At 36.8% G+C, this 122,553-nt stretch overlaps 4 protein-coding genes across 14 annotated transcripts; 2 read left to right on the top strand and 2 right to left on the bottom strand.

The window, feature by feature from the left end:
- The first annotated feature begins 18,452 nt into the window (after positions 1-18,452).
- Positions 18,453-60,059, top strand: RHNO1 (RAD9-HUS1-RAD1 interacting nuclear orphan 1). Of its 4 annotated transcripts, none has more exons than XM_074269290.1 (3): positions 18,453-18,588; positions 57,418-57,672; positions 59,061-60,059. In XM_074269290.1, exons 2-3 carry the CDS (start codon positions 57,505-57,507, stop codon positions 59,631-59,633), a joined length of 741 nt encoding a protein of 246 aa, XP_074125391.1. In that variant the 5' UTR covers positions 18,453-18,588; positions 57,418-57,504; the 3' UTR covers positions 59,634-60,059. The 4 variants fall into 4 exon arrangements, with proteins under 4 accessions (XP_074125391.1, XP_074125389.1, XP_074125393.1 ...); XM_074269288.1 differs by lacking the exon at positions 18,453-18,588 and adding an exon at positions 56,905-57,192; XM_074269292.1 differs by lacking the exon at positions 18,453-18,588 and adding an exon at positions 57,021-57,039.
- On the bottom strand, positions 28,481-33,543 carry TEX52 (testis expressed 52). The gene is made up of 3 exons (XM_074269287.1): positions 33,406-33,543; positions 32,119-32,666; positions 28,481-29,011 (listed from the first exon to the last, which is right to left on the bottom strand). The coding sequence occupies exons 2-3, from the start codon at positions 32,664-32,666 to the stop codon at positions 28,666-28,668; spliced, it is 894 nt and encodes a 297-aa protein (XP_074125388.1). The 5' UTR covers positions 33,406-33,543; the 3' UTR covers positions 28,481-28,665.
- FOXM1 (forkhead box M1) lies at positions 34,008-57,398 on the bottom strand. 7 transcript variants are annotated; one of them, XM_074269276.1, is made up of 9 exons: positions 57,300-57,398; positions 52,784-53,332; positions 52,018-52,169; positions 43,620-43,811; positions 41,395-41,523; positions 40,878-40,922; positions 40,134-40,206; positions 39,790-39,965; positions 34,008-36,318 (listed from the first exon to the last, which is right to left on the bottom strand). In XM_074269276.1, exons 2-9 carry the CDS (start codon positions 53,289-53,291, stop codon positions 35,284-35,286), a joined length of 2,310 nt encoding a protein of 769 aa, XP_074125377.1. In that variant the 5' UTR covers positions 53,292-53,332; positions 57,300-57,398; the 3' UTR covers positions 34,008-35,283. The 7 variants fall into 7 exon arrangements, with proteins under 7 accessions (XP_074125377.1, XP_074125376.1, XP_074125378.1 ...); XM_074269275.1 differs by lacking the exon at positions 57,300-57,398 and adding an exon at positions 56,549-56,696; XM_074269277.1 differs by lacking the exon at positions 57,300-57,398 and adding an exon at positions 56,549-56,696 and having other exon boundaries at positions 40,134-40,203.
- Positions 60,060-61,042: 983 nt separating the features above from the next.
- On the top strand, positions 61,043-108,610 carry TULP3 (TUB like protein 3). Of its 2 annotated transcripts, none has more exons than XM_074269284.1 (11): positions 61,043-61,248; positions 76,052-76,103; positions 82,857-83,019; positions 83,466-83,642; positions 98,480-98,613; positions 99,239-99,436; positions 100,779-100,891; positions 101,999-102,113; positions 103,582-103,680; positions 105,008-105,179; positions 106,466-108,610. In XM_074269284.1, exons 1-11 carry the CDS (start codon positions 61,058-61,060, stop codon positions 106,597-106,599), a joined length of 1,548 nt encoding a protein of 515 aa, XP_074125385.1. In that variant the 5' UTR covers positions 61,043-61,057; the 3' UTR covers positions 106,600-108,610. The 2 variants fall into 2 exon arrangements, with proteins under 2 accessions (XP_074125385.1, XP_074125384.1); XM_074269283.1 differs by having other exon boundaries at positions 105,005-105,179.
- Positions 108,611-122,553: the final 13,943 nt, after the last annotated feature.

Raw genomic sequence — 122,553 nt, 5'->3', positions numbered from 1 at the left:
TTTTTAATCCCCATTTTACAGAGAGAAAGCAAAGGGGAGTTTAAGGGATTTGTCCAGTTACCTAGCTAATAAGTATCTGAGGGCAAGAGGGGTGAGGAAAGCACTCTAGCCATTTGGGCCACTTATGCTAAGACAGAAAAGATAAAACATTGTGCAAAGTTAGCTAGGGTGCAGGTGATGTGAAATCATCCTGGGAGGAAAGCTTGTCAATGGCTTTAATGACAGAAGAGGTTGTACTTTATCCCAGAGACACACGTAGAACGGGGCAGTTGGGTTAGGAATATTGATTTGACAATTGGAGAGGAGAAAGAGTTGAGGCAAGAAGACCATTTAGGAGATTATTGTGGTAACCCAAGCAATAGACGATGAGGGATTGAATTAGCCAGGCTATAATATTGGTGAATGAAGAGAATAAAGGCAGGAAATATTGTGGAGAGAGAAACTACAGCATTTCCTAACCAATCTCAGCTGATGAAGGAAAATGAGCAGCTGAAAATAGCTTCAGATCTGAATGACTGCAAGGATGTTGGTACCTTCAAGAGAAAAGGGGAAGCTAGAGAGAGAGAGAATAAGTTCTATTTGAAACAAGTGGAATTTTCAATATCTCAGAATTTTTTCAGATGAACTTCAAGGCATCTCTGACTTTTGTTTGTGAGGCTGATTTTCTTTAATCCCACAGATATTAGGTTTATCCGGGGGTGTGGTTGAGGCAATTGTTAAACTTTCATCGTGAGGATTTACATGTTGGAAATAGCAAATCCTACAAATCAGGACTTGATTTAGAGTTATTTTGATTTTATATTCTGAAGAAAATGATGGGGAAAAATTAAAACAAAACAAAAACAAAAAAGAAAGTGATGGAAAGATGTGAATAAAAACATGCTTTTAAAATGCTTTTTAGTATTTTTAATATGTGTTTTCTTTTGTCAAAGGTTTTTTTCTCCTACATCTTGGAAATGATATGATATCTCTTTGTTGTTTGTATCAATTAAGCCAATTGATTCTAATGTTGGATCATCTTTTAGCTATATCTTTCTTTCTTTCTTTTTTCCCTGAGGCTGGGGTTAAGTGACTTGCCCAGGGTCACACAGCTAGGAAGTGTTAAGTGTCTGAGATCAGATTTGAACTCGGGTCCTCCTGAATTCAGGGATGGTGCTCTATCCACCGCACCTCCTAGCTGCCCCATCTTTTAGCTATATCAAATAATTATAACAACAATTTGAACACAGTAAAATGTTAGAAACAGTACACTTAAAAGTGTTTCCTACTTACATTTATCATTATTAATATTTGGACATCTGGTTGTTAAACATTTATATGTATATTTATATGTATATCTCTCATTTATCTCTATTTCATCCTATTCAGTTTGGCCCAATGTTCTAATATGTCAAGATCTTTTTGAATCATGACCCTATTATCCATTGTTTTAGCTCTTCTAGTTTTATGTCATCTGACAAATTAATAATGCGTTTATTTGCCTTTTTTCCCATAACAATGAGAAAATGTCAGATAGTACAGGAACAAATACAGATCTCTGGGACACACCACTGAAAATCTTTCCAAGTTGACTTTGATCCATTAATAACTACTTTCTGGGTCAGATTTTTGAGCCATTTCCAGGTCAGTCTGATTGTTCTCTAATCTAACCTGCCTTTCTCCATCTTTTGCACAAGAATGGTGTGAGAGATTTTTATCAAATGTTTTGTTTAGAGGTAAACTATGCAACATTCCCGGATCTTCTAGTTTAATAACCCTATCAAAAGCAGAAACAAAGTTAGCCTGTATGAAGTTTTCTTACTCTTTGTAATCATCATTTCCTTTTTCTAAATGCTGACTAACTATTCCTTTAATAATACCTTCTAGAATTTTGCCAGGAATTTAAAATAACAGAAGTTTATGAACTCTACTGATTTCCTTTCTGTGAAAAAGTAGGATGACATTTGCCCTTCTCCAATCCTGTTTTACTTCTCATGAGCCCATGATCCTGATCTTCATGACCTTTTAAAAGTTCTGCAGTCACATTTTCCCAAGGATTTAGTTCATCTGCAACTTGAATAAATCAAAATAAGGAAGCTAAGGGCTATACAACTACTTCCTTTAAGATATCTGATTTGGGGAATAATTATCCTGGGCAAGCTCACTTTCACGTTACTTTCCCCATATATTTACACGTGTCAATACTTCAAGATCTATGATTTGGTAAGAGTACACATTCTCGACCCATGCACATTGTAATATTCCCATAATATAGTCTTTGGTCTTCGAGAGCTGATGTGGACCAAAATTTGATCACCCTATAATCAACCTAATAATAAGCTTCTCTAAAAATAGCTGCACAGGCTGTTGGACAACAGATTACAATCCATAACTGGATCAGTCTCCTGCTGGACCTGCTGGGCAGAATCTGCCATAATTTATATTCTGCTAGGAAAACCTAGGACCACCTCCACTCTCATAGAAGAGAACTCATTTATATACAGTATAACAATGTGCCTAAGAGAGGATGGAGAAGTACTACTATTAGCTAGGCCATTCCATTGTTAGAAAAAGCAAAAGAAAGGCATCATGATGTGTGTAGTAGACAAAGAACTAGTCTCATATTTGGCTTCAAGTCTTGTCTCTGATGCATACTAGCTATGTGATCCTGGGCAAATCACTTAATTTTTCTCCAAAGACTCTAAGTTGTACTACTATTAAAATCAACATTTGCCTCTAACATTTACTAGCTATGCGACCTCGACTATATGTTGTTAAATGGAAGTGCTTTCAATAATTGTGGAAATATGGATAGAAGGATTGCACGTTTGATATATATGGGATTATTTGTCATATAGGGGAAGGGGGAAGGAGAGGGGGAAGGGGGAAAGAGAGGGGGAAAGGAGGGAAAAAATTTGAAACACAAGGTTTTGCAAAGGTAAATGTTGAAAATTATCCATGTATATGTTTTGAAAATAAAAATCTTTAATAAATAAATAAATGCTCCAGGGGATGCTCAAGGTAGGAGAAAGGTGAATGACCTGTCTTCCTAGAAATTATATAGGATGCCTTGGTCATATGTTTGTAGATTTGTATGTAAGTTAAATAAAAATTTAAAAATAAATCTTTTGTGAAAAATAAAACAAATTGCTTTTATTTTTATTGGGTAGAATTGTATATGTATGTGGAAATTAGGTGGATTGTGAGATTGATTGTATGGAGCACAGAAAAGCAGACACTGTTAGTACTATCATGTTAAATTAAAGATACATGTAACTCAGGTTTCTGTTCAAACCTGCAATATTTTTCATGAGACCCTCCCAATTGTTGGAGAAAATGTTGATTAAAGAATAGGAGAGGCAGTTGCTGAGTTTTATCTTTTTTTAATTTCTTTTTTTACTTTTCCCCATTTAATAATATTCTTTCAATTATATGTAAAGATAGTGTTCAACATTAATTTTAATAAAATTTTAAGTTCCAAAATTTTCCCTCCCTCTCTTCGTTTTTTTGTCTTCTTCCCACTTCAAGACAGGAAGTAATAGTCTGATATATGTAATATATGTGAAATCATATTAAACACATGACCACATTAGTCATGTTGTGAATGAAAAATAAGAACAAAAAGGAAAAGCCACAAAAAAAAAAAAAAAAAAAAACCAAGTAAAAATAGTATACTTCAAACTACATTGAGTCTCCACAGTTCTCTCTCTGGACACAGATGGCATTTTCCTCCCAAGTCTATTGAAATTGTCTTGGATCACTGTATAGCTGAGAAGAGCCAAGTCCATTCCAGTTGATCATTACATAGTGTTGCTGTTGCCATGTACAATGTTTTCTTGGTTCTGCTCACTTCACTTAGCACCAGTTCATGTAGGTCTCTCCAGGCTTTTCTGATGTCACCCTGCTCATCATTTTTTATAGAACAATAATATTCCATGATATTCATATACCATAAATTATTCAGCCATTCCCTGACTGATGGGCATCCACTCAATTTCCAATTCCTTGCCACTGCAGAAAGGGCTGCTGCAAACATTTTTGTACATATGGGTCCTTTTTCTTCTTTTATGATTTCTTGGGATACTAATTAAGTGACAGTGTTGAATCAAAGGATGTGTAAGCCCTTTGGGCATAGTTCCAAATTACTCTCCACAATGGTTGGATCAAGTCACAACTCCACCAACAATGTATTAGTGTCCCAGTTTTCCCAAATACCCTCCAATATTCATTGTTATCTTTTTCCTGTCATTTTAGCCAATCTGAGAGCTGTGAAGTGGCACTTCAGAGTTGTCTTAATTTGTATTTCTAATCAATAGTGATTTGGAACATTTTTTCATATGACTAGAAATGGTTTTAATTTCATCTGAAAATTGTCTGTTCATATCCTTTGACCATTTATCAATTGGGGAATGGCTTGTATTCTTATAAATTTGAGTCAGTTCTCTATATATTTTAGAAATAAAGTCTTTATCAGACACACTGGCTATAAAAATTGTTTCCAAAATTTCTGCTTTACTTCTAATGTTGGTTGCATTGGTTTTGTTTATGCAAAACCTTTAAATTTAACGAGATCAAAATTGTCTAGTTTGCATTTCATAATGTTTTCTAGCTCTTATTTGGTCATAAATTCTTTCCTTCTCCATAGACCTAAAGGTAAGCTATTCTTTGCTTTCCTAACTTACTCATGGTGTCTTCCTTTATGTCTAAATAACATACCTATTTTGACTTTATCTTAGTTAATAGTATTAGTTGTTGGTCTATGTCTGGTTTCTGCCATATTATTTTCCAGTTTTCCCAGAAATTTTTGTCAAATAGTGAGTTCTTATCCCAGAAGGTGGAGTAGATTATTATAGTCATTTCTACTGTGTCTTCTGTTTCTAACTTATTCTACTCTCCTATTTCATATCTAGTACCAAATAGTCTTAATGATTGTTGATTTATAATATAACTTTAGATCTAGTACAACTCAGTCACATTCTTTTGCGGGTTTTTTCCATGAATTTTCTTGATATTCTTGGCATTTTATTTTTCCAGATGAATTTTGTTATCTAGCTCTATAAAATAAGTTTTGTTAGTTTGACTGGTGTGGGTGCTGAATAAGTAAATTAATTTTTATTATATTAGCTCAGCCTACCCATGAACAATGGATATTTATCCAATTATTTAGCTATTACTTTATTTGTGTGTAAAGTGTTTTGTAATTGTGTTTTATATATTTCCTGGGTTTGTCTTGGCAGGTAGATCCCCAAATGTTTTACATTATCTAGAGTAATTTTTAATGGAATTTTTTTTTAATTTCTTGATGCTGAGTTTTCTTGGTACTACATAGGAAATGATCATGGTTTATGTTTATTTTTATCCTGTTACTCTGCTAATGTTGTTAATTATTTCAAGGAGGTTTTTTGAGATGAATTTCTCAGATTCTCTAAGTATACCATCTTAGCATCTGTAAAGAGCAATAGTTTTGTTTTCTTATGGCCAATCTTAATTTCTTCAAATTCTTTTCTTATTGCTAAAACAAACATTTCTAGGACAAGATTGAATAATAGATGTGATAATGGGCATTCTTATTTTACCCTTAGTCTTATTGGGAAAGATTCTAGCTTATCCCCTATACAGATAATGCTTGCTGATGGTTTTAGATAGATCCTACTTATCACAAACTCCATTTATTCTTATATTCCCTAGTATTTTTAATAAGAATGGGTACTATATTTTTGTCCAAAGTATTTTCTGCATCTATTGAGATAGTCATATAATTTCTGTTGGTTTTGTTATTGATATGGTGAACTGTGCTGATAGTTTTCCTGATATGGAACCAGCCCTGTTTCTTGATATAAATCCTATCTGGATTCCACATGTTTAATTTATATTGGATTGCTTGTTGTCTAGTGGAGAGAGGAGATAGAGAGGTAGGGAGAAAAACTTGGAATACAAAGTTTTGCAAGGATGAATGTGGAAAACTATCTTTGCATATATTCCCCCCACCCCACCCCCTGAGGCTGGGGTTAAGTGACTTGCCCAGGGTCACACAGCTAAGAAGTGTTAAGTGTCTGAGATCAAATTTGAACTCAGGTCCTCCTGAGTTCAAGGTTGGTGCTCTATCCACTGCGCCACCTAGCTGCCCCTATCTTTGCATGTATTTTGAAAAATAAAAAGCTATTATTAGTTAAAAAAAGAAATCCAATCTAATCATAATGTATTATTCTTGTGATAAATCATTGCAACCTCTTTGCAAATATTTTACTTAAATTTTTTTGAATCAATATTTGTTAAGGGACAGGTCAGTATTCCAAGAGCCTCCACAGCTGTGGATCATAGCATCTGAAGGAGGCAGTCTTTGCTGACACAGGTGTTGTGTACTGGGAATGAGATAAATTGGAGGCAGAGGGAAGAAGAGAGAGGTCAGAGAACAGCAACTGCCTCTCAGTCTCCTTGTATCATCCTCACACAAGAGGAGATCCATTCTGCAGATCTGGGTTAAATCTCCAGCAACCACTGTCAGGTGGCTCCCATATATTCCAACATATGGCGCCCAACACAGGGCATAAGAAGGATGGATAAGAATTACAAGAAGAATCAAAGCTGTTTGAGAGAAGAATCCTTCCAGAGTTCCTTCAGTAATCTGTGGGGAAGGAAAGGAAGAAGAGCAGGTAAAACTTTTTTAGTTGGGGTAATTAAATGGGCTACCACATCAAAGGGCTGAGCCAGGAGATTGATGAGAGAATTAAATGCCTGTTCTAACTACAATCCCCTTCTCTGTTTGAAAGTTTGCCTCCATGACATCTCACAAGATCAATACCTGCTACAACTATCCAGAAGTGATAGTGCTGCTTGCATTCTTTGGTGTGTGGACCATGCTGTGGGGGGTGGGGGGAGAATAACAGCAAAAACAAAAAATAGGCAATTGTTAAGGAACAGGTCAGTTCTCCAAGAGCATCCACAGGTGTGGATCATAGTATCTGAAGGAGTTGCAGGACAGCCTTTGCTGAAACAGGTGTTGTGTCACTTCCAGTTGATCAATGATGGACAGAAACAACTACACCCAGAGAAGGAACACTGGGAAGTGAATGTAAACTGTTAGCACTACTGTCTATATACCCAGGTTACTTACACCTTCGGAATCTAATACTTAATGTGCAACAAGAAAATGGGATTTACACACATAGATTGTATCTAGGTTATACTGTAACATATGTAAAATGTATGGGATTTCCTGTCATCAAGGGGAGGGAGTAGAGGGAGGGAGGGGATAATTTGGAAAAATGAATACAAGGGATAATGTTTAAAAAAAAATTACTCATGCATATATACTGTCAAAAAATTATAAATAAATAAAATTAAAAAAAAAAAAAAGAAACAGGTGTTGTGGACTGGGAATGAAATAAATTGAAGGCAGAGGGAAGAGGATAGAGATCAGAGAACAGCAACTGCCTCTCAGTCTCCTTGTTTCACCTCTTACATGATGAGATCCATTCTGCAGGTTTGGGTTGGATCTCCAGCAGCCACTGTCAGGTGGTTCCCTAATTACAACAAATATTATTTAAGGAAATTCATTTATAATTTTCTCTATTCTGGCTCTTCTTAGGTACCAGTACTGTATTTTTGTCATAAAAAGAGTTTTGTAGCTTTCCATCTTTGCCTATTTTCCCATAGTTTGTAAAGGACTGGAATTAATTGTTCTTTAAAGGTTTGGTAGAATTCATTTGTATACAATCCATCTGGCCCTGGAGATTTTTTTTTTGTTTTTCTCATGGAGTTCACTGATTGCTTCTTTAATTTCTTTTTTTCTAAAATAGAATAATTTAAATATTTTATTTCCTCTTCTGTTGATCTGGGTAATTTATATTTTTGTAAATGATTATCCATTTCACTTAGATTATCAGATTTATTGACATATGGTTGGGCAAAATAGCTCCTAGTTATTATTTTAATTTCTTCTTCATTGTTGGTGAATTCACTTTTTTTCATTTTTGATAATTTAGTTTTCTTTTTATTTTCTTTTAAATCAAATTAGCCAAAAGTTTATCTATTTATCATTTTGGTTTTATTCCCCATAAAACTAGCTCTTGGTTTTATTTATTAGTTCAATAGCTTTTTTACCTTCAATTTTATTAATCTCTTCTTTGTGGTATTTAATTGAGTATTTGAAATCTGTTCTTTTACTAGCTTTTTTAGTTGCATGCCCAATTAATTGATTTCCTCTTTCTCTAATGTAAGCATTTAGAGATATAAAATGTTCCCTAAGAAACAGCTTTGATTGTATCCCATAAATTTTGGTATGTTGTCTCATTATTGTCATTCTCTTAGATGAAATTATCGATTGTTTCTATGATTTGTTATTTGGCCCACTCATTCTTTAGGATTAAATTAGTTTCCAATTAGTTTTAGTCTATCTTTCCATGGCCCCTTATTACATGTGATTCTTATTGCATCATGATCTGAAAACAATAAATTTAATACTTCTACCTTTCCGTATTTGTGAAATTTTTATTTCCTAATACATGGTCAATATTTATGTAAGTGCCATATACCACTGAGAAAAAGGAATATTTCTTTCTAATTCCTTACAGTTTTCAGAAAAAAATCTAATTTCTATATCTAACTTTTCTAAAATTGTATTCATCTCTTTAACTTCTTGTTTATTTTGTGGTGAGATTTATCAGATTTTGAGAAGAGGAGGTTGAGGTTCCCCACTAGTATAGTTTTGCTGTCTATTTCTTCCTGTAACTAACTTAACTTCTCTAAGAATTTGGATGTTATACTACTTGCTGCAAATTTTTAATGTTGATATTACTTCATTCTTTAAGGTACATTTTTAGTAATATGTAGTTTACTTCCTTGTCACTTTTAATTAGATCTATTTTAGCTTTTGCTTTGCTGAGATCAGTGTTACTATCCTTGCTTTTTTTTTTTTAACTTCAACTGAAGCATAACATATTCTGCTCCAGCCTTTTATCTGCAAATTGTAGGATTCTGTTTTTTAATCCACTTTGCTATTCACTTTCATTTTATGAGAGAGTTTATTTTATTCATATTCACAATTTGATAACTGTGTATTTCCCTCCATCCTAGTTATATGTTTCTCCCTCCTTTCCCCCTATCCCTCCTTACCAATGTTTTGCTTCTGACCACCTCCTCCCTCAATTTTCTCTCTGCCCCACCTTTTCTTTTCCCCTTTTCCACCTACCTCCCTACAGGGTAAGATAAATTTCTATACCCTACTGAATATGTATGTTATTTCCTCTTTAAGTCAAATCCAATGAGAGTAAGGTTTAAGTGCTCAATCTTTCTTTTCCTCTACTATAACAGGTCTTTTGTGTCTCTTCATGTGATGTAATTAACTCTATTCTGACTCCCCCATTCCTTTTCTCTCAGTATAATTTTTTTCACCCTTTAATTTTTTGTGTCATCACATCAAAGTCAACTTATACCATACCTTCTGTCTAATAGAGATGCAATTCTCAAAAGCATCTTCCCCATAAGGATGAAAACAGTTTAATCTTATAGAATAACATTTGTTTCTTTTCTTTACCTTTTTATGTTTCTTTTGAATCATATCTGAAGATGAAATTTTCTGTTCAGCTCTGGTCTTTTCATCAGGAAAGTTTGAAAGTCTCCTATTTCATTGAATATCCATCTTGCCCCCTGAAAGATTATGATCAGTTTTGCTGAGTACTTGATTCTTGGTTGTAATCCAAGTTCTTTTGCTTTTCAGAATATTACATTTGAAGCCCTCTGATCCTTTAACGTAAAAATTGCTAAATCCTGTGTAATCTCAATTATTTGAACTGTTTCTTTCTGACTCCTTGACCTAATAATTCTGGAACTTGACTACAATATTTCTTGGAGTTTTCACTTTGGGATCTCTTGCAGGAGGTAAATAATGGATTCTTTCAATTACTATTTTTTACCTTCCGGCTCTAGGATATCAGGGCAGTTTTCCTTGATAATTATTTGAAAGATTCTGTTCAGATTTACTCTTGATCATGGCTTTCAGGTACTCCAATAAGTCTTAAATTATCTCTCCCAGATCTATTTTCCAGTTGTTTTTCCAATGAAATATTTTACATTTTCTCTATTTTTTCATTCTTTTGATTTTGTTTGATTGATTCTTGATGTCTCATAGTTATTCCATTTACTTCTAATTTTTAAGGAATTATATTCTTCAGTTAGTTTTTTAAAATAATAATAGCTTTTTATTTTTCAAAATATATGTGAAGTTTTCAACATTTACTCCTGCAAAATCTTGTTTCAAATTTTTCTCTCTCTTTTTCTCCAATCTGCTCCAATATATGTTAAACATGTGCAATTCCTCTATACATATTTCCACAATTTTCATGCTGCATAAGAAAAATCAGCTCAAAATGGAAAAAAAAAATGAGAAAGACAACAAAAAGCAAGCAAACAATTACAAAAAAGGTGAAAATATTATGTTGTAATCTGCATTTAGTTTCCACAGTCCTCTCTCTAGGAAAGGAAAAAGGATTTTGAAAATCAAATAAGAGAGGTAAAATAAAAATTGGGAAAAGAAATGAGAGTTTGCAAGAGGCAACAGCTTGGAAAAGGAAGAATAAAAATTGACTGAAGAAAAAATTCTCTCCATCACAAGTCTATTGTAATTGGCCTCAATTACCTCATTGTTGAAAAGAGTCAAGTCTGTCACAAATAATCTTCTTGTTGCCATGTACAATATTCACTGGGTTCTACTCACTTCACTCAGCATCAGTTCCTGTAAGTCTCTCCAAACCTCTCTGTATTCATCCTGCTTATTGTTTCTTAAAAAACAATAATATTCCATAACAATCATTTACCATAACTTATTCAGCCTTTCTTCAACTGATAGGTATCCACTCAGTTTCCAATTTCTTGCCACTACAAAAAGCTGCTTCAAATTTTTGCACATGTGGGTCCCTTTCCCTCCTTTAAGATCTCTTTTGGATATAAACCCAGTAGAAACTCTGCTGAATCAAAGGGTATGCACAGTTTGATAACTCTTTGGGCATAATTCTATATTGCTCTCCAGAATAGTTGGATCAGTTCACAACTCCATCTACAATGTATCAATGTCCCAATTTTCCCAACCCCCTCCAACATTTATCATTATTTTTTCCTGTCATCTTAGCCAATTTGAGAGATGATGAAAGTGATACCTCAGAGTTGTTTGCATTTCTCTAATGAATAAGGATTTGGAGCATTTTTTTTCATGTAACTAGAAATTATTTGATTTCTTCATCTGAAAATTGTCTGTTCATATCTTTTGACCATTTATCGATTGGAGAATGACTTGCATTCTTATTAATTTGAGTTATTTTAGAAATGAGGCCTTTATCAGAACCCTTGGGTATAAAATTTTTTTCTCAGTTTTCTGCTTCCCTTCTAATCTTGTCCCCATTGATTTTGTTTGTACAAAACCTTTTTAATTTAATATAATCAAAATTATCTATTTTGCATTTCATAAAGTACTCTAGTTCTTCTTTGGCCATAAATTCCTTCCTTCTTCACACATTTGAGAGATAGATTATTCTTTGTTCTTCTAATTTGCTTATAGTATCCATGTGCAATTCTTCTAAACATGTTTCTACATTTATCATGTTCTGTTAGTTTTTGTACATCCTTCTCCATTTGACTAAATTCTAATTTTTCCCCCCCTGAGGTTGGGGTTAAGTGACTTGCCCAGGGTCACACAGCTAGGAAGTGTTAAGTGTCTGAGACCAGATTTGAACCCAGGTCCTCCTGAATTCAGGGCTGGTGCTCTATCCACTGCTCCACCTAGCTGCCCCTAAATTCTATTTTTTAAGGAGCTGTTTTCTTTGATGGATTTTCCCCCCATTTGACCAATTATATTTTTAAAGGAATTTTTTCTTCAGTCAATTTTTATTCTTCCTTTTCCAAGCTGTTGCCTCTTGCAAACTCTCATTTCTTTCCCCAATTTTTCTTTTACTTCTCTTATTTGATTTTCAAAATCCTTTTTCAGCTCTTCCAAGAAGGGTTTTGGGGCTTGAGACCAATTCATCTTTCTCATGTGGGACAACATTGTCCCCTTCCGAGTTTGTTTTGATTTTCCCAGTTACCATAGTAGCTTTCTATGATCAGGGATATTTTCTCTTGTTTTACTCATTTTTAGCCTATTTCATGCTTTTTTAAAGTTGAGCCCTGCTTCTGGGGCACAAAGGGCACTCTCCCAAGCTCCTTGTGCTAGAGGACTGGGGCTTTTTGTGTGGACCTCTTGTGCTGAAGGCTTGCCCACTGTTCTGGGATGATCCAGCCTGGTCCTGCCTGATGTGCTGGGTGTGTGTGTTGGGGGGGGGGGGTCTCCAGCCTGGCAGTTTGCCTTCTCCTCTCCTGCTAGAGGCCCTACAGCCAGCCTGCCGTGCCACTGGCCTGCTGAACTAGGACCAAAGGGCCTTGGTTGGCTAAGAGACTCCTGCTAGTTTGCCTGGACACTTCTGTTTTCAGCTGCACTCCTTTTTTACCCAAATGAGACAGACCTTCTTTCCCAAAGCCCTTCTAAGTAATCTGAACATGGAAAATTATTTTACTCCATCTTTTTGTAAGTTCTGTCACTTTAGAGACTTGATTTAATGTTTTTTTGTGAAAGAAGCTTAGAAGAGCTCAGGTCACTTCTGGATTTTCTCTGCCATCTGATCTCTGCCATCCAGCTATTGGGTTTGGTAAAATTCTTAATTCCTTCTTCAAGAAAAGGCATGCTTGATTTCATATTCTTGGGGACATAGGGAGAAAGGGTGACCGACTTTAGCAGGCAGACATTTAGGAGAAGCTAGCATCTTAACATGACACTGCTTTTCTAGCTTGCTTCCTAGAAGAGACTTTTGGGTCAGATCAGAGTCTCTCGAGTTTGAATTGAGCAGCTTGCTCTATTGAAAGAATTAACTCATTATTATGTATTTTATATTTTGATCTTTAGAACTTCGATTTCTCTTTGCCTAGATAAATGGAGTCATTTGCTCATATTTGTGATGATCTTTTTGTGTAATTACCTCTTAGTGGGGGGGGGGGAAATCAATCCTTAAGGTTATAAGCTTAGGAAAGCTCCCTCATTTCAGAGATAGCATCCAAAAAAGGTGCTTTTTTTGAATCTTAAAAAAAAAAAAATCATGTCCTTAGGCCAAAAATCTTACTGGGGGAAGAAAACCATAATTCTAATTCAATCTTCCCTCATGACCCCTTCCTTATCAAGCAAGAATCAGTTCTTTAAAGAGGAGAGGGTAAATTCTCCAATTGATAAATGGTCAAAGGATATGAACAGACAGTTTTCAGATGATGAAATTGAAACTATTTCCACTCATATGAAAGAGTGTTCCAAATCACTATTGATCAGAGAAATGCAAATTAAGACAACTCTGAGATACCACTACACACCTGTCAGATTGGCTAAAATGACAGAAACAAATAACGATGAATGTTGGAAGGGATGTGGGGAAAACTGGGACACTGATACATTGTTGGTGGAGTTGTGAAAGAATCCAACCATTCTGGAGAGCAATTTGTAATTATGCCCAAAAAGTTATCAAAATGTGCATACCCTTTGATCCAGCAGTGCTACTACTGGGCTTATATCCCAAAGAGATCTTAAAGAAGGGAAAGGGTCCTGTATGTGCCAAAATGTTTGTGGCAGCCCTCTTTGTAGTGGCTAGAAACTGGAAAATGAATGGATGCCCATCAATTGGAGAATGGCTGGGTAAATTATGGTGTATTATTGTTCTGTAAGAAATCACCAGCAGGATGAATACAGAGAGGCTTGGAGAGACTTACATCAACTGATGCTGAGTGAAATGAGCAGAACCAGAAGATCACTATACACTTCAACAACAATACTGTATGAGGATGTATTCTGATGGAAGTGGAAATCTTCAACATAAAGAAGATCCAACTCACTTCCAGCTGATCAATGATGGACAGAAACAACTACACCCAGAGAAGGAACACTGGGAAGCGAATGTAAATTGTTAGCACTACTGTCTATCTACCCAGGTTACTTATACCTTCGGAAGCTAATACTTAACGTGCAACAAGAAAATTGGATTTACACACATATATTGCATCTAGGTTATATTGTAACACATGTAAAATGTATGGGATTGCCTGTCATCTAGGAGAGGGAGTAGAGGGAGGGAGGGGATAATTTGGAAAAAATGAATACAAGGGATAATGTTGTAAAAAAAATTACTCATGCATATATACTATCAAAAGAATTATAATCATAAAATTAATTTAAAAAAAGAAAAAAGGAAAAAAAAAGAGGAGAGGGTAAGATATCCATTAATGCTTTTCTGAAAGCTATGTTTATATGTTTAGATATACATCTTACATAGTTAGAACCTATGTATACTTTTTCAAAAAGCTATATGTTGTAGTTCAACATTTCATATACAATTGCCTTTCTAGACAATTGTTTGTTTAGAAATGGTATGTTGTTAGACTAGGCTGATGAGGGGGGCTACTTCTATTCGTCCCTCATGAGGCAACCTAGTCCCCCATCTCTTTGGGGGGCTCACATCTTTAGCTAGGACTCCTAGCTCCATCTGTAGCTCAGAACTCCTGAACACAATCACTCTACCAACTTAAACAGACCCTAGAAGCAGGAATTATATCATTCCTAGTTCTTCTCTCTTCGTAAAAAAATGCCTTAATGACACTCTTGAGTCACTTTGAGGCAGTGAAAGGAGTGATAAGTCATTTAAAAGATTCATCACTCTCCTCTCATTAATATCATGCCCCAAACCTATTCTTGTAACAAACATAATCAAACCAAATAAATTCATTCATCAGCAACATGTAAAATAATTATTCTCTTGCTTTAGTTCTCTTTTCTCTGTTCTTATATATTTTATTCCATTCTCATCATCTCAGATGTCACATCTTTATTGATATTTGTTGTGACCAACACAACACAAATGGGCTAGTGGCGGTGGGAATTGCTGATAATTCAACAGAACCATTTATTAAGAAAAATCATGCTGCTTATATATCTTAAAACCATATGTCATAGGGGCAGCTAGGTGGCGCAGTGGATAGAGCACCAGGCCTGAATTCAGGAGGACCGGAGTTCGAATCTAGTCTCAGACACTTCCCCGCTGTGTGACCCTGGGCAAGTCACTTAACCCCAGCCTCAAAAAAACAAAACAAAAACAAAACAAAAAAACCCCCAGATGTCATTATGAAAAGCATTGTTCTGTTTCTATGATCTAACTCTCTGAAGCATGTTGTTAGTTTCTGGAGACTCAATATTATGTAAAGTTCACGATGCCCCAGTAAATGTGCTAGGACTTTATGTTTTCTCAAGATTTCAATGCACTCTTGATTAATCTTAGGAGGAGGGGAACATCCCAGTTACCAAAGTCTCCAGCTTCCTGAGAGTTCTCTACAGATATCCAAGTAAAATCCCCCTCAGTTAGTTTTTTTTCTTTCTAATTTGAACTGCATTGATTTTATTTATACAAAAGCTTTTCAATTTTATAAAATGGAAAAATGTCTATTTTACATGTTAAGCCATAGATCTAGTTGGGAAGAATAAAGCAGACACTGGGAAGCTGGAAGTCTTACCATCATCAGAAATCTAGGCAAAAAAACCTAAAATTTTGAGTAAAAAAGGCCTGGTCTAGTGGATTGGAGTAGGAGTGCCACCTGGTGGTGGATGCAGTGATGACATGAGTAACTTCCAGACCACAATTATGGGAGGTACATGTACATGTTGCCCACTCACTAGTCCTTACCTATCTTGTGCCCATGTAAGGCGTAGGCGTTTCTGTAGAACATAAAGCTTTCTGTACTCGACACTAGTGATGTCATATCAGGAAGTGTTTTCATAATCGTGGATCAGTTGTTCATAAGAAGTCCCCAACTGTTTTTCCACAAAATATATAGGATCAAAAATGAATACAAGGGATAATATTATTTTAAAAAAATTACTCATGCATATATACTGTCAAAATTTATACATAAAATTTATATGTATATATATATATATACATATATATATATATATATGATCAGGGGCAATGGGTAGAGCACTGACCCTGAAGTCAGGAGGATCTGAGTTCAAATTAACACTCCCTAGCTGGGTGACCCTGGGCAAGTCACTTAACCCCAATTGCCTCAGGGAAATTTATATATATAATATTTATGTATACATTTTATTATATATATATACATATATAAAACAACAAGACTATATAATGTCCAACTGTGATACATCTAGAGAAAGAACTATGGAGATTAAATATGGATCAAAGCATGGTATTTTTACCTTTGTTGTTGTTTGCTTGGGATTTTTTTTCCCTTTTTAATGAAATTTTTCTTTTTTTTAATTAAAGCTTTTTATTTACAAAATATATACATGGATAATTTTCAGTGTTCATCCTTACAAACCTTGTGTTCTAATTTTTCCTCCCTTCCCCCATCCCCTCCCCTACAGGGCAAGTAATCCAATATATGCTAAACATGTGTAATTCTTCTGTTCATATTTCCACATTTATCATTCTGCACAAGAAAAACAGATCAAAAAGGAAAAAAAAATGAGAAAGAAGACAAAATGCAAGCAAACAACAAAAAGAGTGAAAACACTACATTGTGATCCACATTCAGTTATTCAGTTCCCATTGTCCTCTCTCTGGGTACAGATGGCTTTCTTCATTTGAGTTAATTTTTCTTGTGCAGAATGATGAATATGGAAATACATTTAGAATAAATAATTAAATAATTGGTTGATTAAAAGAAAAAAAAAAAAAAAAAAGACTTGCTCTGATTTTTGTCATATGCTCCCGGGCAAGTCCAAAATTTTAATGGGATGGGGCTTTTGCATCTATTGGTCTTCCTGGCCAAACTCAAAGTTGATTAACAGCAATATCTCTCCATGGTGACATCTTATTTAGAACTTGTCAGTGGATTATTATCCATTAATATTCCATATACAACCTCAGAGTTTACCAACCACTGCCTACTTCACAGCTAATTTATGGGCTTCTGGTGACCATTCTATTTCAAGTTTAAAATTGCTTTAAATCCTTGCAAGCAAGCATAAATGTAAAATGCAAAGAATGTGCTTGGATCTGCAAGCAAATAATAAACTTAAAATGCCTGCTCACATCTCTTTTTTCAGTGATCTTCACATAAAGGGTTCAAACAAATTGTTCTCTCTTGTCCATCTATTTTTCCCCTTTGTAATATAATCATAGATGAAATCATTGACTTTGAAATGAGTTTTTCACAAATTTCCAAAGATAGCCACTGTCATTTTGAGGGAGCATAGGCAGGGATTAAACCTCTCTGGCATAGGTGATAAGGGAAATTCATACTTAAACCATATCAGCGCGCCTTAAGAAAATTATAATTATCACCAGAAATGTGAATCCTGCATATCTACAGTAATTGGGACCAAATTCAGTTCATTCAAAACAGAAAAATATTACAAATGGGAATCAGGGACTGCTGTGGATACTTTGACAATTTATGCTATGCAGAAACTTTCCCACATGACAGGAGCAAATAGTGGCAGAGAACTTCAGAACAGCATTGACTCCCCCATCTTGACTGGCTCTGGAGAGTTCAGAAATTCCATTCTGCTTTCCCTTTGACTTTCCTTTGACCAATCCCTCTGTTTGGCTCTTAAAGCCCTTTATCATTTGGTTTCAGCCTATTTTTTTCTTTTCTTTTACTCTTTAATCCTTAAACCTTTTTTATTTTTGTTTATATTTATATTTTGTTTTTTGTTCATTAATATTTAAAAATTATTTTAAATTCAATTTTATTTATATTTCTGAACTCTCTTACTCCCTTCCCCCTTCCTCCCCCATTGAGAAAGCAAGAAAAATAAAAACTATTACAAATATATATACTCAAGCAAAACAAATTCCCAGATTAACCATGTTGTGTGTGTGTGTGTGAACAAATGTGTGCTTCAGTCTATACCCTGAGTCCATTATCTCTCTGTCTAAAGGTGGATAGCATGTTTCCTCATAAGTCCTGTAGAATTATGATCACTTTGTTTATCAGAATTCCTAAGTGTTTCAGAATTGTTTGTCCTCAACTATATTATTGTATAAGTTATTCTCCTGGTTCTGCTCACTCCACTTTGCATTATCTCATATAAGTCTTCCTAGATTTCTCTGAAATCATTTCCTTTTTAATTGATAGGCACCTCCTTAATTTCCAATTCTTTGTCATTATGAAAAGAGCTACTACAAATTTTTTGTATATATGGGTCCCTTCCTCGTTCTTAACTGTCTTTGATGTACAGACCTTTAATTTCTATTTGTCTTTTTACCATATTTCTAGCACAATATTGAATACCAAAGGTGATAATGGAGATCTGAGCTTTGTTGTTGTTGATTTTAGTTTTGTGACGCTATTTGGGATTTTCTCGTGGACAGTGGAGTGATTTACCATTTCCTTCTCCAACTCATTTTACAGATGAGGAAATCGAGGCAAACAGGACTAAATGACTGGCAAAACAAATAAGTAACGGAGACCAAATATGAACTCAAAAACAGAATGCAAGGCCCTTCTCTCTATCCACTACATCACTACTTTCCATCCTTGCTTTGTTCTTGAGTTTACCGAAAAGACTTCTCATTTATCCACATTAAGGTAATGTTTGCTCTTAGTTTTAGATATATGCTACTTATTACTTTAAGGAAAACTATTTATTCATATGCTTTCTACCAGAAAAGGTTATATCTTATCAAAAGTTTTTTCTATAGCTATTGATATAAAAGATTTCTGTTATTAATATGGCTGATTATGTTTTTAAGCTTTCTGGTATATCTACATTTCTGGTATAAATCTTGTGTTGTCATAATGAATAATCTTTGTGAAATGTTGCTAATATTTTAATTAATTTTTTTCATCAGCATTCATTAGGGATATTGGTCTCTAGTGTTTTTGTTTTTCTGTTTTAACTCTTTCTAGTTTAGGTATCAAGACAATATTTGTGCTATTGGAAGAATTTGGCAGAGTCCTTTCTTTTCCAACTTTTCAAACAGTTCATTGTTCTCTAAATATTTGGCAGAATTTGACATCTATTGGATTATTTGCTGTCTAGGGGAGGAGGATGCAGGGAAGGGAGGGAGAAAAATTTGAAACACAAGGTTTTATAAGGGTGAATACTGGAAACTATCTTTGCATGTATTTTGAAAAGAAAAAAAGCTATTGTTAAAAAATGTTTGGTAGAATCTGCTTGTAAATTCATCTGATCTAGGATTTGGTTTTTTGAGGAGGAGAGATAGAGGTATGTGGAAATTCACTTATGATTAATTCTATTTCTTTTTTCTAAGATAAGGTTATTTAAATACTGTTTTTTCTGTTCTGTTAACCAGGATGATTTATAATTTTGTAAATATTTTCACTTCATTTTGATTGCAGGGGCACATAATTGAACAAAATAGCTCCTAATAATTTTTTTATTTATTCTTCATTTGTTGTAAATTCACCTTTTTTTTTGTTTGTGATAAAGGTGATTTGGCTTTCTTTCTTTCTTTCTTTCTTTCTTTCTTTCTTTCTTTCTTTCTTTCTTTCTTTCTTTCTTTCTTTCTTTCTTCCTTCCTTCCTTCCTTCCTTCCTTCCTTCCTTCCTTCCTTCCTTCCTTCCTTCCTTCTTCCTTCCTTCCTTCCTTCCTTCCTTCCTTCCTTCCTTCCTTCCTTCCTTCCTTCCTTCCTTCCTTCCTTCCTTCCTTCTTCCTTTCTTCCTTTCTTCCTTTCTTCCTTTCTTTCTTTCTTTCTTTCTTTCTTTCTTTCTTTCTTTCTTTCTTTCTTTCTTTCTTTCTTTCTTTCTTTCTTTCTTTCTTTCTTTCTTTCTTTCTTTCTTTCTTCCTTCCTTCCTTCCTTCCTTCCTTCCTTCCTTTCTTTCTTTCTTTCTTTCTTTCTTTCTTTCTTTCTTTCTTTCTTTCTTTCTTTCTTTCTTTCTTTCTTTCTTTCTTTCTTTCTTTCTTTCTTTCTTTCTTTCTTTCTTTCTTTCTCTTTCTTTTCTTCCTCCTTGCTTTTTTTTGATGTGTCTATTTTTTAAAATCTACCTTCTTTTATTAATTTATTGAGTTCTTGGGGGTCTTTTTGCTTTCAAAAATCTTTTTTTTTTCAGAATTTCTATTTTGATATTTATATCAAATTTTAGTTTGATATTTTAGTTTCTAATGTGTTTGTGTTCTAGGTTTGTTTGTTTAGGGTCCAGTTCTTTGATCTGCCCTTCCCTTTTATTGATTAATATATGTAAAGATATAAATTTTTTGCTTAGTACTGCTTTGGCTACATTCCCAGAATTTTGGTATATTGCCTTATTATTATCATTATCTTTAGTGAAATTATTGTTGCTATGATTTCTCTTTGACCCATTCTTTCTTTAGGATGTTATTCAATTTCCAATGAATTGTTAAGCTTTATTTCAAAGTCCCTTTCTTGATAACCTTAAATTCCATTATGAGTTATGCATAGTCACATAAAAATGCTATAAATCACCAATGGTTAGAGAAATGCAAATTAAAACAAACTCTGAGCTACCACCTCGCACCTCTTAAATTGGTTAAGATGATATAAAATGAAAATGATAAATGTTGAAGGGGATGGACACTATGGCATTGTTGGTGGAGTTGTGAACTCATCCTGTCATTCTGAGCAGCAATGATAGTTCAAAGGGCTGTAAAATTATGCATATCCTTTGATCCAGTAGCATCTGTATCCCCAAGAGATCATAAAAAAGGGAAAAGATTGAACAAGTACAAAAATATTTATAGCAGCTCTCTTTGATAGGAAAAAATTGGAAATTGAGAGAATGCCCATTAATTGTGATACATTAATGTAATGGAATACTATTGTAATATAAGAAAGGATTTTAAAAAATACTGATTTTAAAAAACTCTAAAAAGACTTCTGTGAACTGATGCTTAGTGAAGTGAGCAGAACCAACAACATTATGTGATAATCAACTATAATAGGTTTAATTCCTCAGAAATACAGTGATCTAAGACAATTCTAAAAGACTTGTGCTGGAAAATGCTATCCATTGCCAGAAAAAGAATATGGAGACTGAATGCAGATTAAAGAATACTGTTTTCACTTTTTTTTATTTGCTTTTTTTTTTCTTTCTCATGGTTTTCCCCTTTTATTCTGATTTTTCTTTCACAACATGACTAACATGGAAATATGTTTAAAATGATTGTACATGTATAATTTATATCAGAGTACTTCCTGTTTTGAGGAGGAGGAATGTAAGGGAGAGAAAAAGATTGGAACTCAAAATCTTACAAAAATGAATGTTAGAAACTATCTTTACATGTAATTAGAAATATAAATGCTACTGAAAATATAAAAATCAATACTAGAAAGACCAGTACTTAATAATATCACGAAAGATTAAGCTGTATCACTTAACAAATGTAATTTTTAATCCAGAAAGGCTTTATTCATATAGCAAAAATTATGTTAAAAACATTTTAAAAGATGCTTCAAAATAACTGTTGAAAACTATTTTTAATAATAAATATAAATAATAAATATCATTTGATAATAAAATGCTATTAAGTTAAAAAAACAAATCAAAAAACAAATCAACAAATTACAATATGGGGTCTTTCTGGCTTACATTCTTTTTACATGCTCCTTTTTGCCTTTTGGGGGGCAAAGGTTATTGTTGAAATCAATATTCTACATGGGATATTTCAATTCAGTAGGGAAGCCTGGAGAAGCCAGTATGCGAAGTATTTAAGCTCCAAGTGGGTTTTGGATTTGGAATTGGAATTATATATTTTATTTAATTTAGCTAAACTTTAAACTTAATCACCTTTCCTTCCCTGTGTTGGGGGAGTAAGTTTATGTATTTATGATTATATCTTTTGAAGTAAATATTTTTTGTAAAAGCTTTATAAATTATAAGTAAATTAATTAAGTAATCATATTATCAGTAAAAGATCATTTGATGGTTCTGCTTTTCTGCATTTGTTTGTAGGCTTTTTATGCCCAGTACATGATCAGTTTTTGGGATGGTGCTATACACAGCTGAGAAACAAGTATACTTCTTTCTCTTATTCAATATTTTCTAGAGATTTAGTATAGCTAACTTTTCTAAAATTCTATTTGGAGTTTTCATTTTGTTTTTTGTTTTGGTTTGTTTTTGGTTACACAATTTAGGTCTGGGAGGAATAAGTTGAATTCCCCCACTTTGATATTTTTCTTTGTTTTTACTTTAAGAATTTAGAGACAATGCCAATTGGTGGCTATTATTTTGCATAATATAAATTAATTGTTTGCTGTTTATCTATTTTACTTAGATATATTTTTGTCCTTGCTTTGTCTAAAGGGATTTGGTATCCCTTTTAAAGTTCAGATAAAGCATAATAGCTTCTGTTCTAGACTCTTGAGGACTTCTGTGTTTCAAGTTTCTTATAATAACATATTGTTAGATTCTGTTTTTTTAATCCATTCTACTATCCTCTTCTGTTCTTCTATCTAAGTTTATCACATTCATATTAATAGTTATGATTGCTAATTGTGTATTTCGATCTACTGATTGTATTATATTTTTCCTTCTCGTTTTTCTCACCTTCTCTTTAAGAATTTGGTTGCTGTTTCACTTGTTCAGTGATGAAGAGAGCCATCTACACAGAGAGAGGACTGTAGGAACTGAGTGTGGAGCATAACATTCTCACTCTCTCTGTTGTTGTTTGCTTGCATTTTGTTTTCTTTCTCAGTTTTTTTCTTCCTTCTTGATCTGATTTTTTTTGTGCAGCAAGAAAACTGTATAAATATGTATACACATATTGGCTCTAACATATATTTCAACATATTTAACATGGACTACCTGCCAGCTAGGGGAAAGGGTGGGGGGAGAGAGGGGATAATTTGGAACAAAAGGCTTTGCAAGGGTCAATGTTGAGAAAATTACCCATGCATATGCTTTGTAAATAAAAAGCTTTAATAAAAAAGAGTTTGGTTTGCTTCTGACTAATCCTTCCCTCAATTTACCCTCTCATGTCCTCCCCTTCCCTAAAATCCATTCATTCCCTCTTGTTTCTTTGTTGGGTGAAATCTATATGTGTACCCAACTATGAATAAATATGTATTCTTCTTTCCAATATTTGTCATCTTTTCTGTCATCTTAGTCAATTTCATGGGTATGAAGATAGTTCAAAGTTGTTTTAATTTTCATTTCTATAATTATTAATTATTTACAGGTTTTGTCATATAGCTATTGATAGATTTGATTTCTTCCACTAAAAACTAACTTCATATCCTTTTAATTTTTGTATCAATTGGAAAATGGTTCTTAGCCTTCTAAATTGATTCAATTCCCTAAATATTTAAGAAATGAGACCTTTATCAGAGAAATTTGCTGAAAAGATTTTTCCCCAAGATTCCCACTTTTCTTATAATTTTATTTAGCTACCTTGATTTTATTTGTATAAAAAACTTTTTAATTTTATGTAATCAAAATTATCTATGCTTCTCATGAAGCTCTCTCTGTCTTCTGTTTTGGATCATGAATTCTTTCCTTATTCATAGATCTAACAAGCAATTTCTTCCATAACCAGTAATTTGTTTGTGATATCCTTTGTGGCTAAATCAAATACCTATTTGTGCTTATTTTAGTATGTGGTGTTAGATACTGGCTTATGACTAGTTTCTGACAGATTACTTTTCAGTACTCCACTCAACAGTGAAATTCTTGTCTCTAGTAGCTGTGATCTTAAAGTTCATCAAACACTAGCTTTCTGCATATTGTGTACCTGATCTGTTTTGTAAAAGTGCCATGCACAGGTGAAAAATAGGTACATTCCTTGCTATTCCCTTTTAATATTTTCCAGAGTCTGTCATATCTATTTTAAAATTTTATTTATCTCCTTAATTTCTTTCTTGTTTGATTTATGGTTAGATTTATCTAAATTTGAGGGGGATAAATTGAAGTCCTCCAATAGTATAGTTTTATTGCCCATCTTGTAATTAATTTTTCCTTCAAAATTTGGATGCTGTTCCATCTGGTGCATAAAGGTTGAATATGGATCATAATTAGTTATCTTTAATATCTTTTCTGAAAATATTTCATTTTATGTCATTTTAATTTATTGTCATTATTTGTCATTTTATTTAGGTCTATTTTTGCTTTTGCCTTGTCTGAGATTGTTATTGCCACTCATGCCTTTTTCACTTCAGCTGAAGCATAACAGGTTATGTTCTACCATCCATCCCCACTTAAACTCTAGGTATCTTTCTCTTTCAAGTGTATTTCTAATAAACAGAGTGTTATTCTGGTTTCTAATCCATTCCACTATCTTCTTCCCATTCATATTCACAATTATATCTATGTGTTTTTCCTTCCATCCCATTTGCTTATTCTTTTCCTTCTCCTTTTCCCCCTGTTCACTCTTTAATAATTTGTTTTGTGTCCAACTAATCCTCCCTTAATCTAGTCTCTTTATTTCCCCTCCTCCTTTCTCTAAATCCCTTTCCTTTCTGCTTCCATGGTGGGCAAAATGACAATCTATGGTCAAATGGATAGGTATGTTCCCCTTCGATAAGTTCTAATGAGAATTGGTTCAAGTGGTGCTTCCCATCTATTGTTCCCACAATTCCCCCTCTCTCTTCCTTTCCCCCAAACCAGTAAATATTTTTTCATTGTTTCATTCTTCTTTTGTGAAGATCCCAATATAATAGAATCATATCTAGTCCCCTATCTAATTAAACTCCCTAGGGATGGTAAAGTTCTGAGGGGTTACATGAATCCTCTCTCCATATGAGAATTTAAGTAGTTTAATCTTTAGTTCTTTTTGATTGCTCCCTCATATTTGCTTTTTTTATGCTTTGCTTGAATCCTCTGTGAATATCACATTTAATATTTATCTCTGGTCTTTTTATCAGGAAAGCTTTATATTTTGTAAAATGTCTATTTCACCCCTGTAGGATTATACTCAGTTTTTCTGAATAAATTGTTCTTAGTTCTTAGTGTCTTTGCCTTTTCTGAATAAATTGTTCTTAGTTCTTAAGAGTCTTTGCCTTCCAGGACAACATATTCCAAGCCCTCTGTTCCTTTATAATGCTAAGTGTTAAATGTTGTGTGATTCTGATTCTGACTGCTAGGTATTAGCATTACTTTTTTTCTGGATACTGTCAGTATTATCTTTGATCTGCAAGCTTTGGGTTTCAGCTGTAATATTTCTGGGAGTCTTCATTTTGATGTTTCTTTTAAGTGGTGACTGGTAGATTCTTTTAGTTCCTACTTTGTCTTCTGCTAAGTAACTAGGCAGTTTTCTTTTGTGATTTCTTGAAATATGATGTATAGACTCTTTTTTTTTTTTTTTTTTTTTTGGTCATGATAGTTCAATGATTCTTAAATTATTTTTTGATCTGTTTTTCCAGATCAGTTACTTCTTATATTCTTCCATATTTTTAAGAGTTTTTTTTTTTACTTTATTCTTTTTCCTACTACTCTACTATCTTGACTCAGCATCTCCCAGATTATTTTTTTCCATCCATGCTGATTATACATTACTCTCCCGCTCATACTTTACACTTTAGCTAAATTGGCTTGCTTATTATTTTTCTGTTCATAAAATGCCATCTTTTGATTCTTTTCCCATGCATAGGATGTCTACCATATCTGGAATTCTCCCACCAATTTCAACCTTTTCAAATTTTAGATAATGACTCCTTTCAAAGAGTGTGTACTACCTCCTTTAATTATTATTGACCCCCTCCCCATCACTATACATTTATTTTGTATATAGCTTACATTATATTTACTAATTTTGGATATCTTGTATCCTCCCCTAACAGATTATAACTTTCTTGACAGCCCAAGCTCCATGCATGACATCTAACTAGTGCTTAATAAATGTTTAATTGACTTAATTGACTCCCCAGTGACTAAGGAATGAAAGGTAGTAAAATAATCCATTTCAACACATCTTGACTTTTTGAGAATAAACTCAAGGAAATTGCCCTCTGAAATGGAAGATTTCAGAAAGCATTTAGTCAATGATTTTATCATGGAGCCTGGCACTGTAGTGATGGTGTGGAACCGGGGAGAACAGGACAGTGCAGATTGTGGGACACTGAACATGAGAACTGAATTAGACCAGAAGATCATTCCTCAAGTCCAAACTGCTCTTTATTTCTTGTGAGGCAGTCAAGGATTTTCATCATTGTACTTGAGCACTAGCAGTAATAATAGCTAACATTTATATTGCTTTAAGATTTGCAGAGATGCAGCTCAGACATCATATTCTGAATGAATCCTTTCTTGATCATTATAACTGCCAGTGCTCACCTTCTCACAGAACTTTATACCTAACTGTTGTGGGATTTATGGGAGCTGAGTAACCCACATTGACTCCATCTTGTGACTCAATTCTGGAACTGGCTCAGTTCCTTTTCCATTTAATTATGGGTCTAATTCTGATTATTTGTAGCTAAACTGAAAAGGGAAGCAAGATTGATTTTCCAAGTAGGTAACTGAAGGTGAGGAGTAATATTTTTGTCAAGAAGTATGATTTTAGAGAATTAATCCACACTTATGGATAGAAACATGTAACCCAGCACACTGAAAAATGACTGAAAAATAATCAGGTGCATTTTTATTTGGTGGTGAGTTTATTGCTCCAGGCTGGGATTAGCAGGTGCCATTTTTTGTGGCTTGTTCAGTTGTGTCCCCATTTGGGGTTTTCTTGACAAATATTGAAGTAGTTTGCCATTTTCTTCTCCAGCTCATTGGCAGATGAGGAAACTGAGGCAACCAAGGTTCAGGCAAGTCAGTGGTAGGTGTAAGTAAAAATTATTAATAATATTAAATTTAAAATATAATAAAAATAAAAATGATAACATTATAATAATATGTAAGTATATATGTTATAGTATTTATATATATATATATATATATATATATATATATATATATATATATAAAACATGTGATATTTCAATAGTAAGATTTGCACTCATGAAGATGAGTCCTCCTGACTCCAGACCTGGCACTCTATGCACTTGGTGCCCTCTCGTTACCTCGTGTTTACACAGGTTCATTGGAGTAGCCAGGGTGGCTAGAGCTTTAAGTGTTATCTGGTGGTTCATGTGGAGAGAGTAACCTGCAGTAGCAACTGCTCCAAGCTACACAAGTATCTTAGGTGATGTCCAGAGTCTTTTAATCTAGATACCTCATAATACTTAGTCTTATACTGACCAAATTCCCAATGATTGCTCAATCAGTATAAAAAAAAAAAAAAAAAAAGCATTTTCTTCAACAAAAGTCATTTATTAGTCACTGTGAAAGGTGCTTTTCAATGTGAGCTAAATAAGGTAAACTTTATGCCTTCTTGGGAGTTTATTATCTAAGTGAAACAGATTTAAGAATAGAAAGGGCTTAACAATATACATAAAACAAATTCATAAAAATATATACATATATAACACATAGAAAGGACATATATTTGTGGGGATGATTTTTTTTTTGAATGAAAAATGGCCCCTCTTGGTCTGACTGGACCAGCCCTTGTCATCAGACCCTGGGGGATACAATATAAACGGAGGTTGGCCCTCCTTAAAGAGATTAGGCAATGCTGCTCTAGTGGCTGTGGCATGGGAGCCAGAACATCTGTATTCAAGGTCTCAGGCTGCTTCAGACGAGGCGTACTTCAATCAAAACAGAGTTAGGAGGGAGTGATTACCTTCCCTCACCTTTGGATAAGTCCAGGAAGGCTGCAAGAGAGGGTTCATGGTGGGAAGACGTTAGGAACAACTACGATGTAAACACAAAAGGCATAAAAAAGTGATTTTTTTGGTTTGGTTTTAGAAAAGATGGCTCTAAAAATCACCTTGGAAGGAAGCAAGGGAATGGAAGTAGCAGGGGTGGTAACTGGGGCTGGGGGAGCTGCTGGCTGACCTCCTGGAGAGGTCTCCTTGCCAGGTGGAAACAGATACAGGTTGGAATGGTGGTCCCTCGATTCTTCATGGCCCCCCAAGGTTTCCCTAAACTAAATGCAGGGATTAGGCAATAGATGGGATTTGTGCCTCCAGTCACTACTATTTCACACATAACTCTCCAGTGTACTGGAGGCTCACCTTCTAGGGGGGGGGGGGGGAAGGGAAAGAATAAGGGGGAAGGAGGAAAAGGAGAAAAAATGTGTGAATTGTGGCTCTCTCTACAGTGAGAAGCAGAATGTAAAAGACTGTCAGAGGAGAGAGGAAATGGCGTTAAGCTCTCTGATAGACGTTTACTTCTTTGTATCGTAGTCTGTGTTTTCATCGGAGTGTGGGTAAAGGCTCTAACGAGCACTAGAATTCAAGCCAAATAATCTGGGAAATTCCCTCCCCCCCCCATCTCTACTATCTACTATATGTGAAGCTCAAACAAATCATTTCACCTCTTGGGGTTTTAATGTCCTCAAAAGTAAAATGAGGGGGTTGGGTTAGGTGACTTCTTAAGGTCCCTCACGGTGTTAAAATTCTATGATTATTCTAAGTGTCACTCTTAATCTTGGTTTCCATAAAACACAGGGACTATCTACCTCAAAAGGTAATTGTGAGGAAAGAACTTTGCAGGCTGAAAAAACACATATGAGCTGGAGTTTCCACCACCCTAGGGTTTCTTGCTCAGAGCAGAGGTGTCTCAGGTTAAGGTCTCTGGAACACAGAATATAATGTACCAATCTTTCTCTGGTGTCTTTCTTTAGAGCTGGAGGATCCTCTAGTCTTATCCAATTTTTCTCTCGTGGGAAGTTGTATCAGAGAATGAGACAACCTTCTCCTTCCTAGTACTCCCTTTCCTAATTGTACACTTTGACCCTCGTGCTATGATGAGTTCTTCTGAGACATGGCAGATGGGTGTAGTTGCTCGGTCCTTTGCAAGGACTTGGTAATTCCTCACCATTTCAGGGTCCAGAGGAGGAGCAGGCTGCAGTAACAATCTCATGGACATCTCTTTATAATGTGGTTGAGGGTTGGGGCAGGGCCAACCCCTGCAGAATAAATTGGGGACTGGGTTGGATACAAGCTGAAAGCCAGGGTCCAGGCGTCCACCTGGTGACACGTGTCTGTACCTGTTTGTGGTGAAGAGAGAATAGAGACATAAGGGGAGATTCGCAGAGGATGGGGATAGAATGACTTCCTTTTAAAGAATGCAAGTTAAGAAATATTCAAACACTGTTTATCCTCTTTAATTCCTTCATTCTGGCAATAATGCATTACAAAAATTAACAAAGAAAATTGATTTAACTGCCTGGATGTACTGGATGTGGTCTATCTATTATGTATTATGTTCTTATTGATATTAAATTCCACTTCTGTAAGGGGAATTCTCAAATCTCAACCTCCCTCTCCCAATCATAGTGGTCTGTTAGTAGGTACTTAAAAGATTTTTTGATGAATTGAACTGTCCTCAAATTTTTATGACCCACTCTGGGTTACTCACTAAATTCTTAGCTTCTTCCAAAACCACACAAGCCCCATCTCTTTTGCAAAGTCTTAACTGACTATCCTATCATTCTATTCATTTAACTTTTTTTTTTTAAATTGGGAATGTAACAATCATTAACATACACAAACATTTCCACACACAAAAAAAGGAATAAAAAGCTTGAGAAATTAAAGTTTGATAAAATAAATGTAAAATATATGTAAATGTGTATAAATTTACATGAATGTATATGGGCATACATATATATTCATAATGAGAGTTTGTTAAAAAAAAAAAAAATGTGTGTGTCATTATGTGTGGGGAAAAGAACCAATGGTTTGTGAATATCTCTGCTTTCTTTCACCAATCAAGCAAGCAAGCAAGGAACAAATTTTAAGTTTGAACACTTATCAGGTTGACCGTACAAAAACAAACCCAAAATAATCTTATGCTCAAAGGCCTTAAACTCTTATCACTAATATAATATGGATTTAGATAAAGTAGAAAAAGGAAATATACCAAATCAATGCATTATGATTTTCATAAAGGAGGAGTCAGGGGGATCAGACTAGATTTTGATGAGCCAATCTCTGAAGGAGGCTAGAGATTCTATGAGGCAACTAAGTGACTCAGTGCAAAAAACTCTGGGCATGGAGTCAGGAAGACTCAAATCTGGCCTTAGACACTCCATCATTTAACCTCTACCTGCCCTAATTCACTGAAGGAAATAGCAAAGCACTATATTATCTTTATCCAGAAAAGCCTGTGAGATTATTGTACAGGGCAACAACAAGGTTATATGATGATCAGTTCTGACGGATGTGGCCCTCTTCAACAATGCAATGATTCAGACCAGTTCCAATGATTTTGTGATGAAGAGCCATCTACATCCAGAGAGAGGACCGTGGGAACTGAGTGTGGATCACAACATAGTATTTTCACTCTTTTCATTGTTGTTTGCATTTTATTTTCTTTCCCATTTTAATAGGGCACATCCAGGTATTTCAGGAAGGCATTCTTCCCAAGTAGGGTGCTAAGCAGCTAGGGAGCACTCAGTAAATGTATGTTGATTAATCAATAAATTGATTAGTAAGTTGGAGAGGGATTCAAGGGCAACCAAAATAGTCTAAGGTAATCAGAACATGCTAATGGAAGATCAGTAGAAGTAACCAAACATGTTTCACTTAGAAAAAGCATACTTAAGTGGGACACCACGGATTTGAAAGGCAATCTTCCACTTGGAAAAGACTTGTACTCTACTTGCATTTGGCTGCCGGGGATAAAACCAGCAGAAATGGGTGGAGGTTATAACTTGGCAAGTTTAGGCTTGAGGTCAGAAGCCTGTAAGAGCTAAAAGTGAGAAGGGCTGTTTTAGAGCCCGTGGATTAGTGGATTCCTCCTCCCTAGCTTCCTTCAGAGTCTAGCTCAGATACAGCCTTTCCTGATCAGTAACTTGTTAGACTGCCCTTCATAGCCTCCAAATTATTTTGCATTTATTCCATAAATATTTTGTATGAGAAGCAGCTGTTATTGACACTTACTTTCTCAATGCCCCAGGCCCCTCTGTAAGCCTATGAATTGCAGAATATTTTCCAAACTGCATTGGTAGAAGGGGTTTCTCAGAGCAATGAAACCCTAGGTCCAGTTTAAACCAAAAATATGTAGAAGGATCCCAGATCTTTCACTTACTGTGTCCTTGCAGAAATTATTTTAATCCCTCTGACCCTGAGATTCCTCCTTTGTAAAGTGAGAGAGGGGGAACTCTAAGATTTTTTCTATCACTTTTCTATGTGTGATTCTGCTTGACTGTGGAGGTTAAAACTAAGAATAATGGTTGGAAATTGCAGGGGTAGATTTAAGCTCAGGTGCTTACCAGCAACAGAAGGGGCTTGGGAGGTAGAGGGCAACTCTCACTGAAAGTCTTCAGACAAAAGCTGGATGACCAGACCTCTAAGATCTCTTCCCAGTTCTAAATCTATGACCCACTGCCTATGTTAAAGAAAGGCTTTTGTATTCAGGTTGGAACTAGAATATCAATGAAATTCATTTTCATCTGTTAGAGATTTCTGACCATGGGGGTGATGAGAGCCACAGGAAGGAGATAGGGGGAAATCCTGAAAATCTACAATCCCCAAACCTCATTTTAGCCATTTATTCCAATCTTTTACTAAAGTGACTCATAGCACTATAACTTGCTCTGACATGTTTCTCTAAAAGGCCTGGAGTTAAGCAGGAGGGAAGAGAGAAAAGGCAAAAGCCTCAGTTATGGTTATCTACTGGATTATCAGACCTTGGGCTAAAGAATGGGTCGTTTTTACATCACACCCACGAGGGCCTTGCCAGGTGAGCTTCAGTCTACATCCTTCACCCAATAGACTCAGGCCCAAACACCAAGTGGGGCTTAGCTCCAAATTCCCACAGTGGTCCAAGAAAACTGGAGCAAGAGAGGCAAGTTTTGTTAACTTGAAGCACACTCCTATATGGTCCATCCTTCGGGTGGTCTTCAAGAAACTGAACCCGCCTCCCCCTCCAGTGTTCTTACTCTGAACTGTCTGTATTCCTTTGGCACTTACATGCTGACCCCAGACAGCTCGTCCTTGGGGAAAGCCTTCTACTTCATATGTAGAGTATTTCCCACATCACCTATCAAAGTGCTCTGTACTATATCCAGTACTGATTAACATTTAGACTGGGGTTTTTCTTTTGGAGAGGGACAGGCCAGCTGAAGGGGGGGGGTCATGATTCTCTTACCTCTTGAAGTTCGGGGGGGGCAAGATGTTACCCTGGCAATCCAGCGGGGGCACCCTGGCTTCACTTCTTGATTTGAGTATTCCTGCTTCCGTGATCTCCTTTTTGGTCTGGGTGACTGCCCTATTCTTTCTCTCTGGGTCCGTGAAGATAGGATGAGTGTCAATAAATTGCAATAAAGTGTTTTTCCCAAGATAGGAAGGTGGAGGGATACGGTACTTGGTAAAAGAACATTTATGAGCTTCAGTGCGAGTGAGCCATCGCCAGACATTACTATCGTAAGATTTATCAGGCTTTGAGGGAAAAACTGGGGGTAGACGCCCCACATCCACCCAAGTGTGGTAGCCCCACGTATGCTGAGTTGGGTCCTTCCAAGGGGAAAGGAGTCGGTGATGTGTGATGGACTTTAGTTTCGTTTGAGACGGCTGCTTCACAGCTAAGTGATGGTAGGGCTTTGGAGTGAAGCCTCCCCACACCAAGGGGATGTCTGGGTGCAAGTATTCTCGCTCTACCCATGTTTCCTCAGTTATGGGATCGTCGCAACAGGTCATCTAGGAAAGAGTTAAGATGGGGCCTGGTGACAGATGTGAGTTGGTAGAGAAATTGGCCTCTCCACTATTTTGTTCAGCTGAAACCAAAGAATAAGTGCCGAATGAGCCTTAAACTTCAGTCCTTTTCCTCGCCTTAAACTACTTTCCCAGGAAACTAATGCTGGCCAGCATTTTCCCTAGCACTTATTCACTACTGGGCAGGGTAATAATCCTGAGTCTAGCATGGAGAGCAGGCCACTGCTTTTTCTTACACTTAAAGTCACTTTATAGTCCTTCTGTCTTTATTACGTACACATTTCCATAGAATTCAGAGCTGGAGATTTTTTTTCCAATCCAATCTATTCATTTTATAGATGAAAATCAAGGCTCCCCAAAGTGAAATGACTTGTCACACAGGGATGCCGATTGGTAGCAAGGGGCAGGGCTGGGTTAACACCTCCCTCCCCACTATCTTGAGGCCCTTTCCCTCCAATCACCCTTGCTCGTTTTGCCAGTGTCCACAACTCCCCCACTCTTCCAGCCCTGACCACTCCAGCAAGTCCAAGTTTGATCAGATGGCAGGTGCCATCTCTCACATGGCTAAGGTGGGAAGACTAGGAAGCTCTGAGATGGCACATCAGCACAATCAGTTCCTTCGGGGCCTAGTAGAAAGGACCTCACTTGAGCTCATGATAAAAACAATTACATAAGGTAGTACTCTGGATACAGGGATCAGCTTTCTGGGAAACAGCCTTCCTACCTGTAGGAAAGGTTCTGTATTTTGTGATGGCTCATTCTCTCCTCCAGGAAGTATACCTGATCACATTACATGTTTAAAAAAAAAAAAAATCGAAGCCAGAAAATGTCCTTCTGCTCTAAGTCTCCATTGTTTGCTCATGAGTTGCTATGGTGATGCATTATGATGAGTGAACTGTGTATGAAACCATTTGCACTATTTGGGCCTACAACTGCTGGAGGAAACGGTGGTCTCACCATAACATTAGATCTAGAAACCTCGAATTTCATGTACATTTAGACTGTGTTTAGTTGCGACACCTTCTCAAAAAAATAGCCTGACTGTATTCTTAGTGGGCTGTTGGGGAGATAGATAGGGAAGCCTCCCTAGGAATCCCAGATGAAAATGGATCACTACCTTAGGATAGTTTTATCCTCAATAATTAACTGAATGGGGTAGGAGAAACCAAGAAGGGCATCTTCTTCCCAAAGAGCTGAACAGTTCAAAGGCCCCCTTTTTTGGTTTTCATTTCAAATTCTTATTCAGCACTTGCTAAAGATTTACTTCTACATGAAGATGCAAATAAAAATGTGGGCAGGGAAAGGATTTCAGGCTAGCCATTGTCCTATTGAGTGAAAAATTCTTTTTACACAACGAAGATGCAGAGTTTAAGAGCAAGATAGAAAATGTTAAAAGGGATAGTAGGAGGTTGAGAGTCAAGTTTTGGTCAGTGTAGTCAGGGCTAACTTCTTTAGAACAGCCCCTCTCTTTCTTCCCTCCTATTCCCAAAGTTCAGTACCATACTGATCCCGCCCCTACCCCTCAATCCTTGCCATGTGATGATTCATGTTTTCCTTAGAACTCAGAAGTCTCCAGACACCAAATACTTTACAAAACCCAACTTCTCCACCCTGGCCTTTATTGAGTAGGCAGTTATAATTGTGTGTGCCTAAGGCTCTGACCTAATATAAATGATAGAACTTTGGCTTAGAGGGTGCTGAAGTGCAAAAGGAGGGGATCCAGTATAAGTAAGGGTGACCTTATGATCTCACACCCCTCCCCCCCAATCCCACCCATCCTTTGGCCAAATTCTCCCTTCTCAGACCTTCTAAGGGCCGCTTGGCAAAATCTGTTATCTCAGAAGGAATCCTCTAGTAGCCTCATACCTCCCCCCATTCAGCTTTGGGGAACTGATCCCATTACAATGACAATCTGCAGCAGTATTATGGCTTCCCTTTGTTCCACTAAGAATCGCCCAATCCTCAACAGAAAGTTATTGCAGAATTCCAGTGTAGGGAAAACAGATCTCCTATTCTGAATGCACGGTGGGTTAAGAAACCTTGAGAAGTGCATTCCTGACCCAGAAAAACCCATGAGTCATGAACACAAAGCCCTTGTCTCTCAGAGAAGACCAAAAGCAAGCCATGGAAACAAACAAAACCCCTCCTCACCCTTCCCACCCATAGGCAACCCCCAGGATACTGATCTAAGGAAATAAAGTTATGTTAATAATTAGAGGATAATTTGGAGAATATACACTATTTACAATGACCACCTGGCCCTAAAGGACCACTGAGAGGAGAGAAGGGAGAGGAGGGAAGAAGCTTCTGGGCACAAACAGGGCTGGGAGCTCCTCCACCAGAAGTGCCTGGTAAGGAGGGCAGGTGGGCCACAGAGTGCCTTGGGGGAAGCTCTGGGACAGGCAATGGACAGCCATCAGGAGGCTAGCTGGATCAGGAGACAGCTAGAACATTACTGGCTACCTTGCCCTAATTGGGAGAAGCAGACAGGTTCACCAGCTTTTGGCAGCCCTGCTGCCATCACACAAGAGTATGGGAAGTGGTCCAACCGTTACACCACCCAGCTATTTGCCAAACCTGAACTAGTAGGGAATGCTGGGCTCTACCGTAATTCAGGGATAAACTGAGACCAACTAATATTGTCAGGGCCCAGGGGATCCTCCTCTAAGCCAGGAAAACTGATGTCCAACAAGATCTTGCTGAGGCTGTCATTCATTGTGTCCAGAACCAGGCCTTCCGTCAGTGAACGGTTGGCAGAAAGGCTGGAGATGTGCATCTCAGGGGAGCCCGGCTTGGGGGCTTCAGAATCTGAGACAGGAGAGCTGTTGAAAGGGTCAGAGACCAAGTCAAGTGACTCTGGATTAAGAAGCTCATGGGGTGACTCAAAGAGAGGAACATTTTTCAGTGGGGTAGTGCTGAGATCTAGCAGACCCATGGAATCTGGCAGCAGAGTGAAAGATCCCTGGGGAGTGCGCACTGGGCTGAAGTCGAGCCCTGCCTCCTTGCTTGGGGGTGTCAGCCTCCACGGATCTGGGGTCATGGGGAGAACAGCTTTGCTGGGGGTGGACGAAATGGGTAGCTTGCATAACATCTCCTTGACTGGTGTTTTAAAGGGACCTCCTTCATCCTGAGAGTGGCTGAGTTGGGAGGTAGGCTCTGATGCCTCTGGAAGGAAGGGAAGATCTGTGTTTTGTCTGGAAGGTCCAGGGATCTCTGGGAACAAGAGTTCTGGCTCTTCCAAACAAGGTGGGATAAGGTGCTGTTTCCTTCTCGATCGGCTCATCTCCCTCCTTTCCCTCCGCTTAATCACAAGCATGTCAGAGACGCCCCGTGGTGGGGACTTGAGCCCCGTGAAGGTCTTCTTGGGTCTGGAAGTAGAGAGAAGGGAAGGGTCCTGCCAAGGATGTGGTACTTCCTCCTTGACCACCGGAAAGGGTGAAGGCCACTCTTCTAGGGGGGGGCTTTCCACTTTGATAGGTCTTGTGAACTGGGATAGTTCTTCCATGGGCTGGAGATCTTCTTCTTTGACAGACTGAGCTCGAAACAAAGGAGATAGCCCTTCCCCAGGTAGGGCTCTTTCCTCTTTCAGTGATCCAGAAGTGGAAAAGGGAGAAAGTCCCTCATCAGCTAGCAGCACCTGAAAGCAGAACACAAAAATGGTGGGAGGACTTCTTGGGTTCATATTCCATCTTCTGCCTTTGAGCAGAATTTAATTACTCTAGCTTATTATTCAAAATTCTCCTGGGAAAGAGATTGCACTAATTATGATAACCTATCTCAGGATCTAATAAAGCTTTTTCGATTGAGAAGTTGGTTCTCTGCCTCAGTTAAATCATCATTCCTACAATTTAACTTTCTAGGTTCTCACTTTTTTGTCTATAACATCACTCTGAAACCTTAGAGATACAGTTCAATTCCATGAACTGTTATTTATTTGCTACCTTAGCTTTGCTATTTTATTTTTTTGTGATTTGAAGGAAATCTCTAACTCTCCAGGTCTCAGTTTTCTATAAAGGACAGATAATAATACCTACAGTAATATGGGTACTACCTTATCTTAGGTAATATCAATTTCAAAGGATTATTTTGAAGATCAGATGAGACAGTATAAAGCACATTATAAGTGTTAAAGTATTATAAAACATCAGTTATCCTATACAACCTTCAGGGCACATCCCTTTCTTTCTCAATGAATACAGTAGTTAATTAACTCACAGTCTCTCTCCTTTCTAGCTCCTGTCCTCCATATTCACCTCATACACTAATACTCCCTTAATCACTCTTTAACTTCCCAGTTCCTCAATCCCTTCATTTCCCACAGCCTACTCCACCTCAGTCACACATGGATGGTCATAACCTGGAACTTGACTTCACCCACAAATGCCACCACCTTTGAAGTGGATGAGAATTCTCTTACAAAATCTGCCTTACCTTTACCAAACTTTCTTCTTCCCCCACACTCTGACCTCTCAGTTTTGTTCCAGGCCATCACCCCTGTACCAGTCACACTTCCTTCCTTTCTCCATCTTAAACACTTGAGAATTTGTTTAATTCTTCCAAGTCCCTTATATTGCTGAATGTGCTCTTACGAGCCTCAGATTGGAACTCACTATTTCCTCCTCAAACCCTCTCCCTTCTGTATCTCCCTTATTGTTGTTGAGGACACTGTCACCCTGTCAGTTTCCTAAACTCAAAGCCCAATTCTCTTCAAAGTCCTTCTACCTCTTGTTCCCCTCAATGGGACAGACGCTCCTGCCTGCCTGCACTACTGCAAATAGCCTGCCATGAGTTTCTCCCCATTCCAGTCTATTCTCCCTTCAGTTACCAAAGTGATTTTACTAAAATACAAGTCCAACCATGTCCCTCCTCCGCCCCAATAAATTACAGTGGCTTTTACCTCCAGGATCAAATATAAACTCCTGTTTGATTTATAAAGCCCCCTTCCCTAGCTTGCCAGATCTCTTCTTATAATTCATATCTCATACCTCTTATATGTACTCTGCAATCAAGTGACCCTGGGCTCCTAGTCATTTCCCAAACAAGAGCCTCCATCTCTTCACTCAGAGTTTGTTTACTGTCTGTCCTCCTACCTAGAATGCTCTCCCTCCATCTCTACCTCATGGCTTCCTTAAAAAGTCCCAAGTAAAACTCACCTTTTACAGGAAGTGTTTCCCAATCCTTCTTAATTCTAGCACCCTTCCTTTGTTGATTTATTTCTTATTTATTTTGTATATAGTTTGTTTCCATGTTGTCTCCCCTTCTCCTCCCAATTAAATTGTGAGTTCAAGGGCAGGGACTGTTTTTTTGCCTTTCTTTGTACATTTGACACAGTGCCTAGCACACAGTTGGTACTTAATGAAAGCTTATTGGCTAATTTTACATTTAAAACTGGAGCCTAGTACAATGCCTTCCATAATGAGGCCTGATATATTTTCACTTTCATCTTTCATAATTTGACTTCTGCACCCACAACCTTCCTGGAACTGCCTCTTCAAAATTTTCCCATGACCCTCTAATAATCCAATTCAGTCTTTTTTTTTCCCTATATCAATGTTTTTTTGTTTTTTTTAAAATATCATGTCTTGCTCTTCCTTGCTGAAAAGTTAGTCAAAAAGTCTTGACAAAAAGTCTGCAAATATAACATTTCACTTTCACACTCCTCCATCTCTACCATTGTCTGACCTCTGGACTGAGATTGCTTAATGAAATCAATCTAATTTGCTGTCCATGGCCCTTTTTCAGTTATCCTCCTTCCTTGAACTCTAGGCCTCTGACCAGCATCCACCCTTCATCTTAGAAATCCTCTTTTTGTTCTAGTATTTACAGTTCTTCTAGCTCTTCTCCTATTCCTCTGATTGACCATGATATCTCCTCTGTTGGTTTTTGTTTTCCTCCCCAAACCAAATACAGGGTTCTCTAACATTCTTTCATCAGACTTGCTCTTGTCTTTTTAAATTCTTTCTTGGTATCTCATCCATTTAATTACTTTTGCATAATTTATTGCCAAATCTGTAGCCTTAATTCTGGCTATTCTAAGCCAACATTTCTAATCCTTTCTGGAATTCTTCACCTGGATATCTCATCCAGAATCAATTTATTATGTTCCAGATATAACTCATTTTCCTAAAAACTATTCTTAATAATAGTAGCACCATTTTCCCTTAACATAGACTTCTCTTTTTTTGCCCCCATAAAAATATTTTGATTTTACTTTGGAAATATTTCTTGCATTTGTCTACTTTTCCCCATCATTACTGATATTTCTCTATTTAAATTCCTTTTTAAATTATCAAATCCCAAACCTTTACAACAAAAATGTCAACTATTTCTCCACTTCTGGTCTCTAGCCTCTCTAATCTAGCCTACAGACCACTACCAGCTGCTTCCTTTCTAAATCATAGTTTTAATCATTTTAGCCTCTGGCTATTTCTTTTCATGGCATTCCACTGTCAATAAAATTAATTGCAAAGTCCTTTACATGATATTTTCAGACCTACAAACTGTCCCCCAACCTACCTTTCCAGCCTAATCGATTTCCCTTGACAAATCAACAATCCTAGCAAAATGAACTATCATTTTCTTAACAGTTACTGTATTTTTCTGCATCTTTGCCTTTGCTTATCTTGTTTTAAGACATTTTTTCTCTTTTGCCCCTCCTTCTTTTGGTATAACTAGTTCAAAGGGCACCTCCTTCAGAAAGATTTTAATGACCCTTCCCAGATGGAAAGACTTCTATTTAATTCCTAAAGCACTTTCCCTCCCATCTCTTTGTTTTGGAACTTAATTATAACATAATTCAGAATGTAATCTTTTTTTTTTTTTCCAAATACATATAGTTTCCAATATTTATTTTCGTAAGACTTTGTGTTTCAATTTTTCTCCTCTTTTCCTGACCTCCCAAATTCCCTAAGACAGCAGGCAACAGGATATAGGTTAAATATGTGCAGGAATATAATCTTCTCAAAACTGTTTTTTATCTTCCCAAGGAGAGAAATCATGTCACATTCAGCTTTGTATCCTTACACAGAACCTAGCATAATGAACTTGTGTGTAAGTATTTGTTGACTGACTAGATGAGGACCTTTACAGGAGAAAGGACACTACTCACCTTGGGGGCAATGCGCACCCGCTTGCTATGACGAACAAGCTCTGAACTCATGAGAGAGGCAGCCAGGGGTAATGGCACCTTCACCGAAGGCTGCAGCACCAGGGATTGGTTCACTGGGAACTGGATTGGTACTAGATATGAGTTGACCCTTGGGAGTAGCGGCTTCATCTTCCGTCCTGAGAGAGAGGAGGAGGTCAAGAGCACTGGGGGCCAGACTTCCTCCCCTTTCTCAATCCCAGATCCTCTTCCCAAGGATAGAAGCTGATCACTTAACCTAAGAGTCTTGACTCTTTTTAGATTTGCTCATAAACAGAATCTGAACTTGGCTCTTCCCATATACTTACGTGCACTCAAGGGGAGCTCGGCTTTGATGCCCAGGTTTCTGCGGAGATCAGGGATGGGACGCTTCTGTTGCTGCTTGTCAAAAAAGGGAAAAGAAAAAAGCCTAGTTTAGAAAGGTGTGAGGGACGAGAAGCAAACCCCACCAGCTGCTCTGCTCTGGAACAGTGCTGTCTCTCTGCCACCTGATAGCCATAAAGGAAGAAAAAGGTGATCCAAGGGGATCGCCATGGGTCCTGTCTCCATGGCCTGTTTGTGGGAAGGGTGAGCAGCATAGTGACCAACAGTAGCAGAACAGTGCCCCCAACTATACCCATGCTGTGTCCCCTGGGGAGCTAGACTGTATGGTTAAATAAGTGGAAAAGAAGAGCAAAGGAAAAGAAATGTGTGTGAAAATAGCTGCTTGCAAGACTCATGTCATTTACATTGCTGCTATCCCATGCCAAGTCTGTGGCACTGTTCTCCTGTCATGCTGCACTCTGCTGAACACCTTGCTGTTGCCTGTGGGAAGGGAAAGGGAAGTAGTTGTGATCCCTCAACAGGTATGCGTCTGGGGAGGTGAGACAGAGGTAATGAAGCAGCTCAGCTCTCCCACGCCTAAGATAGCCTTGGGGTGGTCTAGGCCAGCAGTCACGTGGCCCTGGGATTGCCTGCCCTTCCTTGGGTATCTTGTCCCTGTCCACTGAAGTCATGCTGAGCAGCAAAAGGAGAACAAGGCCGAGCCCCGAGCTGGAGAGAGAGAATCTTACTGATTCCAAGTGCTCAGACGATGGTGGAGACCCTGGGTCCAGTGGCTGCAGACAGCAAGGCATTGGGAAAGAAATGAGATTGAAGTTACCAACCAATTCGGTCAATTTCACCAGTATGGGAAGAAACATAAACCTGACAAACTGAAGAACACTTTCATAAAATACTCCTTGAAGAGCTTTAGGTATAGGAACCACTGTTCCTTTCAACAAAGAACTCCTTAGTTAATACATCAGGAATTAGGTCCTCAGTTTAAAAAACTCCAAATTTTGCCATTTTTGTCACCTCTAAAATTTTTTGCTACATTCCTTATCTACCCCTACACCCCCATCCTCCAAAAGCTTATCCACTATTTTTCAACTGTACATAATGCATTATATTCTTAGCACGTGTTGACTGGCTGATCAGAGAACAAAATGATCTGACTCCCTCATAAGTACTGTCACTCTCAATTCTGAAAGGGTTTCTGAGTCTAAAAATAATCCCCAGTAGCCATCCCCTGCATACCAGGATGCTCACCTTAAACACCTGGTCCAGTGTCAAGTAACGATTGGCATCAGGGTGGATGGTCCAAAAGGAGACCTTGCCATTGGCAGATGTCTCCCGAACAAACATGTCATGTAGAGAAAGATTGTGGCGAATGGAATTCTGAAATGAGAGAGAGATATTCAGATTTCAGTTTTGGAAACATGACTTTTGATTCTCATTGGAGGATGGTACTCAACTACCTAATCTCAATTTTCTTCTTCATAATAAAGCCTTTTTGGGGGCCAAGTCTCTGGCCCCATGGTAACTACACTTCTTACTCTAAAGCTCCACTGCAATGTCCCCAGACTCGGTCATGATCCCAGGGATCTTGAGCCAGACACAAGCTAGTGATTTACTCCCATTTTTTAAGGTTAGAGATCAAGAGATGAATCGAAGTAGTTATTAGGGGAAGGAAGAAAACTAGTTTTAGAGTGAATCAATAATTAATATCAAGAGAGACTTGTGTAGAAATTTAGTCAAGTTGTGTCATATGCTAGAAAGTTGAGGGAGATAAGAATTGAGAATCAGAGGTCACATAACGGGAGGCAGTATAGGATAGTAGTTTCAATTTTCTAAGTGGCAGAGCTCTCAGGCATATTTCTATCAATGAATTGCAAGTCAGACCAAAAAAGTCATAGAACTTTAACTGAAAGGGGTCATAAGGGATTATCTGATTCCACTTCCTTATTTTGTATATGAGGAAATCAAAACCCAGAAGATTGAAATGACGTGTCAAAAATCACAGAGGCAGGAAATGGTAGAGCTATTAATCATTCCCTTGTAACACACCTCAGTCAATTTTGGTTTTGTCACTGGCTGCCAGTTTCCATCTGATGTGGTAGAGAATAGTTGGTCCCTGGTGTGGGATTCCCTTTGAAACTCAGCCTAAGTATTATAATTTTATATGGGGCTTTTCCTTATTTCCTACAGTTACTAGTGCCTTCCTTTCCCAAATTATTCTGTTTTGTATATACTTATACAAAATATCTCCAGGAACTGTTTCATTTGAATTTGTCTACCCAGAGCTGAACATAGCACCTGACACACAATAGGTGCTAAATAAATGCTTGTTGATTGTCAGAGCTATAAGACAGTGTGCCTAAGTCTTTCCATGTGTAAAATTAGGATCAGTCCTTAATATATACCTTCAAAAAAATGTAAAAATAAATGAAATAAAGTACCAGAAACATGTTAGATAACAGCTCGTGCAGTGAGTGGAAGGCAAGGTGGAACAAAAAAACAAAGACTGATTCATGCAACAAGAATAGGAGACATCAAAGATGAACAGACCAAGAGCATATCAGAATCTTCAAAACACAAAAGGTACAACAAGGAGGCCTCAAAGGCCCTGGCTGATGTGGAATTTACCAACACAAGTAGCACCAAAAAAAGAAACATCCTCACCCATGAAATCTCAATTCAATTAATAGTGGTTGAAGAACTGTTAAGACCATTACCTACTGAGACCACCATCACCTAAGTCCTTGAGGAGGGCTACAAGGGCAGCTGCCTGTTCCAATACTGTTTATAACCTGCTCCAATTCCTAGGACAGGGCTCTACCCAGACAGTCCATACTAGGGGCCAACTATTCTCTACCACATCAGAGGCCAGTAGATGGAATGCACGGCACTGTGCTTCACTCCCTGCCATCATCCTCTCTCCTGAGGGGTCAGACCCTTGGTAGACCACTTTAAAAACTTGCCAATCCCACCAATATATAGAAGGGATTCATCAGCCTTTGTAGACACCCTAATAGAAATTCTAATAGCTAGATTATTTGAAGCAAGTTATTCTACATTAACTCTAAAAGTGTGATTAGGAACCATGGAAACTTGGAAAGATATTCCAGAGACTTTCAAGCATGAAATTCCGTAATCTATTCTAAAAGATGATTTCAGGGCAAGTTATATAGTAAGACATGACATCTAGCTGCATGCTAAGAGTATTTTCTACTAAACAAGGGCAAGGTGGAAATCTGAACTACTTTCTGTGCTGGAGTGAACAACAAAATATCATGGTATTATAAATTGGAGGAACTGAATAGATAATTTCTTGGCTATTTTGCCTAAGTTACTGGAAGTACATTATACACTCAAATTTCAGATGCATTTATTTTTGGGTCTAGTCTCTTCTGCTTTCAACTGTTCTTCCATGACACCAGACAGTGGGGATTCGGTCACCTGGACCCTGGTTGTTATAGAGACATTATAGAGACCTTCCAGCCCGGTTTGGCGATGTGCTTAAAGTAGGGAAAGTGATCCTCAATCCAGGTATAGATGTCTTTCAAGGTCATGCGTTTCCGCTCAGTGCTGTTGATGGCAAACTGGATCATGGCCATGTAGGAATAAGGTGGTCTTTCTGATACAGAATCCTGCCAGGAGGTTGAGGCAGCTGGGGGTTCTTCCACCTGAGGACAAAAAGAGAGCCAAAGGAAGAGAACAACAAAAAGGGAAAAAGAGGAGAGAAACCAGTTATCAAAGCTGCCCATCTAGAGTCCATCTCTTGGGAAAAAAATCCTCTTACTCAAGAGGATGATTCCTGAGGAAACTCATTTTCAACCATCTAACTCTGGGACCTGTCCTATAAGTAATTATCAGAGATTCAGTCCTTTCTAACTCTGTGATAACCTATTTATATCAGACCACTCAGTATTATATCTCTGAAATTTCTTCCAGGTTTAAATCTGTGATACTAATCCAAACTGACTTAAGCCAATCCAGTTGTCTGATGTAAATGGTTACACAGAATTAGGAGGAACTGAATTTCTGATAACATCAGACTACCAGATTGGCTTAATCAGTCTGAATTATTCTTAAGGATAACAAATTAAGCAATTTGTCCAAGGTCACAAAAAAAAAAAAATTTAGTAAATTGCAGGGTTGAGATTTGAACTCAGGTCTTTTGACTTCAAACACAACATTGGGAAATATTTAAATCACATGTGATTCACTTTGCTACAAATATTTTTCCAAATTTACAATTCTCTGTGTTCATCTTTTGGCAATAGTTTTTACCCATTTTTATTCTAAATAAGTTTTACTCTTTTGGCGACAATAAAATACAATAAAATAGTCTGTTCCTGAATAATAAAACTACCCCCCCCCGAGTAGATATGAACATTTCCATCATCTTTCTTTCTTCACAATCATATGTAATATATTCTAAATGCCCCCATCAGATGTAAAACCTAATGCTTGGTTGATGGGTTAATATATGGTAAAGTTGAATATAATGTACTGACTAATAGGGTAATGTTTTGCACGATAAAATTTAAAGAAATAAAGCATTTCTTGATATGGCAGCAAAGCCCCAAATGCTGTTCCACAGAGAAAAATATTTATTCCCTTCACATTCTGGCAGTGTGCTAGTGAATTTATATAGGTCTTGTGTGTTGGAAAGAATTCTCCAGAAATGATTCATAGTTCACAGAAGTCCTATTGATAAGTCATGGCAGTATGGAGTTCTTTATGGAATGTAAACTCGGCCAATTCCTTCCAGGACAGAAAGGCTTTAAGTAAAATTTCAGTGAAGGACTTTTGCCTGAGAACCAAGCTATCTAATTTCAAGAAGCTTGTTAACAAGTTGGCTGTAGAATGATTGACTTTTTGGACATATCAATTCACAAAGTCCAATTACTAAAGTTCAAGGGGATCACAATCTACGTCAGTGGAAATAGTCAAATCATATATTTTTGAAATATTAGAAAGAGTAAGTTCAAAATATTTTATCATTATTAAATTAGAACTCATATTTGGATGGTTTGCTATATATTACATAGGAATTTCCATCAAAGAATATATTGTCGCGGGGGGTATATTGCAATCCACTAAGCCAGGTGGATGAAGTAGATAACAAATTTTTAACATAAATCACAAATTGAGCAAAGAGAAAAAAATATAATAATGAATGGTTCATTCCAATAGATCAGATTGAGAAGCTGATAAATTCTTCAGTTCCCTGGGGATAATTTTCATTTTCACTGGGGAAAAACCAGGGTACAGAGGAAGATAAGGAGTCAGAAGATCAGGTCCAAATTCCAGCTCTAACCCTGATTACCTAAAGGATCTTAGGAAAGCCACTTAATCTCTTTCTGTCTCAGCTTCCTCACTTGCAAGAATACATAGATGAATTTCTAGCCATATGAAAAGATGCTCCAAGTCATTAATAATCAGAGAAATGAAAATTAAGACAACTCTGAGATATCACTACACACCTGTCAGATTAGCTAGAATGGCAGAGAAAGATAATGCAGAATGTTGGAGGGGATGTGGGAAAACTGGGACACTGATACATTGTTGGTGGAATTGTGAATACATCCAGCCATTCTGGAGAGTGATTTGGAACTATGCTCAAAGAGTTATCAAACTGTGCATACCTTTAGATCCAGCAGCATTACAACTGGGTTTGTATCCCAAAGAGATTTTAAAGAAGGGAAAGGGACCTGTATGTGCAAGAATGTTTGTGGTAGCCCTTTTTGTAGTGGCCAGAAACTGGAAACTGAGTGGATGCCCATCAATTGGAGAATGGCTGAATAAATTGTGGTATATGAATATTATGGAATATTATTGTTCTGTAAGAAATGACCAGCAGGATGATTTCAGAAAGGTCTGGAGAGACTCACATGAACTGATGCTGAGTGAAATGAGCAGGACCAGGAAATCATTATATACTTCAGCAACAATACTGTATGAGGATGTATTCTGGTGGAAGTGGCCCTCTCCAACAATGAGATGAACCAAATCAGTTCTAATAGAGCAGTAATGATCTGAACCAGCTACACCCAGCGAAACAACTCTGGGCGTTGACTATGAACCACTACATAGAATTTCCAATCCCTCTACCTTTGTCTGCTTGCATTTTTGATTTCCTTCACAGGCTAATTGTACATTGTTTCAAAGTTCGATTCGTTTTGTACAGCAAAATAACTGTTTGGACATGTATACATATATTGTATTTAACTTATACTTTAACATATTTAACATGTATTGGTTAACCTGCCATCTGGGGGAAAGGGTGGAGGGAAGGAAGAGAAAATTTGAAACAAAAGGTTTTGCAATTGTCAATAATGGAAAATTACCTATGCATAAAATTTTTGTAAAAAAAAAAAAAAATACATAGTTGAAACTAGATGATCTACAAGGTCCCCTCCAGTTCTAAATCTGAAATCCTATGACTTCCCAAAGGTTGAAGAAATGACAAAAAGAAAGTGCATCATGATTCCATTATTTTAGAACTGATTTCAAACAATAAGAAGAAACTCCATAGGTTAAAGAATTGTGGTACATGAATATAACAGCATATTGTGTCACAAGAAATGACAAAATGGACAATTGTAGAGGAAATTGTAAGAACATCTCTCTGAACTAATAAAGAGTAAAATGTTCATCTAGAACAGTGGTCCTCAAACTTTTAAAATAGGGGGTCAGTTCACTGTCCCTCAGACTGTTGGAGGCCGGACTATAGTAAAAACAAAAGCTCACATTCTGTTTCCGCCCCTCAGCCCATTTGCCATAACCCAGTGGGGCTCACGTAAATGTCCTCAGTGGACCGCATCTGGCCCACGGGCCGTAGTTTGAGAACCTCTGATCTAGAACAATTTATACAATGACATTATATATTCAACTTTGAAAAACTTTAAACTATGATTAATGAAATGATACACCATGAGACAAAGTTTTGAAAATGAATCATGCCACCCACCTCCTGCCAGAGAAATAATGGATTTAAAATGCAGAAGAAAACCTACATTTTTGGACGTGGTCAATGCGGAAATTTATTTTGCTAAATGATGCATATTTGTTTTGGGGAAGTTTTTTTTGTTTGTTTGAAGTCTTAAAAAGTGGGGTTGTACGAGGGAGGAATATTAAAGCATGTAAAAAGAAATCAATTTTAAAAAATAAGACCTTTTAAAAGAATTATATCATTTTATAAATTGTTATAAGAAAGAATCCCTAGACATAGTCTAGCATATGAGTTAAGAGAAAGATCAATTTAAAGAAAAAGTAGGAAGATCCCAGAGTCCAAAAAGAAAGGAGGAACAAAATTTGATGACAAAAGTGTGAATGATTCTGATGAAGAAAGTAGGAGATGATATCTAAAAAAAAATTAATATATAGAGAGAACTCAGTGATGAGATTTAACTGTAAAAGAAAACATATATATGAGATCGCATCAGAGATAGGTAACAGAATTACAAAAGGATGGCCAAATTCGGTAAGAATATTAGGTTAAAATTCAACATGAACTGAGGCTTGCAATAAATACTAAGGACAATAAAAATGCTATGTTGGAAACAAGAAATAAGACCAGGTTTTAGGGAGATAAGGTTATAACATGACAAAGAAGAAAAATCAAACTTTTATTTTGCCTCTATAGTCTCTATTAATAAGAATAATCTTCAAATGGCAATGAAAGAAAAAAAAAAAATACCAGGAAAATGAAATCCAAGATACTTGAGACAAGAGAGCATCCAACTGCTCTTAAAGATTTCAAATCATCTGATAGAAGCAAAATTATATTTCAACACACTGTAGAATTTAGAAATGAATGCTGAATTATTGCTCATGACCTTTGAAAAAAGGTGCCATGGAACTGAGATCAGCACAAAGGTGTATTCTTACAGCAAAGTGGCTTATGAAGATTTTAAAAAGGAAAACAGCAGTTACTATGACTCAATATGGATTAAGAATCTTTTTATTTTAGGCAAAACTGCAAACTGGTAAGTCAAAGGGATGTTATTGACACAGTATAATCAGATGTATTCACAACTGTGTAAACAGATATATAGACGTCCAGTTACTGAAATGACATCAACTTGAACACTATAGCTATTGGAATCCCATAGGTGTTTTATCCTATTCAATATGCAAGTTAAAGATAAAGATGGTACACATATATTAAATCTTCAGATCAAATGTTGTTAGGGGAATAATTAGCATATTGAACAATACAACCAGGAACTAAGAAGATCCAGACATGCTAGAATAGTGGACTAACTCTTTTAAGGATAAAACTTAATCGAAATAAATGTAAAAGTACTGTGCCAGGGTTCTGAAAGTTAAGTGCACAATTACAGAATCAGAAAAAATATCACAATAGCTAAAATTAAATAGTGCTTACTATGTGCCAGTCATTATGTAAGCACTGTGTACAACTATTATCTCATTTGATTCACAATAACCCAGCAATAATGATGCTACTATTATTCACATTTTACAGATGAAGAACTGAGGCAGAGGTTAAGTGCTCTATCCATTTCACCACCTAACTGCTCCCTAAGGCAGATCATATTAAAAAGATCCAGGGGTTTTAGTGAATTCCAAGTTGTATAGAAATCAACAGTGTGATATGGCAGTCCCCAAAAGCTAATATGATCTAAGGCAACACTAACAAGTCTAAGTAACTGAAAGATAGGGAATTATACCATTGTTCTCTGCTCTGGTCAAACTACATTAAGGATATTTACAGTTTGGGGAAGGATCCTGACAAATAGAGTCCAGAGAAAGGAGACATATGAAGGTATATGAAACTAGGTAATACAAAGATTGATTCAAAGAAGTAAAGATATTTATATGAATATGATCTTTGATCATATTTGATGTTTAAAGATGTATATATGAATGACCATATGAAAAAGATCTAAGAAATTTAGTTGATAAGTTTAACAGGAAGTAGCAGTGTGATATAGCAAACAACAGGGCTAATGTGATTTTAGGCTGTATTAAGGTGTCCAGAACAAGGGATCTAGCAATCACATCATACTCTAAGCTTGTTAGTCACTTTTAAAATGCTGTTTATATAGGAATTACATTTTAGGAGATACAGTGGATTGAGGCTAGAAGGGACAACAGGAATGGTGGAAAGAACAAATCCATGTCACATAAACATGAAATTACTTAATTTAGAATGAAAAGGGTACTTAGAGATAATCTGTTGTGACCTCTTAATTTTAAAGATAAGGACACTAAGCCTAAAGAAATTAAATGATTTACTTAAGATTATACATAATAAGGAGCAAGGCTCTCGCACAAAGCCATTCTGAACTCTGATTGCTTAACCAGACAAGAGAAGGTTCAAAGAGTAGGTGACTATTTTCATTTTAGCAACTAGGACAGCTGTAGTTTGGTGCAGTGTGAAGAGTAGTGAGTAGATCATTAGGGATGTGCCTCAACATTTCAGGTGAGTGGGTGGACACTGCCTGTAATACACTGAAACAGGCTTAGTTGCAGACAGAGACCTAAGCCCCTTTATTCTATAGGAATGGAGGACAATTCTTGAGAAATTTGAACACAAGAAAGGGAACTGGATGCCTTCCAATACAGAAGTAGCTGTAGCAAAGTGGGAGGTGCAGACTTCCTCCCCCATGGTCTTGATCTGAGTTCTGAGAGGTCCCCTTGTCTAATTCCCAAAGAGAGTGCCAGCCAAGGAGCACCATTAGTCATGTATGTTTGGGTCTCTAAAAGTAATTGGCAAAAAAAACCAGGACACTAGTATTCAGCAAGGAGAATTTGCCTTATATGTGAAGAACATCCATATCATTTGTACAAACATAGCTCTTCCTCCTAGACAGTACCTTAACATTTTAAATAGTTGATAGGTTGTCATGCCAAAGAGAGATAATATTTAGTAAATATTGCTCCAAAGTACAGAATTAGAACCAGCTTGTAGAAAATGGAATATTCCTTATCAATACCACCTTCTTTTATAATTCTTAGCTCTTTCCAAGTTCAACTGCAGTACTATCTCCAACAGGAAATCTTTCCAGTTCCCTTTGTTAGCACTATAACCTGATTCAAATTACACTGGATTTAATTTGTCTATTTAAACACTAAATCCTACCAGTAGATGTGCCTTAAAAGCAGGGACTATGGGGCAGCTGGGTGGCGCAGTGAATAGAGCACCAGCCCTGAAGTCAGGAGGACCCAAGTTCAAATCTTGCCTCAGACACTTAACACTTCCTAGCTGTGTGACCCTGGGAAAGTCACTTAACCCCCATTTGCCTCAGCAAGGAAAAAAAAAAAGAAAAAAAAACTCTGAACAATCAAGTCATTATGACTATTACAAATACCTGAATTAACTGTAAAAATCCTATGTAGTAAGATGCTATTTGCATCCAGATAAAGAACTGACACACACACATACACACACATTTTTGTCTATTGGTAGCCATTTCTAGGGTGTGAAAAAAAAGTTACATAATAACTTTGTTGTATATTTGAAAGGAATACCAAGTGGTACATAAGAGATATGTAGTTTCAGGTATGATTCTGTTTTTTCATTCCATTTTGTTTTAATTCTTATTCCACTTTTATTTCTTAAGTTCAGAATATTTTTTAAAGTTTTTTAAAAAAGAAACATTCAACACAATGAAAGTCCAATCATCATTACAATAGTCAAAACAAATGCTTGAATATTCTCCACCAAAAAACCACATACACAAAAAACTGAAAGACAGCACAGCTTCAACATCTCAGCTCCTCTACTGCTAATAACCCCTACTCCCACTACAAAATGTGTTAAACTGGCTTTTCTTCACACACACACACACACACACACACACACACACACACACACACACACACGCTTGAATTTACAAAGAGGCAGTAGGAGGGAAAATTTCTTAACTAATACAGGTTTTTAAGAATAGAATCAGTTGATCAAAAAAATTTTATTTTAAGTCCCTACCATAGGCTAGTAACTATACTATATATTAGATACACAAAAGTGAGACGGTCCCCACCATCTGTCCACAGATGAGTAAAAAAAAAAAAAAAAAAAAGTCTTAGTAAATACAGATGTCTCTTAAAGGAAATAACACTTAATCTGAACCTTGATGAGACCAAAGGATTTCAAGAGGCAGAGATGAAGAGAAAGCATTTGGGCATGGCAAAGACTATGCAAAGAATGGGAGTTGTGAAACAGAATGAGGTGAATAGAGAATAGTTAAGTAGGTCAGTTGGGCTGTACTATAGGGTGTAAATGGGGCTTACGTAATTCATGATCAGCCTAGAAGGGGATATTGGAGCCATATTGTGAAGAGTTTCAAATGGCACAGAGAAGTTTCCTAAAGATGGTAGTTTATCACAGAAGCTTCTTCAATAGGAAAGATGTGTCAAACTTTCACTTTAGGAATATCACTTTGGCAGTTATGTGGGAGACATATTGGAAAGGAGAGAAGTGAGGAGAGCATGGACTGGCCCTGACATAAGTGCAGAGAAGACGACAGATAGAAAAGATAGAAAAAAAGCAGAATAATAAGAATGATGACTAGACATAGTGAAGAAAACGACAGGCAAGAGGCAATGATCACTTGTTGAAGATATTTTAGACAAGACTCATGCACTAGGCAGACAGATCACTGGAACAGACAACTTCTAAAGGTTCATGCAATTCAAAGATTCATACTTACAGAGCAATATTTATAGTCTTCCCATTTCATGCACGAGAGAAAAAGTCTCAAAGGGAATTGACTATTATTACACATCTCAGCAGTAATGGAAACTGAATTGGAACCAGGAGATTGTAATAGTTGGCCATTCAAGACACTTTCCTTTATTAGGAACTTCCTAAAATGATCCTGACCCTTCTGCTCACATTACTCTAAGAAAACTCACCTTGACTTGACTTTGCTCCAGATGTCGATTTTCCTTCTCTTCTATCTCTTGTTTGATGCTGCAGGAACCCAGTCCATCAGAACTCATTTTTCCCAACCACTGAATATTGGTCAGGCTATCATCGAGAAGGCAGCCAGCTGCCTCACTTCCAGCTGATGAAGAAATAAATCAAAGATCCTCTTTACCTGCCTGCAGCTATTCCAGAAGCTATCTCCCTGATATCCAAATAGACAATTGAGGAACATTTTCTAGTATTCAGTATTTTGGAATCAGAAAACCTGTGACCTAAGATGGCCCTGAATTGCTTTGTTCCATTCTAGGTTTTGAGAGAAACTCACTTGGATCTTAAGATACTCTGATTTTAATCATTCTGAAAACTAGGCTATTTAACCTATCAAAAAACTTATTCACTCAAGATAAATCACTTTCGATCCCTGTACTTTTGCCATAAACTAAAGACTAATCATAATTTCTTTGTCGGTCAACTAACGGAATAATAAACAGCAAGTCCTTTATCAAATTAAGAAGGAATATGGAAATGCTGAATTTTAATTTCAGTCTCAGAACCCAGTTGCTGGGAACCAAGATTTCAAGACCAAAGAACAGATTAATTTCTATTAGGGTTTCAGACTTAATGTGATATATCTAGACATTAAACAAATAATGAATGTAATGTAAACAAAAAATCCTGTCACCAGGTTACCACTATTCTCTGTTTAGTAATATATACAAATCTCCCCACCTCCTTGTTTTATACATCACATACCACAGCCCTCCAATTCCCATCCCCGACTGGAATGAGCTCCTAGTGGTCTGGATAGGGTCACATCTCTAGTTGCAGGTTTCGGTCCTATGCTTTCAGCTACCACTTCTGGCCTCTTGGCCACTTCCTCTCCTTGGTTGGGAGGCTGGGATCCAGGAGGGGCAGGCGCCCGTCCGCTGCTGATGAGGATAAATTTGTTGGGCCCACTGCTGCCACTCTCTTTCCCTTTGGCAGTGAGGGCTGCAATGATGCTCTGGATGTCTGTGTTAGTGGGAACTGCCACCACTTGGGTGTTTGGCATGGTGGGATGGTTGATGATCTTGATGCCCGTTGGAAACTTCTGAAGATCAGGTTCTGCCACTTCCTTGGATGGCTGCACTTGGCCGGACTCCTGCTGAGCAGGAGTGCCTTTGGGCTCCTCCTTGGCTCCTTCACCTGGGGCATCACGGATAGGAAGAGGGAGTTTCCGTCTCTTGAGAATCAGGGGCCGGCGGGGGCTAGTTTTCATCATGAATCTGTGCAATAGTTCTCCATTGAAAACAAGAATAGAATCTGTAAGGAACAAGAGGCAATTTAACATGGATTGTGAGGCTGTGAAAGAAACTGTTTGTAGAGAAAGGCATTCTTCTTCACAGAAGCTAATCTTGATCATCAGAATGAATCCAAAGAATTGTTAGGCTTCAGTGACAAAAGAATCCCAATTAAACAGAAGTCAATTTTAGTCAAATATTAATCACCCATTAGTACAAGGTACTGCCCTAGGTACAGAGTATACAAAGATCAACCTAGAAAAAGGCCATATCCTTGAGCGCTGACTCACACCCACAAAACCTGGGTTCATGGAAGTCCCACTTCTAACAAATATGGCTTTGTAATAACTCTGGAAGAGGTCACTCAGTTTCTCTGTGCCCGTTAATTATAAAGAAGACTTTCTCATCCAATAATTCCCTGAACTATTGAAATTATAGGTCTTTATCCCTAACCAAAGTAAGAGTTGATATGTTTTCTTCTTTAATTCACTCTTACAGGGAGTGGCTAGAAAGGGAATAAATAATTGGTTTCTATTAGTTTTTCTCCTAGACCGTAGCTAGCAGCAACATTAATATTTTTCTGACTGGCAAATCAGAGACTCCAAGCTTATGCTAGCAAAAGTTTTACTTTGCCATGGAATTTAGTGTTATATTTTATAAATTACTATTAAATGTAAGCTAAAAGTTGCTTCCATTAAATTATTCTAATTAGCAGAAAGGAATGCTGAATCTTTCTATGAAGCAGAAATGCAAGTAGATTAATACATATTTTGACAGGAAAAAAAAAAGATAAAAGTCCTGTTCTGCAAGAAACATTCAATCTAGTGGTAAGAAAGTAGTTCACTGAAGCAAATCAAAAGTGGAACCTAAGATCTATCTATGGCTAAGTCACATTTAATGGCAAAATAAATGAAAAAAAGTAGGATCTTCCTGATTCCAAGTTAGCACTATCTCTGCTATGCCTTGCTGCTTCTGGTGGGCACATTTCTTTGAAATAATCCAAGAGGATGGAAAATTCATATTAAAGATATTACAATAAACTTTCAACCTCAAGACAGTGTTAAAGAAGGAGAAAATGGAGATTTTTATTTATTGTAGCCTAGCACAACAGAAAAATGATGGATTTGGATTAAGACAACTTGGATTTCAATTTTGTTTCTGGTGTTCTTTAATTATATAATCTTAGAAAAATTGTAACTTCTGAGAATCTCAAAGGCCATCTACTCTAATTCATACTTCATCCCATAACATAGTGGACAAGTCATCCATTCTTTACACTGAGATTTCCACTGAGAAGGAAGCCACCACCTTGTAAGACCCGTATTACAAAGTTTTTCCTTGTACAGTCCAAAGTGGCCTTGCAAATTCTACCAATTATTCTCAATTAGGTGTTCTGAAGTCAAAAACAAGTCTACTCTCTCTTTTACACAGCAGTCCTTCAAATACTATCATGTCCCCCTAAGTTTTCCTTCTCCCAATTAACCATGCTCAGTTCTTTGATTCTTGTTACATCATCTCAATATTCACCATCCTGACTCACCACCCAATCCTACAGATAGACATTCCATCCCTTCTTAAATGTCTTATCTAAAATATAGCTCCTAGAACTAAATACAATGCTTCAGCTATATTCTGATAAGAATCTCTTTAAACTTCAAGTTCTTCATCTGTAAAATGAGAGGCTAATCTCTAAGGTTCCTTTAGCTCTCAATCTATGGACCTCTAGTAATGTTAGGAACATACATTTGTATGGCATTTTAAATTTAATTATCTAACAATTATTACCTCATTTAGTTAAAAAAAAAAAAAAAAAAAAAACCGCATCCCTGCAGGGTAGTTATTAGCTTTATTTTTAATGAAGAAAATGAGGTTGCTGCCCTTCCTTCCCAATGACACCCCTATGTTAGTCCAGTTATAATGTGCCCCACTGTGACTGATCAGACCAATACAAGCTGCGAGTGCTCCCGCCATAGGTTGGACATCTGGAGTAGACTCTCTAACTGCACATCTTGTACTTCTGAGCTACCTTACCCGTAGAGCACAGCAAGTATGCCCTCATGGGAAAAGGCGCTGGGCTCTATGAGCAAAGCAGAATTAAAGCAGCTCTGAGAGAAAAAATACATAGAGACTATACATATATATGTGTATGTATAGAGAACTGACTTGCTTAATTTCTACAAGTTAGTGGCAGTCAGGATTCGAATTCAGGACTCTGATGTTTTCTTCATGCTAAGGTACATGTGTAAGACTGGAGGAAGGAAACAAATGTCTTGGGATCTTCAAATACTCTGAAAAGACTCATCCCTCAAATCCAGTCATTCTGTTAGGAAATGTCATGCTGGTAATCAGAAATTCTTTTTCCCAGGTTCCTGCTACATAATTTGGGGAACACAACTCTCGATCTCATAGGCATTTGACAAGATGACTTGGGCTCTTTTTAACCTTTTACTTCCTGGACTTGTGTTCTCACTTCTTCCAGGTTCCTCCATCTCAAACTGGACCCTTTATTTCCTCCCCTCCCCCGTCTAACAGACCTGCTTCTTTCTTTTCTCTCCGTTCCCTTGCGTCCCTTACCCCAGTTAAGCATTTGACAGCGCCTGTGTGACCTAGTGTTAAAACACTGAGGGGATACTAGAAGACGAAGCAAAATTTGGTTCTAGCCTTCAAGGAAAGTAAACCTGAATAATGCACATTTGCAAATAATAGAAACCCGGATCTAAGGTGCATAACAAACACCAAACATCTAAGGTCCTCTGGGAAAGCCCGGGCGGCCGGGGAGTCCGAAGGGCTCACTTTTGCCCACCTCCGGTCCGAGGCAGGGACTGAGGCGGCACAGGCGGAAAGTGGCCCAAGTGCAACGGAGCGCCGGCGGCCGTCCGGTGTGCTGTCAGGCCCGGCCGCGTCTCCGGGGACCTCTCCGCCGGGCCATTCATTTCCCAGAGAAAGCCACGGAAGTCCAGGCTCCAAAGCTGGGGTCCAAGCTCGGGCCCGCGACCCTCTTCCGGGGCTCCGTGGGCCGGCCCAAATCTCCGGGGAAGCCCAGGAGCTGGGGACCGGAGGAGGCCCGTTTTAGGGCGGCGGCTGCTTAGCCCAGCCCCCTCCTAGACTCGGGGCTCCCACCCCGCCGGGGTCCCTAGGGCCCTCCCGGGAAAGGGATCAGACCAGAGGCCCTCACCTTTCCCTTCGAGAGCAGAGGCCGCCCCCACCCCCACCACTGTCGCCCCCGAGGTCCTCTCACCTCAGCAAGCCGGCTGCTGCCTCCACCACCGCCCCGGGGCAGGCCTCCCGGGGCCGAGCCTCCCCTCAGCCTCAGCCCGCGGGGGCCGAGCCAGGGTCCAGGAGCAGGCCCCGGGCCGCTGAGGGCCGGGTCGGCCAGATCCCCGGCTGCGGGGGGGAGGGGTGGGGTCGCCGGGAGGGGGGAGGGGGAGTCCCAGCCTAGGGGAGGGGGAGGAGGGGGTAAGGGGGCTTTCAGTTTGTTCCGCGGTTTGAAATTGGCGCCGGCGGAGCGTTGCCGGTCACGTGACACTGACGCCGCCAATCCGGACAGAGCGTCGTTTAAGCGTTCGAGGCCGGAACTCGGTCCGGGCTGTCAAAGGCTGGGGTCGGTGCCGGGGCCTGAGGACCGAGAAGCTGGAGCCTCCCGGGGGAGGGAGGAGGGGAAAGGGGGCTGGCCACAGCTGAGCGCGGCAGCTGGGAGTGGTTCGGGAGGACTTCCGGGGCGGGCCGAGGGTGGGTGCGAAGGAACGCGGGCTGGCGGAGCCAGGTATCTGGGCTCCCCCGTCTGAGTCCCGCTCTCTGGGATTCCCCCTCCTCCCGCCCCCCCCCATTCCTGCTCGAGTTTTCCAAGTGCTTTCTTCTTTGGAGGAACTGCACTCACCTAGTGTAAGTTACATCCTGCCTCCCCCCACCCCTACCCCTTCTTAGGGCGTCCCCTTCGATTTCCTGCAGCGGAGCCTGAGATAAGCCTCGCGTCCCTCCCGCGTTGTCACCTCGGTGATTCTGGGGCTTGGGTGGCAGCGCTCCCTTCTCCCCGACCGATCTGTGGGCCTAGCGTGGGCGGCTCTGCCTCCCGGCAGTCATCGGCTTTCTTTGTGGTTTCGTCTCCAGGCCTGAGTGGGGATCGCGGCTTGTCTTCCCGGCGTCTTACCCCTGACAACATGAGGCTGCTCACTGCCCGTCCCTTCTCCACTGTTGATGCCTCCCAGGAAGAAAGGCAAAAACCGACCCCAGAAAGCACAGCTGGCGTTCCGAGAAGGGCCCCTGGAGGGGCCCAAGCATCCCTACGGCTCTCCCCAGCTGGCCGCAGCCCTCCCGCGGCATGCTCCCGCCAGACCCCTAGACCACAGGACCATCACCTCCTGGGTAGGGCCAGAGAGCTCTCCCCCGAGCCTCCGCACTCTGCACTGCAACACCCCGGGGAAGGGCGCCCCCACGCGCTCGGGGGCCAAGGGGGGAACTAGACAAGGAATTGGTCAGAAAATGGCCACAGGGAAAACTGTTTTTGCTTACTTGGCTCTTTACTTGGCCCTTTTATAAAGAGCAGTGGTTACAGGGGGGACTTTGGGGTAGTGGACACATTTTCTGATTAGAGTGTCTCTTCTAGTAGTGCTTTTGCTTCACTGTCCTGCTACTGCCCACTTCAGTGGCTGGCCTGACGTCAACAGACATCCCCTACGCCAATCATTCATCCAGCCCCCGCAGGAACGCTGGCACCCACCATTGATTCCATCCATCAGCAGGCATTTATTAAGAATTTGTATTGGTGGGCACAATTAATGAAATAATTCCTTCCTACTTCTAAAAAATAACATGTATGTGCACCTGTCTGTCTAAACATACTAGTGCATACGTACACAGAGAATACAAAGTAGTAGGGAGGACATCAGCATTTGGGAGGATTTGTACAGGTACAAGATGCTTGATCTGTGGCTTGGAAGAAAATGATTCCAAGAGGCAGATGTGAAGAGGGCATGAGGAGGGGGGAAAGAATGGCAGTAAGAGATTGTCTTGTGTGAGGAACGCAGAAAAGGTCAGTTGGGTCTGGACTGTGGGAGGTAGAGTGTAGTGTTCACTGAACCTGAAAAGATAGTTTTGGGGCCAGGTTATGAATGGCTTTTAAAGCTAAAGTTAATATTTTATCTTAGGAGCAATAGGGAGCTGCTGGAGTTGACTGAATAAGAAAGGAACAGGTATTACAAAAAAGCAGTGTCTGATGATAAAAGTACCATAGGATATAGAGAAGGGGAATAGATTTTTCATTAACGCCAGATAATCTTCTTTAGGTACACTGTTTACTCTTTAGCAATTTACAATAAAATAATCCCACAATTGACAGTTTTAGGTTATGTGGTAATAAGAGCAGAGACCAATTTTGGACTTCAATTTCTGCATAGAGTGCTTTAAAAAATGACTTGATAGAAGTTGCTGGGAAAGCAACAATCCATACTCTAAGAATAGGATGGATACCTAATTTAAAATTCACAGATATATAGTCCCTTCCAAGTGTTTAGATTAGTCCTATAACTTCATAGGAAGGTTTCAAAACTAAAGCTCCTGCCTTCAAGTATGACATGCATACCTGTAGAATATGAGTTAAATATCCTGTTGATTTTAATGTGGCTATCCACTTTTTTTTTAATTTAAAAAAAAATCATTTAAAATTTGCATATTATATCTGGCTTCTCGAATGGAGATGAAATAGTTTCCAGTGGTGTTTGTGGGTCTGGACTGACTGTTTGTTTCTTTCTTAGGTGTCTCCTCAGTTTGAGAATACAGGAGGCTGGTTGCCACTCTACCAAAAGCAACATCAGGTGCCTTACAATCTTCGGAATCTGGCAAAAGGTTCAAGTCGAAAAGCGACCAAGCATAGGTTTCCACCTCTGTCCTTTGAGAGTTCAGTGGCTTCTTCCAGTGAAACTGCTTCGGATGATCTGTTAGTTATGGACTGTCCTATGCAGTGTCCAAAGGATACTTCCAGAAGGCCCTTGATCCCTGTATTCAGTCCTCAAAGCTGTGGGGAATTGTCCTCTCATGACCTTCAAAATTCAGATTACATGGTTATCCCACCTGATATCCAGACCCCAGAACAGTCCCCTGTGAAGGGCAATGGGCATATTCCCACAGACCATAGGCAGCATGTGAAAAGGAGCTGCCCCCTCCTAATGGATTCTCCCAAGAGTCCAGACCCTGGACCAGTGCTGGTTGCAGACACACCAGAGGAAAAATATGGGTTGAAGGTAACTTGGAGACGGCGATATCAACTTCTTTCTTATCTCAGAGAGAAGGGGAAATTGAGCATGAGCCAGTGTCTTGTGAAGACATGAATGGAACCAATAACTTGGATCCAGAAGGGCAGACATTTACATTGCCCCACAGATGGTTTTTAATAGTGCTGCTAAATCTAGTTTTTGGCCCTTGAAGAGTTCAAATCAACAGTCTCAAGTATCATTTAGGACCTCTGTGGTCCTTGTTAATTAACATAAGCCTCAGAATCCTCATGGGAACTAAAGCTGAATATTTTGGTATTGCAGTTAGTGGCACAGCATACACTGATCTTTTTTTTTTTTTTTTTTTTTTTTTTTTTATGTTTTCCTTCCATTTGTCTAATTTAAAGGTAATTCATAGTAGTTAGAGGGAAAATGGTCACACGATATTTTTCAACAAATTGTAAATAAGGTCTTAAGAGTGGAAGACAATTTTTAGAAAATATTAAAAATGTTTACAAATAAATTCTGAAAACTATCGGTGAATGCTGACCCTTTTTGCCTGTTCGTTCAACAATATTTCCTATTTAACACAGATGGCTCCACTCATTCAGTGGCATAGGTACCTAAAGAAAGGAAAACCTCAATGGTTAGGAGACACAAGTTTGGGGTTCTGATAAGTTGGAGAGCTCGAGGTAGTGCAGGGCAGGTCTAAGACTGCAAAGGAGATTCTATAGAAGGCCAGAGAGAGCAGAATTGGGGTGGCTGGAAAGGAAGGGAACAAGTATTATGAAACGACTAATATGTGTGCCAAGCCCTGGGACAGAGTTGTGCCCCATTTTCCAGGACAGTCCAGATTTCAAGAAAAGTGTATAGTTAAGCTTTGCACAAGTAATAGTCTTTATCAGACAGCTGCTCTTGTTCTGGATTAAGAAAAGGGATGTGGGTTTAATTTGCAAACGTTCTCTCATTTGATCCTCAAAACAACCCTGAGAGGAAAGTGCATTAGTATTTGTTACAATTGGGGAAACTGAGGCAAACAGGTTGAGTGACTTGCCCAAAACCCCCCACAGCTAAATGAAGGCACAGTTGATCCGACAGAGCTCCATCCACGTGACATCCTAGGTAGGTCTTAGACCTCATTCTGAGTAGGTTGGAGAACACCGAGGTGATTTGGAGGCGGCCCTGAATTCTCTAAAATAGTCCAGGGCTACGAGCTGAGCTGGCCGCTCCCGGGGCTCGGACTGCTCACATCCCCACCCGAGAAGGCTGCTCAGTCCGGGCTTGGCCTGGGGAAGAGAAGTTGCTTTGGGTCTGGGGGAGTGAGAAGGTCACGAGGTCCGCCTCCGAGCATGCCCCCTGCGGGCAGCGGCTGCGCGGGGGGAGGGCTCCAGACCTTTTTCTTTCCCCCACACCAGGGCGCGGAACTCTGGGGATCGCCAGCCTGGGCCAGCCTCCGGCTCCCACGCAGGCGCTCTGCACTAATGAGCCCCTTCCCCTCTCCTTAGAAACCCTCCCGCATCGCTGGACGGGAGCGCCAGCCAATGAAGCGGCAGCGGTGGCGCTCCGGACCAATGGGGGGTGGCGGTGGTGCGGGGTCCGGTTGCCAGGGGGCGGGCGGCGTCGGCGGCGTCGGGAGCCGGGGTCGGAACCGCTGGGACTGGATGCAGCTTCGGCTCGCCGAGCGGCTCGGGATGGAATCGGCGTGCCACAGACTCGGGCCCGGCGGGGATAGGTCAGCCCTGGGGAGTGGTCGGTCTCCTGGGAGCGGGGAGAACGGAGCTTGGCTGTGGGGGTCGGGACTCAATGGTCAGGCCCGCGGGGCGAGGGCCATCGGGGCTCGCGACGGGCCTGGAGGCCGGAGGGAGGGAGGAACCCGCGGGCTGGCCAGGAGCCCCGGGGAGCCGGGGCAGGCAGCGCCGCCCCCACCTTGGAAGCTGCTGCTTCTTGCCCGTTCTCCGCTCCAAAAAGGAGGGGTCGCGTCTTCCCGTCCTTCGGCCGCCACTAGGCCTCATTTTTTCCTCTTTGGAGGGTAAAATGAGGATCTGATTACAAGAAATTCTGTGTGCAAATCACATCAATAAAATAAAATGGAGTGATTTCGTTTTTGAGGATGTCGAGGCAGAAGCGCTGTTAGTGGGGATCCGGGGACTAACCTTAACTTAGAAGCTTTTTGCTGGCTACCTGGGAGCCGAAAGTGCAAAATCAGTTCGCGAATAGAAAGTATCTTCCTTGTGCATTTTTGGGATCTTTGCATATGTACATGCGGTGTGCGCCTTACCTAGATCCTTTGCTTTTCTGCTCTCCAGCTGTTCCTCACGCATTATTTGAGATTTTTGCTCGTTAGTGTTTTATCTAAATCTTTCATCCCTTTCATCTTCATCAGAGGCAGAATTGGGGAAAAAGCCTTTACCTTAAATTCCGGTAGCTTGTCAGTTTGCAAAGAACCTTCCCTGGAACAGCGCTCTGATGTGGATAGTGTACTGACTGTTTGTACCTATTACACAGAGGAGTAAACTGAGGTTCTAAGATCAAGTGGTTTATTCTTGGTCTTCAGTTCTGAGGCTTTCCACTGTTTATAAGGTTATGGAGGGGCAGCCTGAGACTTGGGAGAACTATTGAAGACCTTTAGCTTATCTGTAAATCTAAATGGATGTAAATCTAAGTTACAGTATAAATTTTAATTAATTACAGTCAGAGGAGTTGAAAACATCCCCAGCAATTGTGATTTCTTTTCCAAACACACTGATTTCCAGGGAGCTGTGAATTCAGCTCCTTTGGACAATAATTTGCACAAATTAATGAACAGATTTCAGAGAGTACATTTGCCTATAAATGGAACTAAATATAATCATGAAACTTAATAACAGAGGTCATATATATATATATATGTACACTATACATAGTATGTGTTCAGGTATTTATTAAATGAATATCCTAAATGCTTAAGGATCTTTGATTTCATTTGATAGAAGTTTCTCTCCAATGATGAAGATGACAAGTCCTTTTACTACTTAATAATTTATGTTAATAATGAGTTGCTCTGAATAGACATCATGGACTTAGAAAAGGGTAGAGAGAAAAAAATCAGGCTCAGTTCATTTGACACTCCCAGAAACTGTTTCACCGACTTAATTATTTTACTGTTCAAAGCAGTCGGAGCCTCACTTTTTTCTTCTCAGACATCAGTGTATGTGGGAAAGGCTGAGAGATCGCTATGGTTGTAGACTACTTCTCTGCATTTGTTGAGTGGATGCCAGATACCACACACATAGTTAGATACTCAGATATTTATTGAATGACTAAATACTTCAAACATCTGTGATTTCATTGGTGTGAGTGCTCCCTCTGTTGATGGAGATGACAACTCTCACTACTTTAATATTTCTTAGTGTATTTATTTCTATGAGTAGAATTAGTGTTCTTATTATGAACTATAGAAAAAAGTTGTGTTCTGATGTCCAGCCTTCTAGTAATGAACCTCTCAGCATAGACATCAGCCTATTGATGAATTAAAGTCTGTCTAGTTTGGAAGAACCTGCTGTGCTGTAACCAAAGTCATCACCCACCACCACCCAAAACAAAGGCTCTGTGGAGGATTGGATGAATGAGTGAATTTAAAGTTGTGTTACATGGGTATTAGTTAATGTCTCACATGACTAATGGCTTTTAAAAGCAGGTTTGTCTGATCCAGTAACCAAGAGGTAAAAAGATTTTTAATTTCCTGAATCCTAAATCTAAAGAGAGAAATTTTTGTAGAGTTTGGGGGGGGGGGAGGTAGGGAAGAGAGGAGTGGCAAGAGGAAGCAGTAGGGAGAAAAAAAAATTTTGTGAACAATGTGGAAAAATAAAAAAAGAAAAGAAACCTTTTCTTTAAAAATAAAAAGTAACATCAAAGGTAATTGTGAATCAGGTAATTTTTTGTTTCTGCCAAGTAATAGCTTCTGTTTCTGTTGAGTTCATTTGTGGCTGAGAGCTTTTCACTTTTAGATTTCAGATGTTTGATATTTTGTCAAAAAAGTGAACAAAGTAATACATTTTGTTGTAATAACTGGATTGTAATAGGTTAGGTTCAAAAGATAATAGCTGTCTATTAAGGGTAGGGATATCTGTAACTTAAACAAAATTTGCATTTGTCTATTTTGCTTTGAAGTAAATAGAAAAGTCTTCAAAGCAAATAAGAACTTCCCTAAATCTTAAATTAGAACCCCACTTTGTGATTTTGTGAGGTGATAAATTACAGAAGACTTTTGGAAATGGACTGTATAAATGTCATGATAGGCCTTGGCTGAAATGATGAAAGAAAACACCCAGGAATCAGTATTAGTTGTGGCTCATTTTCAGGCCTGAAAATTCTTACAATGGAATTTATTCATTGCTATGATTTTTTTTTAGATATTAAAAATAAAACTCCAATTTCTGCTGAGATTATGGTCTAGGGGCAGCTAGGTGGCGCAGTGGATAGAGCACCAGGCCTGAATTCAGGAGGACCCGAGCTCAAATCTGGTCTCAGACACTTGATACTTCCTAGCTGTGTGACCCTGGGCAAGTCACTTAACCCCCCAGCCTCCAAAAAAAAAAAAAAGAGAGAGAGAGATTATGGTCTAAAGCAAATTTTAATTTTATCTTTCCTTAAGTTCCTCAGGGTTTCATCAAATTAATTATTGTTTCAAAATATGCTCCTTCCTCTGTGTTTTAAAAATAGCAGTTCATGATTTTGATAGCAGATACATCATGCTAAATGGGAAAAAAAAAATCCATCATGGGTTTGTTTTTGTTTTTGTTTTTTTTCTGATTTTGAATCCTAGAAAGATAATTTCTTTGCTTAATTATTTTTATTCCTTGGAATTGGGGTTTTTTTCCCCCTTGGCATTGTTAATGGGGGGGAAATGGACACTTTCTGGGTCTCCTGATTTTTGGATTTGGATAGCTTAATGTTTTCTTTCTATGTAAAATTGTTGCTTTTTCTGCATTTGTTTCTTTCCAATTTGACATCTCTTCTTAATAGAAAAAAGTAAAGAACCCCTAAGTACTTCAGTAAATTAGAAGCTTCATCTGAAGAGTAGGAATCATGATGTGATAGCTAACATTTATATAGAGATTACTAAGTGCCAGGTACTGTGCAAACACTTCACAACAACTCTGGGAAGTATGATATTATCCCCATTTCACAGAGAAGGTAACTGAAGCAAACAGGTTAAGTGACCTGCCCAGGGTAAAGCAGCTAGTGAGTATCTGAAGCTCGATTTGAACTTAGGTCTCCAGAGATTCCAGGCCTGATGCTCTCTATTCGTTGTCCCTCCTGGGACTTGAGAACCATGCATGCATGGTTCCTTTAGTCTTTCTGCTATTTTAAAGTAGCAATGAAATTATCAAGATTTTTTTCAGATGGAAAAATCTCCTATTTATGTCTACTGCTTTTTATCTAGTCACTGAAATTATCTACTGCCACTAAATTGGTTTTATCTTAGGACTTTCTTAATGGTTCTTTAATGAATAAAACTTCGTCTTAGTTAACCTGTAACCATTAAAGTGAATATAACAGAAAGAGGCAGCATCTTACAGGTCATGCCAGACTAGCATTTTTTTCTGGACAGGATTATTAAATTTGTATATGAGAGTAACAGTGAAGATAGAGTTTGTCTAGATTAAAAAAAAAAAAAAAAGTTTGGTAACATCTCATTTGTAGAAAAGATGATAGATTTGAATTTGGAAATGATACTATTAGATGGATTCAGAACAATTAAATAGTTGGACATAAAGAATTGTCTATCTTAACAGGCAGTCTTTAATGATGTACTCCAGGAATCTGCACTTAACCATATGCTTTTAACATTCTTATCAATGTTCATAAAATTTGCATGTGACAAAAAGCTAGGAGGGATAGTTACTGTGTAATATAGGACAACAATCAGGATCTAAAGAGATCTTGATGGGCCAGGTGTCAAACTCAAATAGAAATCAGACAGTATATTGATTTAGAAAATTCCAAATTAACATTGCCATATTTTTACTTCTTTTGTTAAACATTTCCCAATTACATTTTAAATTTGGTTCCAGCAGCATTTAGGAGTTTTGTGAACTGGACATTGAACCTGATCTGAATCTAACTTTCATGAGTACAAATTGGGGGAGTATTAGAAAGCATTTTGTCTAAAAAGGAAGAAGGCTTTTAATGAAGTTACAAGATCAATGGGAGTCATGTATGATATGGCAGCTAAAAAGTATTAAAAAAAAAAATCTCAGCTTACATTAAGAGATAACTTCCAGAGGTATTCTGATGGAAGTGGATATCTTCAACATAAAGAAGATCCAACTCACTTCCAGTTGATCAATGATGGACAGAAATAACTACACCCAGAGAAGGAACACTGGGAAGTGAATGTAAATTGTTAGCACTACTGTCTATCTACTCAGGTTACTTATACCTTCGGAAGCTAATACTTAATGTGCAACAAGAAAATTGGATTTACACACATATATTGTATCTAGGTTATAATGTAACACATGTAAAATGTATGGGATTACCTGTCATCGGGGGGAGGGAGTGGAGGGAGAGAGGGGATAATTTGGAAAAATGAATAAAAAAATAAAAAATAAAAAAAATTTAAAAAAGAGATAACTTCAATCAATAAAAAGTGCTAACTCCTCCATTCTGCCTTGGTTTGAGACCACCTCTAGAATTTTGTTTGGCTTTAATTACTATGGTTTAAAAAGGACATTGTGGCAAGACTTGGTTGCCTGGGGTAGCAGAAGCTAGTGGATCCATTGAGCCCCAGAGGTCTGAGCTAAAATAGGGTAAAACTGTGTATCTGGCATGAAATCTGGCAAGTCCCTGGGAGGAGGACTACCAGCTTGCTTAAGGGATGTTAAACTGGCCCAGATCAAAGATTTGATGTGAGCAGAACTGGAATGGGGCCTGCAGGTAGATTCTGCAGACCTTGATAAACTGAAGGATATGTAAAGCAAGAATTTCTTAACCTGCGGTCTGTGAACTTAGGGAGAAAATTACATCTTTATTTTTATTAATCCGATAAATAAAATGTATTTTTCCTTCAATTATTCAAAATATTATTCTGAGAAAGTTTATCAGCTTCACCAGCCCATTGTAGAGGTCTTTAACACATAAAAAATGTTAATTCCTGATCTAGAGAAAGAAAAGCCTCAGAAGACAAAACCAGGAGCAATAGGTGAGAGCTGCAAAGAATCATAAATACTGGTTTGATGTCAGGAAAAACTTCCTTACAAATGGGCTATCCAGAAGTAGAATAGGTTACTTCAGGAGTTAGTGTCCTTCTTGAAGCAACAATCAACTTGATGATTTGCTGGGTATTTATTTAAATGATAATTGCTTTTTATTGGTTTGACTAGAAGCCACTGAAAATTGTTCAGTAGTTCTGTCATAAAACTTTACCAAAAAATTGAATGCCCTTTTCCCTACAAACAACTCTGAAATTTTTGTTATTTGTCAGAATCATGTCTATTACCCATTACAACAGTATTTATGTGGAATTGCACATTTGAAAGTAATGATTGTTGGAATGTCTGCACTACTTTTGCCTTGTAATGTTTAATCTCTTTGTATATGAGGGTTGAAACTGGATATTAATTAGAGGGCTGTTTATAGTTCTGATTGGTTTCAAGTAGCTGTGTATGACTTTGAATTTCATTTGGAAAATAAAAAACTTGGATTAGATAATTTATAAATTACTTTGTAGCTGTTAAAATTCTATCACTTAGCATTGATATAAATATATTCTAATCAGTACTTAAGTAGTCTTATCCATTTAATGATGTTTCCATCTATCCAGCTCCCACTATCTTTTTGCTTTTTCTTACTGTCTGTTCTTATTAATGTCTACCTATAAATCTTATAGAGGATTTCTACTCATTGTGCTGGAATTAAGACTTAAAATAATAGTTTCCTTTCTATTACGTTAGCTTCATCTCTCCTGTCCAGAAGGGATATTCCTTGCAAAAGAAAGAAACTACAAAAAGACACACACACACACACATATATACATAATACACATATATATATACACACATACATACATATATGTTATGTATGTATGTATATGTCTGTATGGGATCTTTAAGTCTTTGAGCTCTTTGGGATCTATACCTAACAGTACAATCTCTGTTAGGAACTCTGTCAAAAAATATGAATGAGTATCTTAGGCTTTTTATTACCATGATTCCAGATTGCTTTTCAGAATGGTTAATCTAATTTACTGCTTGGCCAGTTAGTTGCCTGGTTTTTTTAACGACCTTTCCAACTTTTGTCATTTTTGCCAGTTTATTGATATGACATCAAATCTCAGAGTTGTTTTGATTTTCTTTTACTATTGATTTTGAGCATTATTTCTTATAGTTAACCGTTTGCAATTTTTTTGAAAACTTTGTTTATTAGCATTTGACCATTTTACCATTAGGTAATGGCTCTTAGACTTAATTTTAGGATATCTTGGCTTTAACAAAAATATTTTATTCAAAGCTTTTTTCCTCCCATTTGACATCTTTCCTTCTTATCTTGGTTGTATTTTGCCAAAAAAAAAAAAAAATTGTCAGTATAAAAATTTCATGTAATATAAATTTTTTCTTTTATGATTCTATCTAGAACTCTTCCCTCAGAAATAGCTATGAAAGATACCCGATTCTGTTCTCAGGTGATTTTTTTTTTTTTTTTAATGATGTGATCTTTAATCAGGTCAAGTACCTATTTTCCTGATTATATATGTTCTTGATGTGTACTGTTATGCCATTTCTTATGTCTGAGACACAGTAGATATCTAATAAATACTAAATGATTGATTAATCTTTGTAATTTACTATAGACTACTTACTTTTACCTTACCAGGTCCTTTGTTGCCCTGTGGAGTCGCCAAAATTTTAATTTGGAAATTGTAGTGCTTCATGGTATGTTGTCATACACTGTCACCAGGAGGTGATTATACTTATAAAATGGAGTTAGAATATTAGTGTTGTTGGAAGCACTTCAGTGACCATATAGTCTAACCATTATATCATTTGACAAATGGTCATTGAGCTTCTATTTGAAGACTTCCTCTGAAGGGCAGCTAGATGGCATAGTAGATAGAGCATTGCCCTGAAGTCAAAAGGACCTGTGTTCAAACTTACCTCAGACATTGTGTCCCCCTAGGCAAGTCACTTAAACCCCAGTTGTCTCACCAAAAGTAATAACATCAACAATAAAATATATAATAAAATTTTTTAAAAATAGCCAAGCATAAAAAAAGACCACCAGTGAGAAAGAATCCATTGGTTCCTGAAGTAGTTCATTCTATTTTTGAACAGCCCTAACTATTAATAATGTCATGTCATCAAATTTAACATTTCCTCTTTGCAACTTCTACCCATTGCTTCTTGTTTTGTCCTTTGGGGAACAGTGTTCAACATTTTCATGATGATGCCCTATTACAGGGTCCAAATGGAAGTGGGATTCCTTATAGATGGTTAAGTATTTCTGTTTTGGAATGATATACATATTACATTTAAGTATAGAATATTTTAGACATTCTAAATGAGGCCCATTTCATTCAAAAGAAATTGGTTTAACAATGCATATAGGAAAAACTAAGTGGATGAAGAGTATTTATTGACTGGAGTACTACTTGTAGTTAAATAGTTCATTTAGTTAGTCCATCGGATGTACCTGGTCAACATTGCACTGGTACTAGACTGGCATTGCAGATGAAAAATGTGAGAAACTAATGTTGAATATATAGGTACAGAAACATTTTCATAGAGATGATAATTAAACCTACTGATATTGATAAAATCATCAAGAAAAAGTGTAAAGAAAGAATAGGGTCAGAACAAAACCTTGGCAGGCAACCATGGTTAGAGGTCAGGAAGTGGGTGATAATCCAGCAAAGTGTATTGAGAAGGTGTAGTTAAGAGGAGGTAGTTGGAAGAAGCATCAAAAGGATAAGGATGGTATCCTGAGAGTATGTCTAGGAGGAGAATGGTTAATTAGATCCAAAGCTGCCAAGAAATTGATTAAAATTAAAGCTGAAGAAAGGTTATCAATTTAGCAGATTGGTTGGAACCTTAGAGTGGTTTCAGTGAGATAGTGGACTTGGAAGGCAAACTGCAAAGATGTGAGTCAAAGGTGAGAAAATAGAAGCAAGATATAGAAACCCTAAGAATTTGGAGAGAATGGTAGTATTAAAAGAAAGGTTTGTTTCTGTTTTCTTTAAAGAAGGGAGATATTTGGGTGTGTTTGTCAGCATCAAGGAAGAAACCAGATAAGTAGGTAAAAATTAAATTGCTGGGGACAAAGAATGATTAAGGAGACTAGCTCCTAAAGGATATAGGAAATGATTGGTTTAAGACCCAGTTAACTGGAAGAAATTTTAGTCCATGTCAATGTTACTTCTTTTATCACTTCCCATTTTTTTTTTTTTTTCAGAAATTTTCAATACCTGGTTTAAATAATTTGATGTTAAACTGTTTTTTTACTGAATGTCATATTATTATTCATATTCTTCAGCATACATTCTTAGTCTAATTTTAATTCAACTAAATGTAAGAACTGACACTTCCATTTGTGTTATTTGGTATTTATTATTTCCATTATTCACTATTTACGTATAGATAAGAAAATATTCTCATATTTTGTTTTTTCAGTATCAGTTAAAACTGTTTCAGGTTTCCCTTATCTAATTTGTATTTCAAAAAATTGACTTAGCAATAGTTTCTCATTATAAATATATAAAGGCCTTTAATTCTACCAAAGGATTATGCTCAATTTTGTAGGAAAAATTAGTATCTTTACATCCTGCTTTTTTAAAGTTCTTTTCAGACTTTCTCATATTTACTCCACTTTCTATATTTTAACCTTATTATGCTCAATTTTGTAGGAAAAATTAGTATTTTTACATCCTGCCTTTTTTTAAACTTCTTTTCAAACTTTCCTTTCTCATATTTACTCCACTTTGTGTAATTATTAGTCCTTGCTATTTGACTACATCCAGGCTACCTGAAATCTTTATTTTTAGGACAGTATATTTCCCCCACAAAAAAAGACTTAATTAAAGGAAATTGTGTTGACAACAAAAAGAGTTGTTTCTTCATTAAAACTTGAAGAAATAGGGGATGAAGTAGAGAATATTAAGGTTTCAGAGTAGCTTACAAAGGAAGACTTCCCTTTTTTTTTTTTTTTTTTTTTTTTTCAGTAAAGTAAGTGGTGAAATATTCTGAGGCAAAAAGGAGAGGATAGAGATGAAAGGGAAGGTTTGAAATAGCTTCTGTGAAATGTGTGAAACAGTATCAATTAGGGAAGAATAAAAAGGTGATCATGAAGCCCTAAAAACCTCATTGTCAGTTGCCTTTAGAAGGCTTCATCAGCATTTATTAGGAACAGAAAAGGTAGGTGATAAATGTAATTATTTAAAATATGTGAATAAAAGAATATAGCTCAAGAATGAAGCAGCAATAGAAGGATAGGATGTTATATTCAGAAACAATTTCAGAGCTCAGAATTGTGGCATATTTTTAGTAGGTAATGAAGTCTAGGGCATAACTGTTACTTCTGAATTAGAACAGATTCACACCTGGGTTTGGTGACCTGGGGGCTTCCAGAAGTGAGTAGCCATCTGTGAGACAGGTACTGAGCTCCTTAAGGAAGAAACAAGAATGACTCAAGAAATGACATGATTAAGACAAAGATATGAATGAAATAAACCTTAAAAGAAGAGATTCTTGAGTAATGGTGGCAAAAGGGGACATAGGGAGCTGGGCCTAGTGAGAAGCTGGAGAAGGTGACCAAGGTAGGGTATATTCTGGAGGGAGCTCCTGAAGTGTGACACTGGGCATCGTTCATAGAAGTGTTTCCCAGGTTTTCACATCTTCCTTCTTCCTGAAAATTTCTATTTATTCTCACTTTCCCAGCTTATCCCCATAACATTTACATTTAATTACAAATGTGCCTCTCAGTTTTTTGTAACTCTCTAATGCATTGACTATATTCTGTTTCATATTATAGTTATTTTTGTATATGTCATTCTCCTCCTAGATTGTGAGTTCTATAATGTCAGAGAGAGTTATTTTAAATAAAGAGCACTCAAATATAGGCATAATCCTCTGTACACACTAGGCCCTACTATTTACTAACTCTGATCTCATGTAAATTAATCTCTTCTGATCTCAGGTTCTTCAGTTGTAAAAGGATTGGGTTAGACTCGACCTAAGCTATGTTCTGTCTGGATTTACCATATAATAAAGCGTAGTATATAGGCTTATACCTTTTCTTTCCCCTTTCCTAACCTTAGTTTTCAAGAATGAAATGTTTTATTGGTAGCAAATTTATAAGTGACAGAAGACTCATTCCATCATAAGGAAATAGCCAGCAACATAAATGCTATAAATTGGATAAATAATTCATAATTATAATGTTCTGTTTCTCTAAATTGTAATCGTTCTCTGGGAGCAGGTTTCTTGAGGAGCTTCTGGGAGCAGCCTTAGTTTCAGGTCAGTTCAATAATCCCAAAATGCAGCCAGGAGTTTAAGTCCAACTTCTTTATTGTCTCTTCCAAAATCTTAACTCCTTCACTTGGGGCTCAGCTAATTTTTTGGAGGCCTATCTCTCTCCTTGGTTCCCAGAGCTCTTGCTGCTAGTCCTTTGTCTCTTCCAGCTTCAGCCTCTAGTTCCCTCTGAATCCAAAGCCTCCATCCAGCACAAAGGTGGAAAATGGAATGAATCTGACTCTGCCTCCAAGAGTGTGGGATTGTGGGTTTCTGTGTTGTGAATCTCCCGGAAGTCAATCCTAGTTGTGACTCTCCCAGAAGTCCATGAGCAGGCTTTTCCTTTAGACTTGTGAATCTCCTGGACTTGGAAATCCACTGAATCCTGGCTCTGAATCTCCTCAAGCTTCCCTGAAGTTCTCCCCTTGACTGAATCCTGACTCTCTATATCCTCCCAGAGAATGGGCTTGTGGGAACTCCTTAAAAGTATGCTCTTAAAGGTGTGAATTTCATGGAATTCTAGTAAATACATTACTGAACTAGCGAATTAAGTGCCATGCTAAATTAGATAATTATATCCATTCCAGTGACTTGCTTATAAATTGTTTTTATAAATTAGACATTTCCAATTGATTGTAAACTATTAGGGAGCCTAGTATGAGATCTAAATACAAAATCTAAAAGATTCTAAAAGTTTTAGCTCCATATGATAACATCTGTGGAAAGACTATGAACTGAGAATCAGGTACCCTAAATTTTAAAGTGAACATCCCTGTTTGATCTTGATTAAATCATTTATTTTTCTTCATTAGTTCCCTATTTCATTGCCCTTCCTTTTCATTTCCTAAGATACTATGAAATATGCCCTACGTGATTTGTAAAGGTTATCAGTACTCCTTGTCACTAAATAATCTATTAGTTTAGAAGGTTCTTAGTATGGAATAACCTTTAAGAAAGTCTTGAATTATAGTCCAAACAGCAAATTAAAAAAACGTTTATTAAGGACCCTTTATTTATTTATAAGATAGAGAAGAGGTCTGTTTCTAGTTTTATTGTAAAAGTTGACCTAGAATTAGTGTGTACAAATTTTACTTCAAAATTATAGTAAAAGTCATAGAAATCCAAATACATTAAATTATTCATTGACCAGAATTAAATAACTGCTACAGAGATTAGTTAGATCTAGTTAGGCACTAGACCTGAAGCTCTACTATACCGTCAGAGAATTTTATATAGAAGTGGTAACAAACTCGAGTAGATCTCAAATGGTGATTTAGAAAACCATGTATTAACAACATCTTTATATTATTGTATTTTTTATTTGTTTAGTTAAATATTTCTCAATTATATTTTAATCTAATTCTGGCAAGGAACTCTTGTGGTTAACATGTATGGTTAACATATACTCTGTGATCTAGATCCCCAACTTCTTAAATTGTGGTTTTCAATCCCAAATGGGATCTTGTAAGTGAATATGGGGATTATGAAATTATGATTTATTTTTAGTAAATATTTGATTTGTATAACTATGTATCCAGGGTCACATAAAAATTTCTTGTGTGAAAAAGGGTTATAAGTAGAAAAAATTTAAGAAGCCTTAATAAAGAGTACTGACAAGTGACTTGGCCTGAGTCTTACATACAACTGCTCTGTCACATGTGAAATTTGTACTTGGGTCTTCCTGGCTTCCTGCTACCCTTTCTAGCCTACATTTAGCCTACGTTACTGTTAGCAAGCTTTCGTTTGGCTATTTCAGTTATCTCGTTTTCCATTTGCCGCATTCTAGTTTTTAATGGATGATTTTCTTCAGTTAGCTTTTGAATCGCTTTTTCCATTTGGTTAATTCTACTTCTTAAGGAGTTGTTTTCTTCAGTTAATTTTTTTCCTTCTCCAAACTTTGACTCTCTCATGCATACTTTTTTGCCTTTTAAGGTCTTTTATGAGCACTTCCAAGAATCCTCCTTGGGCTTGAGACCAATTCATATCAGTCTTTGGGGTTTCTGCTGTGGACATTCTGTCTTCCTCTGAGTTAGTGTTTTGGTCTGCCTTGTCACCATAATAACTTTCCATGGACAAGGTTCTTTTCAGTTTCTTGCTCATTGTCTTTTCTTTTAGTATTTCCTTTTTTTACTTTTAAGGCTGAGTTCTGCTTTTGGGGCAAAGGGGGCACTGTACCAAGTTTCCTGTGCAGCTCTGAGCCTTGGTTGTGAGCACAGTACCTCCTTGTGTTTTTAGGGGGTAGCTTGGCTGCTCTGTTCAGACAAAGACTTACTTTCCCAGAGTTTGCCTTCTAAGCTAGGACTTGAGGCTGCCCCTGATCTATTTCTCTACTGGGCCATGACTGAAGATTTTAGTTGCTGATCTGCTGTGATTCCCAGAATCTATCTGAGCTGGGCTGAATACCCTTTTCACCCCATTGAGACTGACCTTTCTTGAAATTTTCCCAATCTGTCTTGAACTGGAGAGGGATTTCATTCCATCAGACTCTATTCAGAGGCTTCGTTTCAGGTGTGTTTTTTTTTTTTTTTAAGGGAAACTAGGAGAGCTGGAGCAGCTTCCTGACTTTACTCTGCCATCTTGGTTTTCTCCTCCCTTTTTCCCTCTTCCCCCATAACTCAGCTTCCAGTTATATTTCTCTCTTTTTTAAAAAATAATTTGAGAGACTATAGTTAAAGTTAGGGGTTGGTATGCATTAATGTCATATACTAAAGCCAGGGAAAGATTTCCTGCCAAGCTGGCTGCCCAATTGAATGGCCCAATTTTCAAATATTGACTCCTGAAGCTCATACCAGACCATACAATGATGAAGAAATCCAGTTAAAATGATGTTAAGTGGCATGTGCTTCAGAACTGCAGAGTCAGCTTTCCATTAGCAAAACCAGAATCAATGCAGGGCTTGAATGTGAAAGGGACACGGGTTACATACAAGGTATCCCCAGCACTCTGCTTGGAATAGCTCATACTAAAGGACTCCAATGCTCCTAGTACTGTGACACCAGACAGAACACTGAAGATTGAGCACTCTAAACCTTAAATCTAGAAAGGCTGGATTTGGGACATAGAAATAAGAATCCCTGAGACCTAGAGCAAACCAAGGTTTATGAAGGGTTATGAAACTAGAAGATTGGTCAAGGAAATAGTCTGAATAGTTTGAAATTGTTTGTAACCACACAGCGTTCTAAAATATAAAAATAGGATTTGGAGAATCAGAAAATACTGCATAACTAAGTGTCTGGAGTTTATTAGATCTTAATTGTAGCTACATTGACACAAAACTTAACTAATTCAAAAATTTTAAATCTCAGCATAGCTCAGCATTTCATTCCTACCTCAGATCCAGGAAGGAGTAGTGATATAACAGTGCTAGGATAAATACAGACAATTAATATTCTTGGGCATATATATTGGTAACACTGTAGCAAGAACTCATTCTTAATGTGTTGGGGTAGTCTGGAGCCATTTGTAAAAAGTAATATAACTTAAAAACTGTTTTTAGGAAGAATTTCCCATTATGATAGGCCTATAATTCCTGATAGGCTGAAAATCTGTGATCTACTAGGAAAACAGGAACACTAATGCACTGTTGGTAGAGTTGTGAACTGATCCAACCATTCTGAAGAATGATTTAGAACTATGCCCAAAGGGCTATCAAACTATTTATAACCTTTTTTCCATCACTGTTACAACTGAGTTTGTATCCCAAAGAGATCATAAAGAGGGGAAAAGGACTCACATGTGCAAAAATATTTGTGGCAGTCCTTTTTGTAGTGGCAGGAAACTGGAAACTGAGTGGATGCCCATCAGTTGGAGAATGGCTGAATAAGTTATGGTATGTGGATACTATTATTCTATAAGAAAGGATTAGCAGGATGACTTCAGAAAAGACTGAAAAACATGAACTGATACTGAGTTGAGCAGAATCACAAGAACATCATACACAATAATAGCAACAATTGCCTTGAGAGAAATTGAAGGGGCAAGTACATGGATGAGATGAAGATAGCCATATTTTCACAAGTTTTTTTCTTCCTTTGTTTGTTTTTTTAACAGAGCCTTTGAAGATGAAAATATGAAACTCCGGCAGTTAAAATTGGATAATCAGGTAAGATAGTCTGTTTTTGTGTGTGTGTGTGTGTGTGTGTGTGTGTGTGTGTGTGTGTGTGTGTGTGTGTGTGTGTTGTGTGTGTGTGTGTGTGTGTGTGTGTGTGTGTTTGTTTTGTTTTGTTTTTCCCAGTGCCAGACTCCTTCAGATTGTGTTCTTTGATGATCTTGACTTTTCTCAAGCAAGGTAGATTTTTTTCCTTGATCACTTAATGGAACAAAGGCTGGAAAGGGATAGATACCTACTAGGTTTATTTACTAAATGGTGCCTTTTGAGTTGGTATAACCCATGACTCAGGAATGCAGTTTTCTATTTACCTAGACCAGGTTTGGTTTTGTGGGACAACTTCTGTGGAAGCATCAGAAAATAGCTCAGGTCTCTGTCTTTATAGAAAAGTAAAAGTGTTCTCTGCTTCCACTGTAAGAATTCAGGCAGATAAAATATAGACTGCAGAACAGTCTTTAAACAAAAGAGCTAAAAATTAAAAAGACACAGAAACCTCATTAATGATAAAGTTGAGCTCTTCCCTTTCTGGTGGGCCAATCTCCTCCCCAGGGACTTACATGGCACTCCACACTCAAAGATATTGTTACCTTCTCTCAGGGTCTCTCACAGCTAGGAAGTGTGTCTGAGGTCAGATTTGAACTTAGGTCCTCCTGACTTCAGAGCTGGTGCTCTATCCAATTGCACCAACTAGCTGCCCCTATCTTCATTCTTTAAGAGGGCTGTTAGTGCCTGCTTTAAGAAGGAAAAGATCTCAGCATTGAGATAACCCCTTTTCCTCTGTCCCTGCTGACCATATAACTCATCAACAAGAATTAGCTGTAATGTGAATGAGTCATGTTCTCTGGCTAATAAGGGCCAGGTCAGGATTTACTTCTCTATGTTGTGAATGTCCTTTTCTGCATGTCCTTGCATGTTCTGAATGTCTTTTTCTGAATGTTTTTCTCCTGAGCTACTGATAGAACAGAAAGCATTGGCTGTGACTGGAGTCAGAGATCTTGGGTTTACATCCACCCCTGACCTTTTCTTCACCTCCTTGGACCTCAGATTGCTTATCTATAAAAAGGAGTTAGACTAGCTGGCCCTGAGATCCGTTCCAGTTAGATCCATAGTCCTCCTACATGTGGTGTGATTTCCAGAAATCTGTCCATTCCCAGAAGGCAGGATCCAGGGCCCGTCACTCTGCTCAACAAGGGCTGGATTGTTTCTGTCTGTGCAGATTTCTCTCCATCCCATGAGAGACCTATATCTGCTCTCTCTTTTGTTTCTGTCTCCCTTTTTGTCTCTTTCTTGTGTCTGTCACTTGCTCTTTCCATGGCAAACTCATGAATACGACATATGTGATTTACTTAATTAAGTCTTAATAAATACATTTACACTTTACATAAGGAGATATCTTTAGTGTTAGAATGAAGTGGCCAAAAGGAGCCAGGAGGATTAAAGGGGAGCAATATGAAAGATAAACTAGAACCATATTGTGACAGATTTTACATACTCAGGGTGAGGGGTTTGTGTTTCAATTTAGAGGCAAAAGGAGCCACTGGAAATTTTTGAGCAAGGGATAATGTCAGACTTGTGTTGGGGATAATATACTGGAAAGGATAATGACTAGAAGCAGGTAAACCAATAAGTAGACCTTTTTAGTATTTTAGATAGGAGATGATAAACACTGAACTAGAATGGTGGTTTTGGAAGTGAAATAAGACAAATAAGGAAAAGTTGTATGGAGATAGAATCCCTGAAATTTGGCAGTGAATTGGATAGGGATGAGGTAGAAGATGGGAAGAGATGGTCAATTGAAAGATAAAGAAGAATCAAAAATGACTCCCAAGGTTTTGAATCCTAAATTGGATAAACTGGAAAAATGGTGGTACCTTCAGGGAAAATAGGTAAGTCTGGAGGAGGGATATGTTTAGAAGAGAAGATAATTAGTTCAGTTTTGAAATGCAGAATAGGAATAATTGCCAGGATATCTCAGATGCCCAGTGGGTAGTTGGTGATGCTGTATTGGAGTTACAGAAGGAGATTAAGGGCTTAGAATTATGAATTTTGGAGTTGTTTGCAAAGACATGCTCAGTGGGCCTAGCTCCTGAAGTCACTAAAGGAGACAGTTTGGATGGGATCATAGGTTCAGAGCTAGAACTTCTCAGATCATCCAGTCCAATCCTCTTCAATGTACAGATGAGGAAGCCAGGTAAAGTAAAATTTCAATTGGTTTGAATCAGCAATTGAGTCCACCAATTCTTTCAGTAACCCAGATAGTAATTTACTTAGATTTGGTCTTGTAGACAAATTGAATTGGATCAGTAGTATTATTTAGAGGTATAATGTATTAGATTTGACTGCAGCATATACAATAAATAAAGGGATTTTGAGAAGCTTTAGTACTTTTAATTGGATGTATACAAAGACCATATTCAGCCTATCTAATCCTGCTGCTGCTTGCTTCTATACTTGTAGCTAGTCTACCCTCCAAGAATTTGATAGTATAAGGCTTTCTCTCAACATCTTAAAGGAGATCTCAGAAAAGCTAAATAGTAATTAATTGAGGCTTCTGATAATTCACTTGAGGTTTATTCTTGTTAACTGAGGAGATCCTTTATTTCTTATGAAGGAAAGTTATATTACCATATAATTTATTCCATTCCTTTATCCTTTATGACAACTTTGGTTTTTCAGTCTTTCTTCCATAGCGTATAAGAGTAAGCAATCTTGTCAGATTTAAGAGAGTAGGATTCTTCAAGTATCATTCACATCATAAGGAAGTTCTTAAAGTTACTGAATTTCTGGTCTCGGTGTGTGTGTTGTGTGTGTGTATTCAACATGATCTAGCAGTGAATAAAATCCCAGTATAATAGAGTTTAATGAAATTTGTTTCCATTTCAACTTACAAAGAAACTATTCCACTCTCATTTCTTTTGTTGAGCATCTTTTAGCATTTAAGAGAAAGGTAAACTATAAATAGGTGTCAGTTGTCATTGTTATGCCCAAATTTACTTAGTATTTGTCATCCTGATCCTGGTATTCAAGACACTCCACAACCTGACTCCAATCCATCTTTCAACACTTATCTCATACTACTTCTCTTCATGTATTTTATGTTCCAGGCAAACTGAACTCTTTACCTCACCCACATCCCTTCTGTTCTTACTCTGACTTTTGCCATCTCTGTCTTTGTCAACCCCATTTCTGGAATGGATTTCCATCCTCAACTCCCTGCCTCCATGTGTTGACCTTTAAGGCATAACATGGGTGCTACTTCCCTTCATGAAAGTCTTTGCTCACCTCGTCTTTAGCTTAGTGGGCCTAGTGGCAGGCTTAGATATCCTGTATTATGCCTAAAGTACTTTGCACTTGTCGCACTCTCTATTACAGCACATTTAATTATCTATGTTTTGTACTTTTATTTACTTATAAAATTATTGAATCTATTAAGTTAGTTTCTAAATATCACCCATATTGTATAGTGCCCTGAATAAATGTTTCCTGAATTAGGTTGAATCTCAAAAAAAAAAAAAAAAAAAAAACAACTTGTGAAGAAGCTGTTATTTAGCATAGTTTTTACTGTGTATGTAGTTTACAGTGTGAAAGGGTAGAAATAGGTTAGATTTTAGCACTCTGCTTTAGTAACTTCAGCATATAGTTTGTATTTTGTCTCTTGTCTGGCTTTCCTTTCCATTAAGTCAAAATAATCTCTCGTTAACTCATTTGTAATTATATTATTATTTTATTTTAGTTGTAATTTTTTTCTCTCTTCCTAATCACTGCTCAAGTTACCATGTTATATGAGTCCTTTTTCCTTCATACAAAACAGACTAGGTTTAAGAAAAAAAAAAAAAAAGCAACTTAATTTCCTCAGTACTTTCTGAAATATTTGATGGCTTTCACAGATCACCAGAATGAAAATACAATGTTACTTACATAGCCTATTCCCTCCCCATCCATCAGTTTTTTCCTTTCTAACACCTTTTTGAAGCAGTGTAAGTGAAAAAAGACAAAATGAATGCTTGTCCTTTTGCTTCATGGACAATAGACATAGATAATAACTCTTGTTTAACAGCCTTGACTTGACAGTTGATTCAAGCATTGTAGATTATTTAATTATTCATATGCTAAGAGTTTAAAATTATCAGTATCTTGAGGTTTCCCTTTTTTCCCCTTGTAGTCATTTACATTTTACTGTTCTAAAGAACAAACTATTTCTACTCTGTTCTTTCTTTACTGTTCAGATTACTTTTTGCTTCCCTTGGGAATTTTTGAGTTCTTTAGATTTTTGTCTTCTGCTATTTTCCTCTGTTCTACTCATTTCTCTGATTCAGTTCTGATAATGTGACATGAATAAGAAAATAAACCTAATAGCAAAAAAAGTTAAACTCAAAAATAATGTTAAATTTGATCTATAAACTTAGTGAATTAGGTAGGGAATTAGAAAGCTGCTATTTAATTATGAGTTTTCTCTTTTTAAGATATACCTATGGCACTTTATTTACAAATGCCAGTAATTGAAAAACCTCTTTTAAACAAATAGTAAGGGACATGTGTCAAGGTAATCAGACAATATCAGACAATATAGCTGAGTTTAAGGCAGGGATATATTACCCACAAGCTACTTCTACAGTAACTCAGCTTTTACTACTTATATTTTTCTTTACAATTTATTATGTTGAAGTTTTAACAAAACTAAATGAAGATAATTTTTCATTTATGATTTGTATTTAAAAATGAGCTTGAGGATGACAGCAGCTCATACTTATATTGTACTTTAAGGTTCACAAAGCTCTTCTTTCCTCAGAAAAACTCTTAAGTATGCAAGTATTATTATTCCCATTTTATACATAAGGAAATTAAAGCATAAAAATTAAGTAAGTTGACTATGATCAGCTTTAGCATATAACAACACTGTCCTTTTATATGAATGTTTGAAAGAAGTTCTACAGATTTTCTTCTTTCTAAGTATATATAACAATAGTTTTTGTATATCCCTTCTGTTTTTTGACCTATTTCAGCAGTATTATTTGCATATTTAGTTACCAGTATTTATACTGTTATTTTGGCTCTACTTTTTTAAACTTAAAATTATTTCATATCTTCTCTGATGTTAATTTCTCATAGTTTAGTTGTCCCCATCACACATTTTCATTTACTTATCATTACAGTAACATAGTTATAAATATTTTTGAACAGATGGCTCTTTTAAAAAATAAAATCTCAAAGTGAGTAGAACCAAGAGAACATTGTACACAACAACAACAAAATTATGTGATGATCAACTGTGATGGATGTAGCTCTTTTCAACAGTGTGGTGATTTAGGCCAATTCCAATGGGTTGTGATGAAGAGAGCCATCTACATCCAGAGAGAAGACTGTGCGGAATGAGTGTGGATCACAACATAGCACTTTCATTTTTTTGTTGTTTGCTTGCATTTTGTTTTCTTTCTCATTTTTTCCCTTTTTGATCTGATTTTTCTTGTGCAACATGATAAATGTGTAAATATTTATAGAAGAACTATACATGTTTAACTTGTATTAGATTACTTGCTGTCTAGGGAGAGTGGGGGAAGGGAGAGGAAAAATGGGAACACAAGGTTTTGCAAGAGTGAATGTTGAAAATATCTTTGCATATATTTTGAAAATAAAAAGCTATTATTTAAAAAAAAAGAAAAGAAAAAGATTGCTAATACTTCATAAAGGGATAGATGGGTATTACTCTGATAATAGCAACTGAAGTGGGAAAGGGGATGAAGCTAAATTCCCTAGTCCTTTCAAGGAGAAATGAGATTTAATAAACTGTTTAAGGATAAATAAAGTAGGTGGTCTCATCAAAAAGAAAGCAAGGAAATAAAAAGCTATTATTTTAATAAAATAAAAAAAAAGAAGAAACTCTGCTAGGGGTTTGCTCCTCAGATACTGGGAATAAATATCTATACTTTTGTTTTTGCTATATCTTCAAAATAAATACATTTTTTGTAAAAGCCAAAAAATAAAATAAAATAAATTCTTCACAAAGAGTTTTAAGTCAAAGAATATTAATATTTTTATAATTGGGCTTCCAGATTACTCTACAAAAATATCTTGTCTATTCGCACTTAATGAATTTATCTCTTCTTCCACAACCCTGACGGTATTGCACTTTGTCACTTTCAGTTATTTTTTTGCCAATTTGTTGAATATTTGTGCTTACCAAAAAAGTTAATTTGTAATCTTGGATATTTTTTGTGGTTGTTCCTTCATTTTCAGTTGTATCTGATTTTTCACAAAATCCCATTTGGGGTTTTTTGGGCGCAGATACTAGAGTAGTTTGCCATTTCTTTTTTCATTTCATTTGATGGAGAAAATAAACAGAGTTAAGTGACTTCTCCAGAGTCACACAGCTAGTAAGTGTCTAAGGCCAGATTTGAACTCAGCAAGACTCCAAGAGTCCTGACTCCAGGGCTGACACTGACCTGCCTGCTCATTATATGTTTTTTTAAATTTTACTTGAATCATGACCTCAGTTCTACTAGTAATGAATGATGTTATTTTAAACAGTTAAATCCCACTCTGTACCACAATATCCCAGATCATTAACAGAGAGAACAAACTGCACCATCATTACTTTTTAGAGTTGTGGAGATCACTGAAAAATATTTTTGAAATTTTAAATTTATTATTAGAATGATGAGTTTTAAAAAACAATGAGTTAAGATTCCATTCTTATTGCTTTTATGATAACTGATGGCTATAGTTTTCATTATTATAATTATTTCATAGCGAGCTTTGCTGGAAAAGAAGCAAAGGAAGAAGCGTCTGGAACCCCTCATGGTACAGCCAAACCCTGAAGCCAGACTGCGCCGGTCAAAGCCCAAAGCTTGTGAAGAGCAGATCCCATTGGTAGAACCTCAAGCCCCATTCTGCAGTGATGTGGTCTTGCACGGTATGCCCCCAGCCAGCATTCTTTGGTACAGTGCAGAGGATAGACCAGCACATTCCTGGGAAAATAGGGGCAAAAGAGGCAGCACTAGGAACCCTTGCAACATTTCGCTTGTTTATAGATTCGGTTGTGCCCAAAGTCACACAGCCAGAAGTAGGATGAACCCCAACTTCCTAGCTTCTAAATAAGTTAGCCCCATCATGCTGCATGAATATTGATTCTGGAATATTTCCTTGATAAACATACCTTGAGAGACTTCAGGGATATCAGGGGAGGGAGAAGGAGAAATGTTTTAATTAAATATTCTTTAACTCTGATCAATCAGTAAATAAATAAATGAATGAATAAATAAATAAATAAATAAACAAACTCTGATCAGATATATCAAGCTGTTCAGCTGAACAATAGAGAGCCTTTTTCTCTGTTCCCTTTCCTTTTCTTCTCCCTAGGAATTGATGGCCCGGCTGCCTTTATGAAACCAGAGGCTCAAGATTTAAGAACCAAACTCCATGTTCTCTCAGTGGGCTCTTCTACCACAGAAGAGGAGCCTGAGACAGACTTGGATGGGGAGAATATTGTAGACTCTGTCCCAAAGCCAGATCTCCAGGAACTTCTTCAAAAACGTGGTAAGGATTGGTATTGATTTCTGTTCATAGGATCATTTTACCATTTGTGATTTTTTTTATACTCTTATTATCAATGTTTGTAAGTTGACCAGTATAATCCACTTCCATTTGATCATTAATTTATCAAAACTGCAAAGGACTTTACAGAAGTGAAGGTAGCAAGTATCACTGACACTGAAGTATACATAGTTTTCAATACTATTGGCAATAAAGCACATTAGGGAATGACCCTAAAAGAAAACCAAAGCCTCAGCAGCAAAATTGCTTAGTTCTCTCTTAGAAATGCTCAGTTTCTCTGTCTTTCTCTCCCTGTGGCAAAGCTTCTGTTGAATGCTAAAGTTTTGTCTTTCACTGAAGATGATGGGGAAAGATAAGTAACTAACCAAAAGATCACAAGCTAAATCAAAACATTTCTTTTCTAATCTTCTTTTAATAAGTCATGTTTTCCTAAAGCTCTCTTATGGGTTTTACTTGATCATAGTATTCTATCTTCCTTCAGAAGAGAAACATGGACTTTAATAGCTGGATCCTTTAGAGATCATTTCATTAATCTCCCCATTTTATACATAAACCAGAGGCATAGAGAGAGATGAAGTGCATTCTTTAGTGTCACACAGTTATTTGTTATTCAGTAATTTCAGTCATGTCTGACTCTTTGTGACCTCATTTAGTAAAGATATTGGAGTGACTTTGCTATTTTCTTCTCCAGCTCTATTTACAGATAAGGAAACTGAGGCAGATAGGGTTAAGTGGCTTGTCTGGGGTCACATGGCTAGTCAGTGTCTCTGAGGCCAAATTTGAATTCTGGAAGATGAGTCTTCCTGATGTCAGGCCTGGAGCTCTATCCATTGTCTAACCTGGCTGCCCTTACTAGCTCTCACATAGCAAATTAGTGCCAGATTTGGGACAGAACTTGTGCAGATTGTATTTTGTGCCAAATTTCCAGTTATTGATATTTTGCCATAATATAACCACTGCCATGTTTCTCCTCAAAAGTGGCTTTAAAATACCAGATAAACAAAAGCCATTTTAGATCTAGCTCATGAAAGTATATTTCTCTTTTTTTTTAATAGTTTTTTTTTTTTTTTTGACAAAATATATGCATGGGTAATTTTTCAACATATTAACCCTCGCAAAAACTTCTGTTCCAACTTTTCCCCTCCTTCTCTAGATGTCAGGTAGTCCCATAGATATTAAATATGTTAAAGTTCATGTTAAATACAATATATGTATACGTATTTTATACAGTTATCTTGTTGCACAAGAAAAATCGGATTTAGAAAGAAAGTAAAAATAACCTGGGAAGAAAAACAAAAGCGTAAGCAAACAATAACAGAAAGAGTAGAAATGCTATGTTGTTGTCCATACCATTTCCCATAGTTCTTTTTGCTGAGTGTAGCTGGTTCTATTCATTACTAATCAATTGGCACTGATTTGGATCCTCTCATTGTTGGAGAGAGCCACTTCCATCAGAATTGATCCTCCTACAGTATTGTTGTTAAAATGTATAATGATCTTCTGGTTCTGTTCATTTCACTCAGCATCAGTTGATGTGAGTCTCTCCAGGCCTCTTCTGAAATCATTCTGCTGGTCATTTCTTACAGAACAATAATATTCCATAACATTCATAGACCACATTTTATTCAGCCATTCTCCAATTGATGGGCATCCACTCAGTTTCCAGTTTCTTGCCACTACAAAAAAGGCTGCCACAAACATTTTTGCACACGTGGGTCTCTTTCTCTCCTTTGAGATCTCTTTGGGATATAATCCCAGTAGTAGCACTGCTGAGTCAAAGGGTATGCACATTTTGATAACTTTTTGGGCATAATTCCAGATTGCTCTCCAGAATGGCTGGATTCTTTCACAACTCCAACAACAATGTATCAGTGTCCCAGTTTTCCCACATCTCCTCCAACATTTGTCATTATCTTTTCCTGTCATCTTAGCCAGTCTGACAGATGTGTAGTGGTATCTCAGAGTTGTCTTGATTTGCATTCCTCTGATCAATAGTGATTTGGAGCACCTTTTCATATGAGTAGAAATAGTTTCAATTTCATCATCTGAGAATTGTTTGTTCATATCCTTTGACCATTTATCAATTGGAGAATGGCTTGATTTCTTATAAATTAGAGTCAATTCTCTATATATTTTGGAAATGAGGCCTTTATCAGAACCTTTAACTGTAAAAATGTTTTCCCAGTTTATTGCTTCCCTTCTAATCTTGTCTGCATTAGTTTTGTTTGTAAAGTACATCTCTTTTTAAAAATTACCATTAGCCTACAGATGAAGGAAGTTTTTAAAATGTTTTTGTTCAGCATTTTTTGAAGTAACTTCAACTTTTTGGTCTAAAACTCTAAGATCATTATTTTGTGTCTCAAGAGATGAATTTATTAAGTGTGAATTGTAAGAAAACTACATTCTTTAAAAATTCAAAAATATTGATAATGTGTTATCCAACAAAGGGAACTTAAGTATATTTCTTCACTCTCAGAAGATTCTTTTTTCATTGTTTTCTTTTTTTTATTATGAACTCTAAGCAAAGACATCTTTCAATTTTTATTATTTAACATTCTTATCTTTAAATTTTGAGTTTTGAATTTTCTCCTTCTTTCATATTCCTTCCCAATCAATTTTGAAGTCAAGAAATAGGATATCAATTATACATGTGCAGTCATACAAAGTATATTTCAACATTAGATATTTCTTAAAAAGATAAAAATAATATGAAAAAATTTATTTTCTTTCTGTATTCAGATTCCATCAAATCTTTCTCTGAAAATAGATAGCATTTTTCATCATCAGTCCTTTAGGGCAGTCATAGATCATTTTATTGCTAAAAGTAGCTAAGTCATTCATAGTTCTTCATTATAGAGTATATCATGTATCATTCTGTCCAGAGCATAGTGGAACTGTCACTTACCTTATTCTAAAATGGAAAGATATGTAGTAAATTAAATAGATTGAGACAGAAAACATTTAAGAAAATTTTATATTTTTTTATTAATTTTTATAATTATTTTTTTGACAGTACATATGCATAGGTAATATTTTTTTTTTTACAACATTATCCCTTGTACTCCCTTCTGTTCCAAATTTTTCCCCTCCTTCCCTCCACCCCTTCCCCTAGATGGCAGGCATTCCCATACATATTAAATATCTTATAGTATATCCTAAGTACAATATATATGTGCAAAACCGAATTTTGTTGTTGTTGTTGTTGTTGCAAAGGAAGAATTGTATTTGGAAGGTAAAAATAATCTGGGAAGAAAAACAAACAAATAAACAAACAAATGCTCACAGTTTTACACTCATTTCCCAGTGTTCCTTTTCTGGATGTAGCTGATTCTGTCCATCATTGATCAATTGGAATTGGATTAGCTCTTCTCTATGTTGAAGATATCCACTTCCATCAGAATACATCCTCATACAGTATCATTGTTGAAGTGTATAATGACCCCCTAGTTCTGCTCGTTTCACTCAGCATCAGTTGATGTAAGTCTCTCCAAGCCTCTCTGTATTCCTCCTGTTGGTCATTTCTTACAGAACAATTATATTCCATAACATTCATATACCATAATTTACCCAACCATTCTCCAATTGATGGACATCCATTCATTTTCCAGTTTCTAGCCATTACAAAAAGGGCTGCCACAAACATTTTGGCACATACATGTCCCTTTCCCTTCTTTAGTATTTCTTTGAGATATAAGCCCAGTAGTAGCACATTTTGATAACTTTTTGGGCATAGTACCAGATTGCTCTCCAGAATGGTTGGATTCTTTCACAACTCCACCAACAATGCATCAGTGTCCCAGTTTTCCCACAGCCCCTCCAACATTCATCGTTATTTGTTCCTGTCATCTTAACCAATCTGACAGGTGTATAGTGGTATCTCAGAGTTGTCTTAATTTGCATTTCTTTGATCAATAGTGATTTGGAACACTCTTTCATATGAGTGGAAATAGTTTTAATTTCATCATCTGAAAATTGTCTGTTCATATCCTTTGACCATTTATCAATTGGAGAATGGCTTGATTTCTTATAAATTAAAGTCAATTCTCTGTATATTTTGGAGATGAGGCCTTTATCAGAACCTTTAACTGTAAAAATGTTTTCCCAATTTGTTACTTCCCTTCTAATCTTGTTTGCATTAGTTTTGTTTGTGCAGAAACTTTTTAATTTGGTGTAATCAAAATTTTCTATTTTGTGATCAATAATGGTCTCTAGTTCTCCTTTGGACACAAATTTCTTTCCTCCTCCACAAGTCTGAGAGGTAAACCATCCCATGTTCCTCCAATTTATTCATGATCTCGTTCTTTATGCCTAAATCATGGGCCCATTTTGATCTTATCTTAGTATGTGGTGTTAAATGTGGGTCCATGCCTAGTTTCCACCATGAAATTACATATATCTATATACATATATATATATATATATATATATATATATATATATATATATATATATATATATATATATATATTTTAATATAAAAGCATTTTTAACACTTGGTTTTCTTAAAAATTGAGTTCTCATTCCCATTCCTTGAGAAGACAAGCAATTATATATATATATTATACACGTACAGTTATGCAAAACACATTTCCAAATAATCTTACACATACCCAGAAAAATAACAAAGTAAAGAGACTTCTTTAAAAAAGTATTCTTTGTTGTAAATAAAAAGCTTTAATTAAAAAAAAAAAAGTATTATTTGGTCTTTACTCAAATTCTATGGAGATGGATAGCATCCATCACGTGGCCTTTGGTCTTGGATCATTGTCTTGCTGAAAATAGCTAAGTCATTCACAGTTGATTGTCATACAGTAATACAGTATTGCTGATATTGTGTGCGATGTTCTCCTGGTTCTGCTTACTTCACTTTGAATCCGTTCATTTCTTTCCAGGTTTTCCTGAGAGCATCATGCTTGTCATTTCTTATAGTACAACAATGTTGTATCATAATCATGTATCACATGTATCACATTTTTTACTCATTCCCCAGTTGAGGGTATACCCTCCATTTCTAATTCTTTGCCACCACAAAAGAACTGCTATCGGTACTTTTGCACATTATATATAGTCCTTATCCTTTTTGGTTTTTTATCCTTTGGGGAAATAGACTTAGACGTCATATTTCTGGGTTAAGAATATGGCCCTTTGGACTTAGTTCCAAATTGCTTTCCAGAATGATTGGACCAATTCACAATTCCTCCAACAGTACATTAGTGTCCCAAGTTTCCCACATTTCATCAACGTGTTATTTTTTTTTTCTGCCTATTTTAGCTCAGTGGGTATAAGAAGGGATATTTGGAGTTGTTTTAATTTGCATATATCTAATAAGTGTGATTTAGAGTATATTTATCTATGATTATTGAAAGCTTTCGTTTCTTCTGAAAACTGCCTATTTATATCCTTTGACCAGCAAAGTAGCTTGGAAGTATTAAAGGATTTCAATGGTTTCTTCTTACCTATTCATTGTTGCACTGAACTGCATATCTTTTGAGTTAACAATGTCTAAGATAATTCAGAACAAAATTCCAGACATTTCAGCTAATATTTCAGGATTTTCTTCTTTTACATATTGAATCATTTTGTGGGGGGGGGGTGTCTCAGAAATGTATTAAAGAATAGAAATGGGAATTTCTTAACATTTCAGATCATGCCATGTCCTATATTTCAGTTTTAAGCACTGATTAAGTTTGGCCTTGATAAATTGATAAATGTGGAAAACTGCATGAGTAATAGAATATATTGCTTCAATATAGATTATTGGGGGAAATTTTAAATTCATTTTCTGAAGTCACTTGAATTAAGAATGGTGCTATTTCTCTTTTGGTATATGTGTCACCTGAGGGAACCAATAATTCTTGTTGGTTGGCAAAGGATTTTTGCATGAAAATCTTATCTCACAGAGTAAATAGCTGCTCCAGAATACAGGTTTCATTTTCTCTGGATCCTCCATGATGATGTCTTTGTTTCAAGTAGAAATATTTCAAAAGTTAATTGGGTTTTTAGGCACTGCTTCAAACTTTAACCTGGCATAGCTTCTGCTTTCTGTTTGCCAGCCTCTTTACATTTGAAATATTTAGCTATTTAAAAGATTGATTGTTTTAAAGGGTTGATGTTTTAAAGAGTTAAACAGTTATGTGATTCACAGTGATTTAGAATGTCACTACCAGATTTCATAATAATATTCTGACCCTTTTCTTTATGTTTTGGTTTACTTGTTCTGTGACCATAAAATTTATTATGAGATTCAGTATTTATTATATGGTTTAGGTTTCATAGAGATAGAAAATATTCCTCAAAAAAATTCTTGCAAAAATATGTAAAAAAATTTTAAAATCATTAAGTTCAAGTTAGGTAAATAAAAAATACAATAAATTCAATTTTGGCAAGTACAAATAAGTTAAGGTTTAAGCTAATGAAATTTAAAGCTAAAATATTAAATGAAGGAAGAACATAATTTGAGAATTCAAATGGTTCTCAATCAATGTGCCACAGGTCCTGAATCATTTAGAGCAGTGTTGTCAAAGTCAAATAGGAAAGGTCACTAAACTATTAATAAGGATCATTGTGGGCCACTTATTAACTTAGAAAACTTAAAATATTATTTATGTTTTATTATATTTGTATTTATCTTGTTAAATATTTTCCAATTTCTTTTTATCTTATTCTAGCTAATAGGGCCTTGTTGGAGCTTCCTGTTTGACACTACTAATTTAGACAATGTGCAAAGGCGGACAACTCTTTCATTTCAGTAGAGCGTCTAAGTGGATTAAAAATAGGAGTAGAGTTCAGAGTCAGTTGATAAAATTAATCCTAGAAATTTGTGATTTGGGAACTTTAACTCAGTTTAAGTTTGAACTTAAGGAGCAGAAAAACCCCAGAAAATTGATGTTCTAGTTAATCCTTCCTCTGCCACATACTGTGTATGATAGAGGTAGGAGAACACTCTTCCTAAGCCTCACATGAAATTAATATCTGATCTAACTCAATGAAATATGAAGATAAAATTAGAATTTCAGTGGACTTTGAGACTTTTAGAATGAAAATGTTCTATAATTCCAAGTTTTCAATATTATTGTTGCTATCATCAACTCCCAAAGTCCTCAAATAAAAGAATAAAATGCTAGAAGACTTGGTAAACATTCTGGAATAAAAGAGAAGCGCAGAGCAGCATCAGGTTGTACAGACTATGCAGTCTTCAGGAGAACATCAAATATTCAGAAAAGGTAAGGGGAAAGTACATAGCTATTTTCATTGGAAATTTGTTCCTAAGAAATTAATAAATCAGCACTACAAAAGATTAACCTTATGTTTCCTCTGTATTGAGACTATTATTCATTCAACAAGCATTTGTTAAATACCTCAGGACCAAGCTCTGTGTTAGGTGCTGAGATGGAACCTGCAGTTTCACTGGCATATGAAATCTCCTTCCAACAAGTCTGTACCTTCTTTGCTCCTCAGATTTATAGAATATCTAAAGCACTAAGAACTGAGGGTGCTGCAGGTCAGAGGCAGAACTTGTACCCATATCTTGCTGGCTTAGAGCAGAGTGTTCCACGCTATGTTTCCTCTGTGGTACAGGGTATCCAAAGACAAACATGAAACACCTCTGTCCTCAAAGAACTTACCTTATACAGGGAAGATAACATGCACAGTATATACCCATGTATGTATATGTATACCTATTTACATTTAAATTTTATAGGATTTAATGGGAGGGGTTTTATTTGTTTTTTACAACTTTTATATATTTACAAGGAGAAATGTTTACAAATTAATAAGCACTTCGCTAAGAGACTTTGTGAAGGCACAATTGGAGAAAATAAAGCTTAAAGTATAGAAAACTAAATTGAGTGTTAATTAGAAATGAATCATATTGAGTTAGAAAATATAAGTCAAAAGACAAATGACTAAGAAGAAATATATGATTTCACTTTTATCATCCAGCTTGTTTAATGCTATTTGTTATTATGGGAGCCATCTGCTAGTGGCTGCTGAGGAATCTAATGCTGACCAATACAATAGATCCCTTCATGTGAGAGGAAAATAATGATACAAAGAGACTGAGAGGCAGTTGAATTCTCTGATCTCTCTCCTCATGCCTCCAATTTATTTCATTCCCAATCCACAAGGAACATCTGTATAAATAAGGGCTGATTTGCAATTCCTTCAAGTGTGCTGAGTCACAGCTATGGAGGAACTGACCATTCCTTAATGATGCAGTACCCCTTTAACTCTTTACAGGCTTTCTGGGTTTTGCACTCAGGCATGGTCCTTAATATTTGTTAAAGTATTGTAGAACTTAAGTAAAATTTCAGCAAAGTGAACCAGTAAGTCATATGTTTTGTTGTATTCCATAAATATTGATTGAAGATGATGAAATTTTAACGTCATATTTTTTGGAAACAAGAAATAACATTTTAAAATTGTAAAAGTACACTTAAAATATTTTAAGAGGTAAGACTGATAAAGTAATATAATGCTCTTATGCTTATTTGATTTTAGGCAACATTGAGAAGCATATATGTGGTCTAAGTGATATCCCACCATACAAACCATATGTGGAATATTGTGTTCTATTCTATACATTTCAGGAAAGAAATTGATAAGCTAGGGAAAGCATAGAAAAAGGCAACTAGAATAGCAAAGTGCCTTTAATTCACAGAATTATAGAGTTTCAAAGTTGGTGGGTGGTGTGGAGGACGGGGACACCCACAGCTGCCTAGTCTAATCCATATCCCAAAATAGTCTCTCTTACAACACATTTGACAGGCGTTATCCAGCCTTTGCTTGAAGACCCCTAGTGATGGGATCCCATTGTTTCCCAAAGCAACACTTTGGTGGGATAGCAATAATTATTGCAAAGTTGTTCTTTTCACCAAAGCTGAGTTTGTCCAGCTGCAGCTTCGCACCCACTGCTTCCAGTCCTGACTTCTGGGAGAATCAGAGCAACTTTAATCCGTTTTTTATATGACAGTCTTCCAGGGGCAACAGAAATCATTTCTTCTGTAGGCTTAGTGTAAACATCTTCACTTTGATTCCTCCCATGGCTTGGATTCAAGAGCCTTCTGGGCATCATTCAGCTTGTCAACCGCATTTCGTACAATGTGTCATCTAAAACTGACTAGTATGGCAGACGTGTTTTGATCAGGGAAAGTATGTAGAGACATCTACCTTCCTGTTCCTGGAAGCTTTTTTGTGTCATTTGCAAATATGATAAGCATATTTTATAAAACTTCATGGCATATGGGTACTGGTTGAAGGAAATAGGCATGTTTAACCTAGAGGAGAGAAGTAAAAGTGAGGGGGAGGAGGTATGGTAGGAAGGAAATCATTTTCATTTGTTTTTCAGTCATTTCTTACTCCTCATGACCCCATTTGGGTGATGGTTGGCAAAAATACTAAAGTAGTTTATGCCATTTCCTCCTCATATCTCATTTGATAGATGAGGAAATTGAAACAAGCAGAGTTAAGGGGCTTGCCCAGGGTCATCCCCCCAAGCAAGTTCTTGAGGCCAGACTTGAACCCAGAAAGATGGGTCTTGCTGACTCTAGGTCTGGCTCTATCCACTGTGACAGCTAGCTGCTCCATGAAATTGATAGTTGATGTCAAATATTTGAAGAACTGTCACAGGAAAGAGGGAATTGTAAACTAATTTGGGAAATTTAAACTAAATCTAAACTAATTTGATCCTAGAGGACAGAACCAGGAACAGTGAATTAAAGTTGTAAAGAGGCCTGTAGAAGTATGAGGCAAGGGGAGTAGTGGTCCTGAAAACTAGAACTAAGCAAATGTAGAATGGACTTCTCTGTAGGTTCATTTGAAATTTGAAGTGAAGCCTGGGGACTACTTATCAGATAGGATTTATTTTTTAAAGTTGATGTCTTTTTTACCTCAGGTATTCCCCATTTTTCAAATCTTCAACTTTTCCCTATCAACCTGTTTCTTTCTTGCCTTCAAACATATGCTAGTCTCCCATATCTTTAAAATCTTCACTAGACCAAGTTATAATCCTCTCTTCTCTTCCTCACTTACCCTCACCTCCATTCCTCAAGCCTTTGCAATCTGACTGCACTCAACTGAAACCGCTGTTACTAATGTTATCCTTGATCTCTTACTTGCCAAATTTGATGATCTTTTCTCATTTCTCTGCCCCCTCCTCCTGGATGCTCTCTCCTTTCTAGTTTTTCATGACCCAGTACAATAATACAATACAATGACCATTTATTAAGTACCTGCTATGTGCCAGGCACTGTATCAAGATTAAGGTATACTGGGGCAGCTAGGTGGCGCAGTGGATAGAGCACCAACCTTGAATTCAGGAGGACCTGAGTTCAAATGTGGCCTCAGACATTTAACACTTCCTAGCTGTGTGATCCTGGTCAAGTCACTTAACCCCAGCCTCGGGGGGGGGGGGGGGGGGGGGAGGGGAAGATTAAGGTATACCATTAAGAACAAGATAGTCCTTGTCCTCCGGAGCTACAAGCTATAATTACCCAAAAGGAAGCTGGAAAAGGTAGAAGGAAAAAATACCTGCCTCAGGGAGATAATGGTGGTAGAGTCAAATCCGAACATACAAATAATGAGAAATGACACTACTCTCTTTCACCTTCTACCTGTCTGATTGCTCCTTCCCAGTCCCCTTTGCTAGCTGCTCATCAACATCATATCCTCTAATTGTGGATATTCCCTAAGGTTCTCTCCAAATCCCTATTCTCTTACTTTTGGTAATCTCATTGAATTCTATAAGTTTAATGATCATATTTATGCAGATAATTTCTCCATTTATATTACCAGCCCTTGTCTCTAACTTGAACTTTAGTCCTGAAAAAATCAAATACTGATTTTGCATTTTATTTTTTATTCTATATTGATTCTATTCGTGGCCTGGAAACATATTTCCTTGTCTCTAAATTAAGAAGTTTAAGTCCAAAAGTTCAGTTTTCCTTTATGAGTTAAATTTAAAAGTTGTTTACCTATAAATCACTTTGATTGAAAGAAAACAGTTATCTCTGTACCCCTGGCTGCCTTTTTACATTAGAAGAAATTTGTTGTCCTTGAAGGGTGCAGGTAGATACCAGGAAGTCTAGTCTGTTATTTCTGCAATCCTGGCCAAACTTCAAGAAAGTCTGATCTAACTAATGCATTGTTGGTAGAATTGTGAAATGATCCAATCATTCTGGAGAGCAATTTGGAACTGTGTTTAAAGGGCTATCAGCAGTGTCTCCCAAAGAGATCATAAAGAAGGAAAGGGACCTACATGTGCAAAAATGTTTGTGGCAGCTCTTTTTGTGATAGCAAAGAATTGGAAAATGAGTAGATGCCCGTCAATGGGGGAGTGGCTGAATAAGTTGTGGTATATGAATATAATGGAATATTATTGTTCTATACGAAATGATCAGCACACTGATTTCAGAAAAACCTGGAAAGATTTTATGAACTGATGCTAAGTGAAGTGAGAAGAACCAGGAGAATATTGTACATAGCAACAAGAAGATTATGTGATGATCAATCATGATGGATTTGGCCCTTTGAAAAAATGTGTTGATTCAAGTGGTTCCAACAGACTTGGGATGGAAAATGCCATCCCCATCCAGAGAGAGAACTATGGAGACTGAATGTTGACAGATTGAAGCATAGTATTTTCACCTTTTTTAGTTTGTATGTTTTCTTTCTTGTGTTTTTTTTCCTCTTTTGGTCTGATTTTTCTTATGCAATATGACAAATATGGAATTATGTTTTTTAAAATTGCATATATTTAACCTCTCTTGGAGAGGACAGAGAGAAGGAGGGAGAAAAATTTGGAACACAAAGTCTTATAAAAATGAATGTTGAAAGCAATCTTTACATGTATTTGGAAAAAAATAAAATGCTATTAAACTGGGCTGGGGGGAACTAAAAAAGAAAAAAAATCTGTTCTTTTATCATTGTGACACTAATTAGCTATGCAAGTGGATACTAGCAATGAGTTTTCCATAGCAAAAAGATGGAAGGAAGAGCTATTGCTAGCCTTGCATTTCAGATTTCCATCCAGTCATATCATTTTCCATCATCTATGATACTTCAGACTTTGTAACCAACCATATTGTTTTCTTTCTATGACACTTCCTGTTCTTTGCAACTATATGAAGGATAGGAAGCCCTTCCTTGAGATTTGTTTGCTTATAGCAGAACTGAAAGAACCATTCTATTGATATCCTTACTAATACATTGAATATGCTTAGAATCTTGTGCCTAGTATACCTTCATCTTATTCATAATAGTCCCACATTACAAATTGCTTGTTGGATATTTCAAACTGGATGTTTTAAACTCAACAAGCTTGAAATTTAACTCATTATCTTCCCCCCCTAAATTTTTCTCATCCTTTATTTTTTCAAACGTACCACCATCTTTCCAGTTTGATAGGTTCATACCTTAGCATTATGTTACATTCCTTACTACATATCAGTTGTATACACACCTTTTGACATTTCTGTCTTTATAACATTGTTCTCATCCAAATCCTTTTCTCCACTTACACTGCTACCACCTTAGTTCATCTCATCACCTCTCACCTCAATTATTTTGGAAGTTTCCTAATTGATTTCCTTGTCTGAGGTCTCTCATCCCCAGTTCATCTTGCATGCTCCTGCCAAAAGTAATTTTCCTTAATCACAAATCTGATTTCCTTACTCAACCAATATCAGTGGTTTTCTGCTGCTTTTAAGATAAAATATGAAGTCTTTTGAATAGTTTTAAAATTCCTGTACAAGCTGCTCAATTTATCTTTCAGCCTTGCTGTGTAACTCCCCCTCCTATAAATTCTGTGAGATGGCTCATTTGGCCTTCCTTTGTTCCTCATACATGACATGCCCATTTCCTCTCTCTTAGCTTTTGCCTGTCCCTATACATTCCCTTATCTCCATCTCATAGATTCTCGCTCTTCTTTGAAATTCAATTCAAGTACCATTCTTATACTGCTAGAGCCTTCCCTCCTACCATCCCTCTCTGGTAATTAACTGATTTATATTCATTTGTTTTATTAATTTTACATACCTCTGTATATATGTATATACATCCACACAGATGTGTACATGCACATCTATGTCCTCTATTTGGATGTAAACTCATTGCAATAAACGACTTTTATTCCCTATATTCGTATCCTCAGTGCCTGGCTCATAATAAGCACTTAATAAATATTTAATTGGTTGATTGCTTGATTTACATCCTCTTCATTTCCAAATATATCACTCCCTTCCCACTATCCAGAGAGCCATCTGCTTGTAATACAGAGTATTCCTGTTTAGCTAGAAGTTTCACTAGATAGCCTGAGATCCATTCCAACTCTGAAATTGTATAATTCTATAGTTGGCTAGGAAGAGCTCTAGCCCAAGGAAACTGGTTCAGCTAGGTTCCAATGTGGACTTTTGTGCTGGCTTTGGAGTCCCTCTCAAAGCTTTCGCATCTCCACAATATAACTGGAGAAAATAAGCCCCATTTTTTGATTAAGAGAAATGCAAATTAAAACAGCTATGAAGTACCATCTCACACCTATCAGATTGACTGCTATGACAGAAAATGAAAAATGTTATAGATGTGGGCAAATTGGGACATCAGGTATTATTGGTGGAGTTGTGAATTGATCTAACCATTCTGGAGAACAATTTAGAAATATGTCCAAAGGGCTATAAAAACTGCATACTGTTACCAGATCTGTATCCTGAGGAGGTCATAAAAATTTGTAGCAATTCTCTTTGTTATGGTAAAGAATTAGAAATTGAGGGGATGTCTATCAGTTGGGAAATGACTGAAGAATGTGTGATATGTGAATATAATAGAATGCTGTGGTGCTGTAAGAAGTAGTGCTGTAAGCAGGCAGATTTTAGAAAAACTTGAAAGCCTTACACAAGCTAATGCTAAGTGAAAAGAGCAGAATGAGAACATTGTACACAGTAACAACAACATAGTACGATGATCAACTGTGATAGACTTAGCTTTTCTCAACCACACGGCAATCTAAGACAATTCCAAAAGACTCATGATGAAAAATGCTATCCATATCCAGAGAAAGAACTGTGGAGCCTGAATCCAGATCAAGGCATACTAGTTTTTTGGTTTTTTTTGGTCTTGATTTGAGTTTGTTTGTTTGTTTGTTTTTCATGGATTTTCCTTTTTGTTCTGTTTCTTTTACAACATGACTAGGGTGGAAATATATTTTAATGTGATGGGACATGTATAAACTCTATCAGATTGCTTGCTGTATTGGGGAGAGGAGAAGAGAGGGAGTAAGGGAGAAAAATTTGGAATCAATCCTATTCAAAAAATAATGTTGAAAATTATCTTTACATATAATTGGAAAAAATAAAATACTATTTACTAAAATGGAAAAAGCTGGGGGAAGAAACACCAATTTTTTTTCTCTGAGAAAACACTAAGGAAAAAGAACAGGTTGATCAATTGATCCACATCTTCCTATTCACATTATCTTTATTTATATGTGCTCCCTTTTCTCTACTTGCATAAGCCACTAGCCTAATTCAGGCCCATCCCCTTTTACCAAGCTTTTAATGAGATTTTAAGCAAAGGAATAACATGATGATGCGTATTTGGGGAAGATAAATTTGACTATAATTAATTTGAATTGGTGAGGGGAGACCCAATAAAGAAGCTATTGCCATAATACATACGAAGAAAGATTTGTAGTAATTTGGATAAGAAGGTTTAGCAGGACATGTGTATGTGAAGTGGATAGAGGGACTAGGCAAAAAAGAGAATTTTTTACTTAAATGTTTAGACTCTTAGTTAATTTAGACAGTTTTATCTCTATATTTGATCAGGCATCTCTGACAGTTTGAATTTTGATGAAGAGGCGACTGATGGAGAAGAAGAAGAAGGAAAGAAAACAAGAACTCACTCACCTAACTCAGAATTGCAGCGACCTGGTTCTGGATCCAGCCAGAAATCAGTCACAGTATGTAGTTCTGGAAGCTCTTCCTTTTGGGTAAATTAGTCCCACTCTCCCCTAAGCTTTCCTTCTTAACTTAATAGTACTGTTGAATTAGGATACTTTCTACTTCTTCCTTTTCCCCGTTTTTTTTTTTGTTTGTTTGTTTGTTTATTTGTTTGTTTGTTTGTTTGTTTTTTTGCAAAGGTGGCAGACTGGATGTGCTGCAAATATTTTCAGAATCTTATATATGTTAATTTTGAGGAGTATCTCCCTCTCTCCTCCAACTTTTTATTCTTTGTTATAAGAGATTACTTGTCAAGGGAAGTTGGAGGAGAGAGGGAGATGCAAAATGTAGGCAGGAAGATATCAAAGGCTTTTAAATTTTTTTTATTTTTTTGATGAAAGTATCTTCATAGGGTTCATGAATATAGACAGATTAGTGCCAATAGGAACCTTTATTCAAAATATTTTTTAAGAGCATCGCTTCTTTGCTACCTTCTTTTGTGATAAATGTTCATCTTTTCCTTTGATGTTCCTGAATTTCCTGTGCCATTGTCTGAAGACCTTGGTATAAGATTCAAAGGCAGATTATTCTTCACAAGAATGTGGAACCTCCTGGCCTCTTACTCAGGTATCACTGTTCCCTCAGGATACAGGCGCCTCTTGTCCAGCATCCCTCCAGGCTGATAATCAGCTGGGAGAAGTAGAAAATTTAGAAGATTTTGCATTTCGTCCTGCTCCTCGGGGGATTACAGTGAAATGTCGGATCACCAGGGATAAAAAGGGAATGGACAGGGGCCTCTATCCCACCTATTACATGCATTTGGAAAGGGATGAAAATCGGAAGGTATGTGAAGGATCTCCTTTTTAAGAGGGGAAGTTAGGAGATATATTTTATAGTAAGGAAAATAATACTGTTATATTTACTCAAGGCAAAACATATTAAATTATTCTATTTTGTTTCGATATACCAGATACTTTTTTTGTTATTAAAGATTTTATTTTCAAAATATATGCATACGTAGTTTCCAGCATTCGCTCTTGCAAAACCTTGTGTTCCAAATTTACTTTTTTCCCTCTCTTCCTTCCACCCCCACCCCAAATAGTAAGTAATTTATGTTAAAGATGTGCAGTTCTCCTATATATATTTCCACAATTATCGTGCTGCACAAGAAAAATCACATCAAAGAGGAAAAAAATGGGAAAGAAAATAAAATGCAAGCAAACAACACAATAAAAAAGTGAAAATACTATGTTGCAGCCCACTCTCAGTCCCCACAGTGCTCTCTCTGGGTGTAGATGGCTCTCTTCATCACAAGATCATTGGAATTGTCCTGAATCACCTCACTGTTGAAAAGAGCCATGCTCATCACAATTGATCTTTGGATATACTAGCTACTTTAGAGAGTATCCATATACTTATTTTTAAAATATTAAAAACTAAGTTCTCTTTCTTCCTGGGGAAAATACCTTGGTTTTCTTTTTCTCTTTAATCAAAGAAGAATAATGACAAAGGAAAATAAGAATTTGGGTTGGGAGAAGATATGTCCTAGCTATAATCAGAAGAGGAGACAAGGTATATGTCCCAACAATTCAGTTTCATATTTTTCAGCATTTTTAAGTTTATTCATAAATAATTCATTCTGTATAGATATAAAGGCTGAAGAGTTAACATAGGGGTCCCAAAAGTGATTTGATTGGAAGGCATAACTTAATGCTGAAGTAATCATTTTATAGACGTGATAAGGTATAGAATAATAAGGAAATGGTTGCAGTAAAGAATAGAAAACTAAAAATAGAAGAGGGTGATTGCACTTATCAGTTGGATTAAGTCCATGGTGAAGGAGAAAGATTTTTTTGTTGTTGTTGGATCTGTTCTGATAGAAAACTAAGAGCGTTACAGAGAACAAGATTCGAAGCAAATTTGAAAACTAAAGAAGGAAAATAAGCATTTATGGAGTGTCTCCCAGGTGCTAAGCACTTCACAAATATGATCTCTTTGGGTCCTCAAGATGAACCTGGGAAGTAGTGCTATTTGTGATCCCTATTCTACAGTTGGATGCATTAACTCTACTGTACCATCACTACCAAAAATGAAAGAAAAAAAAAGAAAAATGGAGGAAGAATTTGTGTAAAGAGGTTAGAATGAGAGATTAAACAGACCTGACTTGACGTTTTGCATTTTTCAGACATTCCTTCTTGCTGGGAGAAAGAGAAAAAAGAGCAAAACGTCCAACTATCTCATCTCCATAGATCCAACGGATTTATCTCGGGAAGGGGAGAGCTACATTGGCAAACTCCGGTGAGAAACCTAGAGCTGATTGTGTTCTAGGCTAGAATTAGGGATCCCCTCAGAAACCATGCACTTCAGCCCCTCCTTTTACAAATAAATAAATAGGAGCTAAGAATGACTAAAGAACTAGTTTACCTGTTCCTTGCTTTTTCTTTTTTCACTTTTCATTTTTATTGTGAACTTAATATTAATCAACAAACATTCATAAAATTGCCTGATTTGTATCCCTAATAGACTTTGTTTTTTTTTTTCCTTCTGTGTATCTTTAAATATTTTATTCTTTTTTAGCTTTGCATTTCTATCATTAGCCATTCTTTTGTTCCCCTATCCTTTGCTAATAGAAAAATCAAGCAACTAATTTGACTAGATCCACTACTTATTTATGTTACATAGCCTCAACAGGCTTTGCTGCTAAGCAGTTACTTTACATCAGCCTAATTAACTCACTCCCCCGCTCACCACAGCAGCTCTTCAAACCTTTTCTTCACTCTTCAAACTTCCAATGCTTTTTAAATTTCCCTCCTCTACTCTCTTAGCTGAAAACTTTAACTCATATTTTCCTTAAAAAACAGAACTCAAGACACTTCATTCCCAGCTCCACTAGATTGTGAGGGAGAGGGATTTTTATCTTTGAGGGCAAAGATTTGCATTTGCCTTTCTGTGCATCCATCCCTTTTCACAGTGTCTGGCAAATTGTGGGCTCTTAATAAATGCTTATTGATTCAACTGACTGAATAATAGAAGCCCTTATAACAAATAAGTATAATCAAACAAAATGATTAGTGCATTGGTAATAACTGAAAATGTGTGAATCCTTCTGCACCTATAGTCCATTGTTTCTGCCAAAAGGTATGTGTAACCTGCCCTTATTTCTGCATTTAATGAGACTTCCTACTACAGAATGCTGTTGGCACCTAGCCTTTTGATTTGAACTAAGTCAGAATTCTTGCTTTTTTCTGACAAAAGTACTTGTAAAAGCTACAGATGAGATAAATGCATTTCACATTTTAGGGAATAAGCAAATGGTTATTTTTTTATGCTACTTGATATTATGTATTTTTGTTTGCATAAGAGAAAAATGGGATTATTTTGGTGACAGTCTTTTCCTGGTTCTAGGTCCAATCTCATGGGAACCAAGTTTACAGTGTATGACCACGGAGTTAGTCCAACTAAGGCACAGGGCCTGGTGGAAAAGGTCCATACTCGTCAGGAACTTGCAGCCATCTGTTATGTAAGTGCCATTCTTGCTATGTAATCCCTTCTCTGAACTTCTAGCTAAAATCAGAAACACAGAATGCATCTAGAACAATGTTGGTTCTACCTATAAGCTACCTGTAAAATTATAAATTTCTTGATTTTTTCTTAAACAGCATGATGAACATAGAAACATGTTTAGAAGAATTGCATGTGTTTAACCTATAGTGGATTTTTTATTGTCTAGGGCATGGGAGAAAGGGAGAAGAAGGGAGAAAAATTTGAAAAACAAAATTTTACAAAGGTGAATGTTGAAAACTGTTTGCATGTAGTAGGAAAAATAAAAAGGTATTTTAAAAGCAAATTCAAGTTACTTCTATAGTACTTGATATAGATAGTCCCTAGCAAAAACTAAGATTTTACCAGAACTAGCTGGTAAAGACCCAGGCATTAAAGAATAAAACTAAAATCTTTCATTTTAGCCAACTTTTAAATCTCAATCTCTAAGAATGCCAACTTGCTAACATGTTTGAATCAGATAACTATATTTTTAGTTTTTGTGCTTTTCCAAGAGATGTTTCTTCAGAAATAACTTTACTTTTTCTGCCAAACTTTATCCCTTTGATCTTAAATCAAAGGTTCAGCTTATGCCTTTTAGTAATATTTGTTCTATGTAATACAAACCACACTCTGTCCATTTATCATCTTTATGACCATAACATATTTAACTTCTGTATATTCTGAATAAAAATTACTTGCGTGATCATATTCTTCTTTATTAGATTGTCTCAAGATCAGTGACCATATTTAACTTGAAGTCTGTCAGTTTCATAGCATAGTTCTGTTAAATATTTGAGGATGACTAAGTCAGACAGTTTGCTAAAGTTACTTGTCATTGCCTTTTTAAAAAGTAGAGACATAGAATGATGAATTTTTAAACAACAGTATCTGTTGTGGAGATCTGTATGGATTAATCTGATTGTTTCTGTTACATTTATAAGCAACCATCACCTTATGGAAATCATGAGGCCTATTTACAGTTTCATTACAATTAAATGTAGAGGGAGGAAAAACATGGAGTCACTGGGCCTTATGGAATCCCATTCCACCAATTACCAGGGTTATTGGGGGCAAGTCCTTTGAATTTTAACTTTTTTTAATTTCAAAAATGGAGATTAAAAATCTTTGACAGACTTATAGTAAAGAAATGCTTTGTAAACTGGGAAAAACCTTTGAAATGATGTGTTTCAAGCCCCTCATATTATAAATGAGGAAACACACTGGGAGAGGTTAAATGAGTACTAAGTTCTTTCACTCCAAACCCGCCTACATGTTTACTTCACCATAATACTGCCATTACTAATTTTTTTTCTTGTTACTGCCAATAAGAAACACTTAAGAAGGATAAGTTTAAAAAAAAAAAAAAAAGTCACAGTTTTTCCTTTCTTCCCCCCCCCCCCCCAAGAGTTTTGCTTCACTTTTCAAGAATTTTCTCTATTTTCCAGGAAACTAACGTGCTTGGATTTAAGGGTCCCAGAAAAATGTCTGTGATTATTCCAGGGATGAATATGAGTCATGAACGAATCCCATTCCGGCCACGAAATGTAAGTAGGGACATACCTAATTTGCAAAGAGAAATCTATTCAATTTTCTCTAGATTCCAAGTCAGATTATGATTCTCAAATCTCCTGGGAAAAGTCTTGTTTTTTTTTTTTTCTTTAAAAAAGATGTTATTGGTCCTTTTTGTTGTTGATCCTTTCCTATAACATCTCCAAAATCACCTCCTATAAAGTATATTCCCTGAAGAATTAGGCAAAGTCATCTAATACTGTGCGATGCACACATTTTGTACTGTTGTAAATTACCAGAAAGAACAATATGTACTTTAAATTTCACATTATGCTACCAGAACTAGTATTATCTTTATTTAAATTGTTGTTGGTCATTGTGTGGGCTGTTCTAGAGGCCTTTACCAACTTAGACTATTGCAGTAACTTTTTGGTTGGTCCAGTCTACTCTTTATTTGGTTGTTAAGTTGATCTTCCTAAAATAAACTACAGGGCCTCCTTGTTATCCTTAAGGATCAAAACATCAAATCCTCTTTTTAGCTTTTGAAACCCTGTATAATATGGCTCCCTCCTCTCTTTCCAGTATTTGTATCTTACCTCCAAATACTCTTTGACCCATTGACACTGGCCTCCTGATGCTCCTGGAAAGAATCAGTCCACTCTTGGCCCTGGGCATCATCACTGCTTGTCTCCTGTGCCTGGAATTCTCTGTTTCCTCATATTATTACCTTCCTGGATTCTCTGGCTTTCTTCAAGTGCCAGCTAAAACTCTTATTTTCTACAAGAAACCTTTCCCAATTTGCCTTAAAGGGAGCAGCCAGATGGCACAGTGGATAGAGCACTAGCCTTACAATACAGAAGGACCAGTTTGCCTTAATGCTAGAGCCTTCTCTCTGTTGATTATCTTCTATTTGTCCTGTACATATCATATGTATCTTCTTTATACATTGTGGTTTGCATGTTGTCTTCCCCAATAGACTGTGAACTTGAGAATGAGTTTTTTTGTTTTTAGTCTTTGGGATTTTCCTGCATTTCCTTGTTGTATCCCCATTGCTTAAATAGTATCTGGCACATAATAAATACTGACTTAAAGATACCATAATGTTACTTGTAAGTAAAAGGCATATTACCTAGGAAATAGTAATATGGAGCACTGGGCTAAATATTAAAAATCCAAGCTGAGATTTTTTTTTTTCCTTTCTTTACCTTAACTTTATCCTCTCTGAAATGGCAAACAGAACCCTCACTGTACCCTCTTTAATGTTATTTTAAAATTAATGAGATCATAATGGAGAAGTGCCTCTGATATACATTCTCAATACAAAGTAATCTTTTTTTTTTTTTTTTTTTTTTTTTTGAGCAGGAACATGAGAACTTGCTTTCCAAATGGCAAAATAAAAACATGGAAAATGTGATTGAGCTACACAATAAAGCCCCAGTCTGGAATGATGACACGCAGTCTTATGTCTTAAATTTCCATGGCCGCGTCACTCAGGCATCTGTGAAGAATTTTCAGATCGTCCATGCAAATGACCGTAAGTCCCCTAGAAAAGGCTCTAAGTGAGAGTGTTGAGAGAAGCTTTTCTCGAAGGGAGATTTTAAATTACATTTTAGTTAGGACAAATAAATTGCTTTTCATGAGTATATTTATTTATACCTTTGTATGAGAAAGATACTCCCTCTGGGAAGACAGAGTCATGATTTAGGAGAAGAGCTTCTAACCTGTGACTCATGAACAAGTGTAGAGAACATTTAGCAGCTGCTGTGGCCGCCACAGAGGGAACTTTAGGTTGGGATGTGTGGAGAGACCAAGTCAGACAACATACATCAAAGAGAGATTTCCCTTAATGTCTGTTCTTTGGTTTAACTAGTCTATAGGACCCTTAATTGTTCTTATCCTTTCCTCCCTCTTGACCACCTCTTTTTTGGTAGTCAGGAACAGTCTTCCATTTGCAGTGGATGATAGAAGCAGTAAATTAAAACTGCTTAAGATTGAGGCAGCCCTTTTAAATTTCTTTTTTTTTTCTCTTTCTTTCTTTCTTTCTTTCTTTCTCTTTTTTTCTTCCTTTCTTTCTCTTTCTCTCTCTTTCTTTATTTCTCTTTCTTTCTTCCTTTCTTTCTCTTTCTTTCTTTCTCTTTCTTTCTTTCTCTTTATTTGTTTCTTTCTTTCCTTCTTTCTTTCTTTCTCTTTCTTTCCTTCTTTCTTTCTTTCTTTCCTTCTTTCTTTCTTTCTCTTTCTTTCCTTCTTTCTTTCTTTCTTTCCTTCTTTCTTTCCTTCTTTCTTTCTTTCTTTCTTTTCTTCTTTCCTTCTTTCTTTCTTTCTTTCTTTCTTTCTTTCTTTCTTTCTTTCTTTCTTTCTTTCTTTCTTTCTTTCTTTCTTTCTTTCTTTCTTTCTTTCTTTCTTTCTTTCTTTCTTTCTTTCTTTCTTTCTTTCTTTCTTTCTTTCTTTCTTTCTTTCTTTCTTTCTTTCTTTCTTTCTTTCTTTTTGTTGTTGTTGTTGTTATTGTTGTATTGTTGTTCCTTAGGCAATTGGGGTTAAGTGACTTGCCCAGGGTCATATGGCTAGTAAGTATTAAGTGTCTGAGGTCAGATTTGAAATCAGGTCCTCCTGACTTCAGGGCTGGTGCTTTATTCACTACACTAACTAGCTGCCCCCTTTTAAAATTTCTTTACCTCAAAAAGTTTCATTTTTTAATGTAAAGTAAATTTTAATTAGCTTTACCTATACTTTATAATTCTAAAATTAAAATAGGTTTTCCTTATCACCTTAAACATCTCTAATTTCCTTCAACTCTTTTTTTTCTTTTTTTGGTCTCTCCAGCTGAATATATAGTCATGCAGTTTGGACGTGTGGCAGAAGATATATTCACACTGGACTACAATTATCCCATGTGCGCCCTCCAGGCCTTTGCTATTGGGCTTTCCAGTTTTGATAGCAAGCTAGCTTGTGAATGATAGAAGATAAATCTTATCCCAATGTCTCTCATTCCATGAAGCTAAATTTAGGGAGAAAAAGTCTCCCCTTCCCAAGTGTGAAAGAGATGAGAAAAGTCAGCCAGCACCTTTGGGATTGATTCTGGTATACACAAAAAGCTATTCATTGGTACTTTCAGGCCTTAACCAGGAATGACAGCCCAGTATAGATGAAAGATTATTCAGGCTTCAAAGAAAACTTTATCTTGTGCACATTAATGAGACTCACTTGTCTCATGCCTCAAAGATCAGTTTTTTCTCTGCGTGGAATCTCTTACATCTGGCATCAGGTTCAGGTTATTTCAGGTACTTGTCTATTTTCAGAAGGGGACAGTTGTTTCCTAACATGCTTTTGCTCCATACTGGTAAACTCATAGCTAAGACATCTTTTTGACAACAGAGGAGGTTCTATGATTCATACCTGAGGTCCAGAGCTCACAAATGGGAGGACTGAGTATGTACAAAAAGCCTCCTTCCCTGCTGTTGCTTCCTTCTGCCATCGTTTAAATTAAATGACCAAGACCACAAAGCTTGTATGTCTGTATCAGTGTGTCCATTGTATCCACCTTCTGACTTGTTTGAAGGATGATGATTTCCAAAGGATGATCTTCTGCCAGGATTATGGAAAGCCAAGATGCTTTATCATGTGGACGATTCACCAGTGGCTCATCTGTGCTGATTTACCCAGACCTGGACCCAAGAGAAGAAGCAGCATCCATCATTCTTCTCCAACTTAAAAAGAGGCGCCCTGCTTAGCCAGAGACTGTATAAACTCTTGGAAATTATCCAGAATGACATTTGATTGACTGTTGAGCTCCCATTTGAGGAAGGGAAGTACCTGCTTTCCAAAACTTGTTTAGTTTCTCCTTTAGGGTCAGAAGTTCTAAAACTTCTGTCAGTGCGGAAACCCTCCCAAACTGGCTGGTCAGCTGGCACCAATCCCAGGTAGACAAATGGCTCTCAGAATTGTAAGCAATGAAGTGATAAATTAGTGTCTTAAGTTTTTTGGTAAAGATTAAAATTATTTTCTTTTCTGAATGATGCCAATGGTGCCTTCAGGGCACAAGTGCTGGAGATGGCTTCACCCAGGGGGTTAGCAGCTGCCCTTTTTTTCAACCCAGCAGTGCCTCCTGTATGAGTGTGGGGAAGCCAATTACCTCAGGACGCAGTCTCCAACAGGAATTGTCTATGGAAGCTTTCGGCTGTGTTGTGTGTTTAAAAAAATAAATGGACAAAAAGTGCTGCAGGAAGTTGTTATCCCTGTGCATTTTGGTGGCCCTAGAAATAGCTGTCTTAGTAATCCTACAACCCTCAGATGGGCAGTTTGGCCTTTCCTGGCATAAATATTGCTAGCATTCAGTGTCACCAAAGCCTTTGTATTTTGGTACAACTTGCCCTTTCGTTTCTTTCACTCACAAATCACAGTATCTTTGATTTGTTCTTATTTTTAGAAAATCTCAATCAAGTAGTAACAAAATCTAGGAATTAGCTGTTTGTGTATTTCCCTGCCTCCGCCTTCTAAAGTTCCCACTTCCTCTTCTCTTTTAGTCAGAAAGCTAGAGTAGGAAATTAATCTGGGAGGGGATCAAAGGACTTTAAATTTAATCCTCCTTTGACCAGCCCAGCCAATCTTTCCTTTGTTAATTTATTTTCTTTTTAGGCCTGGCTCTTCCAGTCAAGTGCCTCTTCCTTAAGTGCCCCAAGGCCCTTTAGACCCAGGTCACTAACTTTTGCCAGATTTTATAAACTTTTAGCAAACTAAAGTTGATTCCTTGTCTTCAGTTTAAGGATGGCAAAACCTGGAAGCTAGGAGCAACCTCGAGGCTATAAGTGTAATCCCTCTCCTTTTCTCTTTGATCTTCGGAAGATTCACCCAGCTCAATTTGCTTTCTGCTTGAGTGTCTAGAGAGATGCTTCCCAAGTCTACTCTGGTTTTACATGAATCATATTTATGACTTTTGTATGTTATGTCAATAAAAATAATTTATACAAACTTCTTTGCTATCTTTTCTTGGATGTCTTTGCTTAGAATCTCCTTGCAATAAGATTTCATGATAGCAATTTTTCATCATTTAGTAATAATGAATTAGGCAGATTCTTACAAAGTTTAGAATTTTAAAGCTGGGAGAGACCTTAGTTCAAGCTCATTATTTTAAAGGAACTAAGGTGATGAAAATTCTGACCTCAGAAATCATAGTTTAATTTAGAGCAATAGACTAGTGATAATAAAAATAGTCTTTTAAAGTTTACAAAGCTCTTTATGTGTATTATCTCATCCTCATATATCCCTGTGATAACCCGTATCTCAGTTAAGAAAACCAAGGCTAAGTGATTAAGTAATTTTCCCAGAATCATACTGTGTCTGAAACAGGATTCTGTGCAGTTCTTAATTATTCCAGTTTTAGTACTCCATAACAAAAAAATTGTCCAAGGAATCATTGATTCATACTGCTGCTAATTATATAATCAGTATTTCGGAGATCATGATGAATTATTAAAAACAAACAAAAACCAATTTATTGTTCTTAGAGCAGTCCAGTCTCCCTGTGGACTCAAAGGTTTAATCCCTGTGTGGAAAATTGACTGAGACTATCTTTTGTTACCATTGAACAGCTGAGTAAAGCTAATTAGCACCTACATCTTCCTTGGTCTCTGAGCTGGGATTTTCCAAAGTGAAAATTCCCTGCTAAATTTTCCCTTTTGTCATCTTTTTATGCCCCAGGTCATATCTTCTCTCCATTTACATTGTGGTCTCTGGAACATCCTTCTTTCCTTCTTCCTAAACCTTTTCCTCTAAGATTTTCCATTTTGCCCTCAGAAAAATCTGGCTTCATCCAGAAGGCACTTTACCCTTATTATCAGAACTTTTATTGTTTGTCCTTCATTTTGAAAACATCCATCATGGGGTTATATCTTGATGCATGAGTGAATCAGATTTAAGTGAGGCAGAATTGCACAGTCTCTTCCTGAGTCATCAAAGTCCAGTAGCAAGACAAAAGTCCACACTGGGATGCAGTGGATGACCTTGGAATCTTCAATAGCTGACTAATCTCTAAGTGCTCTACTTAAAAAAACTGGAACAAATTGTTCTCATTTACTCATTGTTCTGGGGAGATGTCCCCCTAACTCTTGACATGTTTGACTCCTATGGATTACCCTTAACCTAGGTATGGCTGTGCATCCTCTACACTGTGGAGCCACAGGTGAGAGTTGGGTCAAGGTGGAGACCAAAAGTGATTGACAAGCCCTCACACAGAAGACGCTAGACCTTACAGAACACTCAGTACATACCTCACACTCCTTGCTCCCCAGTGCTTTTTCTAGACCTGTAGCTCAAAATTTGGTCTCCCAATCTCTTTATACTCTTGAAAATTAACAACAAGACTCCAAAGAACTTTTGTTTATGTAGATGATATCTATCAGCTTTTACCATATTAGAAATTGACACATACATTTTAAAATTAACTCATTAATAATAAATGCGTTATATGTTAACAAATAGCATTTAAAATAATTTCTTGAAACAAAAATCAGTGAAAAGTGAAAGAAAAGCATTATTTTGCATATTTTGGGTAAATATCTTTAACATTTAGCTTAACAGAAAACACTTGGAATTTCATATCTGATTTTATATTCAGTCTCTTGATATGTTTTCTGATCACATACAGAAAAGATGTATAATTGAGACAGCAAGGACTATTTTATTGGGCAAATAATGTCAGGATTAGTATAAAAAACAATTTTGACTTTAAGGATCCCTAAAAGAGTTTGGGGACTCCCCCAGGAGGGTCTTGAGACCGCATTTTGAGAACTGTTGTTCTAGACCAAGGGTCAGCAAACATTTTCTGTTAAAGACCAGATGATAAATATTTTAGATTTTATGGACCAAGAGACAAAATTGAAGCTATTATGTAGGTATTTTTATATACTAATCTAATAAGAGAAAATAAATTTCCACAAATTATTGATGAAATCTAAAATAGTAATTGGATATAATTTTTATACTACAAGTTTATTAATGAGAATGGAATTCCTTTTTGAAAATTAGTATTTTACTTAATTGGTGTTCCCTATCATTAAAATTGATTGCAAATGTTAATTTATTAATACTGATCTGTAAATATTTGACCTTGAAAAAAACTGAAAAAATATTTTCATACATATTTGTTCAATCATGTCCGACTCTTCATCACTCCCATTTGAGGTTTTCTTGGCAGATATTAGTAACTAGAGTGATTTACTATTTCCTTTTTCAGTTCATTTTACAGATGAGATAACTATTGCAAAACAGTATTAAGTGACTTGTACAGGATCATACAGCAAAGAAGCATCTCAGATTTGATCTCTTTCTCTCTTCAGACCAGTGCTCTATCCACTGCACCTGTCTAGCTGTCCTTTACACAGAGGAGTACCTGCTAAATACTGATACTAGTCATGATTTCAATTGGACCAAAAGTCTAATAGTTTTAATTAAGCAAACTCATTTTCTCTCATCAACAATACTTTCAGTTGTCGCAACTGAACAATTTTACTAAATCACTATGGGTAAATAGCTTTCCTTGCTTAGTTACAAAAGAGATATTGGGATACTTATTTTAGTTTCAGCATAGTTTTCAGTTTTTGTTTTTGTTAAATTCTGCTATGATTCTTTTTTAAATTTATAATTTTTCTGACTTGCTTGCCTGTGATTTGGGAATATTATAACAAGTGTTTCATCTGGAGATGCTAATGTATATTGTATTCTTTTAATACAACTATAGTATCTTATAAACACACTGCTTTGCCATATGATTCAATAACAAAATCCACAATCTACTCACTTTTCTTGTTGGGTATCCAGTGTTAAATTTTATTAATGCCCTAATACATGCAGCACTCCACATGCTATTGAGTTATAACTGCATCTTTGTATTTTGTAGCAAAGGCTTGCAGCCTGGCCAATATACTGAGAAAGCAATCGTAGACCATAGGTAAACAAATGAGCATGGCTGTGTTCCAATAAAGCTTTATTTATGGACACCGAAATTTGAGCTTTCCGTTGTCACCAAATATTCTTCTTGTGATTTTTAAAAATAATTTGAAAATATTAAAAAAAAAAAAAGGGCATCCTTAGGTTGAGGGCCACACTGAAATAGATGGTAGACCCCAGTTTTCTGATTCTTGTTCTAGATGATCTCAGTGTCATCATTACATAATGTCCTCTGCTTTAAATTTTATCCTATCTTTCTGTGTCTCACTATCTTCCCCTATGTTCCCTGTCTATAATCTAGCTAAACTCTTTGAAAATGCTATCACAAAAATTTTCTTCATTTCCTTTCTTCTCACAGTCTGGCTTCTGAGTCATTCAACTTAAAACTACACTCTCCAAAGTGATTCCTGGTTTCTCACTTGCCAGCTCCGGGGACCTTTTCTCAGTCTTCATCTTCCTAGACTTCTTTGCAGCCTTTGACCCTGCTGACACCCTCCTGTTAGGGGTACTTTTTCCTCTAGGTTTTTGTGACACTGCTCTCATCTGGTTCTCCTACTGTATAACCTCCTCAGCCTTCTTTCCTAAATCCAGGTGACACCATTAAAGATAAATGTCCTCCAAGAATCTCTCCTGGTGCCCATCAACTGGAGAATGGCTGGATAAGTTGTGATATATGAATGTAATGGAATACTCTTGTTCTGTGAGAAATGATGAACAGACTGATTTCTGAAAAGCCTGGAAAGACCCAGATGAACTGGTGCTGATGGAGTAGAACAGGAGATCACTGTACACTGTAACAAGATTATGTGATCATCAACTCTGATGGACTTGGCAATACAATGATCCAAGATAATTCCAAGAAACTTGGGATGAAAAAATGCCATCTATATTCAGAGAGAGAATTGTGGAGATGAATGTGGAGTGAAGAATAGTACTTTCACCATTTTTTGTTTGCTTTTTCTTTCTCATGTTTTTTTTTTTTTTCTTTTTAAACTTTTTTCTCATAAGTTACAACAGATGTAGAAATATATTTAAAAGGATTGTTCATGTTTAGCCTATATCAGGTTGCTTGCTGTCTTGGGAAGGGAGGGAGGGAGAAAAATTTGGAACACAAAATCTTACAAAAGTGAATGTTGGAAACTATATGTGTATTTGGAAAAATAAAATACTATTGAGAAAAAAAAATTTCTTTGAGCCTCTTCTCTTCTTATATATATTCTCTCACTTGGTGACCTCACTGGCTCCCATGAATTCAATTATTATCATTTATGCTGACGATCCTCAAATCTACTTAGTAAACTCTAATCTGTTGACTTCCAGTCCCCCTTATCTGTCTATTAAGCATCCTCTTTGGTCATTCATAAGCCACCCTTCCCATACTCCTTTCCAGTCTTCCTACATCTTATCCAAGCTCCCTTCCTCACCAGGATCAGTAGTAATTCAGGGACACTGTCTTTCTGGCTGTTCCTTGAACAAGACACTTCACCAATGGGCTCCAGGCATTTTCTCTGACTATTCCCCCTTCCTGCAACACTCTCCTTCCTCAACTTGACCCTCTTGACTTCCTCAGATTCTTTCAAGTCCCACCTAAAATCCCATCTTCTACTGGAAGCTTTTCTGAATTCTTTCTGTGCATTCTCTCTCATTTATCCTGTATATATCTTGTTTATATGCAATTATGTGCATCAGACTTGAATTCCTTGAGGGTAGAGACTGACCATCTTTTGTTTTTGTTTGTATTCCTAGTACTTGGCACAGTGCCTGGAATACAGCAGGCACTTACTAAATGTTTATTTAGTGACTGACTGTTCTCTGTACCTGAAATCAGGAGACTCTGGGTCCTAACTGCCCCAAGCTGTGTAATCAGGAGCAAGCCACTTAGTCTATCAGAAACCTTTTTCATCATCTGTAAAATAGGTATTTATATTACATATCATATTGTTTATATATATATATATATATATATATATATATATATATATATATATATATATATATATATATATATATATATATATATATATATTACATTATGCTGTTACATTATATTATGTTATATTTCATGTAAGGAAAGTACTTCACAATTCCACAAGTCATAAGGAAACTCCCTTGAAAATTTCAAAAATAAATGGCAGCTAGATGGTGAAGTAGGTATTGCACCAGGCCTGAAGTTAGGAGGGATGTGAGTTCAAATCCAGCCTTAAGATATTTAATACCTACTAGCTGATGATCTTGGGCAAGTACCTTAACTCTGTTCACTTCAGTTTTCTCATTTATAAAATGAGATGAAGAAGAAAATAAGTCATTCCAGTATCTTTGCCAAGAAAAACCCAAATGGGGTCATGAAGAGTCAGACATAACTGAATATCAATAAAAGTAGGTTAGAAAGAAATGAAGATGGGAAAGAGGAAGGAAAAGTTCTCTGTTGAGATCACATGGGATAGGATCAATGATCTTAGTAAAGGGGTTTGTTTTGGCTTTCTCACAGAAGCAGGATGATGTAGAGGTTCTATACAATTGGGGAGGAAAGAAAGCTCAAAATGAAAGAGGGCCTTCCTTCTCTCAATAAAGTAGGGGCAACATCGGTTGGAGCATGACTGAATCAGTTATGATACATGAATGTTATGGAGCATTATTGTTCTATAAGAAACGATCAGAAGGATGACTTCAGGGAAGCCTGGAGAGACTTACATGAACTGATGCTAAGTGAAATGAGCAGAACCAGGAGATCACTGTACATGTCAACAACAAGATTATAATATGATCAATTCTGATAGACATGGCTCTCTTTAACAATGAGATGATTCAGGCCAGTTCCAATGGTCTTGTGATGATGAGAGTCATCTGTACCCAGAGAGAGGCCTGTGGGAACTGAGTGGATCACAACATAGCATTCTCACTCTTTTTGTTGTTGTTTGCTTGGATTTCATTTTCTTTCTCACTTTTTCCCTTTTTGATCTGATTTTTCTTGTACAGCAAGATAATTGTATAAATATGTATGCATATATTGGATTTAACATATATTTTACCATGTTTAACATATATTGGATTACTTACCATCTGGGGCAGGAGATGGAGAAAAAGGAAAAATTGGAACACAGGGTTTTGCAAGGATCAATGTTGAAAAATTGTTCATGCATATGTTTTGAAAAGAAAAAAGCTTTAATAAATTTTTTTAAAAAAAGAAATGAGAGGGGGCAGCTAGGTGGCGCAGTGGATAGAGCACCAGCCTTGAATTCAGGAGGACCTGAGTTCAAATCTGATCTCAGACACTTAACACTTCCTAGCTGTGTGACCCTGGGCAAGTCACTTAACCCCAGCCTCAAAAAAAAAAAAAAAAAAAAAAAATGAGAATGATGCAAAAAATATGAAAAAAAAAAAAAAGTAGGGGCAAGATCCTTTCTTAAGAGGGAAAAGAAATGATGGGAAGAAGGGGATTGAAGAGAGAAGAAAAGGTTTGGAATAATCACTTTGGAAACTGGATAGAATCAAAAGAATTACTATCAAGAGCCTAGATGAAATCACATATTGGTAGGGAATCTATTTGTTGCAGTTGTATAACTTCCTTCCATGACATTCAACAGCTAGGAACAACAGGGAAGTCTGATAGTAGTGGTAAACTACCATTGGGGTTTGGTGAGGTGAGAGTAGGATTCAAGATTGGAAGATAGTGAATAGTTAAACAGATCAACTAGAGGATTAAAACTGTGAAAAAAGTGTGTGCCTTTTATCTGTAAGGTTTGTTTAACAGAGAGGACTTCTCCCTTTGATTTTGTCAATACACCAATGCATCTCTCCTTTTTTCCCCTCCCCTTACATTGTTTCCCTTCATAAGCCCCTAGTTAGAAATCTCTGATGAAGGGTTTGTCATATCAGTTAATGATTTACTGAAGAGGCTTATGTCTCTCAATAAAATCAAATGGAGAAATGAGAGAGTGATTACAGTGGTACCTCTGAACTCCTCTGCTTTAAAATTCACTGGACTAGAAATGCACTTCTTATGGGAAAAATTAATTTGGTATTCATCATTTTTGCCACTCATTGTGCCATCTGGAACTAATTAAAATGAGTACGAAAGTCCCATTGTATTTCTCTCTCATATTAATAATTATTGACCAGGATTGATTTTTTTTTTCAGAAGTTTGTATGTTGTGAGGAAACACTTTTTACTCTACACAGGTATGCATGGGGATAAATATTTTATTGGATTGCTCAAGACTGAATAATTTAGAAGTAAATGACATAAAATCACACATCCTATGTAATTCATCATTAGAATAGGCCAACTTCTCATTGATAAAAAGTTGATTGCCTTCTTCAGGAAGACCCACTCTTCTAAACTCATTTAAATTGTGAGCCCACTGCCATGGTTTGTCTTTGGCCTTTGAGAGTGTCACTGACCCATTTTATTGGTTATATGCTATAATTACCCAGAAACTATGTCTCTTTAATTTTATAAACATCAAAACCAACAATTTGCAATCTTAGAGATGCCTGGGGCATTAAGAAACTAAAGTGGTTTATCCAGGGTCAAGTAGCCAGTATCAGAATCAGAATCAATTAGGAAATTCTACCTCCTACCCTTCAGAGGGCTGAAGATTGGCAAAAAAAGAAAATGAAAAAATATTAAAGAGAACTGTGAGGAAAAAATCACATTGATACACTATTGTAAACATATGAATGGGTAAAGTTATTCTGGAAAGCAGTTTGGAATTACCCACAAAAAAGCCTTGCTCTTTGACTTCAATCCAAGAGAAATCAGAGAAAGAAGAAAAGGTTCTTTATGTTTAAAAATATATATAGCAATTGTGTGTGTCTGTGTCTCATTGTGTGTTGTGACAAAAGAAACTTAAGAGAATGTCCAACCATTGAGAATGGAACACTTATTCTTGTGTGTGAGAAATTTAAAAATAGATGGTTTCATAAAGACATGGAAGGACACATGAACTGAGGCAGAGAATAGAAAAGAGAAACAAAAAGATTTCATACTCTAACATCAACATGAACATTTTGAAGACATAAATTGATAAACAATAAAATGAGAACAACTGGATAAATATTTTATACAGTAAGAAAAACACTGTAAAGACAACCAAATTTGAAAGTTTTAAGTACTATGATTAATTCAATGACCATTTACAATTTCCAAAGACCAATGATAAAACATGCTATCCTTTACTGAGGATTAAGTTATAGATTTAGAAAGGAGGATGTATATTTTTACATCTAGCCATTGCAGAAATTTGTTTTTCTTAATTATGCATATTTATTATAGAAAAAAAATTAATGGGTGTCTGGATGAAAAAGAAAATATATTTCTTTTAACTTTTTTTTAAAATGGGGTTAGACAGGATTGCTACCAGTTTAAAATGTTTTATGCACTTTGAGATGGAGTCCCTATTATAAATTTACTTAAATGTTTACTTTGTTGGAAGAAACCTCTTACAAATCTCTAAACAGTTGTAATTTAAAATCAAAACCTATCAAGAAAATTTCAATCAAGAAAAAAAAAAAGATTGTAAAGGGAGAAAAGTAAGTTCAAAGAAGGGAGGCTAAACAATTAGAATAGGAAGGAGTGAAGGAATAAAATGAGGTGAAAGAATAAATAGGTTTAGGGAAAATAAGAGAAACGAGGAGACTGAGTTTTTAAATTTTCGGAGTTCAAAATCATGGCATAGTTATGGGTGATGGAGAGATATAAAGTATAATTATCTCTTTATATAAGGTAAGATGACAACAACAAGATTATGGGATAATCAACTATGATAGACTTGCTCTTTGCAACAATGATTCAGGCCAGTTCCAATAGACTTGTGATGGAAAGATCCATCTGCATCCAGAGAGAGAACTAAGGAGACTAAATATGAATCATAGCATAGTATTTTCACCTTTGCCGCTGTTATTGTTTCCTTGCTTATATTTTTCTTTCTCATTTTCCCCCCTTTTTGATCTGCTGTTCCATGTGCAACATGATAAATGTGGAACTATGTTTAGAAGAATGATATTGGATTACTTGCTGTCTAAGGGAAGGGGAGAAGGGAGGGGAAAAAAATCAGAACACAAGGTTTTGAAAGGGTGAATGTTGAAAACTATCTTTGCATGTATTTTGAAAAATAAAAAAGCTATTATTATACAAAATATGAAGTATAATGAAGATATAGTTAAGAAGAGCTGAGAGGATTGATGAGGGAAGCTTGGGTGTTTGAAAGTACATCAATTAACATATATTTCTACCATGTTTAATATATATTGGATTACTTGCCATCTAGGAGAAGAGATGGAGGAAGGGGGGAGAAAATTGGAACAGAAGGTTTTGCAAGGGCTAATGCTGAAAAACTATCCATGCATATGCTTTGAAAACAAAAAGCTTTAAAAAATGATTTTTTAAAAAAGAGTACATCACTATGTGACATCTTGCTGTCCTAATCTACTGACTTTTCCCCTATAAACATGTTTCCTCATCCTTAAAAAAAAATCATGTGACTGTTATTCCTTCAACTCATATTCTTCTTTCTAGATCTCTTCTTCCTCTCCCATCTGAACTTGTAAAAAGAAAAAAAAAAAATCATCTGCACAGACTGCAGTATAAATCATGCCATTTTCTCCAACCAATGTTAGTCTCACATAGGCTACTTTAGGTTGCAGCAATACTTAAAAAATCCCACTGTCTCTTCATTTTCACTTAGCATTTCACTTAGCACCTTGGTGCAAATACAGAAAGATATTTGTTTTTGAAATTTCCAAGGGTACTTCCCCCATTGCTTGGGGAATTGTGAAGTTTAGAGAGCATAGTCCAAATACAGATGATTTAATGGGGACACCTAGTGGCCAAATAAAGTCATTATAGATGTGCCAACAAGTTTGAGGGAGACCTGGAAGTGTAAATCATCACTAAACACTCATTTATTTTATATAAAGAATCTGAGGGAGCTGATGCTTTCATTGGAAGTTGAAGATCTGGAAAACAGTCATTTGTGCTCCTCTGAAATAAATCAACAAAGATTAAGTTCATGGAAATAGGGACAACTGAGAGAGGAACATTTGGGAACTTTGTCAGCCCTGCAATGCAGCCTTGGAGCACTGTCTTTACAGAGTCTCAGAGTTTTAGAGTTGAGATAACCCGAAAGGCCATCTAGTTGAACTGATAAATATAGATTTTTACAGTATATCCAGCAAGTTGTCACCCAACTATTGCTTAGAAATCAAGTGAAAGAGGAACCCACTACTTCCCAAAACTGTTGATTCTACATATGAGGAGGTACAATTATTGGGAGGATTTTCCTTTTTTACATCTAAAGTTGCCTCTTTGCAACTTCCATCCAATGCTTTGCCTTCTGGGACCAACCAGGACTAGGACAATAACTCTTCTTGAGCTTAAAGACAACTAGCATATTTCCTTTAGTTTTTTGTTTTCCAAGTCTGAATTCCCCCAATTCAATTAAACTATACCTATTTATTAACTACCTTCTATGTGTCTGACGTGTGTGTGTGTGTGTGTGTGTGTGTGTGTGTGTGTGTGTGTAGGTAGGTAGGTTGGTAAATAGAATTCCCTGTGACACTGACCCCTTGGCTCTTCCCCAAACAAAACACTCCATTTCTCAGCTGCAGACATTTTTTGCTGGCTGTCCTCCATATTTAGAACACTCTTCTTCCTCTACTCAGACTGGCTTCCTTTAAGTCCCACCTACTTTCTTGCCTGCCTCTGTAGCCCATCTTAATTCTAATGCCTTTATTTATTTTTTATTAAAGCTTTTAATTTTCAAAGCATATACATGGATAATTTTCAACATTCATCCTTATAAAACTTTGTGTTCCAAATTTTTCCCTCCCTTTCTCCCACTCCCTCCCCTAGAAGGCAAATAACCCAATATATGTTAAACATGTGAAATTCTTCTATACATATTTCTACAATTATCATGCTCCACGAGAAAAATCAGATCAAAAAGGAAAAAAATGAGAAAAAAAAAAAAAACACACAAGCAAACAAAACAGGAGAAGTGAGAATGCTATGTTGTGATCCACACTCAGTTCCCATAGTCCTCTCTCTGAGTGTAGATGGCTCTCTTCATCACAAAACCAGTGGCCTGAATCACCTCCCTGTTGAAGAGAGCCACATCCATCAGAATTAATCATTGTATAATCTTGCTATTGCTATGACCAATGATCTCCTGGTTCTGCTAATTTCACTTAGTATCAGTTCATGTAGGTCTTCGAGCCTTTCTGAAATCATCCTGTCGGTCGTTTCTTATATTCTAATATTCTATTACATTTATATACCAAAAATTATTCAGCCATTCTCCAACTGATGGACATCCACTCAGTTTCCAGTTTCTTGCCAATTCTAGTGCCTTTAATTATTTAACCAGCATATAGTTTGTTTTGTATATATTTGTTAGCATGTTGTCTCTAGGAATTGTCTTTTGACTCTTTTTGTATCCCCCCTGCTAAAACCTTGACACACACCGTAGGAGCTTAATAAATGTTTATTGAATGAACAAATGGAAAATCCCTTCACTAAAAAATGTCTGTACCTTCTTTGCAATTTATAGTATTTTTTTAATTCAGGAAAGATTTATTTTACATTCTTGCAAGAATGAATGCTCAGGTGAATACACACATCTTAGAAACTCCAAAGGCAGCACAATTTATAGTCTTAAAGAACTGCTTGGGGCATTGAGAGGTAACTAAAGTACCAACCTGTGTATGTTGAGGTAGGATCAAGACACCAAGAAAATATAAAGTAATTTCAGGGGCCTAAACTACTTTAAAGTGAAGCAGTAGATAAAACATTGGGCCTGCAGTCAGGAAATTCTGAGTTCTAATCAGAATACATAGACTACTATATGTGTGACCTATTGAACCTGCCACAGTTTCTTCAACAAATAGGAGTACTAATAGCACCAACCTGAAAGGGCTGTTGTGAGGATCAAATACAATAATATTTGTATCCCCAAAAAAAGTTATTTGTGCATTCCCTGGCACATTTGTTCAAATATGTCTGACTTCATGTCTCTGTTTGGGGTTTTCTTGGCAAAGATATTAGAGTGATTTGCCATTTCTTTCTCTAGCTTTTTTTTTTTTTCTTTACAGATAAGAAAACTAAGGCAAACAGGGTTAAGTGTCATACAGGGTTACACAACTAGTAAATATCTGAGACCACATTTGAACTCAGGAAGATGAGTCTTCCTAACTCCAGACCTGGCACTCCAGCTACCCTCCTGGCACTGTATAAATGTTTATTTCCTTTTTCTCTCTTCTCTTTCAAGACACTTAGTAGTGAGGGAATCAGGAAAAGTCTTGTGCAAAAGGTAGTATTTGAGACGAATTTTGAAGGGAAGTAAATATTGTCTGCATGAGAGACAGCCTATGCAAAGGCATCTAGACAGAATATGATATATCTTCAACATCAAATAGGCTGATTTTATTGGAACAGAGATTCACTGAAACTCCCAAGGTTTGAACAGGGCTTTCAGGAATATCATTTGGGAGAAAGCTAGCTAAACTGCAGTTTCTGATACTTGTGGTGGCTCATTACTAAGAAAAAAACCTGGATTCTTGTCTCATACCTGCCACTTACTAGCTATTTAACCTTTTTTCCTGAGCCTCAGGTTGTTCATCTCTGAAATAAGGATAATCAAGTCTGCCCTTCCTTGCCTACCTTGTCAACTTCAAATGATACTGTATGTGAATATCAATTTTTATTCAAATATACTGCAAGGCTGGACATCCACTGGAAGCATTGCTGAATTGGAAATAGAAGTGGATTCCCCTGCTGCTCTGCTCTACTTCACCTATGATCCTGAGTCTCAGTTTTTTCCTCTGCAGAATGCAGAGAAAAATTATTCCCAGTGCCTTGCACAGTGTGTAGTAGGTTGCTTAATAAATAATCATGGAATGAAGACCATGACAAATACTAAGTCAATAAAGGATGATTATTGTAGATGACAGATATAAAAACTAGTGTTTTCTTGTTGTAATACTTTACATATGCTTCTCTTTGCTCATTTACAATATTATAAGTAACATTATTATAAATAACCTTATTATTATAAGTAACCTACTGGTTATATGCCAGTGAACTTTGTAAAAATAGTGAAATAAACAGTCCTTTAAAATAATAAGGGAAAAATATTGTAACAGTGTGGGGAATGAATTGGAAAGGGGAAGAGGCTGGGTTGGAGGAGAGGAGACAAAAGAGCAGGCTATTTAGTTAAGTGAAAAGTGAATTGAAGTGAAAGTCGAATGAGTTGGAGGGAAAAAATGAGCAAGAGAAAAGCTGTGGAGGTAGAATCAATGAGATTTGGCACTTGATTAACTATGATGGGTGAGAATAAGTGAGGAGTTGGGAATAATGTTGAGATTTCAGGCTATAGTCTCTGGAAGGATGGTGATGTCCTTTTGGTTGTCCTTTTTTCTTGAAGAGGAACAAAATGACATCACTATCTTAGAGTCAAGTTGCTGTGTCCATTCGTGGCTGATCAGACTAACACAGGCTTGGAATGCTTTGCAACAGGTTGGGTACAGCTAGTCCCTATGAACATTTGGGGTCCCTACTCTAACTTTGAGCATCTCATTTCTTCTGAGCTAATTCAGTTCTGCTTTGCTCATAGAGCACAACACCTTCTCTGATGAGGGCACACCATGCTGGATGGTCAGTGTAGCTCATTCATAAATCAATGCTAAAGTTCCTTTTATTTTTTTTGCTGAGGCAATTGGTGACCTGCCCAGGGTCACATAACCAGAAAGTGTTAAGTGTCTGAGATTTGAACTCAGGTCCTTCTGACATTTTAGGGTCTAAAACACTGTGTTACTTAGCTGCCCCTAATTAAGAAATACCTTTATAGTGTCCTTGTATTGTTTTTCTGACCACCATGTGAGTGCTTATTTCTAAGTTCTCCATAAAATAATCCTTTTGGCAAGCATATATTTGGCATTTGAACAATGTAGCTAATCCAAAGGTTGGGAAG

The sequence above is a fragment of the Sminthopsis crassicaudata genome, chromosome 5 (genome assembly GCF_048593235.1).
Source record: "Sminthopsis crassicaudata isolate SCR6 chromosome 5, ASM4859323v1, whole genome shotgun sequence".
In the NCBI taxonomy this organism is placed as follows: Eukaryota; Metazoa; Chordata; class Mammalia; order Dasyuromorphia; family Dasyuridae; genus Sminthopsis; species Sminthopsis crassicaudata.
Note: the sequence above shows the minus strand (reverse complement) of the source record. Positions and strands in the feature narration are given on the sequence as shown.

Bases quoted from the DNA above. Each gene is read 5' to 3' on its own strand.
- TULP3 (XM_074269283.1), top strand. From the start codon at position 61,058: ATGAAGCGGCAGCGGTGGCGCTCCGGACCAATGGGGGGTGGCGGTGGT. The intron at 61,249-76,051 runs GTCAGCCCTGGG...TTTTTTTAACAG, and splicing joins CTCGGGCCCGGCGGGGATAG to AGCCTTTGAAGATGAAAATA. The intron at 102,114-103,581 runs GTAAGTGCCATT...TCTATTTTCCAG, and splicing joins AACTTGCAGCCATCTGTTAT to GAAACTAACGTGCTTGGATT.
- RHNO1 (XM_074269290.1), top strand. From the start codon at position 57,505: ATGCCTCCCAGGAAGAAAGGCAAAAACCGACCCCAGAAAGCACAGCTG. The intron at 57,673-59,060 runs GTAGGGCCAGAG...TTTCTTTCTTAG, and splicing joins ACAGGACCATCACCTCCTGG to GTGTCTCCTCAGTTTGAGAA.
- TEX52 (XM_074269287.1), bottom strand. From the start codon at position 32,666: ATGACCTGTTGCGACGATCCCATAACTGAGGAAACATGGGTAGAGCGA. The intron at 29,012-32,118 runs GTAAGAGAATCA...CACCACAAACAG, and splicing joins CCCCCCCCGAACTTCAAGAG to GTACAGACACGTGTCACCAG.
- FOXM1 (XM_074269276.1), bottom strand. From the start codon at position 53,291: ATGATGAAAACTAGCCCCCGCCGGCCCCTGATTCTCAAGAGACGGAAA. The intron at 43,812-52,017 runs GTGAGTTTTCTT...TTTTGTCCTCAG, and splicing joins TGGAGCAAAGTCAAGTCAAG to GTGGAAGAACCCCCAGCTGC. The intron at 40,207-40,877 runs GTAAGATTCTCT...TTTTTTGACAAG, and splicing joins CGTCTGAGCACTTGGAATCA to CAGCAACAGAAGCGTCCCAT.